Genomic DNA, 144,179 nt, shown 5'->3' on the forward strand with positions numbered 1-144,179 from the left:
TTGTATAAACCTAACCCTGGGGCCTAGTTTGTGGATAGCCATGTGGCCTTATCTGCCATGTGGCATCTCTCATAGAGGAGAGTTGCCTTGGCTATGGCGATCGTGAAGGCATAGGAGCTGTGCATTGTCGTAGGTGATCTGCAGTATCACAGAGGAGCTTGGATGTAGTCGGAGGAGAGGAGCCGCGTTGAGTGCACCATCATGAGCCACCCATTGTGTGTGTGCAGCCATTGCTGCTACCACTCTCCAAGCTCCATCTCCATAGTTGTTGCTGGCATTGCTAGTCTTGAGAGGCCATGTGGAGCTTTGAGCATAGTTGTTGGAGGAGGGAGACATCGCTCTTTGCCGCTCAAGCCTGCTTATAGGAGCTGGAGAGCTGAGCGCTTGAGGCTACAGTTGTGTGAAGCCCGTGTGCCATTGGAGCTAGGCGCCTGCTTGTTGATGATGCTACGTTTGGGTCGCCATTGTGCTGTGAGGCACTGGGTGGACGAATTGCGGGTGTCTGCTTTTGGAAGATGGCTTGTCATTTCGAAAGCGTCGTCTCTATTGAAGGTCCATGCATTGATCATCTGTGTTGAGGAGAGGAGCTGCTGGCACCTCTTATGAAGGCGTCGTAGCCTAGAGCTGGCTATTGGGCCTCATAGTGCTCATCGAGAAGTCATTGAAGCATGGGTGCCGTTGCTGGCATTCTGGACTCTGGAGCTCATGTTTGACACTTGTGGGAGCCGCTTGAGTCGCCAAACATTTGGAGAAGCTCTGGCAAAGCATGGAGCCATCGAAGAAGAAATATTGTGCTGCAGTCTAGGCTACCTTGCTGACTTCGACTCGTTGGAGGCGGTGAACAGGCATCGTTTGAAGTGGCTAGAGGTTTCATTGTAGATGCATAGGTGGCTATTTGAAGAGCTGTTGTTGGAGTGGCTTCTGATTCGCATTACTCCAAGGCTCATGCGCTCAATGGAGACCGTGGCGCTCTGATACCATGATAGCGGAAGTGAGAGAGGGAGAGAGAGAGAGAGAGAGAGAGAGAGAGAGAGAGAGGAGTGCACACAATATAGCTACCTGTACACTGTGTATTAATAATGAACATGAAGATATACATGTGAACCCCTTAGGGTTAGGGTTTGCCCCTATGCCCTATGTGGATAGTGCAATTTACACTATCTTTAACATCCACAATCGCCTCTCCTTCGAGGGTAAAACCACAATCAAATCTAGTGATCCATTTGCCGAGGTGTTGAACACCATAACCTTGGTCCTCCCAAGGTTCGCCGCCGTGAGGTATCCATCTATGGAAAAATCCTATAATGCATCTAGATGCTGCTACAATCCCTCTAGTGAGTCTGAGATAAATACTATGCCATCTATGTATAACAAGCTTAGTATCAATATAGTCTAACACCTCATCAATATATAATCCAAATATAGTCTAACACCTCATCAATATATAATCCAAATAGGGTAGGTGATAAAAAACATCCCTGCTTCACTCCAATCCACCATGTTGGACATCCCCTGGGGCTTGAACTCTACTAGTCACCCTCTCATACAATGTGTAATTCCCCCATCACACAAAGAGAGAGAGAGAGAGAGAGAGAGGGGGGGGAGGAGGGAGGGAGGGGGAGGGGAAGTGGAATGATTAGAGAATCTTTAAGAGATAAGGAAGTATATTGGCAAGTTGGAGGGAAGAGGATGAGGGGTGGTGAGGCTTTTTGTGTGTGTATGTGGGGGGTGGGGGGGGCAAGGGGGGTTACTTTGGGAAGAAATGCACCTATAAAAATCCCATGCCCTTGAGGGCCAAAAAAAGAGTGGAGAATTTATTGAGGAACATATATGCCGAACCATGGTGAATGATGCTAGTGGAGATCAAAAGGTCCAAGAGAGAATCATGACCTTATAAACCAGCTACTACATTATCCGCTTTCTAAAGAATTGCTAGCAGGTTTGTGGAATCCCTCTTGACCCATCGAGACCAATTCTTGCATTGGCATAGAGATCTTACTAAAGCATCTAAAGTGAGCGATGGATTTCCACAATGAGACTTGTCTATCCTCCTTTGAAATTCAGATGCCATCATGAGCTCTATTCATCCTTTACTATGCCACCTTCCATTCCTATGAACGAATAAGTGTGGATCCGATCATCAAGATCTCACATTTTTGGATGTGTGTGCACTGTTGGAAGGGAAAATCGTGATAGTGTGAGTCATGGTGGGTACATGGCTTTTGGATTTGGAGGCATATGTGTGCTTGCAAATAGCTTATGTGTATGGTTGAATACATGATATGTAGGGTGTGTTTGTGTTTGGCATGTGATTGAGAAAGTAAGTATTCCATGATTGAGAAAGTAAGTATTCCATGAGCTCATCAATAATTTCAAAGGCTCATTTTGAGTTAATATAGTAATCTCTTTGTGTGATCAATGTGTTCTTCCTTCTCCTGGGTCACTACTACACTCCATAGCCTAGATATTTTAATCAGTGTCAGAGCCTATGCTCAGCTCTTAGACCAAGACTTATTGCTGCCTTTGTTGCTTTACCATTTGAGGCAAAGATCAATGCTTCTCTCTAACTCACCTATGCTCATCCAATGCAACTGCCCATTTACTACATGTGCATATAGTTTTCACCCTGCTAGTCTGTGCACATCATCTTCTACAGTATATGTGCAGAGCTATGGAGGAGAGAGAATTTGTTTTTTTAAAGATACACGATTTCTATAAGAAGTTCGCAAGTGCCCGTTTGAATAGTTCATAGTTATCCTTCTACAAGCGGTTGCCATCAGATATCTAATTTTCTATGGATAACAATCTCCATTCTATTACATCTGATTTTGGTGATCAAACTATTCATGCAACTTCATTGCATAAAGAGGGATGTTTATTGTAGTTTGTGTCAAGTTTGAGAGTTTATGTAGATTTTGTTTTGCAAGCTGGCGATTCTTCATGGACCTCTTAGCTCTGCCAATAACAAAAACAAGAAAGGATATATATGTTTGCTTATGTGCTAGACTTGCTTAGAAGTTGTTGTACTGATGTTGAGTGCTTTCACTGCAAATAAGTCTAACAAAAGGTTCTTTGCATGTGTTGCTACTACAAGCTCATCAATATTCCCAGACATATGCTCTACTAGCTTTATTTGCCATATTCAAGGGAGCGATTCCAAAAGATTTGCACTTCGGAGAATATGAGTACATGCTGCTAGAGGAAGTGACCACATTTCTCATCGTTAATTTATCATCTCCATTTGTTCCTACCTTATTGACCATTGGTTCCTATCCAACAAATCTTGCAACGTAAAATCAGCATTACACTCTAAGCACAAAATCGAAGGCTTGCACCTTGGGGGTTTTGACAAGTTTCAACAAAAATGACTAATTGAAATCTTTGAGCTCTTTGTTTTTGCCCCCAAGCCTAAAAGGATAGCTTCTGTCCATTGCTTGGTGCATATGCCAAAAAATAAAAAAGCAACGGCATTGAGAGGGGATGCAACCTTTATATTTTTGAGTCAAGGGTTCTGTTTGGGCTACTAGTTCTGACTTTGAGTATTGAACCTCTTTTTGAGTATTCATCATTTCTCAAGAATATGCAATTTTGATAGACCATCATTTTATGTAAATCCCTATCTTCGGTTGAGGGGGTGTTGGAAGGGAAAACCTGGATAGGGTAAGCCAAGTCATGGTTATATGGTTTTGGAATTTGGAGTCATATGTGTGTTTGCAAATAGCTTATGTGCATAGGTGTAATATGTGATATGTAAGGTGTGTTTGTTTTTGGTGCTAGACCCTGGTTAAGAAAATCAAGGAGGTTGATGGAGAGATTTGTAGATCTCAAGAGGTGCTCTTCCATGAGCTCAACAATGATATCAAATGTTTTATAGCTTTATTCTACTTAAAGGCTCATTTTGAATGAATATAGTAATCTCTTTATATGATCGATGTATTCTTGTCTTCCTTCTCATGGGTCACTACTTAACTCCATGGTCTTTCATGCACTAGCTCTGAGACATGCAGCATGGAATTGAATTGTAAAGTGTCGTACAGTTTTTCTATATTGCCGAAATGCACATGAGAGAGAGAGAGAGAGAGAGACAGAGGGAGATGTTGTATTATCTCCACTCTTATCTAGCATATTCACTCCTCCCATGGATTCCATCCAAGGATTCCATCCAAGCAAGGTGAAAATTTTAGAGTGTGTACCATGTTCAATGATGATGATGTGATAATGTTTAGGGGGGTCATCCTTTACATTGCTAGATTGGAACTAGGGATAGAAACTATCTTGTAATGTTCTCTTAAGACCTAAGAAAGGTCGAAAATGGGTAGATGAAAGTCTATGTTGAAGTGCAATGGGTGGTGTTTATACATATGTGTGTGTGTGTGTGTGGATTGCCCTCCTCATTGGATAGGGAGTTGGAATAGATTTTGCATTTATGGGACACAAATAAGCCTAGTATACATTCTATTGCAATCTAGGTTGAAAATGTGAACATGGGCGCTAAATATTTTGCGCTTAAATGGGGAGTATCTGCAAGTGCATGTTACAAATGTCACAAATTTGGCCATGCAAAGTGCCCTCTTTTATTGCATCAGACTCCCCCAGTGTGGTAGTGTTGTAGTCTAACTTGCCCCCATCTTATAAAGCAACTCCTACGGCACCTAATGGGAAAGGAGAAGCTAAAATGAGTATTGTATCTCCCAATGGATCTCAGCCTCAGCACAATGTCAAAGAAAATCCTCAACCAAAGGGTAAAGAAAAGGATCTGACGAATGGGGGACATGCCCCTAAAAGACCACCACTGTCTTCTATGAGGTTTCCAATATCAAGAGCATGGGATGAGAGTGAAGTTGCATATGGTTCCCCTTCTTCCTCTTGTGATGTTACTGTGATTGGTTCCCTTTGTACTGACATTGTGAAAGGGAAACACGATATAGCTACTTCTACACATCTTGCAAATGATATGGTTAATAGCATTGATGTCATGGCACATGATGATTGCTGATTTGCTCTTTATTTCTTCCCTCAAATCATTTTCTCTCATGTATATACCACTAAGTGCGTCTCTTATAATGTACAAGGCCTGTGTGAGCCAAACAAATGGAGGCTATTTTGGCATTATGTTTTTAAAACACGGTTGCATATTGTTTGCTTGCAAGAGCATAATCAACACAAGCTTGTTGGAGAATATGCACATTTTGCAACTTATGATATATTTTATTCTGGTTGTGATGGTTATTCTATCGCATTGTTGATGTGCAAACGGGATCTCAACAATGGTAGATGGTTAGTAATACAATGCCTGGTTCATGTAGAAGTATATGAAGTCACATCTACTTATGCCCCTCAGAATGTTGCCCTCAAAGTAGGTCTATGGTCAGATATTGTAGCTTATCCATGGAGTGGAAATGCTCTCCTTTGTGGAGATTTTAATAATGCTCCAAATTTTGAAGACAACACAACACATCAATCTAGTATGCTCACCATTGAACTCACTTCCTGGGCCACTATGATTTTAGATCTGCATGCTATTGTTCTTTAGGTTTTTCAAAACCCTATGATAAAGGATTCACATTCATCACAATGCACACTCGCAATACTGGGCCAACTGGATAGGTGGTACTTGATTCATGTAGACTTGAATAATGTTTTCATATGTGACATGTGGGTGGATCACTCGCTTATGCTTTCATATCACTCACCATTTTGGACAGGTCTTTATTTTGGTATGCATACTTTTGATCTCAGGCTACCTATGCAAACATTTCCTATTGTCAATAAAAGGTATCTGGAACATTGATAGTTTACAGAAATGGTGAAGCATGCAATTCAACCATTACTCATGCAAGCCACTGAAGATATGGATGTAGCTTGTTGGCACTCTTTTGCCACAAGGATATAGTATGTCATCAAGTGGATGCCAATATTTAGGGGATCAAAGACAAAATGTTGCAATTACAAAATAGAAAATGTAGGATTACTTGGAATTGTGTCAGATTCGACCATTGCAAAATGATGAAATGCTTGATTTTCTTGTAGCTAGGACCTGCATAAGACAAAATGACCGGCGCAAGATTTTGAAATGGCAAATTCATGCAAGACAAAAGGCTTTTGAGGACAATGGTTGGCCATCCAAAAGCTTCTTTAAAAGTTTGTACACTTCTAGAAAAAAGCAATGCATTTCTCGGGTTAAAAGATTGGGATTTAGCAAATGTTTTTACATTAAGCATGTTCTAGCACAAACTCTGTAGTGTGTTATTTCCTTTTGCAACTACATTTTGCTCTGGTGTATCAAGATTAACCATAAGTTTTTGTTCGTTGATTTGCATAATGACTTTGACTTTGTCATATTTCCTTTACCTCTAAAATTTCCTCTAGGTTGTTGTATCGACCACCTTGATCACACTATTTCTCTTTGCAACTTTCTTTGGTTTTGTTTTGAGTGCCAGCTAGTCAGTGTGAGGCTCAAACACCCACCAAACAACTCATGGAGAGTTTTTTTATCATAAGCATGAATCACGACAATTTTTGCATTGAATGCTTGACACATTTCTTGATGAACTTCCTCTACCTTGGAAATATTTGAATATTTTCTACCTACTTTCTCACAGATTGAAGCCAGGAATATTTTTTTGAATACTGTCATGCCTATAGTGCTTCCTCATGATGCTCTCAATATGGATATGCCTTTTCTTCAGAACGAGCTTGATGATGCTTTGAATTCTTTGGGTACATGGAAATCCCCAAGATGGGATGGGCTTATAATGGAATTCTTTCATGCATATTGGGGTCAACTCAAAGGTCTGATCCTTGAAACGGTTAACCTTGTTGGGCGATTCAGCTCCTCCCCCCCTCATGGAAAGAGGGACTTGTAAAGTTGGTCCCAAAAAAACAAATGTGTGAAACCATGTTAGATTGGAGACCTATCACTTTGATGTGTGTTATAGACAAGCTCATAACAAAAATGTTGGTCAATCGATTGAAAGGGGCTCTTCATGCAGGATTGCATCCGGCTCAGTATGGTTTTGGAGGCAGATTCATGACAAAACTGCTAATCCATAATAGGAATAGAATATGTCAAATATACAAATCAAGATGTACTAAGGTTGATATTGCTAGGGCTTTTGATATTGTGGAATGGGATTTCATTGCTCAGGTAATGCAAAGAATGGGTTTTGGTTCAAGAATGTGCATTGCTATCTTTTGGTTATATCAAAATAGTTCTACTCATTGCATGGTTGGTAGTGATCTCTCCCGCCCTTGGATGTCAATTTAGATCAGTCAAGCAAGGATGCCATCTCAGTGCTTAACTTTATGCCATTTCTACTCATCCTTTATTGTTATGCATGGACAAACTTGCAGCAGAAGGCAATTTACATGGGTTTCCACTTTCGAGTGGCAAACACTTCGTGGCTCAAGCATAAGAAGATGACTATTTCATCTTCTCGTGCAACACTCACTCAGACACACGTTCTATCATGGAAACTTGGACTATATGGATTGGCTGTTGGGGTACATATCAATTTTCAAAGTCAAAGCTCTTGCCTCTGACTGCAAAAGATTGTGATGAAATACTATGGCCAGGCCAGATTTTAGAACCAAGATAGATAGTATGGCACTTGGGGTTCTGGATTGGATGGTGCATCTCTTTAAAAGAGGAAAGTTCTCGAAAATTTCTTGGGTAATGCAGCATATACAATATAAGCTTGACTATTGGAAGATCTCTACTTGGCCGCTACATGTGCATCTACAAATAGTACAAGCAAGCATCATAGCTTATATATAGTTTCACTTGCCACTTATAGCATGGGATAAAAAAACATTGGATGCCTTTATGTGGCAAGCAATGGAATACCTTTAGAAAACAAAAAAAGTCAAGAAAGCTCTCCATCTCCTCAAAGTTGAGGTACTTTGTTCTCCAAAAATGCATGGAGAGTCCAACATTCTTAAACATACAATATACTTTGGTGGTTAGAAAAGCTACAATGCTACTCACTTTTGCAGCTCAGTAGGAGCCATGGACACAAATGCTTACGGGAATGTGCACTCATGTTCATACACATGCCTTTGGAAACTGGTAGACCATTTTCTAGGATTTGACTACCTGCTCTTTTCAAGGAAACCTCCCTTGTAGTCCTTTTTCAAGGTGATTAATTGCTGATTGACAAGTTATTTTGCAATACCTCTGTTGGTCTTGACATCCACCAGATATGGGAAACAATATGGCATTGGAGAGCATACAATGGAGTAGACTCTTTTCCACACCTCTGCCTATGGTAGAACCTTGAAAAGCATATTTTCTTGCTTGCAAAGGTGTCAAATATGTGCGAGATGTCATTTAGGATGATGGTACCTTCATGTCCTTCCCTACAATGAATTGGCATTGTGGTTTGGGCATGCACTCTAGGCTTGTATGGCACAAGTTGAGGGATTTGATACAGCCCTTCCTCCCGATTCCGCATCTTCAAGTGCAGGATCACTTGGAGGATTGGAAACTTGAAAGACTAGTGACTGGTTGTCAAACCGTTTTGATGATGAAATTGATTGCTGCAAGAGCTTATAAGCTGTTGATCACTGTACTATGGATACAAAATCCTGCCAACAACCTTTGGCAGATGAATAAAACACTAAAGTGGTGGACAAGATGCTTGCGTATCATATGAAAGAATGGACTTCCTCTAAAGTAGAAGGTCTTCATGTGGCGATGTTTGCTGGGGGGGTTTGCCAGTGGGGACCAAGCCTGACGCCGTATTGCACCTGCCAATTGTCTTTGATTTGTTGTCCCAGAGAAACAATTTCACATCTCTTATGGAATTGTCTAGCCACCAAGGATCTACTTCAGGCGTTAACAGTCGGCCTTCGCATTCGCTTTCCTTTGCATACCTTCTCCAAGCAATTTTGGATATTTGCCAGATATTACTCATCCCTTGATGACTATAGCCCATTGTTTTTATGAGTTAGATTTTTGGCATACTGGACCATCTGGCATGATAGAAACCATTGCATGTCCTCTCATGTGCCTCTAGATACATATGCTTCCTTTAAGTATTCCTTGCATATGTCCCTGTATGATGCTTATGATTTAGGTGACATTTCCCTGCAAATTTTAGAAGTTTTTCCCCACTAGTTCTAGCTGCCACACCTGCTGGCATGATTTGTAAAATGCTTTGATTAATTGAATTAGTGGTTTCACAACAAAAAAATGTGTGTGTGTGTGTGTGGTGGGTACATGGCTTTGGGATTTAGAGTCATATGTGTGTTTGCAAATAGCTTACATGGATTTGTGTAATAAGTGATATGTAAGGTGTGTTTGTGTTTGGTGTTGATTAAGAAAATCAAGGAGGTTGATGGAGAGATTTGTGGATCTAGAGATTCTCTTCCATGAGCTCATCAATGATGTTAGCTTCAACCTACTTAAAGGCTCCTTTTGAATGAATATAGTAATCTCTTTGTATGATTGTGTTCCTGTCTTCCTTCTCATGGGTCACTACTACACTCCATAGCCTAGATCTTTCATCCACTAGCTCTTAGACATGTAGTATGGAACTGAGTTGTAAGGTGTCGTACAATTTTGCTATATTGCCAAAATGTAAATGTGTGGGTGTGGGTGTGTGTGTGTGTGAGAGAGAGAGAGAGAGAGAGAGAGAGAGAGAGAGAGAGAGGTCTTATTCATCCACGAGGGATCAATACAAGTCTAAAGCCCAAATTTGACACTCATCATAATAACTTATTCTTGTGGACATTGAAATGTAGGTGGATAGGAAAGTGGGTGGCATAACACAATCAAAGCTTGCACTCAAAGCCATGTGCCACCTCCAAAATGAACACCTAATGAAACGTGTTGAATAGAAGAGAGGGTGTAGATTGATTGTATGATGTCCACTCGTATGTAGTATATGCACTCCTCCCATGGATTCCACCCATGCAAGGTAAAAATCCGAGAGTGTGTTCCATATTCGATGGTGATGATGATGTTTAGGGGGTGATCCTTTACATTGCTAGATTGGAACTATGGACAATGGGTAGAAGAAGGTGTATGTTGAAGTGTGATGGGTATTCTTGTGTGTGTGTGTGTGTGTGAGAGAGAGAGAGAGAGAGAGAGAGTAGCTGAGGATTGTCCGTTTCCTTGGGATGTAATATAGTGACAATTGGAGAGAGAGAGAGAGAGAGAGAGAGAGAGAGAGAGTAGCTGAGGATTGTCCGTTTCCTTGGGATGTAATATAGTGACAATTGGATTTCACCAAACGAGAGAGAGAGAGAGAGAGAGAGAGAGAGAGAGAGAGAGAGAGAGAGAGTATGCGAACCCAACTTCTCCACACTTGCTACGATGGCTATCCTTAGTCTCTAAAATGGAACATTTTTGCTTCAACTAAATGGCCATAGCAAAGCAAAGGGGGCATGGAATAAACAAAAAAAAGAGGTTGAGCATTTAAATTTTCAGTTTGAAAAAACAAGAGCATGTAGATTCTACCCCGCACTTAAATAGATTCGGATCCCCAAGATTCTCGGTCACTTCAAATCAAAAAGTGTATTGACCATCTTCTTCATTTTCATCTTCTTCGTCCTCGCGAGCACATCTTTTCATCAGTTCCTCTGCATGCATCTCCACAGTTGCATGATTTTCCCTCTTTCTCTCATCAATCTTTCCTCATCCTCTTTCATATCCGTAGATCGTTTCCCTCTCAGCTAGCTAGCTAGAGAAGAAGCAGGGCTAGAGCATCTGAAAAGATGTCGAGCTTCGCAGGGACGAAGGGCGAGGCTGGATGATCTACACCACCCCTCTCTGACTTGTAAAAATCTCGGACTTTGATATGGCAGGATTCTGTCTCCTACGTACATTCATCTTCCTGGCTCTCATGTGGCAATGCATAGTTGCCCAACCAGGTACGAGTATTTGGACATTTCTCATTTCCCATGCGGGGGAATTATCAATCGATTCTATTCTCGGAATAGCGCATGATACTTTGCTTGTGAAGCTGTTTTAGAAGTTGCATTTACGCTCAGACTTACGGTACTACATCCGTTGCGGACGACACTCAAGTGTTGGCGAAGCTTCACCAGTATTTCAGGATATGGGTTGGGGTGGACGTGCTTGATCGGTATGGCGGGAAACTTTTTTCGTTATAATACAGTCTGTTGGCTGCAGGTTTTCTTAGTACGAGTTGTGCCTTGCCGTATGGGTACACGAGTCTTAATCGGAATACTGGCATTCTGTGGTCATCTGATGATGGGCTCCTGAGTAATCCAGGAAGATGCATTAACATTGCAAGAAAGAATTTTAGTGCTCGCTTTTTTCCAAACGGCTCTAAAAATTGTTATTCACTGAGGACCTTGAAAGGACAAGAATATTTGATTCGAGGAACCTTCGAGTACGGTAACTTTGATGGAAAGATGAAGCCTCCGATATTCAGCGTTTCCATTGATGCCACCATAGCATTTCAAGTTTCTACGACAACAACGTCTTCTGAATCATACGAGGTGATCTTGGCAGCCCAGAGTTCGAAGTTGGCATATTGCCTGATATCGTTACCTTATGGTGGCATTCCATTCCTTACAACTTTAGAGTTACGGCCCGTGCACGACAACCTGTACACCCGGGGCAGTGCATCCTTCATGTTGAGGAAATTGACACGCGTTGACAGCGGAAATTACAGATCCTTGTACAGGTAAGAAGTGTGCCACACTTCAGGCACAAAATCTTATATTTTTGAACGTGATGGTGTTATGTCTAAAAAAAAAAGGAAAGCTTAGAAATTCAGGCATGGCAACGGATGCTTCGTTTGTCCGGTTCATACAGGAAGTCTATCTGGACTTGAGACTCGAGAAGCAATACTTCGGGCTTTGAGCCTGTGCTGTTTGAATGGCCGTAGTATCAATTCGTGTTTTACCTTGCAGTACTGGAATTGCGAATTCCTAAGAACCTGAAAGCACCAAAATGACACATTTATGGAGCTGTAACGACTACGGTGGAGCGGTCAAATGTGCTTTGTTACGTGCTAGGTTTCCATAGACGTTTTCTCATTTATAATTCGAACAGAAGAGAGGAACGCAGGTAGCGGGAACCCAACACCTAGTACACCAGTTTATTTCAGTAAAGTCATCCTGTACCAACAATGCATGGTCGTGTTGCAGGAGAGGTCTGAATGTTATGGGACTCGGATCATGTCACTATCCACATTGGAACGCAAGAGGTAGGTCATCAGCTTGGTTCAATTGCTTTACTTATTTTTAAATGGAGCTATCAATCACATAGACCCTACATCCACACCCCATACCCTCTTTGATAGGTTTCGTATGTGGTTGCCACACATATACCAGTGTAAGCCTTATGGCTTAACAGTCACCTTGCAACCCACACCACCAACCTTGAAAAAATAAATCTTTGACCGATGGTTTAATCCTTATAACGGAAATAACCACAAACCAGGTCACACACAAAAGCCATACATATATTTTCAATTATTTACACCTTTTCTAAATAAATGAATTTATATCTATTTACACCATTGCATTATCTTAAACTACTCCCTGGCCTCTCTAAAGTTTGTTCTCAGCCAATCTGTTCGACTTCACATTACATTCTAACTAAACCATAACAAGTTTTGAAGTAATTAGTGCCCTAGGTATGTCTATGAAACTTATCAATAGTGTCATTTTTTTCATGATAAAGTAAAATGGATATCCTTGAACACTTGAGGAAAGTGTTTCCTTTTCAATTCATTTTATTGCAGAGGAAACTGAGTGTGATTTTATATAGTTTCGGGATACAATATATCCTAACAAGGAATCTATGGATCTTGAAAAAGTAGAGGCCATAGTAGAGTGGCCATGCAACAAATATTGTTGAATTGCCTGTAGTATATCAAGATTCTATGGTTAGATCAGACTGCATTGCTAAGTAGACGGAACCTTGCTAAAAAGAGATACAACTATCAAAGCTCCCCATAAGTTTCATTGTGGAATTGACATGAAGTGAAGGCTTGAAACGAAATTGAGAAGAAAGTAAAAGCAAGTGAAATCAAGCCCAACAGTTTGGAAAAGTGGGGCCTCCACCACATATGGAAAGCATATACTTTTTCTTGCCAATGTAAGATTGCATGGAAGGGCTCTGGCACCACTAAAGAATGGAGTGCAAATAATTCGCGATGGCAAGCATCCTGATTTGCAGGCCTTATGCAATGGACACCTTGGCTCTATTGAAGGGCCATGCTGGCGTAGGTGTGCAGATTTCATGCCTCTTTCTTACTGGGTGTCCTTTTTGGCTTGCATCTCAGGCAAGTAGAGTCCTAAAGCAAGCAATTACTTACAAATCTACCTTTTAAGAAGTTCTGAAATTTTATTTTAGTAGCAACAAGCAGCTTGCTGGTGGGATTCTAAGTAGTTTGGAAGGGTGTTGTAAGGGGCAAATTGTTAGGAGAGAGCTAAGAAGGAATGCTAGTGTGCTATAAGCCCAACCCAACCCGGCGAGATAAAACTCTCAAACCTTGTTTGTTACAAAATCTCCCTTGCAAAAGGGGTGATATAAAATCGCTCAAACGAGCCGACAGACAAAAGCATATACATGCCGAAGTATATACAACCTTGTTTGTTACAAAATTTCCCTTTCGAAAAGGGTGATGCAAAATCGCTCAAACCAGCCGACAGACAAAAGCATATACATGTCAAAGTATATACAAACTACTACTAATACTACTACTACTACTGCCCATTCGACTAGTCGGAGTTGTTGTCGTCGCCCTGGCCCTCGTGACCTCCGCCTGATCCTTGGCCCTCGTCGAAGCCATCAAAGCCAAATCTCCCAAGAATTGCCTTCCTGTCATTATCGCTCGCCTCCGCTGATGGTATGTTCGAGCTTGCATCCTAAGAGTGAAACCATTTTAATTTGAAATTAGATTGGAACTTAAAGAATAAAACAATTAATATATCCTAACTCTAGTTGACTCCAACAATCTTCCTCTTTCCTTCTGCTCCCTCATCTTTCTTAATCAAGTGTGGGCACAAACATCCAATTGCTTGCTAGCATACATGAACTTGTCCTCATCATATGTTAAATAGATTGTAAAAATCTACCAATCTTGTGAGCCATTCTTCCAAGTCATGGGGTTTCTTGGTCTATCTGCCAAAACATGGTGCACCTAGCCTCCCAACAGCGAAATAATCTAAAAGACAAATCAGCCCCGACAGGGGTCATGTAAGCATGGTACCACAGTCTTTTCTTGTCATTGGATACACTAAGGTCCATCCCCCTAACAACAAAATAATTGAACACACATTGTTTAAATCTGTTTTGGTAGAACAAAAAGGAGTATTGGATGGAAAGGGCAGATTCCAGATCCTACTTGATATGCATTTCTTCAGGTTGTAAAGGATCAACTGTCCATGTTACTGCTGTAGTCAAAGGACAACACAACGCTATCAGCCTTGTAGCCTTGAGTACACATGCCATATTGACGGCAGCTGAGCACCACTTAGCAACTCATCTCTGTCTTAATCCTCAAATATGCCACTAATCAAGATCCAATCAAGCAGTCTAACAAGTACTGCTTTCTTGAAGACGAGGCATGAACTTGCATATGTTGACATTCAAGACATGCTGTAACCAAATCTGTAACAAAATTACCATTCACTGGCTGCATGCTTATGGTCCTTTCCCTAGACAATCCCAGCAAGCTGCATATAACATGCCATCAAGGAACTGGCAAACATATATGTACCCTCCGTGTGATACCAACATCCATGGATACTTATTATTGACAAGCTGGAAAAACTGCTTATAGTTAGTAGACCCAAAATCTCAATATCACTGCATTGGAATTAACAGCTGAATCTTGGAGCTTGTCTTACTGGGTTATGTTTGCACCTTGCTGCTCAAAAGGACTTTTTAACATAATCATGAATTTTCACTTCACAGGGTAGAAGTATCTGCATGCTACTGATAGTCAACCATGATGGACTTCATCACCCTCATAGTTTTGTTCAGCCTTATTAAGTGCACATGGATTTGCTTTTACAAGTGCCAATACATGGCAGCAACATTTAGCACTCCCATGACATACCATGCTCTCATCATGGGTGCCAAGTGTATAAGGTAAGACCACTCTTAGACTCACCTTGTGAGCAGCACTGAGGACACATCATGGGTGCCAAGTGTATAAGGTAAAACCACTCATAGACTCACCTTGTGAGCAGCAGTGAGGACACATAATTATGTCCAGGTTTTGTGCCATGTTTCCCGTTGTAGACCTCCCACTATTGGCATCTTCTTGGTAAGTAATGTATTCCTGACTGTCATGCTCCTCAAGGCTAAGTTTTTCATGCATTTCTTGCTCTTGGTGCTCAACCTGGTCATTGTCAAGCTTCTCATCATGTACAAAATTACTTTGGCATCTCTTGCGTTCAAGTACATTGTATGCTGTATTTTCTTCTTTTACGGAAAGCATACATTGCCACCTCTTCCTCAAAAACTGGCATTTCAATGCCCACCATCAAGTTGCTTGAACAAATTGATTTTAACCCAATGGTCTGCGTCAAATTTATCAGAAGTCATTTCAGCTTGCTGAGAACTGTCTTTTCCCATTTTGAATGCAGCCCTTGGCCCCCACAATTCATCAATTTACGCATGTCTTCCATGTGGGCCTCACCGGATGCGTCAATTTTACGAGCAAAAACCTATGAGCAGGTTTATCCGAGCGTGTTTTTCAAGAGATTTTTAAAAATGTTTTTCTTTAGGAAACATGGTTTTTACACTTTTATTTTCACTAGAACTAGATCCCTTTATCATAAAAATATACAGACTAGTCACTCATTCATTTTTACACAACATAATTTTCTTATTTAGAGACATCCCTTTGTACCCCTGTTATTACCTTAAAAAAGTGTTGATTCCTTTAAGAAACATTCCTCATAATCACTCTCAATGTAATAATACTATGCATATATAATTACTTATTAACACATTTATATCATATGGCAATATCTTTTTAGTGTTTTTATAGCATATTTATGGACATGTTTCTAAAGAAGTTTAAATTACTATAAATAAGTATTAACTTAGGCTTATATATCACTCTCATAAAATACATGTAATATTTAATACTATATACGAAAGATTTTCCAAAATATAACTCCATAGATGTGCTCAAATGGGGTGTTCCGATCAATTTGAGTGGTTGAATGACTATATTTGGACATTGGATATGAAAGTTATGTCACTTTTAAAAGTGCTGTCCAAGGTAGTTTCGCCAGCGAAACTACCTTGGGAGACTTGCTTCAAAGGGGTTTCGCTGGCGAAACTACCTGGATGGCTTGCTTCAATGAGTTTTCTTTGAAGAAACTCTTTCATGAAGATAGGTTGAGAGAGGGTTTTCAATGTCACCCCCTATTAAGTAAAAGTTGTAAGAAGGATCATAAGGGAATTTTCATAGAGAAGTCTACTCTACATGTGGGTTTCTTCAAAAGCCATCCCATTATGCTCTCACCATTTCTACAGATTCACCTAAAGATTTTTGTATAAAATAGGCATTGCTATAATACTTTGCATATTTCTATGTGAAACTATGTTTTCTTCTGATCGATTTTTGCCATATTTATGCATAGTTGGAAGCTTTTTTTTTCCTTCGCTCGTACGCTCGGAAGATTTCGCTCAGAAAATGCTCGTCCCCGGCCTCACCATGGGACACATAGGCAAGAGATGAAGGACTGCAAGAAGTAGGATATCTTCCTCGACCACAAACTGGACCATAACCGTGTCCAAAACCTGGAACGAACATCCCGGGGCACTCTCTGGGTCACCCAATGCCGCTCCCTCAAGGGGGTCCACCTCGAAGAGTCCATCTGAAGCCTCCTACCAATCCGTGTGGTGTAGGAAAAGAAGGGCATCTTGTCCATCTGCTTGGCAAGGCCACCCTTGGAGGGCTAGACCACTCCCCCGGATCCCACGGGACCTCCCTCAAGGGTCTACCCTCCCACAGTCAGAGGCGCCATCTGGGGGCATCCTGCTTTGAGATACTAGGAGGGTCAATGTGCCACTCCTTCTCCAAACGTCCCACCACTCTGATCATCTGCCAGTGAATCCCATCAAGACTCCCATCCATCTCAGGGTCTCTCTAAGTGAGCGGATGAAGTAGGCCTCCAAGTCGTACATGGAAGAAGCCGGGGTGCGTGCTGCCTCGCTGCATCATCATCCCCAAAGGGAAACCAGTCCGAGAAAACTGCCCCAACCAAATGTTGCCCCTCCAAACACGAAGTCCCTCCCACCAGGACTCAGGGATGGCTAGGTCGATCTCTCTCATTCTCTGCCTTGTCCCTCGTAGATGCGCTACGGTGCCAAGCCTCGCCTCTGCCTCCATGGGTAATCTGCTCTATCTGCCAAAAGACCCAACCGGACCACTGTCCCATTGTGCCCAACCAATGTGCGTCCGCTGTCCGAGCATACGTCCCTCCTGATCTCGGATTTCTGGGTGCCACATAAGGGGTTGACGCTCAAACTCCTCTCTGCATCTGGGCGGAGCACGAATGAGACCCCTTGCTAGTCTCTGCTAGACCCTGTGAAGGCTCCTCATCAAGGGGGAACCCTTCCCTGTAAGGGGGGCCTTTGAGAATATCCACCTGTGTGAAGGTTGCCACTGTCCTCCGGTGCGTGGGGTGTTCCTGAGAAGCCCTCGCTGTAAGAGGAGCTTCCAAGGCTCTGCACCTGGGGTGAGGCCGCGAACAACCAACTTGCCTAGAAGGGCTCTGCTTTGCATCTTCGGATCTATGATACCCAAGCCTCCTAGTGCTTGCAGCATGATCACCGTCTGCCAAGAGCGGCCTGGGCTCTAGTATTCCGAGTGCTGTCCGATCTTGCCCAAAGGAAGTTTTGAACCAATCGTCGGAGCTGCCCAATGCATCCTTTGCGAAAGTACTTGCAGGAGGCGATATACCAAGCCGTGGTAAGAAGGACCTGGTTTGCCACTAAGGCATGCCCTGCTAGGGAGAGCTTTGCCGAGCTCCAGTAGAGAAGCTTGTGCCAAACACTCTTAAGGACCGGGGCGATCTGCTGCATAATGTCAATACCAACCTGGCAATCAAGGTATCTCGCTGTCTGGCCTCGTAGTACCCATCTGAAGCCAAAGTCACTCCCCCACTCATGAATCTGGCGGATCTTTATTCATCTCATCTCAAGGTTCTTACCTCCACTCTTATAGCTGCTATCCGGAAAGCTTGGGGCAGCTTCATGAACTCTCTTTGAAGAGCTCCCCTGCCTCTCTGGAGAGATTGATAGGTAGCTTGTCATGCGGAATGACAGTATACTTGATGATCATGGTAGACCACTTTGTGTTTTTTATTATGTGCAATGGTCTTAGATGGGAGATAGGCTCCGCTTCGTCTATCTCCTCATAGCTCATGAAGAAACCTAGAGACTTTGTCTAGTTGATCTGCGCACCCGAGGCCTCGCAGTAGATAGCGAGGGCTCCCCTGACTCTCTCCAAACTCGCTGTGGTGCCCTCAACATACAAGGCCGTGTCATCTGCAAACTCAGAGTCAAGTAGTTCCTCCTCCTGTCTGATTGGGAGTTTCAACCCTGTGAGGCTCGCCACCTGTGATCTCAAGTAGTAGCCCAAAGTCTCCGCCACGAACAAGAAGAGGAAGGGAGCGAGTGGGCAGCCTTGGCGGGCTAGCAAGAGAGAGGAAAGGCCTCGCCCGTGTGTCCTCCGATAAGCATCTGGCTAGAGCTCCACGTATAAAGCGCAGAAACTCCTCTGACCCATCTGTCTGAGAAACCCAATCTCCGCATAGTGCCCTCTAGGAAGGACCACTCCACCCTGTCGTAGGCCTTCTCAAAATCCAAGAGAAGGATGGCCAGCAGTTGTGACTCCTCCTTGGACCAATCCACTGCCTCCCAGAATGTGAAGATGTTGTCGAGGATGCTGCGCTTCTGGACGAACCCTGCCTGTGTCTCGTGGATGATGTCAGTAAGATGGGGTCGTAACCGCAAGCTCAAGACCTTGGCGAGGATCTTGTAAGCGGTATCAAGCAGAGTGATCGGTCTCCACTGCCGGATGTCTGACCTATTTCCCCCTTTCGGGATCAAACAAATCCATCCCTTGCTCAAGGACTGAGGGAGGGAGTCCGTGTCGAAAATCTCTCAGCATGCTAGTCGGAAAGGGGTGGAGATAATCTCCCAGAAGTTTCGGAAGAAGGCCGGAGTCAAGCCATCCTCGCCAGGACACTTTTGGGTCGAGAGAGCCTTGAGGGCTTCCCAAAGCTCTTCATCTGTGAAAGGCTCCTCCAGCCTGCTGCATGAATTTTGCGAGACTACTGTCGGAACATGATCCCAAACTACCTCTCGGGCCACAATACCTGCTGGAGTCATCCTCTCCATCTGAAAGAGCTGGCTGTAAAAACCTGTGGTTAGGTCTAATATCTCCTGCGGGTCAATGTGCATGATGCTTGCGGATCTCAGAGACGCTGCAGCTGTGCGCCTGCTGATCGGGGCCCAGTGGTCTAGAAGAACTACTTCGTCATTGTGTCCTCTTGCTGTATCCACCGGGCCTGGGAAGAGTGATAGGAGAACTCAGCCCTCCGTGTCTTGAAGCTCAAGGCGAGTGCTCTCGAACCTGTTGCTAAGCCATTGAGAACCTGGGTCCTGCTCCCTGAGCCGCTCTATGGAGGCGAGGTCTCTCCTCAAAACCCGCTCACGCTCGTGAAGCGTCCTCCTCCGCCTAAGGACGTGAGCCTGTAACTTCTCACTGCTCCTTTGGATCGCATCGGCCACCCACGAAGCCCAGCCCTCGCCCGGTGTCATCTCTGACTGCTCCCAAATCCCTGCCATGACCTGTTGGATCTCCTCGTCCAATAGGAGGTCCTCTAGAATGCGGATCCCCTTCTGGGGGAGACCTCGGCAAGGCTTATCTAAGTGAAGCACTACGGGAGAGTGGTTTGACATCGTGGTACCTGCCAAAATCTCGATAGAGCCGCCTCTGTGCAGAGTGCCCAATCCCCAGCATAGAAACGGTCTAGTCTCAAGCAGTCCATTGGGTCTCCTTTGTCCGAAAGAGAAGAGGAGGCTGCCAGGTATCGTGTTGAAATCTGGCTCTCGCCACGGGTCCTTGCCACTGATCATGAAAATGAAGTGCTCCTAGGTGCTACGCTCTGCTACTGGCATCTCAGAGAAGGAGGCGCCGCCTTGCTTGTCTTCCCCAAACTCCAGGTTGTTGAAGTCCCCTCCAACAATCCAGGAGTCTACATCCGAAAGACACTCTGACAGCCTCCTCGAAAAGGCCGAGCGGTGCTGTCTGCACGACGCTGGAGCATACACGTTCAGGATCCCAATCCTGGACTCTCCCATCCTAACTCCCATCCAAACTACCTGAAGCTCGCCCTGATCGTAGACCTCTGGAGCCAAAGTCTATGAGACAGACCGAGATGTAGACCCCTCCGCTCCGTCCTATTGCAGGGGACCACTCCTCTGGACCTCTCCCTGGGAGAAGGTGGTGACGTCGTCTGGTGTCTGCTGCTGAGAACATATGCTCCTGGATCAAAAGGATGTCCACTGTCCGCCCTACTACTGTTCTACTACTGTTCTCTGCAACTCGTGTCGGAGTATTAGGTACTGCAGTTGACTACGAGCACGGTCGTGGAGCTCGTGCACGTTCCAACTCACTATGGTCCAGCTCATGAGGATGGGGGTGCAGAGAACAAGGCTCTCCTGTGAGTGGATGCTTATTCCAAAAAGACTGCCTTGTGTGACTTTGTCGGGAGTTTGGAGGGCGAATAGTCTATGTCTGTGCAATGACGTACTAGGGTGGATATCGGCTCAATGCCGATCTTTCGTACCCACTTCATCATGAAGGAGACTTCCAGCCCAAACTGCTCCGCACACTTCTAGAGGGGCTAGTAGTATGCATGATCCACCTTGCCTCATGCGGCAATCTGATAACTCTTACCGCCAAACCACATGTCGGCTCCTCTCGCGTGAAGCTCGGCTGAAAATTCACCTCCGCACCATGGGCGTACCAAAAATCCAGTCCCTGTGCTCCCATCCACTCGTCCATCATGTGTGAAATCTGATCTCCCATAATAGCATCAAACACCTCTGGGGTCCACTTCTCCAACCCTGTGGAGGCAAATTGGAAACTCCAAACGGGGTGTGTCTGAGAGCCCACTGCGCTGATCAAACCCCCCTACTGTGGCTGCAGGATCATAAGCGTTACCTCCAGCAGTAAAGGATAGGAGTCCGGGATCTCTAGGTAATTCTAGGGTCCCAGCCTCCAGAAGTCTTGTGGTAAGGGGCGTCCAAGCTGTAGGTGGGGAGCTGTTGACCTGGAGGACGAGCCCCATGCCTCAGTGTCGCTCCGCGAATGGGCTTGATGCTGCAATGAGGGAGCAGAAGGAGACGTCGTCTTACCCTTGCCTGCTGGTAGGAGTGTCGAAGCAGGGGAGGGGAGGGAGGCGGAAGAACCTGCTACGGAGGTGGAGGGGGGCGACGGGGGCAGGAGGAGGTGCGGATGGAAGGGGGCGGGTGGTGAGGTGGGGGGGGAGGAGGGGGCGGGGTGGTGAGGTGGGGAGGGAGGAGGCGGTGGGGGGAACCCAAGGGGGGGGGAGTGGAGGGGAAGGGGGGGAGAGATCTGGGGGAGGGGGAGGGGGGGAATAGGGGCAATCACAGACCCATTTTACCACAGTAGTAGTATTCAACATTGCTGTTTGCATTTTGGCCTCTCTGCCATCCACCACGACCTCTTTGGCTCCCCCTGCCTCTAAAGTTACCACGTCCTTCTTCATAGGACTGGTTTTCTTGAATTTGCTGCATATTCTGATTTCTGCCATGGCCTCCAAATCGGCGTGCTCTACCTCTGCCTCTACCTCTTCCAGCATTCTTGCCCTCTCCTTCTATCCTCCCTCGTTCTCTCCCTTCTTTCTCGTCCCCCCTCCTCTTACGCCTTCCGCCGTCCCCCCTTCGCCCTCCTTGCCCTCCTCTTTCTTCCACTTCCGTCCTTGCCCTCTCCCTCCTTCACCCTGCCTCCGCCTCTGACGCTCTTCCTTACCCTTCCTTTTTCTTCTTCCTCCCTGCAACGGGAGCATTTGTGCTTGTTAAGGCGAAAGAAAACCTTGGTGATGACCCTTGGTCTGGCGAGAGGGGCTCTATGGCAGCACCCTCGAATCCCACAACCGTTAAGGTTCTTCTTTCCCCAGCTGACAAGCAGCAGGTACAGCAGGCAGTTCAGTCCCTCCAAGACAAGGCACTCGTGGGCAAAATTGTGGGCCTCACGCCTACAAGGAGACAGGTGTGAGTAAATCCAGGCGAGCTTGGCATTAGAGGGTGACCACATCCAAGAGATCACCATCTATGGAAGAGGCGTATTCCTCATTTAATTGAGCTCCCCCGACACTGTCTCGACACTCATGGAGCAGAGCCCATCCTCCTTGGCCCGCATCTAGTTTACCTCTTTCCTTGGTATCATGGCTTTACAATGGAGGACATGGACATGACACACCATGTTCCCCGTTTTTCGATTACGCTCCGCTTCCCAGGGCTCCCCAAGGAGTATCAATCCATCCTCCCCTCCATAGGTCGGGCATTTGGCACCGTGCTCGAGTCCCCCGGTTGCCTCAGTTGTAGCAAATGACGGGGTCCCCATGATCAGACTGGTGGTTGAGATTCCAGAGTCCCTCCCAGAGTTGATCCTCCTAGAGACCCTCGAAGGGAGCACACTTCGCTAGTGAGTGGAGATTTCTGGGTTACCAAGCTAGTGTCTTCGGTGCAGACAGATGGGTCACCTAGCGAGAGATTGCCCCCATGGCCATGGCCGAGCGCCTCCCCCTCCACCCACGCAAAGTAGGCAAAGCCAGCAGACCAGAGTCGAGACCAGGTCCTGCGTCCCCTCAGACAGGAGCAGCAAGAGTCTCAGACCCCCTGGGTGACCCCCTTAGAAGGGGACTAGACCCAAGTTAAAAAGAAAAAGAAACCAAGCAAACAGGCTCGAAAGCGCCGCAAGTAGAGGCCAGACGCAAAGAGAGAAAGAAAGAAAGAAAGAAAGAAAGAAAGAGAGTTTATTAAAGTCTTCGGGAGACCGTGAAGGTCTATGAGACTAAAGATAACTGATACAATGAGCATAACGGTGGCGGTCTCAAAACGGGCCAGCCAACCGTTTCTACAAAAAGGAGGTTATGAAGGACGGTGTGTCTAGTCCTGATACAAAAAATATGTGTCTACCTCCAGATGATACAAAAAAGAAGGGGGGGGCACCAAAAATGGGGCAGAGGGGGGAGATACAATATATATGTGCAGGTGGTGATCGTCAGAGACCAATCATAGAGGCGCCGTCAAATGGGAGGCCAGAAAGAACCCTACGATAGATGATTGGCCTCTGACGTCACGCGGCCTAGTCGAGCTCGGTCGTCGGGGGCGGCGGGTGGCCCTGTGGATGAGGGCAACGGTAACCCCGGTGGGGCGGGCAGAGAGCAGAGACGAGATGTCATGGACCCGGATGTGTGAGTCTGTCCGCTGGCGCAACTGTTGTGGCTCTGGCTCTCGCTCACGTCCGCGTCGTCGGCTAGACTGAGGAGAGGTATCCTGTGACTGGAAGAAATCAGTGATGGGCCGCTGGGTGTCCTCACGTTGTGTGTGTTGCACGTGTCGCCATGCTCGGAGAGAGGTATCTCGGTGGCGAGTCATCTCATGTAAGAAAGCGGTTAGGCATCGCTGATCCGGGAACTGCAGCATGTATGGGAGGGGGCCGAATCCGTCGCAGAAGAGGCAGTGGTACCGGCTTCGAATGGCATAATAGATACGACATCTGAAAGCAAAGTGCTCCTCTGACTTGATCTCTTGCAAGTCGCAAAGTGAGCAAAGGCAGCCCTCTCGTGGGATACCCTCTGCGCGTCCGCTCTCGATCCGTAATAGGTGTGACGAAACCCTAAACTGACCGAGGGAGATCTGGAGCGCATGTGGTAGATGAAGTTGTGTGTAACCCGGAGGTGTGATGAAGCCCTCCTGTGAGATCTGGAGGCAGTGTCGGCGGTAGAAGTTGAGCTTCACAGGAAGCTCAGGGTGAAGAAACCATGTCCGCCAGGTGTGGAGCTGGAGCAGCCGCTCAAATGAGCCGGTTGACCTCCTGGTCAGTGGGGGAGAGGGGAGATGGTGGAGCGTCGAGGCTGTACTGAAAAGGAGGCAACCGTTCTAAGTCGAGGCCCAGTCGGGTGAACCAACTGGAAAGACGACTATACCAGCATCGTTGGTCCCCATCAATTGATAAGGCCATAGAGGAGGATAGGGCTAGCCAAGGTAGGCGGAGGCAACTGTTGGAGGAGGAGTAGAAATCCCTGACTCTGTGTAGATAAGTGATAGCCTGGAAAGCCGCATCGAGCTGTAGGGGTGAGGCGCCGAACTCTACTAGAATGATCTGGTGTGGTACCGATGGTTTGCTGCGGATCATCCGAGCAAACATCAATATCTGTAGGCGCTCGACTCGAGCCCACTCTGTGTGTCTGAAAGATCGGCTCCCCACCACGGGCTGCTGTACATGCCTGCTGGGCGGACCAAAGAATAAAAAAGGAGAGACTTGGTTCGCGGGTCCTGGAAGTGGGAGTGGTAGCACTGTCGCTCTAGCCTGGCAAGAGCGGCGTAGCCCCGGCTGATCCTGGCCTGCATGGCCAGGCGCATCGTGAAGATTGGGCCTGAGAGGACAACGCCCAAGTATGTGTAAGAGTCAACTATCTCAACACTTCCAGACCCGCTATGCATAGAGAGAGAGAGAGAGAGAGAGAGAGAGAGAGAGAGAGAGAGAGAGAGAGGCAAGGTTGTCCACGAGGCACCTGAGGAGCAGCAGGAGCCCTTACGTGGGGATCCACCTCCCTCAGCGGAAGAGGCCACCACCCAGCCAGATGATCCTCACGTGATGGAGGTTCAACGTCCGCATCCACCCTTGCATCATCAAGCGAGCCCTAGGAGTGCTTGATGAGGCGATGGCGGACGGTAGCCAGATAGCGGCTGGAGCGGATCCAGAGCTCCAACGAGCCTGATCAACAGGGGGGAGGCGAGCCGGCGGGGGATAGGAGGAGGAAGCGGGAGGTGGAGGTGGAGGCGACGGAGGTGATGGGAGCAGAGCGGGCGGGGTTGGCGGGGGCGCAGTGAGCAGAGGGGGAGATAGCAGAGGCGGAGTGCGGCATGGAGGGCGAGGGGCTGCAGAGGGGGCGGTAGGGGCAATGCAGCGGGGTAGCCAGGGGCGGCGCGACGGCTCTAGAGGGGGACTACAATCGTTGAGATGTTGAGCTTGGATTGTCTTCCTGGTGTCAACCATTCCTGCATCTTTGCCAAGACCCCTTCATTTGTCTTTGCCCACGCTACGCTTTGACTACATGCTAGTTGTTTGCATTAAAGCTCTGGGTGACTCTCATGCATGCACTAATATGCATTTGTTTGGGCATCAAAGCATTTCCCTTCTTATGGACTCCATACGCTACATGATTGCAATTTTCAAAATATGGAGAAATAAAAAACAACTTGTTGCTTTTTTTTTTTTTTTTTTGGGGAAAAAAAAAACAACTTGTTGCAATTGTCCAGTGAAAGGAGAAGGAGATTGCCATCCAATATTGCATAACAAGAAGAAGCAATGGAGGGAGGAACAAAATCATCAAGCCTCCGTAGTCAACCAAAGGTGAAAAAGCATTACACTACACAAGCTGAATGTGAATGTGTTGGAATGTCACTGCCCCACGCGTGAGCCCCCGATTTGAGGGGACAAGGGGGCAGAAGGCAATAGGGGGAAGGGATGAACATATCCGGCTTTATGGAGGCAGTACCCTGCGTGGAAAATGCGCCAGCAGACGCGGGGGGGCTGGATCAGCATATGGTGGACATCTGAGCTTGTCATCAGCAGCCTTAAAGGCCCACAAAGGGGCCTATTTATAGGCCAGACCAGCATGGTATGGTCGGCCACCTGCAGTCCTAAATAACTGACCATACAGGTCGGTTAGGGGGCCCAGGCCCTTGGACAGAGAGCCGACTCCCTAGTCAGCCAGTTTGAGGGCTCCAGGCCCTCCTACATAAAGCCCACCATCTCCCCCTAATTCCTCATCACCAGCATTGACAGCCTTGCACCCGGGCAAGCGTGCAGGGAGAGGAGAATACTCAACCTTTTGTATCAGCATCTCTTTGCTGTTTGGTGCTCACCTTTTGAGCTTTTGTCAGCCCACTGTTAGTGGAAGAATAAATCTGAGTTTTGTCTCTATCTCTCTATCTCTCTTTGAGTGTTGTATGAGCTGCGATCGGGGAAGAGAGGAGTGAGTGATTCTATCCTCTACTTTCCAACATGGTATTAGAGCAGGTTTCCAGCTGTAGAACGGAGTTCCTCAGCAAGAAGGCGACTCAAATCAACACTCATGTTTGCTGCATGGTCAAGTTCTCTACTGCAAGTTCATTTTCAGTTTGCTGTTTGCTATTACAGCAAGGATGGAGGACAAGGATTCATTTGTTGCCTCTTCAGCCCCTTCTCTTCCTTCCTCCTCCCCCAGATTTCTCTCTTTCACCATCCCTAACTTTGGAGAGTCAGGGCAACTAGATGGGTCAAACTACCCAATCTGGAAGGTGAAGATTCGGAGTCATTTAGTGGCTCGGAAGTTGTGGAAGTTGACAACGGGAGGGGAGGCAAAGCCGGAAGATCTGTTGGACAACAAGGGGAAGATTCTCATTCCAGTAGATGGAGAGGAGCTTGAAGGTTGGGAAGAATAGAGATGCCCACTCCCTGGCATTAATCATAGGGACAACGGCGGACTCTGTTCTTCCGCATATCCTGCATGTGGATGACCTCATCATTACAGGGGATCATACGAAGATTGCTCAGGTTAAGAGACTTCTCATGGAGGAGTTAGAGATACGGACTTATGCATACTTCATTACTTTCTTGGGATTGAGGTGAAGCAGGGAAAGAGTTGTATCTTTATCTCACAGGAGAAATATTGCAGGGAGCTACTCAAACGCTTTCAGATGGAAGATTGAAAAGCAGCAGTGACTTCCATGGAAACTAGTTTGAAGTTGAGTGTACATGATCCATCTCAGCCGGTTGATTCATCACTGTATTGACGCATGATGGGATTGTTGTTTAAGTGTAGCTTATTGTACTTCTAGAATCTAGCAGCTTGCTATGCTAGCAAGTTGTACACTTATATAGTTATACATATATTAATTAGATATTATTATTATAACCACAATGACGTGTCTTACCTGTCTTATCTTTAAGATACTTTAGACACTCTTTTCTGAAGCATGTCTAACGTGTCGTGTCTTACAACCATGCCTCAAATGACTTACCTTTGGCTTCTCTTGGGAAGTAGCTTGTGCCTTTCATGTAAATGGTTTTTCAGAAATAAGTGTTTTTGTGTCTTTTCCTGACCAACAGTGGTTTTCCTTGGGAACTTATTTTAGCAAGGCTAATGTAACTTGTGCCCTGCTATTTCCTTTCAAGTGTGTGTGTGTGTGTGTGTGTGTGTGTGCAAGTGCAATTGCTTCCTTTGCATGTGTCCAACATTCTTCATGTCACTATTTGAAGAGCTAAGGAGAATCAATGTGAATAGCTTAAGCAACATTATTGAAATAAGATTGTCTAAATTTGCTAGAGGAGCCAGCCTCAATGCCCTATGGTTAAATATTGGCTGAATCTAAATCTTCATATAACAGGTATCCACATGATCCTGTGGACCGTATCTGGGATGTCGACCAAAGGAAGTATGATGCATATGGGCTTCTGCCCAACAGTAATTCATTTGGCTATTCTATTCCACAAGCTGTGGCTGGAACAGCAGCAGCAGGCACAATTTTAGAGATTATTTCTCGGCCTGATGACAGTGCGGCACTAGATTACTGCATATATATGTATTTTGTGGAGTTAGAGGGTGATCTTGTGGCTGGAGACAGAGTCTTTGATATTTATGCAAATGGAAGAATTCTTGAAAAAGAATTTGACATCTTGAACTATGATAACCTTTCTAGAAGTCAAATGCTCGTGCGGCAAGTGCCTTTTTCGGAGTTTTTAAATCTGACACTGGTGGCCGCCCCATCCAGTGTATTACCACCGTCTATAAATGCCATTGAAATATATCAAATTATTCCAACTGCTGTTGGAACATCTACTGAGGAGGGTGAGTAATCTTTATCTCTATTTGGAGGTCTTTTTCTGCAGAATGCAGTGTTATGATTGATTAAAGTATTTGTTGAGATTGACACGTAGTTCATGCATGTTGTATTGCAGTTGGAGCATTAGAGATAATGAAAGATAGCTTTGGATTCTCAAGCTGGTCTGGTGATCCATGCTTGCCTTTGGCAGAGGATGGCCAACCCCATTCTTGGGATGGAGTTTCATGCAGCTTATCCTCTGGAATCCCCAAAGTCACGGGATTGTATGTGCTCTCTCTCTCTCTCTCTCTCTCTCTCTCAGAATTGTACCTGTTGGTTGTCCCATAGATTCTGTTGGTCTCCCATTCATGAATAAGACATTTTATGTTATTTGATTTCTGTTTCTTTTTATTTGTGCGTGAACACATGCACTTGTGCATTTGTACAGCTTTGTCTGTCTCTCCTTTACATATGCACACCCCTGCATTCCTTGTTCTTGCAGACCGGTGAAAGCAAAGCATCAGAATAGGAAGTTCAAATAACATTGTAAAGTTTTCTAGTTTCTTTTACATGTGTTATCACATGAATTAGTGGCACTTGGCATTACATTTTACTCTCCATGACTTGCAACATTTGCCGTGTCAGCAGGCTACATCAGCAGCATGCTGCATGTCCAAGGTGTCAAGTCATCATTCTCCTGATATGTACCTTTAGAACACTTTGTGCATATATGTAAAAAGCTTTAGCCTGACGGCTACACCTTCACACTCCTGTTCTTGTCTTCACACTCACATCTGGTCAATCCCTAACTTTTCCTCTATTCTCTCCCCTTCTTCTGGCTGGCTGCTTGTCTTATTTGCTCCATGCCCTTTTTCCTGCTCGCTCTAATGGTTGGCTGCTTGCTCCCAGCTACTCTTATTGCTCGTTTGGGAGAGACTAAAATGAAATCGTTTAGACTTCACAATCAGTTGTAGCTTGAATGAAGAGATTTTGGACTACTTTTTGATTAGCCTTCTCCTTTAGTGTTAGACTTCGTCATGGCTGAGTCTTCCCTTCACATCCGGAGTGCTGGCAGAAACTCAATACGAAGACTTTGTATAAATGAATGCTCAAGTATGTGTGGGTGTGTGGATTTGTATGTGTGAGAGCATATTTTTATACTATGGTCTACGCCCATTGTTGGGAGCTGATGACGTCAGTGGGGATGTCATAGTAGCAAGTCCCTGCTATGCATGATGGAGTTTATGGTTTTCAACCTTATGAGTGACTGTCTTGAGATTGAAACTGCACTATGTTGTGTTTTTAGAGGATGAGTTTGGGAATGTTCCTGGATTCATCTAGGTATATACTCTTATTGGTTGGACATTGATGAAAGAGCAAGAGACTCCCCAACAATTAACGAGGAGCCACATTGGAGGAAGAGTTGGCCTTTTGATTTCAAACTTTCGTTGATTTTTCAGCTTTCTTTGTGAGGTCTCTCGAAGTAACGGCAGTGAGGCTCTTGCTTTCGGAGGACATGAACAATAAAATTCACCGGAAGGCCCGCTTCAACACAAGCCTCACATACTTTTTTTTTGTGAGAAGAAATCTTTTATTGCTGTAAAATAATTACATTCATAGTTACTTCGAAAATGGAGTAACTATTACTCAACTAAAGATCTCAGTATAAGCTGTATACACATCCTGATCAATCAAACAAGTCTGAACACAATCATAGAATGATTGCAGCAGAGATCGTTTGAAAAAAATAAAGGATGAAAAAAGGGGATCACCAAAGACTCTATGATTTCTGTCCATCCATAAAGTCCATAGTGCCTAGTAGCGTACCCATATAAAAAATAAATCAAAACCCTGTCTTGTTGGATGAAAACCAAACAACCAGAAAAGCCTGCCAAAAGTAACAGTGGGAAATCTCGCTCGAAGCCTTTGTCGGATGAGAGCGATGAAGGCACAAGTATGTGGACAGAACCAAAAGATGTGAAGCACATATTCAGTAGGGTGTAAGCATCTGTGACAAACAGCCGGAGCAATATGTCTGTGTGCAAGTAGCTGGCCAGGTGGAAAAATGCCAAGCAGGACTCGCCAAAGGAAAAGCTGTTGTTGAAGAGGGACTTTGTAATGCCAAAGGAGACGCAGCCTTTTTCTCCACCACTTTAGTGGGCGATCCATATGCCAAACAGTATTTGCTCTGTCAGAAATCCAAGGCGGAAGTAATAGCACTTTATATAGTGATGGCACTGTGATATGTGAGAACTTCAAGGGACGGGCTGAAGAGGAGGAAGAGCATAAAATCCAATCCTCAAGCCTATTCTGAAGTTCCAAGCGAGGTACCGGCAAAAACGGTTGAAGCATTGCTGAAATCCTATGCCATAAAGGACGATAATGAGCTCCCACACCGTATTTGCTAGCAGCCATAGAAAAAGATAAAAGTGTGCCATCATCCTGAAGTACATTGGCCACAGATGTAATGCCTTTAAAGGAGAGAAAGTAAGAATGTCTTGGTTCTTGAATGGCCAAAGAAGGGTGGAATACTTTAGACCAATAAATATTCTCAGCCCTCAAAGAGTTTCCCGACAAAGAGTCTCGGTCATGCCATTCCAAGTGGGATGATAGATGTTTCCAGTCAAGAAGCAGGCGAGAAACAAAAGGGCAGCCTCTGATCTTGCCTTGGATAGAGCCAAATATGAAATCCCACTGAGTAGGCTGCCAATGCCCAAAGGCAGAAGTATGAATATGTAGAGAATGTTCAGACCCCTGTGCATCTTTGGAGAACAAAGACGATGCATAGAGAGTAATCTGAGACTTTTCTTGCCATTTTTTGCACACCAGAAAATTTCCATGATAGCTGACATAAAGGAATTCAGCTCTGCCTTAGTGAACATAGTGAGGGGCAGATAAAATTGTATGTATGCTATCAAAATGGATTGTGCGATTCGCAAACGAACATGTAGTGGCCAAGTTGCAAGCTTCCAATATTCAAGTTTTGCCCTCAACTTTGTCAACACCCAATCAGTTTGTTGGGAACGGTTAGTTCCCAACCTAGAGGATAGCCGAGATGTCGAATAAATTGAGAGGCGGGGACAATTTCCCCAGGCCACAGAAGACTGTGCCATTCCTGTTCATGCAACGGCAACAATTTTGATTTCTGAAAATTTACCCGAAGACCGACATAATGATGGATAGATCACTCCGAGTATTTTTTGGGGTAAAGAATGAATCATCAGCATATGCTTGAGCGATCATGCTGTGACTGCCAACAATCTCCAAACCATGCAAGTGGTCAGTGTCCAAAAGGTGGTCCAGATATTGAAGCATTGGATGAGTGGCTATGGCAAAAAGTAAAGCACTTAGGGGACATCCTTGCCTAATAGAACAGCCAAGAGTCTAGGATGTAGAAATATCCCTTGAAAGTATGCAGACAGCTTTACTATCTGGATATAGCCAAGTGATAACTTGCTGCATTTTGGTGCCAAATCCCAATGCCTGCATAGTCGATGAAATAAAATCCCACTTAACAGTATGAAAGGCTTTGGCAATATCAACTTGCAATAATAAAACATCTTGCTGCGTGTATTTGGCATATTCAATTCCAACATAGGCATTAGCAATGTTATCTGTGATATGCCTACGCGGAACAAAGCCATATTGGGCAGGATGCAATCCATCATGTAAAAACCCTTTAGCCGATCGACGATCATTTTTTTAGTGACTTTGTAAATGACTGGCATAAGGTTGATAGGTCTCCAGTCTGCCAAAGATTCACAGATTTGTTTTTTTGGAAGGAGTTTAACAATACCTCTCTTCCATGCGTCTGGCATTTGCCATGCAGCATTCACCATATGCAGCAATGTATGCTTCAAAAGAGGCCAATATTCTAGAAAAAACTTAATTGTAAGACCATCCCATCCTGGAGATTTCCACTTGCTGCAAGATTTGATTGCATCTGACAATTCCCTCTCAGTAAAAGGTTCCTCCAATTCTTAAGCTTGAGTAGTGGAAATAATAGGAGAAACATGCTGCAACAGTAAATTTCGTGCAACCAAAGCTTGATGTGAGGGAGGAACCGCAGAACCAAATTGCTGAGAGAAATGATGTACACAAACAGAAGCAAGCTGTGACCGCGAGGTGGTCCATGATCCATCAGGCATAAGCACCCTGCAAATTTCTGTTTTTAATCTCCTCTGATGCAAGCTTTTGAAAAATTCTTTGGAAGAGCAGCCTTTATCTGTAAAGGCTCTTTGTCTGGCTCTAGTCTCCCATTTAGCCAGTTTTCTGTGATCATTGGGTTGAAGACAATGTCTGGCCTGGCATAGTGTTGTTTGCTCATGCAGGGACAACGAACGAAGATGGCTGAGTTCAGTGAGATCCTGACAAGTAAGTTTGGCCTGAGCAATAGTTTCCCTCAGAGTCTTCATGTAAGACTTGCCATAACCTCTTATCACAGCTTGCATTTTGGAAACAAAAGAATCCCAGGCATCATCAATATGAATATGGCTGCGAGAAGACAGAGAATGAGATGCTTCAGTAACCATGGCCTTGAAAGCAGCATGTTGCAAGTAGCTATTGTTCACGATCATATGTCGCCTTTGTGGCAATCTATCATCTGGCATATCATGAAAGGATAACCGCAACCATAGAGGTGCATGATCGGAATGCACAAAGGCATAGTCAATCCACATTTTGCATGTAAAATCCTTATTTTGTTGTGGAGCTACACTATACCATCGATCCAGACGTGCCTGATAAGAAGAAAGAGCATTATGTTGGAATGTGTATCCAGGTGACAAAGGCTGCAATTCCTTCCAAAGGTCCACCAAATCCAGATGCATCAGTAATTTAGACCATGCATGCCTTTTAGGGGTTAACATATGAGTATGTGTGGAGGTATTGTCACCGTGTTGAGGAGCATTATTGAAATCCCTACATATAAAGGCATGATATCTCCATGGATATTGTTGCATGGCATCCCAAATTTCAGTTCTTTCTCTAGAGGATTGAGGGTGCATAAACAGAGGCAAATTCAAACACCTCTCCTCGAATAATGCATTGAAGAACAAGCCATCTGCCTTTATTGTCATTTAAAGCAATAACTGGTTGAAGCTCATGTTTGATTAAAATGACCACCCCTGAGAAAGAGTGCTCTCCAGCATAGAAAATGTCATAGAAAGAGTGCTCTCCAGCATAGAAAATGTCATAGCCACAGTAGTGTCCTGTCTTTCCTGCATAGACATGTTGGTTATGTTCTTGTAATGCCACTATGTCAGGCTGAAATCTATTGATGTACAGCCACACTGTTTTCCATTTCCTACTGTCACACATCCCCTGGACATTGAGTGTAAAACATTTAATATGAGCAGTCATATTTACAGATATTTATAGCAATATAACAACTATGTACAACAGCAAATTTCATGATGTCAACCCTGCATTTCTATCTCAGGGTCAATGCTTCTCCCCTGAGAAGAAATATCCACCTGAGGAGTAGACAGCAAAGCAGCAACCTGTACTTCAGGGAAGAGTGTTCTGCTAGCTGTCACTGCAGCCCATGTGATCCCAATTCCTGTATTGACCTCTGGGGTGTTTCCACTAGAAGACGCACCATTCCAAGTACGAGGGGGTGGAAGTCTTCTAGTAGAAATAACTTTTCTTGGACTTTGCCATCCATCGGTTGGAGGTTTCTGTCCTTTTGTCGAGGGTTGAATAGCAGGAGGTGAATGTGAAGAAACATTCCCATTTGAAACCACTGGAGCTTTGCCTTTATCCTGAATTCCAGAAAATTGTCTACTATCTTTGTTTTTATTTGCAATAGAGGTAGGAGCATCTTTAGTAGGCATTTGAACCGGTAAAGCAGCAGGAGGCATTTTATGCTGATTCATTGGACACTGTGAAGCCATGTGTCCAAATTTTTTGCAGTCAAAACAAGCCCCTGCAAATAGTCCCCATTTCAGTTTGTAAAAAGCACTTCCCATGTCCACATTATGATAAGAGTTTGGTGTGGGATTATCAGTATCCCAAAGAATGCAAAATCGATTTGAATTGCCATTAGGCCGTGGTGGGCAGACCACTTTGCCTAAAGAAGCTGCAATTTTAGGCAAGAATGAGGCCATGCATTGTGGGAAGTCTACAACTTCAACCCAGACCGGGCATCTGTGTCGGATTAAAGCGTGATAATCCCTTGTGGGAGACGTGATCTCATAGGGCACGATAATGCTACATCCTTGTCAGTAGAACACCAAGGTACACTAATGCATGGGGATTTACAGCAATCCCACACAAGATCCAAGGTAGGCAACATGCAGAATGTTTAGTACACAATCAGCTAGAGCCTTCCATCTCTTGGAAGCTTATTAGTGAGCAGTCCACTATGATCTTGCTCATGGGGAACTTCGGCCAGAGACTTCCACCAATGACACTTCCAATGAATGATATACTTGAGTTACCTGCAGGGGATAGAGCCGGTCTTTACTGCTCCCATTTGGCCCATCCCAACCTAGGTGGATGCTTTTGGGAGAGCCTCTCCCTCTAGCACTTATTTCTCAGTGCTCTTTCAGCACATTGCCTACAAGAGGAGTTGGCCTCGTTCTCAATTAGACATGAGGCACTACATAGAGTCTAGACTGCCTCGAATGCAACACATATTTATATGGAAGGATGCCATATGCACAATACACACGTGGGTTTGCGGGGTGAGTGGGAAATTGATGCTGCCTTGTCAAATCTGCCCCGTTCTGTGGTAGTGGAGCTACTAAACAAGCATCCATACCAATGCAGAATGCAAAAAAATGCAAAATGACAGTACTAATTCCTAACTACAACATAGTCATATCTCGACTATATATACCAATCTCAGCATCATCATCGACATCATCATAACCATCATCATCAACATCAGTAGCAGCAAGACATTAGGATGGATGAGGCTGTGGAGGTGGAGGCATGAGGTCAGCAATAGAGCGTTGTCGCCTCCCCAAGGGTGCAGTCCTGGTATGTCTCTTGGTCGTAGCTTTGCATCTGACCAGGGCCGCTGTGACCCCCGTCGGTCGGGCTCCGGACCCTAAACAAGGAGGGGATGTCCCCAAGTATGATCTGTGAGTCAATCCTCTGTCTGAGCTATTGGGTCACAGGCTCCGGGTCACGGTCATGTTGAGGCCTCGCCTCGTGGGGGTCTATGTGATCTGGCTGAAAGAACTCCGTGATGCTCTGAGAGGTATTAGTCGAGGAAGAAGTCTGCTCCTGTCTTCGTGCTCGGAGTATCCTATCGCGGTGTCTGAGTACCTCATGAATGAAACCAGCCAAACGTCGCTGGTCTGGGTAGGAGAGAAAACGGGCCAAAACCCCATAACTATCTCTGAAGAGACACTCTGAAGAGACAGTAGAAACGCCCTCGGATCTCATAGTAAACAGGACAACTGAAGATGAAATGCTCCTCTGTCTCAACCTTCTGCATGTCACATACGCCTCTCCTAGGTAACCGCTGTGCTCTGCCGCTCTCAATACGAAGTCTGTGCGAAGAGACCTGGAACTGTCCAAGAGAGATCCTCAATGAGTGGGGAAGGTGAGAGAGAGAGAGAGAGAGAGAGAGAGAGAGAGAGAGAGAGAGAGAAAGAAAGAAAGTGTATTATTGTCCACTAAAGGCCAAAATGGGAAGAACTTTGCATACAAGATAGCACAAAATCATCGTGCCACAAAGAAGAGGCATCGTCGAATATCATCTAAGTGCTATGCAATACAATGCAAGTGAAAGTACATAATGTCAAATCTGAGCCTAAATACAAAGTAAACTAGATGCAAGGAAACCGCCCCTGGGTGCAAAATGGGGGGATGAGTACAATATGCCAATGCAAAGATACAAGTCCAGGTGTCACGGAGTCTGAGAACCAAAATAATACCGGAAATCCTGTCCATCGACTCTGCCTCCTGCTATGAGAGTACAAATCTGAGCAAAGGTGAGGTGAGCGGTTGGTGGGGCGAGATCTCCATGAGTAAGTCTCCTCCGAAAAGCTGCCATCATCCTGGATCGTCTGGAGATGAAGCGGCGAGTACGTCCCCTATGTAACAAGATCCTATGGCGTCTACAAACCATCTCATATGTACATCCACAGGGTGGAGGCATGTGTCCTGTGTTTATTCTAAGTTTGTGGTCGATTTTTGTTTCTTGATTTGTTTGTTTACTTTTTCTTAGTCACCTTCTTCCTTTCTTCTTTATTTCTTGTTTTCTTTCTCTTTTGTTTATTTGACTTATTTTAGTAAGCACTGGGTTTGCCCAAGAGACTCCGTGGGTCTTTAACAACCCAATATAGTTGCTTATGCTTGGGCACTGATGACGTCATAAGTTTTAGAACTACAAAAAAGCTATATTTGTACAATTGGATATACTCTAGTCTTACAAAGGCATATAATGAAGATTATTTTCAGTTCATTGCATTTGGGCAGGATAACATAGCCATAGATGTAGTGGATATACAAAAAAGCAATGAATGCTCCTACTGTAGGCAAAAGAGGACAGCAAGGTATGAAGAGGCGTGCAAAGTAGACTTCATGGAGACAAGCAATGGTTATGTGATTGTGGAGCTTCTTAATGATGAGCATGCTAGGTGGGACGATGCTTACATGACCCAAGAGGTGCCACAACATCTAGGACGAAGAACTATCCTACTTTTCCACTTGGCCTTGTGGAGCTTCTTAATGATGAGCATGCTAGGTGGGATGATGCTTACATGACCCAAGAGGTGCCACAACATCTAGGGCGAAGAACTATTCTACTTTTCCATTTGGCCCATGTGGCATGCATGTTGGAGTATGTGTGTTTTATAGCAGGGAAATTTGGAGTTAAATTATCACTTATAATTTTGAGGTTTTGTATTAGGTGTTTAATAAAAAACTTATGAGTCTCTGTGTGTGACTGTTTATTTTTAAGATAGTTTTTACCCCCTTACAATAAAATGTCCATAAATTTTCAACCACTTCTCTATTTCTTACGAAACTTTATCAGCACAAAGCCCATTTTAAGTTGCATATCTAAATGTACTTGAATCTTTTGATATCATGTCTCTATTAGAAGTTATAGGCCTTTGTGTCTGACGATAGTTTGCAGAATGTTTTAAGCTACTTGTAGAGGTATCTATGAAGGAGGCGCAATGTTTCCGGGAACCTACCCACCTGACCCAATCAGCCCCTTCAAACCCCTTTCTATATATCAGTTCATGTAATATTGAGCCACAATTCTTGTTTCAAACCCCTTTATATATATCAGTTCACTATATAGAGTGGGGATGGTTTTATTGAAGGGAAAAAGATGGTCAAGTTAGTGGGGTTTAGGATAATTAGTACTTGGGGGTGTTTGCATGTTAGAGAGGTAAAAAAGGATAAGTAGGTACTATATAAGTACCGTCCTCTCATTTTCAATATGTTATTTGATTCCCTCACCTATACCTGAATCCATCTCCCACATGCCTTGAGGATCTTGTTGGTCCATTCTGAGTGTCCTCTCATTATCGATGTATAGAGATAAGAAGAGCAGAGGACACCACACTATTGGAAGGTCTAAAAGCTACAAGTAAGTTAGTTGACACGGGCACGACAATTGGCAGTGACAGAGAATTCAATTGGACAAGTTTGACTGTCCGGTGCAGAAGCTGGGGCAAAAACGAGCAGAAACTGTTGAATAGTGTGTAGGCCGAGGTGGTAGAAAAGCAACATCTGGCAGATGGTGTAAGGCAAAACTGGGGCGGGTGTGGATAGCCAACATGTGGCAGTGTGGCAATCAGTTGATGTGGAAATAACAGCAAGCAAGTCAGCCATAGGAACCACACGGCAATGAAAATTTATGAACATAAATCGACGGTAAAAACTGAGGGGAAGGCGGCCCTATCGTGAAAAATATTAAAAAAAAAGTCCTCCAAAGAGGAAGCCATGCAATGAAGCCACTGAACATGTGCCAAGAAGATTAACACAATATGAAGCCAACCGACTCATGATTGAGGGGGGCTGTTGGAATGTGCAATTAGCCGGTGCAAAGTGTTCGAAAAGGAGAGGGGTGATGACCCTACTTAGGAATGGACATGTGTACAGAGAAAATCCCATATGCAATTGGGAGCATGAAATATGGAAGTATATAAGAGAGTGTGGAGGGAGACAAACATCTAAAAAGTGGTCATACCATTTAAGGTGGATGCATACAGAGCTCTCTCCCACGTTAATGGTGATTGGTTAGGAGGTACATGTGTGTGCACTTAGGTCACTGCCAAAATCAGCAGGGAGACAAAGCACTAAAGCGACCATAGCACTAGAGGATGAGGGACAGACCTGGATAGACTGATCATGCTGAGCATCAGCAGCTATTCATCACTGATTTTCTTTCCTGATGCTGACAGCCCTCACCAGATCTAGATGCACTGTCGGACGAGCTCACCTTGTCTAAGTTGGTCCGACACACAGCATACATAGGTCTAGTCACTTGGATGGATAGTTGATCTCTAGGCTGTTGGCCAAGAACGTCCCCTCATTGTCCTTTGCATTTGGGTTCTCTCTCTCTCTCCTTTGCAATACCTAATAGAGGTGCAGCAAATGCAACTTGATAGGTTGCCTCATAAAGCATGGAATGCGAGCACAAAGCTTCAAAAGAACCACAAAAGTAAGATCATTTGTACAGGATGGGCAACGGACATAAGAAAATGGTTTAGCAGATGGAAAGTGGAAGCATATTTGACCATTCCGCCTGAAAAGGTCACCATGCAAGAGTTTCAACTGTCTTTACTGAGCACTTTGCAAAGTCACTGGCTGACAAGTGAAAAGAGGGTAAAGCTGGAATATTACCAAGACAACATAAATCCCACATGTTGGTCTACATACATGTCCATAGAGACTCATGCTCAGCCTTATATTAGCACACCTATCTCCCTTCTATATCACAGAAACATAGCCAGGTTTCGTACCAGATCTCATACATTTGCAATTGAGAAGGGAGCTTGGATGCATCAGCCCAGACATGCTAGAGTTCTGTACCCTTTGTGAGATGCAGACAGTTGAGACGGAGGCACATGTGGCTCTACAGTGCCCCCAATATGCACATATCAGGGAGGACTACCAGCAGATACTGGAGGACTCCGCTGAGTTGACATCATATCTCTCTACTGCCTCTCCGGCAGCATTGGGATCTTTTATCACTCGTCTTTTTACCTGGCGTCAGGAACTCATAGACTCCTGACTCCTCTCCTTGAGGAGACTCTATTTTACATTGTATTGAGATGGGTCCCATGGGTCATTTTTGGCCCCCTGAGGACGTTAATAGACTCTACTTCTTCTACTTCTTCTTCTTCTGTGTGTGTGTGTGTGTGTGTGTGTGTGTGTGTGTGTGTGTGTGTGTGTGTGTGCAAGTGACAACATGATGTATTTAGTTTCTTGTCTTAGACACCAGCCTTGGGTGTGGGTGCCAGTTTTTAGTGGCCCCATCCCTTAGCTTTCATGTATCTGGTTTTTTTCAATCTCCTAGACCCTTTGGTATTTCGTAGATGTTAATAAACTTTCTCTCTCTCTCTCTCTCTCTCTCATGGTTGGCTCTCGATTCCTCCATGAGGTTGGCAGCAGAGGGAGACGAGCGATGCTGGTATGCACGGACTCGTAGATGGTTTGTGAGACTAGGGTTTGACATTGATAGGATACCTCCTTTTCAGTACAGTTTAGATGCCCCTTCGATACTCCCACCCACCATCCCGATCAGGTCACACCAACCAGGTCATTCGAGAGGATCTCCTGCAGCTACACACCTTTAGGACCTGGTTGGAGCCGAGGGAGCTTCCAGTGAAGCTGAGTTTCTACAGAGATTACTGTCTTCGTATTTCGGAGGAGGGATTTATCACACCACTGGGGTACATTGAGCTTCATATGCCTCACTCACTACGGGTCTCCATCGGACAGTTTCGGGTATCATCACACCGCCTCCACATAGAGAGCGGTAGAGTAGAGGGGATCCCTAGGGAGCATCACTTATGCATATTGTGCGACTGTCAGGAGGTTGAGTCGGCGGAGGAGCATTTTATTTTCAGGTGCCCAGTGTACTACGAGATCCGAGGTCGCTATCACTGTCTCTTTAGAGACGGCTGCGGGCTCCTTTCCAGATTCCTCGCCTACCCATATCAAAGATGCCTCGCTGCCTTCATTCACGAGGGGGTCCGACACAGAGAGTACTTACTCAGGCAACGGGGCTTGGCCACATCATTAGACACCTCTTAGAGCAGGATCACAAAGTTCTTCCCATCAAGTGACATTGATCGTCCAGTCTCTAGCCGCAGATTTGAGAGAGACCCAGACCCGATGACTGCAACACGACACACGAGACATTGAGGGGACACACAGATCACTCTGGGGGACCTCCCATCATTGTTTAGACTCGAGATACGTCCCATGGGAGTCACGGCGGCTCTGGTCTTGCGTCGAGCCTCGTCTAGGAGACCGAGACGCATGGCACCCCTTGACGGGCGCCAGTGTCCCATCACCGGCTATGCACCAGCCAGGGCGACATGACATAAGAAGGATTCCGCTCCGCTCGAGTCTTTTTCTTTTCATTGTTACATCCAGATGTATTTGATTATGTATGATCAGACTTAGGATTCAGCACGGGTGATGATGCTTGTTTCAGTAGCTCCACTGTTACTGTGATTTGTATCAGGTTTTCTTTCAGTCTCATAACCCATTGGTCTTCCGAAGACTCTAATAAAATTTATTTCTTTCTCTATGTTGTACTTAGGACTTAGTACTGCCATTCTGCATTTTTGGCATTTTGCATTTTGCATTGGTATGGACGCTCGTTTACCACAGCTCGTTGTATCAGGATTTTCACAGTCTCATAGACCCATCGGTCTTCCGAAGACTTTAATAAACTTTCTTTCTTTCTACCCCTTTCTGATTGCTCCCTTACCTCTCTCATTCCTTCTGTGTTTGTTGTACGTTTGTGTTTTTATTTTACGTTATTATGTGTGCCCATTTGACTTTGCTGTTGCAGTTTGCATCCACAGATCAGGTTACAAGCCTTATACATACGTTGGCTGCTGTTGGATGTTTGCTTTATGATCCATCTTGACATGATATAATTTGAGCTCTTCTACAAATTGTTTGCTTGCTCTGTGTGGCCTTTTATGGCACCATAATGTTGTTTCTTTACTCCTTCATTCACAATTTGTTTGTGTTCATTCACCTTTTGTTCGAGCACTTTCCCTCTTTTCTTGGAACAGAAAGAGGTGTCTTGTTCTCTTTGTGCCCTAGAGAACTTTCATTATGAGGGCCTTCTCAGGCTTAATTGCTTCTAAACCCTATTTTAGATCTTCTGATGTCTGTTTCAAACTTTTGTGTAATTTCTTTTGAAACGTGTAATGTAGGTAGAAATATATATTTATGAAAATGTTCATTCCTATTTGTACTTTGGTGAGTGTGAACAGGAACTTGTCTTATAGAGGTTTAACAGGTTCAATACCAAGTGCTATCAGCAACCTTGTAAACCTTGAAGAATTGTAAGATTCTCATACTTTGTTATCCGCCTCCTAGTAATTGGGCAGAATATTTATTCTTTTGCAAAAGGAAGCCTCTTTGAAAGCTATTGATTTCAGTCTTCTCAGCCATTCGGTTTTTTCATATTTTGTGGAAAAATTGGTGCTGTGAAACACTTAGAGATATACAAATCTTACAAGTAAGCATTATATTTTGCAGGCTGCTAGATAACAACCAACTGACAGGCACCGTTCCAGAGTTTCTAGCTTTTCTCCCTCATCTTAGGGTCTTGTATGTGTCGTCTGCATCCCGTGATTTTTTGGATAGTGATTTTGCATATTGTCTTCCACTGATGTATTAATGTGCTGAGGGTTTTAATATTGTCATAACAGGGATCTACATAATAACAATGTTATTGGCATCATACCGGATTCCTTACTTCAGAAATCCCATCGTCAACTGCTTGAATTAAAGTAAGAACAATTCACATTGCATGGTATCATTGAACTTTCTTGACGTAACCACACGGATGGAGGCATGCAGGTTTTAGAAGCACTGTCCAAAGATTTGACAGGACATGGGTTTCTGAACATTTAAAATCCTTACACAGGTATTCTGGCAATTTAACAAGAGAAGCCAACAATGGAACTATGGTTACAAGCCTGCCAAACAAACATCGATGGGTGAAGATTCTAGTTGGTTGCATTACATCAATTTCTGTGTTGGTGCTGGTGTTGGTTTTCTTAGTTACTCTTTACTGTTTCTACAAGTGCCAGGCTAAATTTCATACACGAAATGGAAATGCACTATGTACAACAATACCCCCAAAATGTAAAGTTCTCAGTCCTATGCTTGCTTTTATGGCATTGTCTTCTACATTCCTGGATCAATCCTTCAGTTCACATGCATGTGCATTTCCTTGATTTTTAAGAAATATGACTTGCAGATGAAATGAAAACAGTTCCACAACCACAGCAGATGGATTTGACATGTGTGACAGTGCAACAGTTCTCATTTCTGGAGCTGGCTAATGCAACTAACAACTTCAGTCATAGGATAGGTGAAGGTGGATTTGGTGCTGTGTATCATGGTCTTCTTCCTGATGGACAAGCAGTGGCTGTGAAGGTTCGGTCAACAACATCAATACAAGGGATTCGAGAGTTCAATTCTGAGGTAGCTTCTGCCAAGCTAGATATTCCTTTACACAATAAACTAATAAAAATACTACTCACAAGACTTAGAACAATTTAAGCATTGCACAATTCTTTTTATTGATTGCAACAAATAGTCTTTTAGGAGATTGGTCCTGTAACTTATCTTTCCATGGAATGGACAATACTATAGAGGAATCCGAACAGCAATCTAGATAGATGTCAAAATTAGCACTGACAGCCATGTAGTTTTCTTTTTTGCTCACTGTTTGTTGCCCTTGAATGAAACACCAGGACACACTTAAGGATCTGCCAGCTTAAAAAGGCAATCTTGGGCCGTTTACTCCCGTGTTTGTTTAAACCCAGATAGCAGCTTCTATTTTTGGACAATGAAGGGATTATAAGCTCTATTGCTTTCTGAGGTTCTTTTAATTTGCTCATCAGTTTTAACTTCTTGGTTATACGCATGCTTTGCTTGAATTCATAGTTTTCTCGCATAGTTTTCTGTTAAGTGTATGCTAGTTGGCTTCAATTGCAAAATGCTTGTCCATATAACCTCTTCTTAATGTAGTCACTCTCTTTATTTTTTTAAAGTTATAAGCTGGGAATTGCATTGTTCTTACTAGAGTATTCTAACCCTCAAAGAAACAATATGTACCAAAATAGTTGACATGTGATGAGAATGCATATTTTAAAGAAAGTGGCAATTGTGTTGTTTGAGCTTCTCTAGGGAGTCCCCTGCAGTCTCTCTACGAACACATTACCATGAGATCATTTCCAAAGCCTCACTAGTAAATGTGCATGTTGCAGGCATGCAAGACGGTTTGGTAACGGTGTTCAATGGAGAACTTTAACACCCTTCAAAATCTGCGGCCAGACACTCCATAGTCTCTGTCATTAGTAGAGAAAGAGCTGTGGCCTTCTTTAGGGAGCAGGATTTTGACACCTTCTTTCTCAGTAGACAGTATATGGCATGAGATGCCATTTGTGATATCCAGTAGGTTGTTTTTATTGATAACTATGGAATGAGAGCCCACCATTTTGCTACTTCTAGGTGATGTGAGTTTTCGAATCTTCTATCGTTCTCCTGACAAGAAAAACCCTCAACAGAACTTTAAAATGATGCATAGAAGGCAGCTGAGATTGCAGAGCTTTTGACTTAAGCTCTCTGGTCCTCTTTCCTTGAACCCTCCTATTACTCCTCCCTTCCATGCCCCCTTCCCTCTTACAAGCTCCTGCTACCCCTCTTGGGGATTCTTCTAGCATCCTCCTCTTTGATCTCCTCTAATCCTCTCCTGTAGTAAGGGGTAGGGGCAGATTAGAGGAAGAAGATAGAAGAGGGGAAGGGAGGGAATGAGGGAGAGAAGGAAGGAGAAGAGATAGGAGAGACAGAGAGGAAGAGGTGGGAAGGAGAGAGAGGGGAAGAAAGAGAGGGATGTAGAAAAGGGGTAGGGGCAGATTAGAGGAGGAGGATAGAAGAGCGGAAGGGAGAGAGAATGAGGGTGACAAGGAAGGAGAAGAGGTAGGAGAGAGAGAGAGGGAACGTAGGCAGAAAGTAGCAGGAAGGAAGGAGGAGAGTAGACAGGATTAGATGTCACATCAAAAGGTACTACAATTGTGGAGGGCTTGGACTTATATAGCCCCCTCCATTATCCCCTCTAACCCTCACTAAAGGATCCCTTTCCCCCGTTCATTACAGCCCTCTTGGACCCTCTGCAACCACTCCACCCCCTGCTTCTGGCTCTTGCTGTCAACCACAAGGGGGGTTTAAAAAAGACCCTTCATGTGCTGCTCTAGGGTTTTTTTCTCCTCTCATCAGTTCTCTTGTTCGGATGTTCAGCCTCCCCTTGCAGACCCTCTACTTGTTCACACCCTTCAACGTTGGGTTGGTCCCTTACCTTTCTTCCCTTTGAGCACTCCAAATTCCGTCCAAGACTAGTTTTAGGCAAGCTTTTCTCTTCATGCAGAAGTGTTTAACTATGGAATCCAAAACTTCTTTACTTGTGTGTCCTCAACATTAGAAAGATATATATCCATCCACAGAAGGACACAATACAAAAGAGTCCAGCGTCCCACCAAAACCGTAGTCCTCTGTCCTTACCAAAAGTTGTCCTACTATCTCCTTGGCAATTCTAGATCCCTGAGCCATGCGCTCCTTGCCGAACTTCTGTAGACTTTTGTCTCCGTGCTTGATATGACCCCACACCTTGCTGCCCTAACTTTCAGCCTAGGTGTGCAGCCTCTTGTGAGCTATGTCTCCAGGTCCTTTGCCACCTCCCTTGGACTTGTGGAAGCCCTTTTGGCTGGCCTTCTCCTGCTCTAGGCTGCTCACTATTTACTGCTCTGGTGGAGCTACCCTCTACTCTACCCTACCCTCTACTGTACTCTACCCTCTACTCTCCTGTAGCCTCTACTCTCCACTCTACCCTCTACTCTAGAGTCTAGAGTCTACCCTCTATGGTTTACCCTCTACAATCTACTCTACTCTACTCTCTACTCCCATACCATGGCCTCAAGACGTGCCGGTGGACCGAGTGGCAGCACAAGGCGAGATGTATGGCAGGATACCGTTTTTATAAAGAGATATGGCACATCTGGCACGAGGAGGTCAGTATGCAAGTTTTGTGGTGACACTTTGACGGGATCTGCCCCTCGAGTTCGAGCACATTTTTAATGGATCGGAGGCTAGGGTAAGAGTGCTTGCCATGCCATTCCAGAGGGGATCTTCTTGGCATATGGAGGTACCCCATCCAAATTTGCTGAGATTCGATCCCTCCTCCATCCCGTGATCACAGATCAAGTTCTTCAAGCTAATGTGTTGGTTGAGCAGTAGAAGTTGGGCATAGAGGCAACCGTCACTCTCACATCATCCCAGTCAGATATCGGGAATGTGGAGTGTTCTCACTCACAGCAGGAGGGGCATGGGTATACTCCATCTTCATCGACATCACAAGTGCATGGCGGTGCCTCTACTCAGCCTCTACATGGCACCACTCCATCGGCATCCGTATCAGTTGGGCTGTCCGCTATGCCATCAGCTTCTCCACGGCCTCCTGCCAAGAGGCCGCGTGGTCCAGTAGCTATCACTCCGAGAGTTACTCCTATACAGGCTGCTTGGGCACCACGCCTGAAGCAAGAGGCTGCAATTGCAGAGGAGCAGTTTTTCTATGCTTGCAATATTCCCTTCAATGTTGCAAGTACTCTGCCTACAATAAGTTTTATCATGCACTTGTAGCTGCTGGTAGAGCAGGAGCATCATCCCTTACACCTGCTAGTTTTGAGACTCTCCGTAGCACACTGTAAAAGACTTCGTCTATCCTCGTCCTTTTTTTCATCTAAATCTCTCATTCGTCGTTGAAATAATCACGGGCGATGGCTTTTCAGTTAATCCACCCAGCCTTTTCTCAAAGGATAGTAAATCATCAGATCCCTACGTTATTTCATTCATACCTATCCATGAGACCCTCAATTCCCTAGATAGTTCTCCTTGCCAAATGTCATCATTATAGCCTCTCCACTTGGTGCACCTTTTTACCCCTCTCTTGGGGCACATTAAAAACCACTTGCCCCTTGGCATTATTGCACATTTAGGTGCACCTAGGCCTTAGCACTCAGAACTATCTAGTCAATGCCATCTCGCCCTCACCTAGGACCTTGGCAGTTACTTCTCTTGACCATTTCAATTACGCACATTAACTATTACAAAAGTTGGCCATCTAAGAGAAAATGCCCACCGATCTATCCGAGGTCATGCTATCCCGGCTAGAGCATAACATTCCTTCCCTCTTCAAGCATCAGCGTCCTCGATGATGAAATCTGGGAAAGCTCTCCGTAACTGGTATACGGATTCCCAGGTAGCTTCCGATAGAGGCTGACCATGCCATGCAACCAACACCGTGGGTATCTTCCGATTTCGTATCTGCATTGTTCCTCGGTCCAGGATTCTTGTTGGTTGGCGCTTTGCAATATCCTCTATCTCCTGAAACAAAACCACACCTTCGATTAGTGAGTCACCTGTATGCAAAAATTTCTTTAAGCGCGAAACATGAAAAACCGGGTGCACCTTACACCCCTGTGGCAATTCTAATTTATAGGCTACACTGCCTATTCTCTTTAGAATTAACCACGGCCCACAGTATCGAGGTGATAACTTAGCACACTCTCCTGAAGTCAATGACTTCGAGTGCGAAGGAATTCTGAGAAAAACTTTTTCTCCTTCTTCAAATACTCTTATAGACCGATTTTCATCCGCATACACCTTGGCTCTATCCATAGCCTGGCGGATATTAGCTCTCGCAAGTGCTAGCATCTCCCGGATCTAAACTACAAAGTTCGCGGCACTAGGCACTTTCTGAGGTACTCCAACTATAGTCGGATTGGCTGGTCTATAACCATAGTTCAGCTCAAACGGACTGAACCCGGTAGATGAATGTTTTCTATCATTGTAGGCAAACTCCAACAATGGCAACCACTTGTCCCATGTATGTTGCCTCAATGACACATATGCCCTCAGCATATCTTCTAAAGTTTGGTTGACTCTCTCCGTCTGACCATCCGTCTCCCCACTACTCATTCCTAACTCAGTCCTCAGTGTCTCAAATACCGCTGTCCAAAAGTGACCGGTAAATCTGACATCTCTGTCTGACACTATGGATCTAGGCAATCCATGCAGACGAAATATATGTCTAATGAACAAATCCGCCACTTGCGGGGCACTAACAGACTCTCTAGTTGGAATGAAGTGAGCCATCTTGGTTAGACGATCAACCACCACAAGGATAGAATTATATCCTCCTTGTGTTGCAGGTAGTCCTACAATAAAGTCCATGGAAATACTCTCCCACTTACTTAGTGGTATCTCCAAGGGCTGTAAAAGTCCGGGTGGCTTCACCCGCTCGGCCTTACTTACCTGACACGAGAAACACCGTGTCACATATTCATGAATATGTTTTTTCATCTTTGGCCAAAAGAAATCTCGCTTCACGAGATCATATGTCTTCTCGACACCTGGATGTCCTGCACACGGGCTATCATGGCATTGTCGAATGACTCTCTGCCTGAGATCATTCTGACCACGTACTACAACCTTGCCATTTCTAACTAGCATACCATCCCTTATGGTATATCTTGCGTAAGTTTGGCCTTTTCTGGATGCCAGGCCATCCTTTTTACTTTCCCCGGGTTTTAACACATGAGCTTTAGGCCATAAGCTCTGGACAAACTCGTCCACTTTTTGAGTTTCTCTTATCTCGGTCATTAGAGCACTCTCTAATACCGTGAAACTCAAGTTGTGCATAATGCGAGACAACGCATCAGCAACCTTATTGTCTTTTCCTCTTCGGTACCGAATCGTTAGATTAAACTCCTGCATGAGCTCTGCCCACCTAGCTTGGCGGCCCCTCAAGTCAGGTTGTTTACAAAAATGTTTCAGAGTATCATGATCTACATCCACATAAAACTCTGAACCATACAGATAATGCCTCCATGTTTTCAAAGCATGGATAACAGCATACAACTCCAATTCATGAGTTGGCCAATTCCTTTGAGAGGGAGAAAGCTTCTTGCTTTCAAAGGCTACTGGCCTTCCCTCTTGAAGGAGGAGTGCTCCTACCGCAATGCCACTTGCATCGGTTTCTAGGAACAACGGTTTCTGGGGATCAACTATTTTTAACACCGGTCCTGAGACCACAGCTTGTTTTATGGTGTTAAAACTTTCTTGTTGATTCTGTCCCCAAATAAAAGGTACTTTATCCGAGGTCAGATCAGTCAATGGCGATACTATTCCGGAATATCCTTTAATATGCTTTCTATAAAACTGGACAAATCCCAAGAATGATTGCAATGCGGTTAAACTCTGAGGGATTGGCCAAGTTAGTATCGCAGCCACTTTCTTTGGATCCATTTCTACCCCCTGTGGAGTAATTATGAACCCTAAATACTCAAGCCTAACCATACACAGTATAGTTTTCTTTTTATTCACATAAAGACTGGCTTTCCTCAAAGTACTGAACACTATCCTTAAGTGTTCACGATGCTCAGTAACACTTTTACTGAATATCAAGATATCGTCAATAAAATGTACTACGAACTTTCCGATATACGGTTGTAGTAAATCATTCATAAGCATGACGAAGGTCGCTGGAGCATTGGTAAGTCCGAAGGGCATTACCAAAAACTCATAATGACCAAACCTGCTTTTGAAAGCGGTTTTATGCACATCCTCGGCTCTAATCCGGATTTGATGGTAGCCACACTTAAGATCTATCTTGCTGAAAATCACGGCTCCATGTAATGCATCTAGCAAATCATCAATCCGAGCCATCGGATACCTGTGCTTAACAGTGATATTATTCAATGCTCTGTAATCTATACAGAGGCGAAACGTATCATCCTTTTTCCTCTTTAATATCACTGGCGAAGCAAAAGGTGAGAAACTTGGTTGAATCTGCCCCAACTTGAGGTATTCTTCCAGTTGTCTACGCACCTCCGCTTCTTCAGTAAAACTCATTCTATAGGGAGGCCTATTCACAGGTTCTGCCCCCGGGATCAGTTCAATCTTATGTTGAACTTTCCGCTCTGGAGGTAACCCATAAGGTAGTTCATCCCTAAAACATTCAGAGAACTCCTCTGTTATAAGATTAGCCAGCTTGGCCATCTCACCACTTTGCGTAACATCAGTGCTAGCCGAAGAACCATCAACCGGCTCTACCGATGCTGTGCAAAGGAATAAAAACTCTACTTGAGCTTTTCTGATTCCCATCACGGAAACCAACGGTCCCTGAGGTATATCTTTTTCACCTCGCAAGACATAAAGCACATCATTCATCTTGAATTGATATACGTGCTTTTTCCAATCAATGGCTGGATTCTTCTTCGAATGCCATGCCATACCCAGGGCTATATCTGCATGAGCAAGCTTGGTCATTTCAAAATCAAGCTTCTCAGCATAGTCCTGAATCCGAAGCTCCAACTGGGTAATCCTTTGGTCCCATACTTCAGTTGAACTTCCATCTGCCATCCTGACTGTATACGCATAGTCAGATGGACTTGTCTTTAATTTCAGCCTCTTCACGAGCTTGGAGTTAATCACATTGTGAGTTGACGCCGAGTCAAACAATACAATGACATCATGACTGGCCACTTGCCCTTTCATTTTAATTAACTCCGTATCATTGAAGGCTGTATACCCCGTTGCTGCGGGCTTAGATAGGATGTTATCAGGTGCACTCGTCACTAACTTAGCAACAGATACACATAACAAACAAGGTACTAACCTCTGAGAAGGTCCCGCCAGTTGCATCTGCATATGTTCCGCATTGGGACTCTCCTGCATTTCTACGTCGCATTCAGATATTATCATATTAGCCGTGCGGCGGTCTTTATTCAGTGGACAATCCTTCCACTGATGTCGCTGAAGGCAGCCGAAGCACAATCCTTCTTTTCTAGCTTTCTCTTTTTGTTCCAGGGTCAACGAGGACTTTGACCAAGCCCAGGCTGCCATTGGAGTTATTTTCCTTTTCACCCCAACGGTGGTACTTGTTTTTACTGGTCCCTCAACCGGCTTCACCTGCTTGGTTTGGCCACTTGGCTGCGAGACACTTGTCTTTGAAACCCATTTCCTCGGAAATCCCCCTTTTTTCGGGTACTCATACTGAGTCCCTGCCTGCACAAATCCACCAGATCTGCCTCTGGCATCCTCATAGTTCAAGGCTACTGCAATAGATTCATCTAGTGTAGTCACATATTTAGCCCGAACTTCCATTTTGATCTTGTCGTTCAGTCCATAGATATAGTCCTTTAACTGAACCGACATAGGGAGAGGGTCTGTTATTTTCATGACACATTCCCTGAATTTGTTAGTGTACTCTGCCACTGACAGACTCCTCTGACGAAGATTTCTATAAGCATCCCAAGCTCGGGATTCTTCATCAGGTGGGAGGAAGTGTTTCTTGAATTCAGCTTTAAACCCTTCACAGGTGGTTGGAGCAACTTGATCCCTCTGTTGCTTTATCCACCATCTGTCCGCTGCCTCAATAAACAGGTGTGTGGCCTCGCGGATTTTCTTTAGATCGGATCTAATCTCACAAATGGCGAAGGCTTCTTCCCACTTGTGTAACCAAACCTCGATCACATCAGAGCTGCGCTCGGTCATCCGACCAGCGTACTTCTCTGGTCTATAATTAGCGATATTAGGCACTTTGACCCTTGCGCGCTCTAGGGAATGTACACTGGGCTCTGGCTCTGCTGGAGCTTTGCCCTTATCAATTCTAGACGGCCTAGCCGACAAGGCTTGCACCATCTCCCTGATCTGATTTTGACCAGCATTCACTTGAAGCTGCTGGTTCATAATCTGCTGTAAAGCATCCTCTAATATCGAAATTCTACCAATCAAAGTAGGTGCTGCCTGATGTGACATCTGTTGTGTAGACTGTACTCTAGACTCACTAGGATTCACTCTTGAATTCTGCCCTTCTGCTTCCATAGGTTCACAGTGGAAGATGGGGTTTTTTTTTTTTTTTCTCCCTTTTTTTTTTCTTTAAAAAAAAAAAAAAAAAAACCCAAATAACCAATATATACACCCTTCACTTCTGTTCCGTTTTCCTGTTTTTTTTTCTCTTCTACACTACAGAAATCACAGGACCATATGAAAACAAAAAAAAAACTGCACGGAAAGAAAGAGCTCCCTGATCTTTGCGACGATGCCAGCTACTCTTTCCCAGACGTACAATTTCCCTTCCAATTAGACTGTGCAAAGGTCTTAGAATGCCTCGCAACCGATGCTTCTGTAGAACAACAAGCAAGATGAAACCAAATATGCCGCTGTTGATCGACGTAACGCCTTCACGTTACGTGAACTACCATCGTGCTCCAAAAATCAGTTTTTTTTTCCAGCTGCATAGCCTAGTTTCGTCAACGGCCACTTTGCGCTAGTCTCGTCCACCTCCTAAATCTCTGCGCTGCCTTACGTCGATTTCCAAGCAAACGTCAAATCATGCACCTACGCCTTCACCGACGAAATCCACGTCAACGACCCTCTTCCAAAAGGTATCGACGACCGCTCGAATTCGATAGCTTCGTTTACCCGTCACCTGCGATTGGTTTTCTTCTTACGCTAACAGCCTTCGTAGGCCACGGTGGCCATTCTCTCATTCAGAACGTCAACTTTCCGTCGATCTCCTCGTAGCCTCCCGTCACCTTCCGGGAACCTTACGCTCCATCGCTTCATCTCTTCACGAATCCCCCTTCCATCCTCTAGCCTTGCTCTGATACCAAAATGTAAAAGACTTCGTCTATCCTCGTCCTTTTTTTCATCTAAATCTCTCATTCGTCGTTGAAATAATCATGGGCGATGGCTTTTCAGTTAATCCACCCAGCCTTTTCTCAAAGGATAGTAAATCATCAGATCCCTACGTTATTTCATTCATACCTATCCATGAGACCCTCAATTCCCTAGATAGTTCTCCTTGCCAAATGTCATCATTATAGCCTCTCCACTTGGTGCACCTTTTTACCCCTCTCTTGGGGCATATTAAAAACCACTTGCCCCTTGGCATTATTGCACATTTAGGTGCACCTAGGCCTTAGCACTCAGAACTATCTAGTCAATGCCATCTCGCCCTCACCTAGGACCTTGGCAGTTACTTCTCTTGACCATTTCAATTACGCACATTAACTATTACAAAAGTTGGTCATCTAAGAGAAAATGCCCACCGATCTATCCGAGGTCATGCTATCCCAGCTAGAGCATAACACACACGTTTGAAGAAGCAGGTGGGATTAATTAAGAAAGACATGGAGGGACTCAAGGAAGCTTGGAGTCAGTATGGATGCACCATAGTCTCCGATGGATGGAGTGACACAAAGAGGAGACATATGATTAATATCTTGGTCACTAGTTGTGTGGGAAGCATATTCTTGAGGGTGGTTGATGCCTCACATGCCGGCCTTCACATCACCGGAGAGTGGATATGGGTTCATATTGAGGCAGCCATTAAGGAGGTTGGTGAGGACAATGTGGTGCAAGTCATCACCGATAATGGCTCCAACTGCAAGAGAATGGGAAGTTTTTTTGAGGAGAAGTATCCCAAGATAGTATGGACACCTTGTGCCTCGCACTCTCTTGATTTGATGATGGAGGATATTGGAAAGCTGCCTTGGGTGTCTAGTGTGGTAAAAAAAGCAATGTAGCTAGTGACTTATATCACTCGTAAGCCACATGCACTGGCCCTATTCAGAAGGGAGTGTAAGTGGGAGCTTGTGAGACCCTTAAAGACATGCTTTGGCTACATCTTCCTGGTTCTTAGCAGGTACGATTCATGAATCATGATTCAATTTTCATCATTCAAGAATCAATTCCTCAAATTATTCATTGTTTAAATTTGTTTGAACTTTATCATTCGTAGGCTAGTTAAGACCAAAGAGAGCCTTCGTCGCATGATGACCAATTCAGATTGGCTGGATTGGAGTGACTCGAGATTGCCTGCTGGATAGAATGTTGAGGGGATTGTCTTCGACAATCAGTTTTGGTAGGAAGCCCTTTGCATTCAGATGTCCATAGAGCCCTTGTACTTCGTGCTTCGACTCTTTGACCATGAGGGTTGTACTATTTCTTGCCATACGAATTCATGCTGAAGCTTCGAAAAGTAATGGAGGATTGTCCTATTGAGATCCTCAACTAGAGCAGGTACATATAAGTTGAAACTTGTAAGTTTAATACTCAGTTCTCCTAGCTCTAGCCTCTAACTTGATTCCTTTTGGTAAATTTTCAGAAAGGATGACATATTAGGAATTTGGAGGAAGAGATGGGATTGGTTTCATAGGCCAATCCACACTGTTGCACATATGCTCCATCCCTTGTGGAAGGATCTTGCTAAATGGAATGATTGGGTGCTTGTGAACGGATGGACCCAATACTTGGAGAAAGTATGTGACTCATCGGTCCGGAATAGGTGAGGTAGCATGGCGTACAAGTTTGCAGCCTGCTCACTACTAACTTCTTTGTATTATCATTCATGATTTATGATTTATCTAATTATTTATATTGTCTTCTTGTGTATTGCAAATTGCAATAGCATTGAAGAGGACATAGTGGAGTTCTGCAATGACATGGGTCATTTCTCCCGTGCAATTGCCAAGGAAAGAGACAACAGGCTATTGGCTCTTACTTGGTGGGAGAAATTTGGGATTTTGAATCCCTCATTGCAGCACTTAGCTCTCTGCATCCTCTCGCAAGATTGCACATCAGGTCCAGCTGAGAGGATATGGAGCATATGTGCAGACATACACACCAGGAAGAGAAACAAGTAAGTTCTGACTTCTTATAATTCTTATTTATAGGCTATAGCGTCAAGCTTGTAACATTTCGAAAAACAATTCTTAAGTCGTGAGAATTGACTTCTTTATGCTTTGTAAACTATGTCCAGTTGAGCGTGGAGCAGCTTAATAGGTTGGTATATGTCAATGCCAACCTACGTCTGCTTGAGAAGTACAGGTCAGCAGATGGTACCGGTAGCATTGAGTGGAAGCCCAAGCAAGTCAATCCTGACAAGATCAAGCTAAAACCTGTCGACATGTCCATCATCCAGCAAAGTCGAGAGAATGACGATGCTTACGAGTTCCTGCAATAGGATATGCCTCGATTCCGACGTCAGACACGCTCGATGGCTCAAACTCGTGCACCAGGAGTACGTGCTACTGCTGTTGCAGAGGATACAGGGACACCTCAGATTCGTGGTTATCAACGTCGAGCACGAGCCTCACAAGGGGGATCGCAGGTATCTGTTCTTGCATCGTCATCCCGAGGACGTCGAGGTAGAGATGAACCATAGGAGGAGGAGGCATTGGTAGACAGTGCGGAATGAGAGTACTCAGATCAGTTGCGAGCCCCTACTTGGTTCGAGGGTGGCACTTCCTCTTTCTCCATAGAGGACGCAGATCCATCTGCTGATTCCAGTGCTGATGATGACAGTGATGAGGCAGAAGATCTTGGAGAGGGCAGTAGTCCCTAGCTCTAGAGAGTCGAGACTAGAGTGTACAGTGTAGTTGTTAGCAGCTGGCTTGTAGGCGACATGCTTTGATTATGTATACAGTTTACACATTACAGTTACCAGTATATCATTATGGCATGTTACATGTATGATGTAAATAGTAATACATAATACATTTTGTTATATTTTAAATCTTGAATCTTGAATCTTGAAATTTGATTCTGAAATTTGAATTATAAAGTTAAAAGTTTATTGTTTGAACTATGGGCCATGGGCCATGGCATATGCTAGCAGCCATATGCACTTGCAACTAATTAGTTAATAGTAATTTGTAAACTATAAGATCTATGTCTTTGTAAACCTCAATCTATAGGCTGCGTGATGCGTCTTTTTACTCTTTCAACTGTGTAATATGTGTGTGCATTGTGTGCACAATATGGATATTTGAGAGCTCTTTTGAGAGAGAGAGAGAGAGAGAACCTGAAGACAATTATTTATGAAGTATATATAACTTCTATAAAATATAGTATTTTTAGGCGTTTCTAGATGAAAAGCTTGTAAAAATCTAGAAATGTTTCTAGAAACATTTCTTGTGACACTGTATGAAACGTGCAAAATGCGGCGACTAGCGCAAAATGTCTGGGCACAAAACGCGACTTGACAGGACGTTTCTGCGTGGTTTTTTGCATCGAATCTGCTCGGGTTTTGCTGCAGCAGCTCCTTGCTTGCCTCCTTAGCTCCCTACTCTACCCTCCCTTGCTAAACCCCTTGCTATCCTAGCCTATACCCTCTACTTCTACACCCACTCTCTCCTACCTCTCCAATCTCTCCTCTAGCCCAGCCTCTCCTCTATTCTCTATCGTCTTCAACCTCTCTCCTCTCCAACTTGTACTTGCCTCTCCAACCTCTACTTGCCTCTACACCTTACTTGTAATATATGCATATATTTTATATAAAATACATATTATATAGGCGTTTCTAGACGAAAGGCCTGTAAAATTCTAGAAATGTTTCTTGCAACACTGCTCTAGCCTCTCCATCCTCTCCATTTCTCTACTTGCCTGCTCCATCCTCTCCAACCCTTGCTCTAGCCTCTAGCCTTGCCAATAACTTGCTACTTGCCTCCCTCTCCAACACTTCTAAGCTCTTATTCATCCCATACCATGGCCTCGAGATGTGTTGGAAGCACAAGGTGGGATGTATGGCAGGATACTGTGTTTATAAAGAGATATGGCTAATCTAGCACGAGGAGTTCAATATGCAACTTTTGTATTGAGACTTTGACGGGATCTGTTCTTATTTTTCTTCCTGGTGTATATGTCTGCACGTTTTACTCCATATCCGCTCAACTAGACCTGATGCGCAATCTTGTGAGAGGATGCGAAGAGCTAGTTTCTACGATGAGGGATTCAAAATCCCAAATTTATCCCAATAAGTAAGAGCCAACAACTTGTTGTCAATTGCACGGGAGAAATGACACATGCCATTGCGGAACGCTACTATATTATCTTTAATGAAACCAATTCCATCTCTTCCTCCAAATTCCTAATATGTCATCCTTTCTGAAAATTTACAAAAAGGAATTAAGTTAGAGCTAAGAGAACTTTACAACCACAAGTTTGAACTTAGAACTTGCAAGTTACAAGACTTTTATATCTATCTGCTTTTGGTAGAGGATAGGCAATGCTCCGTTGCTTTTCGAAGCTTCAGCATGAACTCATATAGCAGGGTACAATCCTCATGATCGAAGAGTCAAAGCACGAAGTATAAGGACTCTATGGTCATCGGAATGCAAAGGGCTCCCTGCCAAAAATGATTATCCAAGACAATCTCCTCGACATCTTGTCCAGCATGCAATCTCGAGTCACTCCAGTCTAGCCAATTTAAACTGATCATCATCTGACGAAGCTCTGTTTGGTCTTAACCAGGGAAAATAAAACACTTTGTGAGTCCTTGGTTAAGAAAAAGTTTTCAAGAGACAATGATAAATCTATTTAAACAATTAATAAATGATGAATTGAATGATGAATCATGATTCATACATGCTAAGAACAAAGAAAATGTAGCCAAAGCGTGTCTTCGAGGGTCTCTTAAGCTCCCACCCTTGTAAATAGGCCAATGCATGTAGCTTACGAGTGATATAAGTCACTAATTGCATTGATTTTTTGACCACATCAGATACCGACCGTAGCTTTCCAATATCTTCCATCATCATCAAGAGAGTGTGAAGCACATGAGTCCACACTATGTTGGGATACTTCTCTTGAAGGAGACTTTCCCTTCTCTTGCAGTTGGAGCCATTGTCGGTGATGACTTGCACCACATTGTCTTCACCAACCTCCTCGATGGCTGCCTCAATATGACCCCATATCCACTCTCCGGTGATGCGAAGGCCGGCTTGTGAAGTATAAAATACCCTTAGGAAGATGCTTTCCATGTTAATCATATGTCTCCTCTTTGTGTCACTCCATCTGCCGAAGACTATGGTGCATCCATACCGACTCCAAGCTTCCTTGAGTTCCTCCATGTCTTTCTTAATTAATCCCACCTGCTTCTTCTAACGTGTGGTATGGAGAGTCTCAAAACTAGCAGGTGTGGGAGATGATGCCCCTGCTCTACTAGTAGCTACAAGTGCATGGTAAAACTTCTTGTAGGCAAGAGTCCTTGCAACATCAAAGGGAATATTGCAAGAGTAGAAAAATTGCTCCTTTGCAATTTCAAGCTCTTACTTCAGGCATGGTGCCTAAGTAGCTTCTATAGGAGTAACTCTCGGAGTTGTAGCTGCTAGACCACATGTCCTCTTGGTAGGAGGTCGTGGAATAACTGATGGCATAGAAGACAACCCAATTGACATGGATGCCGATGGAGTGGTGCCATGTAGAGGCTCAATAGAGACACTTCAATGCACCTATGGTGTTGATGAGTATGCCCGCGCCCCTCTTGCTGTGAGTGTGAGAAACTTGAACCCTCCACATCCCTGCTATTTGACTTGGACGATGTGACAGTGACGGTCGCCTCTATACTCAACTTCTGCTGCTTAATCACCACATTAGACTTGATCTGTGACCATAGGATGGGGGAGGGGTCAAATCTCATCAAATTTGGATGGTGTATCTCAATGTGCCAAGAAGATCTCCCACTAAAAAGATGCTCGAACTTGAGGGGCAGATCCTGTCTCAGCATAAAACTTGCCATACGGACATCCCCGTGCTAGATGTGCCATATCTTGTTATAAAAACGATATCCTGTCATACATCTCGCCTTGTGCATCCACTAGCACGTGTCGAGTCCATGGTATGGGATGAAGAAGGGCTTAGAACCCTTGGAGAGGGAAGGCAAGTAGCAAGGGATTGTGAAGTCTAGAGGCTAGAGCAAGGGTTGGAGAGGATAGAGGAGGCAAGTAGAGAAAGGGAGCAAGAAAGAAAGAAAGAAATTTTATTAGAGTCTTCGAAAGACCGATGGGTCTAGGAGACTGAAAGAAAACTTGATACAAATCATAGTAAGGATGGAGCTACTGAAACTAGCATCATCACCCATGCTGAATCCTAAGTCTGATCATACATAATCAAATCAAATACATCTGAATGTAACAATGAAAAGAAAAGGATTGGAGCGGAGCGGAATCCTCCCTATGTCATGTTGCCCTAGGTGGTGCATAGTCGGTGATGGGACGCTGGTGCTCGTCAAGGGGTGCTGTACGTCTTGGTCTCCTCGACGAGGCTCAACGCAAGAGCCACCGTGACTCCCGTATGACGTATCCCGGAATGACGAGAGGTCCCCCAAAGTGATCTGTGTGTCTTCTGGATGTCTTGTGTGTCGTGGTGCGGTCATCGGGTCGGGGTCTCTGTCACATCCGCGGCTAGAGACTGGATGATCAATGTCACTCGATGGGAAGAACTCTGTGATCCTGCACTGAGAGGTGTTTGATGATGTGGCCAAGCCCCGTCGCCTGAGTAAGTACTCTCTGTGTCGGATCCCCTCGTGAATGAAGGCCGCGAGGCATCTCTGATCTGGGTAGGCGAGGAATCTGGAAAGGAGCCCGGAGCTGTCTCTGAAGAGGCAGTGGTAGTGACCTCGGATCTCGTAGTACATTGGGCACTTGAAAATAAAATGCTCCTCCGATTCGACCTCTCGACAGTCGCACAATATGCATAAGCGATGCTCCCTAGGAATCCCCTCTGCTCTGCCGCTCTCTATGCAGAGGCGGTGTGATGATACCTGAAACTATCCGATGGAGATCCGTAGTGAGTGAGGCATATGAAGCCCAGTGTACCCCGGTGGTGTGATGAATCCCTCCTCCGAAATACGAAGACAGTAATCTCTGTAGAAACTCAGCTTCATTGGAAGCTCCCTCAGCTCCAACCAGGTCCTAAAGGTGTGTAGCTGCAGGAGATCCTCACGAATGACCTGGTTGGTGTGTGGCCCGATCGGGATGGTGGGTGGGAGTACCGGAGGGGCATCTAAACTGTACTGAAAAGGAGGTATCCTATTGATGTGGAACCCTAGTCTCACAAACCATCTGTGAGTCCGCGTGCATACCAACATCGCTCGTCTCCCTCTGGTGCCAACCTCATGGAGGAATCGAGAGCCAACCATGGCAACCTCTGTCTCCCCGATGTGTAGTCCCCATATGATCTAACCCGGTGTAGATATATAATGGTCTGAAAGGCTGCATCTAGCTGGAGTAGAGAAGCACCAAACTTGGCTTGAATGATGTGATGTGGTATAGACGGTTTCCCCCGGATCATCCGTGAGAGCATGAGGATCTGCATGCGCTCCACCCATGTCCACTCTATCTCTGACATGCCAGGCCCCCAACAAGGGCTACCATACATCCGGCTGGTCGGACCAAGGAGTGGAAGAGAAGAGCCTTGGTCCGAGGGTCCTGAAAGTGGGAGTGAAAGCATTGTCTCTCTAGCCGAGCCACTGAGGCGTATCCCCTACTTAGTCTGGCCTGCATCACTGGTCTCATCGTGAAGATCGGGCCGGAGAAGATGACCCCCAAGTAAGTGTATGAGGATACGATCTCAACTGGTGACCCACCGAAAGTAAAAGTAAACTGCTTTCGTTGCATGTTTGCTCGAGAGGTGTTAAAGATCATGACCTTGGTCTTGCCAAGGTTGACCTCCAAATCATGGGATAAACAAAAAGCCTGCAGTGCATCCAGGTATCGTTGGAGCCCCTCGGGTGTGGACAACAAGAGTGCCATGTCATCTGCATAAAGAAGAATCTTGATGATCATCCCGGCAAGTGAGCAACCGGTCCCTCCGAACGCCCCCATGAAAGTCTCAAGCTCATCGATGTAGAGGCCAAACAGGGTCGGTGATAAGGGACAACCTTGTTTGACTCCTATGATACTCAAGATCTCATCTGTCCAACCTGCGCCTGTTCGAACTTGGCCAGAGACTCTCTCATACAGTGCCATGATTGCCCAGATGATCTCCTGATCAAATCCCAATGTCTATAGGCGTGTGATGAGATGAGCTCGAGGTACTGTGTCAAAGGCTTTGCGGAAATCCACAAGCAGCAATATACCCTCTCCTTCCGTGATCTGGCCTCCTCAATGACACTCCTGAGTGTGAGTATGTGATCCATAGTCCCATGGTCTCTCGCCTTAAACTGGCCTGACCCTCTGCTCTGAGCCCTCTCATCTCTGCGAATAGGCTGACCGACGCATCCAATATAGCTGCATAGATCTTGGACATCACATGTCCAATCATGATAGTCCTGTAGTTACTCGGGTCCATGGGATCCCCTGCCTTGTGGATGGGGGTGATGGTGTTGAGTGTCGAGGTGCGGGGGAAGCCAAGGCAAACAACGTCATTGAATAGCTTTGGTAGGATCGGGGCTAACGTGTCGATCCCATATGCGATAAACTCAGTGCATAGCCCCTCGTGATCCTTAGCTTCGGCCATTGTGCAGTTTCAATGTCACATCCTTGACTCCCCCTCTAGTGAACAACGAGCAAGTGGTGGGGCGACGTGTGTGTATGAGATCTGGAGTGGGCTGGTGTGGGACATCATAAAGATGGTGTGCATACGTGTGCCAGACTCTCGTGTCGGTGAGGGGTGATGGAGACCTACGCTCAAGGAATCTCCGCCAAAAATCCTTAGAGTTGTTGTAGAAGATGTGCAGCAGCTCCTCCCTATTTCGATGAAGAAATGCCTGCTTCTTCCGACGTACGAGACGTCGGTACTTGCGTACTGTGTCTGGTGTGTTCGGGAGGTGACATTTGGTTTCAAGTCGGAGCTATCGGTGATAAGCCTTGCACTCCGCATCGTACCAATTGTTGCAGGGTACAGAACCAAGAGGTGGTGGTCTAGTGGACCGTGTGGTGTGGGGAAAGATTTGGAGAGCAGCCTCGTGGAGTGTGCGACTAATCAGGGCAGCATGGTCCTCTATGAGTGGTATGTGATCGATGTAGGTTAGGAGTTTGTTTAGGCATCCAAAGTAGGCCGGTGAGAGGTTGTGATCAAAGTGTAGGTCGTGGTTATGTGGTGTGTGTGGTGTGGCTAAGCGTGGGGTGGCGATAATGAAGAATAGGTGTGTGTGATTAGCTCCTGGAGGGAGTGGTGCTACGTTGAAGTTGGTGATACATGAAGTGAAGGTAGGGGATCCCATGATGTAATCTACTACACTAGTGCCCCCCCCCGTGTGGGAAGAAAGTAAAGCCACTTGAGGAGGGCCATAGGTCAAGCCCGTTGTAGATGATGAGATCATGCATCCTGTCGAGATCAAGGAGCGTGTGTCCATATGGTGTAACAGGCCCATGTCGGTCCGATGAGGTCTTGGTCATACTTGCTCCGTCTAGGTCCATGTCTGGTAGCAAGATAGAGTCGTCTCGAAAGTCCAGGAGTGGTGCTTGGCGCATGCTCATCGTGGCGTTGAAGTCCTTAACAAGGAGAACTTCCCCGCGGGCTGAAATGTCTGAGATATCCTGATGTAAGGGTGCATATGGCGATGTCTCACCCTCCTCTCGTGCCACTCTGGCGAAGTGGGATGTGTCTGGCGGAAAGTAGCATATTGCTATGAAAAGGTCACGGGTGTCTGTGCGTCGGATCCAGATTCACATGAATCGGGAGTGTGCGTCCTTCCTCTCAATGAAGATGGCTCCAGCAAGGGAAGACCTGTACAATACTGCGACCCTGCCTGATCCTCGAACTCCTGCTGTATCCCTCGTCTCATCCCTGAAGACTGACTCCCATGTGTAGCCACTGACTATCGGTAGTGGACGCTCTGGGCTCTGGTGTGTCTCCGTGTAAAAGACTATGTCTCGTCCTGTATAAGACTTCGAGAAGCTCCCTGGGTCTGACCATAAGGTACAATTACAGTTCCAAATGGTGCAATCTAGGGTCTCGAAAAAACTGAGTCTCATAGGCCCCGTCCCCCAAGGGGGTACGGTTGGGAGCCCGATGGGTGTCGATCAACAACCTACCATCTCGGACCACGGCCCATTTCTCCTCCTTGCGGGCAACATCCCGCTGTTGCAGAAGAACTCGTTGCTCCTCAATCTGTAGCTCGGTGTCGGAGTGTCGCTAGTCGAGCATGTGAATCTTTGAAGCGAATGACTAGGGGCTGCTCTCAGTTGGGATCTCTCCCAGCATGCCATGCTCCCTCTATGCCATGGTCGGGGACCCCCATGGTAGTGGTCACAAAGGTGATCGCCTCCTCCATGGGCATCGTAGTGGTGCTGGTGCTGTCTCGCGTGATGCCTCGTATCCGGATGTTGAGGGCCTTCGAAGCCCTTTGCTGTTGCTCCTGTATGGCGGCTGAAACGGTTGCCTTTGCGGGCTCCCGTTTCGCCACGTCCACCCATCTAGTCGTCTCTGCTATAGCCGATTGTATTGTGGCTATCTGTACCTCCATCTATGTGACTAGGGTCCCTCCAGGCGCTGCTTTGAGGGTCCCGAGCTCCTCTCGAAGCTGTGTGATGTCGTGCCTGTTGAGATATCGAGCTCCACTCGTGATATGCCAGGGTGACCGTTGCGCATTTATGTCACCGACTTGTTAGCTGCAGATGCGGTTGGTACACCGCCCACGAATAAAAGCTGGATGACTGCTATCCTTATCTACTCTAGTTCGTGGCTCAGTTAGTATGCCACCTTAGTTAGTTGAGTTTGGTTTGAGACCCACATATAGGGTTCTTCTATTTTCTTTGTACATGAGTTCTTTTGGCTTTCACAACTAAGAAGAGGAAAACTGTTTTCAGCCTCCACCTTTGTGTGTGTATTCCCCCATTGTGTATGTGAGAAAGCCACAAGTGAGACTCCTTCCCTCTCTCCCACTATCTTCACATGGTATCAGAGCCTTGTTCGTGGTAAGGAGCTCAAGAAAGCAAACCAAGTTCGTGGTGTCCTGGTAAGAGGACCAGTGTTACTTTCCTATTTCGAATTTGGGAGCAAATCTTTGCAGGTAGCACAGCCAGAAGTGCAAGAGTGCACTGTCTCAGATTGAGACGCCCTTCGCGGTGTGGCGAGAGGGCAGTATATGCTGTGGGCGTGGGTGAAGCCCTCGGTGACTTTATTTTTCTGATTCGAGGCCATTTCGGGGCCCGTTTTGAAGGCGGAAGTTCTTCGCAGACACTCAGAAAAAGGCCCTGTTTTTGTTGTACGACCACTGCTCGGCTGGTCGGTGAAAAGTTACCGCAGAAATTGCATCGTATGCCTGTGTGCAGAGATATTGGGAGTTGCAGAATCATCCTTGTTGCCTGTTGATGCAAAATCGTCACTAGGAAGTGACTGTGTGGTCAAATACCACTTTCGTCAGTTTTGCAGATCTGCCCGTGTGAGGCAAAAGCTGTGTTTTTCGCAGTGACAGAATATTTTGCAGTGTTCTGTAATGGCGTCTAATTCTCTTTTATAGATTGTCACTGAAAAGCTTGACAAGAACAACTTCCAGGCATGAAAGTTTAGAATGACGAATTTCCTTATGGGAAAAGGCTATTAGGAGTTCATTACAGGAAATGAAGAAGAACCAGTTCTTCCTAATGTTTCCAATCAACATGAAATGCAGGCATTTGAAGGATGGCATGAGAGAGCTAGAAAAGTTATGTACTGGCTGTCTATCAGTATTTCGGACTCTATGATTGTGCATATTCAGGATGCAAGTACGCCAAAGGAGGCATGGGATACTTTGGCAAAAACGTACAGCACAAATACGCAAGCCAGGAAAATGCAGCTCAAACAGGAGTTGCACAATGTGCAGAGAGAAAATTTGAGCATAAATGACTACCACATGAAGGTGAAGAAAATTGTAGATGCACTTGCTTCCATTGGGTCGCCAGTGGAAGATGATGATCTAGTTTCTGTGACCTTGAATGGTCTAGGAAAGGATTATGCACAGTTCCGGACATCCATTGCCGTCCGTGAAAAATTTCCTGATTTTGAAGAGTTGTTTGCTCTTCTAATTTCTGAAGAGCAGAGAAATGAGAGTGCATCTTCTTCAGGAGGAACTTCAAAAGAAACTGTCTTCTACTCAAATGCTGGAAGAGATAGAGGCAGAGGTAGAGGAGGCCGCGATCTGCAGGCCGTGGTAGAAATCAGAATATGCAGCAAACTCAAGAAAACCAGTCCTATGGAGGACGTGGTAACTCTAGAGGCAGGGGGAGCCAAAGAGACCGTGGTGGATGGCAGAGAGGCCAAAATGCAAACAGCAATGTTGAATGCTACTACTGTGGAAAAATGGGACATATGGCTAAAGACTGCTACAAAAAGTAGAATGACATTATGAGAAAATTGCAGCAAGGCAATTATGCATCTTCTAGTAGACAGAGTGATGACAGAAATGAGCATCTATTTATGGTGCAGCACATGACCAATTCTGTGACAAGTGCAGAAGAACGAAATGATGTGTGGCATGTTGACTCAGGTGCGTCAAACCACATGACAGGTCATGCAGAGTGGATGCAGGATGCAAGGAAAATGAAAAAACCAGGATTTGTGGAGACTGGTGATGATACTGCACATCCTATTGTGCAGATTGGTAAAATTCCTTTGTTTATGCAGGATGGGAAAAAGAAATACCTGTATGATGTATTTCATGTCCCGAACATCACCAAGAACCTGGTTTCTGTTGGTCAAATGGTTGAGCAGGGCTTGCAGGTCAGATTTAATCCTCATGGATGCTTTGTTGAGGATATGAAAAATAATGGTCGCTTGATAGCAAAAGGAAAGAAAAAGGGCAGGATGTTTACGTTGGATGCTGACATGCCTGAATTGAGTGCAGCAATGTTTGCACATGGGACCGCCGTAGTTGCAGATATTGATATCTGGCATAAACGCATTGGTCATGTTAATATACATCGACTTAAATCAATGCAAGCTTAAAATATTGTTGCAGGATTGCCTAAATTCAAGGTTGCAGAAATGCATAAGGTTTGTGAAGCCTGTCAATTTGGAAAACAGGCAAGGAAACCGTTTCCTAGGCATGTTCAAGAGAGTAAAAAGCCATTGGAAGTAATCCACTCTGATGTGTGGACTACTAAAGCTGCATCTATTGGAGGCTGTCACTATTTTGTCACATTTATTGATGACTTCCGCAGAAAACTTTGGGTGTATTTTATGAAAAAGAAAAGTGTTTGGGCACTTCAAAGCTTTTAAAGCTATGGTTGAAAAAGAAACAGGCCTGCAAATAAAATGCCTAAGGTCAGATGGAGGGGGAGAGTACCTCTCAAATGAGTTTGCAAGGTTCCTGCAGGAGCATGGCATAAAGCAACAATATTCATGCAGTCATACCCCACAGCAAAATGGAGTTGCAGAAAGGAAAAACAGGCATATTGGAGAGGTATCTCGGGCCATGCTAAATGAAAAAGATCTATCAGATTACTTTTGGGCTGAAGCAGTTACTACAACAGTTTACATAATGAACAGGACTCCCACTGCAGCAATACATGGCATGACGCCAGAGGAGATGTATACTGGTAGGAAACCAGACATTTCTCATTTGAAAATTTTTGGTTGCATTGCCTTTGTTCATGTGCCAGATGAGTTGAGGTCCAAGTTGGATCCAAAAGCTGAGAAGTGCGTCTTTATTGGTTATTCTCTGCAGCAGAAAGGGTATAGATGCTATAACCCTTCTACACGTAAGTTCACAGTGAGCAGAGATGTTGTTTTTTATGAGATGAGCAGCTGGTATAAACCAGTAAATGTGATGATTGATGTAGATGCACAAAATGGTAATGCTGCACAAAATTCACAGCAGCAATCACAAAATATCAGTGGACCTGCAGTGTCCTCTAGCAGTGGTTCACATACTTCGCCATGGACAGGCAGATTGAGATCAGGAGAATCTCCTCAAAGCAATGCAGATAGTGGTACACATGTATCACAAAAAGGAAAAGAGAAGGTAGATCAGCCCATGTTTGATGTGAATGCAGGTCACTCTTATGTGGATGGTGAATCCAGTGGCTCAGAACAGAGCATTGATGATGAGTTGCGTATTCCTTCTGTTGTTACACTTGGAGTAAGGAAGACCAGGAATGTTTTGAGAGCACCTGGAAGTGAGCCTATTTTACGTAGGTCTACCAGAGCTAGGTATCCTGTGGATAGGCTGAAATATGATGGATTTACAGCCATTCACTATGCCTATATGGTCAACGTGATACAAGAACCAGAACCCACTTCTTTTGAACAAGCCATGGGAAATGAAAAATGGGAGAAAGCCATGGATGAAGAAATGGATGCCTTGGAAGCAAATGCTACATGGGAATTGGTGCCTTTGCCTAAAGACAAGAATGCAATTGGCTGTAAGTGGGTTTACAAGATCAAGCACAATGCAGATGGTTCTGTGAATAGATACAAGGCAAGATTAGTTGTCAAGGGGTATGTACAGACATATGGCATTGATTATGAAGAAACTTTCAGTCCGGTTGCAAGGATGGCAACTGTAAGAGCAGTCATTGCTATGGCTGCATCAAAGGGATGGTCTTTACATCAGATGGATGTAAAGAATGCCTTCTTGCATGGTGATTTGCAAGAAGAGGTCTTTATGGAGCAGCCAGCAGGTTATGTTCATGCCATTCATCCTAAGTTTGTTTGCAGGTTGAAGAAAGCCTTGTATGGCTTGAAGCAAGCACCTAGAGCATGGTCTGACAAGATAGGACAATATCTTGTCACTATTGGCTTTCAGATTTCCAAGGCAGATTTCTCACTCTATGTGAGAAAAACAGAGAAAGGTATTATGCTGCTTGTCATTTATGTTGATGATTTGATCATCACAGGTGATAGTGATGAAGATATGCTTCATGTGAAAATGCTATTGAAGCAGAAGTTTGAGATGAAGGATTTGGGAGAGTTGCGTTATTTCTTGGGCATTGAGGTGATTAGATCACCAAGTGGGATATAGCTCTTGCAGAGGCAGTATGGATTTGACATGCTGTCTAAATATGGAATGACAGGCTGTAAGCCTATTTCAGTTCCTTTGGAGCAGAATGTGAAGCTGAGCAAGGATGTAGGTGAGCTTCTGGAAGACCCTACTATGTACAGACGCATAGTAGGAAGTTTGATTTATATGACTATTACCAGGCCAGATTTAAGCTATGCTGTTGGATTGGTAAGTCAGTTTATGCAGGCTCCAAGGAAATCGCATTTAGATGCGGCTAGACGCATACTCAGGTATGTGAAGTCCACATTGCAGTATGGACTATTTTATGAGGCTGGGGTTCAGATACAGTTGCATGGATACACTGATGCTGATTGGGCTGGTAGTATTTCTGATAGACGATCTACCAGTGGATATGTGTTCTCTTTTGGGAGTGCTGCAGTCACTTGGAGCAGCAAGTTGCCTTGTCGAGAACAGAGGCTGAGTACAGGGGTATAGCAATGGCTGCATGTGAGGTAGCTTGGTTGCATAAGCTACTCTATGATATGCATCAGTCTATAGATGGATCAGTTGTCATTTATTGTGACAACATGACCAGTATACACTTGGCAAATAACCTAGTCTATCATGCTAGAACAAAGCACATTGAGGTGCATTATCACTATGTGCGGGAGAAGGTTTTACTAGGTCTTATTGATCTAGTTTATGTCAGCACAGAGGATCAGGTAGCTGACATATTCACGAAGGCATTGGGCGCAGAGAAGCTGCGCAAGTTGAGAGACCTGCTTGGTGTGCAAGGATTGGGATTGAGCTCGAGGGGGAGTGTTGAGATATCGAGCTTCACTCATGATATGCCAGGGTGACCGTTGTGCATTTATGTCACCGACTTGTTAGCTGCAGATGCGGTTGGTACACCGCCCACGAATAATAGCTGGATGATAGCTATCCTTATCTACTCTAGTTCGTGGCTCAGTTAGTATGTCACCTTAGTTAGTTGAGTTTGGTTTGAGACCCACATATAGGGTTCTTCTATTTTCTTTGTACATGAGTTCTTTTGGCTTTTACAACTAAGAAGAGGAAAACTGTTTTCAGCCTCCATCTTTGTGTGTGTATTCCCCCATTTTGTATGTGAGAAAGCCGCAAGTGAGACTCCTTCCCTCTCTCCCACTATTATCTTCACAGTGCCTGAGTCCCTGGATAAGGGTGTCTTGCTCGTGTATAATGCGGGCTTGCTCGTGGGTGTATCGGGCCTGCTCCTGGGTGTAATGTGTCAGCTATGCCTGACGGGCCCGGATGTTGTGTATCTCAGCCAATAGGGAGTCCCAAGCATCTGGTGGGGGCCTAAGATGTCCTGGTCCAGGTGGGAACTGGATCTCGAGAGGGGTTGGAATGAAGGTGGGCTGTTGACGTTTTACTGAGGGTGGGGACATCATGATCTGGGCGGGGGAGTGGTATGTAGGAGTAGCAAGGCTGGACGAGGTGATGAAGGGTGGCTGACTGAGAGCTAGAGGTGATACCAAGGGAAAGTACTGTGGAGCCGTGGCCGGTGGTCCCAGTGGTGAGGCTATTGTAGAGGAGACCTATGATGATGATGCAGGAGAGGGGGAGGAGAGAGGTGGCATAGATGATGAGGCGGATGATGGTGCTGAAATAGTGGTGGTAACCATAGAGGTCGAGGAGAGGTTGGAGAGACTAGAATAAGGCTATACCAGCCAGACTAGAGGGTATAGCAAGGGCACGTTGAGGACTGCATAAGGAAGGGTAGAGTTGTGAGTGTAGGAAATGTTTTGCAGGGCAAGCATGGAACGGAAGCATCAAATTGGAGTAAAAAATGAGCAAAAACAAAAATGTTGGAAATCATGCCGTGCCGTTTTGTACCCAAGGCGTTTCACCCTATGCATGCGTGCTTTGCATGTTTCGACACGAAACACGTTTTTCTGTAAGACTAACTCCAGCCATACGAACATGTATATTGTTAAACAAGTATCTATAGTCTTGATATACATGTATATTGTTAAACAAGTGGCTATAGTCTTGATATACTAACTCCAGCCATACGAACATGTATATTGTTAAACAAGTATCTATAGTCTTGATATACATGAGTATTTGATCGTATACTTGACGAGAGCACATGCTCGATGTCATGTATTTGTCCCAATGAGTGAATTGTAACATTTTGGATGAAAGAGTTGTTCCTTAGGTGAAAGGGTGTGGCCTTTCATGATGGCCTATGTCTTTCGGGCGAGAGGTATGACTCTTTATTAACAGGGTGTGTCCATTCAGCGAAGAGGTGCATCCCATGGTTTGGGACATTCCACGCACACAAAGGGGCGTGAGTATTATCATGCCCATTCACATCATCTGGTGACATGAGAGTATGAAGAGGCCACTACGAAATCATGTTGGGGGGGGGGGGTGGGGCGGTGGGGAATTTTCTCTTGCTGCTCTCCATCTCTTATATGCGCAATGTGTGGCACATCTTCTAGCATAAGTTGGTATTAGGTAGAGGCTAGAGGTGAAGAAGGATGTAATGATAGCTAAGAAGAAGAGTATCTGTATTATTAGAAGTGTCAAATGTGTGCTGATACATATGAGAGGTCTCTTGTAATATCTAGAGTGAAGAGCCATACATGGAAAGATGTGTGCTTCAAAGGGAGTGGATATGAAGACGTGTGTATCTCTTGTGAAGGGTGCAACCCATGATGAGAGGATACATTAATACATTATAAATAGAAGTGTCCTCTTTATAATTGTATGCCTCTTTGGAAGAGATCTAGCTGTTCGTTGTAGCTCTTGTGAAGGGTTGTGCCTCATGTAAAGTGTCCCATCAAAGGTATTAGGAAAGGTCAACATCGTGATATCTGCCTTGTGTTTTGGTGTCAATAATCCGTGGCCATCCTTGCCTATTGCCTTAGTGGGCCCATCTTATGTAATTCTATGTTGCTCAATTCTTCCCCTTTGATGGGGCAACTAGTGGGTTTGCAATTGAGGAGCCTATGGCTCCTTGCTCCTCGGGAGGGAGTCTAGATTCCCTTTTCTCATGTTGAAGGTCTGGAGGGACTTGGGGAGGATAGGAAGACCCTCGTGAAACAAAGGCAAGCTGTGGCTAGGTTGTCGTTCTGTTTGCAACGAAGGCACTGTCTAGGTAGGCTTGAAACCTCGATCTCCTACTTAAAGACCCCTCTAACGAAGGTCTCTAGAAGTCTCTTCTTTGGCAGAGTGTCTTCGAGAGTCCATTCTCGCAGAGTATCGAAGCTGCTATTCAAGTTCTCAAGAATAGTGCCGAAATAGGTCGCAAGAGAGGACAAAATATATATGCACTCCTTGGAGAGGCTTGGGAAGCAGAGTGTAATGAGATACCTTGGTACATGATGTGCCGTCTAAGGTAGAGTGGGCTCTACTCCACCAAAGCATGAGTGGAGTCAACAAGGGGTCTATGCTAGAGAAGGAAAAAACGCCTCCCATAGATGATGACATCCTAGATCTGGTCACGTTCTAGGCCTAAGCTCGCTCAGACCAAATCTCAAACTTGTCACCACGTGAGATTAAGGCCAATAATGGGCCCCACTATTGCTTGATCCTGAAGAGGATATAGCCTTTTGCAGCCATTGCTTGTTCTCCCCTGTCTGCCTCCCCCGTCTGCTGCTCCGCTCCCCCCCATCTGCTGCTTCACTTGCTCCCCCGTCTGCCCCCCCCCCCCCCCCCCCCCCCCACCTGCCCGTCTGCCCTCCGCTGCTCCTCCCCGTCGGCTCTCCTCCACTCCACCCGTAGCTCCCGCCGTCTGCAGCTCCTACTCCGCCTGCAGTGCCCGCTCCTGTTGATAAAACAAAAGAGGAACACAGCTAAAAAAACAACAAATAACCTTCAGACTAGAAGATATTGAGGTCGGGGCAATCATGGAATCAGAACTGCAAAGTGGACTGGCTCCAAGAGATAGGGCCTAGCGCACCATCCAGAGCATGGATCCAAAACATAGGAATTGTGTCTTACAAAAACTTGCTTCAATCAATCCCAGCAACTCTCACAATACCCAACAAGCACCAATCTCAATTGAAATGACAACCTCAGGCGAGAGAATCTGCCACGGACACCCTTACTAGAACAATGAACTGTCAAATATGTAGAAAAACGAACCACAGCTCAAAGGTGAGAAGCTCTCTGCATCTGAATCTGAAACTAACCACGAACATCCTCATATCTCAGATCAGGTCGTACAAAATAGAGCCAGCTTCTCATCTCTTAATAAATAATAACGTGCAAATCTGTCATGAACTTGCGTTATTAGATAGACACAAGAGTGCGATGATGTGAAGGAGATTCCTTCATCGACTGCCCGTACTGCAACCAGCTCATCACGTCATGGTAAAGAATCTTCAGCAATCATCAGCCCCAGTGCCAAAGTCAATATGAAATTCAAAAATCTTCAAGGCAAATCAGCCCATCCACACATGCGTATCTTCACGTGACGCAGCGCAAGATCACTCACGATCAAATCAGCAATAGACGATACCAGGAAGTCGACCAATTCCCTTAGGAAGATCTTCCACAGACCATCATGCATATCATCACAGCCACGACGAGATACCCTTTTGAATTGTGATTCCAAGCTTCAGCATTTTCTGATCATCGATCATTTGCAGCAGTCTCCCGCTACTCCACGATGAGAGCCCAGTTCCCTTAGGACAATCATCAATTAAGACAAAACAGGTCCCGCTGGAATGCTTCTCTCCGTAAAAAATCCTTCTCTCCACTCCCTTCCTTTGCACTCTTCTTCTCCACGATGTTAGGCTCTTCTCTTCATTTGCATGCCAACCCCTCTCCTTAAGATAGCCACGGATCCATCATCGTTTTGGAAACTCTAGCAATCTTCCACCATGTACTATGGCAGCTCGTCTCTTCCTCTGAGCGTTTCACCTGATCACGTAGCCAGCTTGCACATCCATGCAAAACTCCCACATTTGCTGTCCACCTTACCTCATGCATTAAACCACTCTCTTTTCCCCTTCCCAAAAAACATACACCAAGCAATTAATACCCCACATTCAATGCACATTCCTTCAAACCCAAAAAAAACTTACAATCAACCACAATTTTGGACCCAAATCCTGACACACAGTAAAACTCATATCCATCCCCAATTTTGGATACCACCCATGACAAAGAAAACCCAAAATCCAGTGTGAATAAATGAAAAAAATCATCGAGTCACACACAAAAACTTTGTCACATTGGATACCACAAATGCTTTGGATATGGGTGTACCCACAGTGCTTCTCATCATTTTCCATGTGCCCCTGCAAAAAAACATATTTTGATTTATCTTGAGATATATACAACCATTCATCATAGTTCCAGAGGTAGTCTTTGGTATCCCAAAACCCAGATCAAAACATGAAAGTGCATATCTATGTGCCTACCCCTCATTATGTACAATGCACAAGAGCTTACTACATTTTTTGACTTATCACCGTTTGCCCTCCTCACCCGTCTGCTCCTCCCGTCCGGCTGCCCCCTCCTCACCCGTCAGCCTTCCCTCCTCCACGCAGCCCCTCTCCGCCTGCGCAGCTCCGTCCTTGCCTGTGTAGCTTCGTCCCTGCTCGCGCAGCTCCTCCCCGAGTGCCTATCTCCTCCCTCCACTTGCATATCTTCTCCCAACGCGCTCCTCATCCCTCTCCTCTTATGACAGCCGTCCTTCTGACAATGGGGGGGCTCGTCATGCCTCCAAGCTAAGACCTGCAAAAAAAACACAGGGAAAAAGTACAGGATAATAGTAGTCAGTTTTCGAGATGGAAAAAGGGGAGAAAGACAAAGACAAAATCAAGAAAGAAGAAAAAAACCAGCAGACACAATTAAAGCTCGAGGATGTGAATAAGCGCTTCAACCGGAGTGGACTTGGAGTGGATAGCAAAGCAACTCATAAAATAGGATCTACCTTAGCTTCAGCTTCAGCCATGGCTTCATGTGCAGTCACATCCACTCCAACTACGTCTTCATCCACGGATATTGACTTCCTCCTCTTCTCCTGCGACAGGGGGGTCGACACCGATCTCCTCCCTCTCTCCTTCTCCCGCTACAGTTACAGTCTCCCCATTCGCTTCATTACCTATGTCACCTACATTGGAGGTGTCATACACTGTCCCACACTACTACTTGACCTTTCTCTGCCTGCCATCTCTCCCATACCTACTTGGTATCACTCCACCCATGCCTCAGAAAATCCCCTTATCTCACACATGTCTCCCAATCACAGTCCACCCTTTTGCCATACTCTCCTAGCTTTGTACCACAACCCTTTCAGTTTCAGCTTGGGCGAGGACTAGCTGACCCATCACTAGATGTCTGGGAGTCTCTGCTCATGGAGGTACACAGCATTCGTGTACGTGATGGAGTTGACTCGCTTCGCACAGGAGCAAGCTCGCTTCACCTAGGAGCAGGCCCGAGTCATTAAGGAGTAGGTTGGCCTCATCCAGGGGCTCAGACATGACATCTTGTAGCTTCGACAGGAGGTAGCAGCCATCCATGCAGTTCCAGGGAGTATCCCGGTGGTCGACGAACAGATTGCGAGCATGCAATTTGTAATCGGACATCCAAATGCATAGACGTGGTCGAACGGGAACCTGCGAAGGCAACCGTTTTGGCCATTTTCATGGAGAAGTAGCAGAGAGCCAGTTGGGCTCTCAACATCAGAGTCCGTGGTATTCCACGCACCGAGGGTACACCGATGAGTGATGCGACTGCATTTGTGGCCACTACTCTTGGCGTAGCTGAGCATAGGATTGAGAGGGCATGGCGGCTGGGGAGAGATCCCAATTGAGAGCAACCCCTTATCATATGATTCTATGATACTCATGCACGACTCTCGGCTCTGTGGCGTAGATCAGTCTTACGGGACCAGCCATCGATATCCATGGATGTGGATCTCACTCTCTTGCAGGTTGAGGAGAGGCACACTCTGATACAGCAACGGAATCAGGCCCGCAAGGATGGAAAGTGGGCAGTAGTTCGAGATGGACGACTCCTTACAGGCGCCCGTTGGGCATCTACCCCTTCTCCCACATAGGGAGGCGGGGTCTATGAGACTCAGCATACTGAGACCCTATCCTGTACCATTTGGAACTATAATGGAACCTTATGGTCAGAACTAGGGAACTTCTTGGAATCTTATACAGGTCATGACATAGTCTTTTATACAGAGACACATCAGAGTCCAAAGCGCCCACTATTAGTAGTCAGTCGGTATACATGGGAGTCTGCTTACAGAGATGAGACGAGGGATACAGAGGGAGTACGAGGATTGGGAGGAGTAGCAGTTCTTTACAAGTCCACTCTTTTGGGGACCATCTCAGTAGACCAGAGAGATACACACTCCAGATTTCTTTGGATCTGGATCCGACACACTGACAGCCGGGATTTGTTCATTGCAGTATGCTATTTCCCTCCCGAGACTTTGCTCGAGATGTCCAAGAGGAGACAGAGACATCACCATACGCAACTCTATATCAAGACATTGTCGACCTCTCAAGCCGCGGGGAAGTCCTTGTTGGGGACTTCAACGCGAGGACATAGGCTCATCAGGTACCACTTCTCAACTTCCATTTTACTGCCAGAAATTGATCTTGAGGATGTAGGTATGATGCAAGTTTCAACTGATAGACGAGCTCTGGTCACATCTTACGGGCATGCCTTGTTAGACCTTAGGCATGATGCATGCTCTTATTATTTATAATAGTCTTGATAGATGGCTTTCCTTAGGTGGTTTTACCTACTACTGTTCTCTCGGAGCTGATCACACATACCTCTTCTTTAGTATCTCTATACCCCCTCTCACGGTACCTCCCACACCACAGACACTACTTTATCTTGACATACATTTCAACCGCAGCCTCTCGCTTATATATTTAGCTTGTCTTTACATACTTCTCACATATATTGATTTTATACCCTTACTAGAGGACCGTGTTGCTCTGGTCACCAGCTCACTACACAAGGCTGCCCTTCACGTTTTTCCTCACACTACTCGCTCCACCCGTCCACCACCACCTGGGGCTGTCCCTTGTAATAGATGGTACGATGATGAGTGTAAGGCTTTACACTGTCAACTTAGATTCGAAACCAAAAACCACCTCCCGAACGAACCATAGACGCTACATGAGTATCATCGATTGGTATGTAAGAAGAAGCTGGATTTCATTCGTCGAAACAAGGAAGAACTGCTGAATATTCTATTTAGTAACAGCTGTAAGGACTTTTGCCGGAGATTTATAGAGGGCCGACCCCCTTCACCACTCACTGATAGTAAAGTATGGCATAATTATGCATGTACACTTTATGATATCCCAAATCAGCCAGCTCCTGATCTCTCACACATACCCCACCTCACATCCTGCACACTCTTCATGAGGGAGGGTGTGAAGGATGCCCTGATGAAACTTCATAATGGCGGAGCGAAAGATCATTCGGGCCTATGCACTGAATTCATTGCATATGGGATTAATCTCCTAGCCCCGATCTTAGCAAAGCTCTTTAATGAAGCTGTTTGTTTGGGGTTTCCACGTACCTGGATTGTCAACACTATCTCACCCATCCACAAGGCAAGGGATTCCATGAGCCCGGAGAACTACAGGACCATTATGATCGGACATGTCCAAGATTTATGCATCAGTGCTTGATTCTAAGGTCAGTCGATTCGCAAAGTGCTGGGGACTTAGAGAAGCTGGACAGGCTGCACACCAACAGCTGCACACCAACACGATCATGGGACCATGGATCACATTCTCATACTTAGGTGTAGGGGATGGTAAAGGAGGGAAAAGGAAGGGACAAGAGAGGAAATGGAAGGAAGGGAGAGGATACAAGGGGTGGTCTAAGGGAAAATGACTCCTCCTTGGTTGGCAAGGCAGCCCACATGGGGATCGAAAGGGACAAGGGGAAATCCTTAGGGCAGGCCTCAAGTCCTCATGCATGAGGGTGGCTAAGCAGGCCACCAAGGGGGGCCACAAATCGTGCTCAAAGATGGAGTTCCCAAGGGAGCAGCGGGCAGCGTGGGGGAGCCCTTTTAGTAGCGTGTGGGAGCTGGAATGGCTCCCAAACAGAAAATGCAGGTATGGGGAGGGTGCAAAAGGAGAAAGGAAAGAATGGTTTGAGCAATCTTGAGCAAAATGGGTTTTGGCTTCCTTAGGAACTCGTTACTTAGTTTCATCTACAAATACCTCTCATGTATAGACTATAGTTAATGAGTCTTATTCAGTTCATTATCCACAAAGGCAGGCCTTCATCTATATTTATACAGCTGCGGACCTGGCTTTCAAAGGCAGGCCTTCGGCTATATTTATACAGCTGCTGTCTATGCCTTCAGCATAAAGTGGCATGTACAATTGTTTCAACAACAATGTTGGATAAGTTCCATATATTCACTGCTATTGCAAACAGATCGTGATATAATTTTTCAATTCATTTATCATGTAAGCCTCATTATTCTCTTAGCTTTCTTTTGAGAAGGCCTTATATGTGTCTACATCTTTGTACAAATGCACTATTTAGAGAAAATGGTGCAGTTGCAATGCTATCAATTGTGAGTGGCTATGCAGGTTAATGATATTTTGTTCTTGTTCTTCAGTGTTTACCGTGCTATGATTCAGCTGGTCCTAATCTTTTTCTTCTAAGTTCTAAATGACTTTATATACCTGTTTACTATACTTTTCAAAATTCATTTTTCATAGGCATTTCTTTTCTTTCTTACACAATTTCTTGTAGTTTGGAGCAGTTATATTATATATTTGCCTCATATTTGGCCTACTGCTGTGTTTGCATGCCTTTATCTCAGTTGCTCCATTCACATTCTCTCTCTTTCAGCTTACTTTTCTTTCTGAGATTCAGCATGAGAACTTGGTGCCACTTGCTGGATACTGCTCTGAGCAACAGATTCTTGTCTATCCTTATATGTCGAATGGATCACTTCAAGATCGCCTTTACGGTATGCTGATTCGCCAAAAATTTTCGATTTACTGCCAGATTCGAGTATGCCATTAGTAAGGCTTTCACCCCTTTTTTTATTTGCATGACTGTGGTTGTTAATTTCAATTTGCAGGTGGATCTGCTCACAGGAAACCTTTAGATTGGACAACAAGGCTGAATATAGCACTTGGAGCTGCTCGAGGTGACTAACATTGAGTTCCTGCTCTGTTTTTGAATAGTTTCATGTTCAAGGGATAGAAGTGCTGTTCTTTATTCTTTGAGGAGGTGATTGGCAGTTGGTAACAAATGAACTGTGTTGCTGTTACTATTTGTGATGGCAATTGTCACGCTGGTGTTTTACTATTCAATAGTGGTAGTGGTTATTGGCTTATGTCATCGGGACGATTTTGGATACCCCTACTGTTCAAGGAAGGGTTGCAACATAGGTCACAACTAGGGTGAAGGACTGTTTCATAGGGTTTATACTTAAAAAATTCAATAGTTTCTTGGGGTGTCATTTATTAATATGGATATTGTAGCAAATTGGCTCAGCCCAACCCAAACTATTCCAATTTACCATTTGAAGGTCTATTTGGTGAAAACCAATTGATAGGTGGTGTTGGCACATCGATCACTACATCATGATCGGATGGCTCCAGCTAGGTACTGCATCCTCTTATGTATTATGACAGTCCAAATAATAAAGACAAGAGTTTTTGCACAAAATCTCATAAAGCCCCAAACTAAACCCTTCCTTATGTTTGGGGACTTATTATGACATTTTGGACGTGTTGCAAGATAGTACTTGAGTCTAATATCTCAGGAATAATGTAGATTGCACTATTCTAGAGAAAGAAAGAAAGTTTATTAAAGTCCTCGAAAGTCCGATGGGTCTATAAAGGACTTGGGGACAAACCCAAATGCTAAGGGTGAAATTGTATATATTCAACGTCTTCATCATTATTTATATAGTGTACAATCACTCTCTCCCACCTTCTCTAACATGGTCGCAAACCCCATGCTGCACCAACCTTAGTTGTAATGTTGCCCAACTTGTAGCTTGAAATGAGAGCTACACTCTTGCTTTTTATAGCATGTTGATTTGATCTCTCTAGCTCGATATATTTTAGTTTGAGCGTTCAGCTCCTTAGTGTAGATTGCAGTAATCTAGAAAGGGCATCGAGAGAAATCCTACCCTAACCCAGACCCTAATGGTGAAGGTCTATATATTCATCTTCTTAATGTAATGTACAGATAGTGTGAACTCCTCTCCTTCCTTTGTCTTTCACCTTCTTCAACATGGTATGAGATCCCATCTCTCCTTATGTTTGCACCTACCTTAGTTATAGTGTTACCTAGCTTGTAGCTTGAGAGTAGAGATACGATATTTTAGTTTGATCTTTCAACTGCTTACATTTCTAAACCTTTCGTTAGCTTGACAGTTCTATTCAATTTGATCCTGAGTGTTAATTTGTTTGAGCGAACGTTGAATCCCCAAAGTGGTGTTGTTTAACAACTAATTGAAGACCAAGGCAAAAGGAAGAACCAAGTTGCGGCCAGTACTCCGAGTCGAATGGATTGAGCCCCAATAGGTCTCGGGATTGAAGTAGCGAGCTTGCGAAAGGGACGGAATAAGAAGTCATCAAAGGTGGGCGGCCACGGAGAGACCCCGCCCAACAAGTTTGGCAAGATCTTCATGCGGGGGTTTTGGCGGCATCTCTTGCAACAGTATCTAGGCTAGGAAGTATTATAACAGGAGTTGTAGTTGCTGATGGGTGTGGCAAGAATGTGGGAGTAGCAGTGGTAGCTGTGAATGAGTTGTAGAAGTAATAAAATGGATGCATTGTTGTGCATGAGCAAAGTGGGTAGGAATTTATGTAGATAGATGTAGAGTGTGAATCTGGCATAGTTGCATGCATGGGAGGGATATGAAGCGAAGGGTGTTGAATGTGGAGTAGTCCAAAAGGGTGCATTGAGTGCTGCGGTGCTCACTTTCTGCATCACATATTGAATGAAGTTCTATTCCTTTCTGAATTCCGGCCAGAGTCTAATTGGTATTATGCAATGTGTATCACAAATGAACTCGCGATCATCATCAAATCTGTCTTGTGTAAGAAGTGCAATTTTGATGAAGCTGTGGGCACTAAGAATCCATTCTACGATGAGCAACCACTTTGGTTAGACAATTTGGTATTTCCTTCGCTCAGCTTGGAGCATTGGCAGCTTGCATGCATCTTGAGTAGCAAAAGGGACCCGTTAGGAACTGTTTGAATAAAGCAAATCTTGTGGCAATTTGGCCGTAGTGGTGGTGCAAACTCGTCCGCAACATTTTTTGCGATCTTGCTAGGGAAGCTTTGTGTTGGATGTGCCAATGAAGGAAGATCTAGGATGGAGTTTGCAAGAATGGCAAAGAGATCCTAATATTAGCGAACAAACAAGAGGGGAGGAAGTATAATGGAGATACCATTGGCTCCTAGAAGAGGTGCAAGCCCAAACTAGTGCCAAGATGCAAGAGGTGGCAAAGCTCATGTGGAAGTCTCAAACAATAGTCTACGAAGTTGGTGTAGCATAAATGGCCCTTCAACCAGAGAAGCTATTGTCGTTATTGTTACACTATATCCTATATCCTAGAAAGATTGAGTTCATGGCATACATCGAACTATGGAAAGGAAGTTACTTGCTTCCCAATGAATTCATTGATTTAGCATTGTGAAGAGGATGCCTTGGTACCGCCGATATGCTCAGTATGAGGACCAAAGAAGGTCAAAGAGCAAGCAATGCAAATTGGCACGAAATGCGTGTCAGGCATAGTAGAACATGCAAGAGCTCAGTAAAGATATTCATTAGGAAAAAAGGGAGCTCATTTTGGGGCCTTTTAGGGTTTAGAGGGCCAACTTAACGTTGGAAAAATACCCAAAACCATGTAAAAATATAAAATAAGTCATATTCAAAATCTTTTTCTTTTGTTATGTCTGACATATGTGATCTTCAAAAGATGATTTTTTGTGTAGGATTTTGTAGTTCTGACATTGTCAGCGCGTTTGGAGCGGGCCAAAACCCCAAAATCGACCTTGGAGACAATGAAAACTGACGTCTGGAGGCCTGGAAAAGGGAAAAAATGCCCAAAATGGGAGATTTGCACAAAAACGCGATTTGGCCAGCTGGCACTATGCGAGCTGGCTAGATCGCGTTTTTTTGCAAACACATTGCCAGCTGGCCAAATCGCGTTTTTGTGCAAGTCTCCCATTCTAGGCATTTTTGCCCTTTTCCGGGTCTTCAGGCATCGATTTTCGGTGTCTTCAGGGTCGATTTGGGGGTTTTGGCCGGCTTCGGACGCGCCGGCGATGTCAGAATCATGAAATACTGTACAGAAAATCAAGGAGCTTATATATGCATTTAATGTGAAGCGTGAGTACTAGACTGGAATTTTTGTAGTAAGTATTCGTATTTTATGGCATTTCCCATATTTTGAGTGTAACAAAAATAGGTAAATAGTGAATTTCTTAGAGGGCCCCAAAATGAGTTCCCTTCTTTCCTAATGAGTAGAGAAGAGAATAGTGGATGAGCAAACTTGTGGAAGCTTGTCGTTGAACGATGGAAAATTTGAACATTTGGAACCGCATACGAGAGCAAAGAGGGATGAGCGAAAGAAATCCAAGAGACTCAACACTCCACCTCCGAAGGAAAACAGGGATGTATGACCCCATAAAGAATTGGGAAGCGGTACCCCACTAAATCCACGAATGCGAAGGAGTGATGCGAGCTCAGCAGAGCGCCCGACGAGGATGGAAGATCCACTAGAGGCTCCACCAGCAAGTCCATTGGTGAACCCTCTAGCAATGGAAAGATGAAGATGGAGATTATATTTTAAAAGTATAATATAACATAAACCCCATTTACTTTGATGCATCCATCTTTGAGCATATCTTTTGGCATCACCAACCTCTGATCTGCCATGCAAATCTTGAAAGATGACTTGTTTCAAGTCCTTCAACTTCAGCCATTTTTTGACTCCTTCGGAGATTATGTTGACCCCTGAACTTTATCAATGAGAATTCCCTTGATCATGTGGTTCTTGACCTGTATGTCAATCATTGGCACTTCTTCATCCTAAATCTTCATTTCGGTCGACTCAACTCCAATGGTTAGTGTTTATGCCAATGGTTGCTTGGTCACTGGCCAATTTTGAAAGAACATGGTGTAGTGGAGCAATTTCCTACAGTTGACGTATTGAAATTTTGGAGGGCCAGATGCACAGAGGCCTTAGATGGATCTCAAGTTCATCCCTCTCGCACATAGTATTTGGGCTGACACCATTCACACACTGGTGGCCAGTTAGGCGAGCATGCAGGGTTCTTCCCGGGCTATGCCGTAGGGAATGGAGGGGTTCCCCCTTTTTCTTAGAGACTATAACAAGGTTGAGGTGGCACTTTCAGCCTCAACCTTGGTTTCTTTCCAGTTCATTATGAGTTTTCTGTTCCCTATTTTAGGGGGGTTTCCTCATGTACAGCATGATGTATTTCCATCGTGAGCTTGCTCACGCAAGTATTTTTCATACTTAATAGAAGTCTTTTTCAAGGAAAAATAAATAAATTGTAACATTAAACTCACTGCATGTCTCCCATGTTGCATTTATTTTGTTCTGCACCACTGAGTTGCCTCTCATATTTCGTCACTCTTTGGCTATTCTCTACTTCGGTTCTAACTGCATTCTAAGTCTTCTCTTAGTCCACCAAGGAATCTTTCTGCTTCAATGCGTTGGTAATTTTGATGGCCAGTTTCTTTCTTTCCAAATAATCCCTGGCTCTTTTAGCTCCTCCGGTTGCATTGCGTTCTTCGGGCTACCCTGTAGCCTACTGAAGACATTCGTTTCGATGTATGCCAACACTAGGCCTATAGTTGGTGCCTCTTCGCCATTATCATATGCTCTCTGCAGCATATTTGGTTGCGTCTAGAATCTTCTAGAATTTGCAGCCCTTCCTTTCCATAGAAGAAACAAAGCTCAAATGCTCGGGCTACCCATTTGCTAGGGTCTTCTATGCTTCCTCTCGCATGGATGCCTGAAGAGGAATCGTGCTGCTTGTGTGAAGAATTGTGGCTATTAAGCAGGCAACGTAGCAATGGCTACATAGGAGCTGATGGAGAGTGGCTATTTTGTGTGGACTTGCGCTGCCAGCAATCAGGTGTGCCAAATGGGGCTTTATTTGCTTTTGAGTTGGATCTTGCGTTGAAACACTCTGAATTGGTCACAAGGATTGAGTCTTTCAGGGTTTGTTTGAGACGTAGAGCGAGTCAACATCACATGCGGCTTACCTTAAATGTAGGTGGTTGTCTTAATGAACAACATGTTCAAGGACATATTGTAAGGGGCCGTTGATGTGAGTGGATGCCCAGGGTCCTTATGGGCAATCTTCATATACTTGAAGGGGAGGTGAGTAAAGTTTTGTGGGGTTCGGTGAAGGATTGCAGGCTTATCTGATTGGGTCCTTGGTAGGCCCTTTGAAGCACCACACTTTATGTGAAGGCTTTGGTGAAATAGTGTTTTTCATGGGGTTCAAAGTGGTTGGGTGAGAAGCAGGAAACTGTAGAAAAATACCTCTTTCTAGGACTTTTGATTATTATTATTTTTTGTGTTCAAGGCTTGCTTTAGATGGAGTTGCCAGTTTTTTTTTTTGGGATCCAAGAGGGAGGATCCTAAGGGGTAGTTGCTTGTCTTCCGATGTGCAAGTGTCTATGTACAAATGGGCCGAGGTGCAGTGGGCTGATATCTTGAGTGACTTTCTTGAGGGCAATGCACTTAGGTGGTACAAATCTTTGCCTTTGATTGTCAAGAGCAATTGGGATGCCTTGTCTAGTGCCTTGGTTGAGCAATTTAAGTTGTGTGGGTCTCCTTCTGTCATTTTGCACAGATTAAGGGTTCGGGTTCAAAGCAGTTAGAGGGGGAGCTTGTTTTTCAAGTGGAGCATCTAGATGCACTTCCTGCTCATACGATGCATTTCCATTCTCTTATTGTCACATATTTGTACACCTGCATGATGCTTTCATCTCAATGGGTCATATGCCAGTTTCTAGAAGTACCATTGAGTAAGGGGTAGTTGCCTTGATTCTGGAGTGTCATCTCAAGAACTTTTTTTGCTCTTTCTCAATGTCATTCCAAGAGGCTTGAGATACACTACCCCCCAACTTCCACTCCATAGAGCAACACTTGGACCACAACAAGTGATCATGGGGGGAGAGGGCACTAAATCCGGCCAAGATTCCTTGAAAGCTAGGAGCATTAAATGGCCACGATGAAAGGGTAGGAGGCGATTCCATTATGAACTTGCCACTGAGTTTAGTTAGTGGCAGTTGACATACAATCACGTATGGAGGTAACGAAAACCGAAAATCGTGACATGTACTCAACATTACAGAGTGCATGCCCTCGCTAGCAAGCTGTCTTCTTCCCTCAATTTCATTCACTCAGGTACTCCAACATTCAATCCGTTCACCTTCACAAGCAAAGCTCACAAATCTCAAAAAAATGGACCAAAAGGAGAAGGTGCCGCATCAATCTCCAAGATTTGAAGACTGAGCAATTGAAGACTCTAATAGATATAGTTTAGAGCGAGGAAGCAAACCAGTGGAGCGTGTGAACATAGTTGAAAGAGTTTTGGAATTTACATTTCGACAAAGAGGTGGCGAAGAAGCTACGACCTGTCATGTGGATGATCAAGGAGGCAATTGAAATATTCAAAATGCCTCTCACGGAGGAGAGCACTAAAGATCCAAGCAACTCCAAATGCAATGCCTTGCTTCTTGAAGGAGGATGGCTACAAAGATAAGGATATGTAACCAACAAGGCAATGCTGGCAAAGATGAATGACTTCTTCAGGTTCTTGTTCGAGAGAAATACAATCTTGTTTTTGGACATTCACATGCCCAGACACCCAGCAAAACTCAAGGAACAAATTGGGCGTAGTTGTTGGCGTGGCCAATATAAGGGGGCTGCCATGGGCGAGAAGAGGGCATAAAGGTGGGAGTATACCTATGTTTACAGGCAATAAGTAAATTAGCGGAGAACGTGTACCGAACACAATTTGAGTGAATCCTCTCAACGATTTTTTCGGTGAGTCGCCATTGAGACCAACTGAACCGGCCTCAACACTAGCAACAACAACAATCCTGGCAACCGAAGGAAAAGCCATAGATGCAGAAAAAAGGCGAAGCAGCTAAGCGAAGGGCAAAGATCCCATTGAAGAAGCCACAAAAGTAGAGCGAATCAGGACAAAGGACTGCTATCTACAGCCTTACATGTGGATTCTTTGCAAGCAAGATGGGGGCCGCCTATCCCGAGAATCAATCTTGGCATTGCAAGCACGATCAATGGTACAACGATACATATCATCAAATGTTTTGGCGAGCTGTAAATGTCATTGTTCATGTGGTAGAGAACTTTCAACCACTTAAGAGTGATGGAGTTCAGGTTGGGGAAAGCAAAGGCTGGCATGTAGAAGATGGAAACGAAGTATAGTGCTCTGGAACCCAAGATTGATGATGGAAGAAGAGCCAAGAAGATGCAAAAGCACAACGGAGAGAGGAAGGGAATAGCGAATAGATTCTCTGAAAATAAAACAAATGTTTTGGCGAGCTGTAAATGTCATTGTTCATGTGGTAGAGAACTTTCAACCACTTAAGAGTGATGGAGTTCAGGTTGGGGAAAGCAAAGGCTGGCATGTAGAAGATGGAAACGAAGTATAGTGCTCTGGAACCCAAGATTGATGATGGAAGAAGAGCCAAGAAGATGCAAAAGCACAACGGAGAGAGGAAGGGAATAGCGAATAGATTCTCTGAAAATAAAACCAAGCAGATCAGCTGAAGAAGGAAGCACTGAGCGGATGAAGTGCCAGCAGGGAGATCAGATGGAGTGAGCAAGGATGGTATGCAAGAGTGGAAGTCCTGGAAGCACGGCACCAGATAAGGGGCCTGTCTTCAAGACCAAGCTCAGAGAACTGCTTGTGAAGCTCACAAATAAAGATTCTGTGATTTTCAAAGGCATTCGACAACAAAGGGACGAGTTGCAAGCTGTAGTTGAAGATATTCAAATGCAACCTACAGAGTTGATGACGATTCTATTGTAAGCTTTCTGAAGTACAATCGTGCAAGGTTGAGACTCTTAACAGTCCCTATTGATGGCCTTCTAGAGAGCAAAAATATTGCCCAAGATGCTTCGCTTTGCATTTTGCATTTTGCATTGGTATGGACGCTCGTTTAGTAGCTCCACTACCACAACTTGTTGTATCAGGATTTTCACAGTCTCATAGACCCATCGGTCTTCCGAAGACTTTAATAAACTTTCCTTCTTTCTTTCTCCTCAGTCACAGTCATCCTCAAGCAACTAACTGTCAAAATGGTTCAATGCAAAACAACATCTTGAAGATTTCGCACCCTTTTGCAGAAGACGTGAACAAATTTCAATTGATATGGGATGGCAAACCTTTATGTGGAACGATCAAAGAAGAGAATGAAGCTCAAGCAGAATATGTTTCTTTTATCAGTCATGGTGTGTGGATAAAAATGTAAATATGTTTTCCACTTGTTGCATGCTGATGGGTAGGTGCATAGCTATGTACATAGCTAGTTGGTGGTGGCTTTGAGTTATGGACACTCTCATAAAGACTCTACAATGATGTAGATATTTTCTTGAGATTGTAGATACTTTTGCAAGGACTCTCAGGATATGATGATAGAGCAGTGTGGGTGCATCAGGCACTCCAAAGCATTTGGTGTGGGATGACACGTCTTTCATTGTTGTCCTGTATTATGTTTATCTTGCCATGAGTGGTTCCCGATTGTGAGACAGGTGAGTATTCATATCCCCTCGCCATCCCTCTCTCCCTCTCTCCTCGCTAGCCCCCTCTCCCTCCTCCCTCACCCCCCCGCTCCCTTCCCTCCTCCCCGCCCTCCCTCTTTTTAACCCGCCAGCCCCCCCCTTCTCCTCCCCCGCTCACCCCCTTCGCCAGCCCCCTCTCCCTCCCCGCCAACCCCTCTCCCCCCTCCCTCACCCTCCGCTCCCCTCCCTCCTCCCCGCCCTCCCTCTCCTCCACCCGCCAGCCCCCCCGCCCCCCTCCTCCACCCACGCCCCCTCCCTCCTCCCCCGCCCACCCTCTCCCCCTCCGCCAGTCCCCTCTCCGTCCCCGCCATCCCCCTCTCCCTCCTCCCTCACCCCCCCGCTCCCCTTCCTCCTCCCTGCCCTCCCTCTCCTCCAGTCGCCAGCCCCCCCGTCCCTCTTCTCCACCACCGCCCCCTCCCTTCTTCTCCCCCGTCCTCCCTCTCCCCCTACCCGCCTTCCCTCTCCCCCGTGCCCCGCCCCCTCCTTTCCTCTTCCTTGCCCACCCTCTCCCTCCCAGCCAGCCTCCCCTCCCCCTCCCTTCCTAACCTGCAGCTCCCCTCCGCCTCCCCCTGCCTCCTCTCCCCCGCCCCCCTCCTCCCTCCCGCTGCTGCTTTCTCTCCTCCTCTTCCCCTCTCTCCTACCCTCTCCTGTTCTCCCTCCTCCAACGCCCGTGTTCCACGGCGTCCTGGGCAGCAGATTTACGGACGGAACTTTCAGTGTTCGAATCGGCCTTTTCACATCGATTGGTGAATGGATCCCCACTCAGCCAATCTTCGTCCACTTCCACTGGCTGCGAGAACCGTCATTTTTTCAGAAGACGAGTTGCAGCAGCTGAAGAAAGATGTGGAACTAGAGGGCTCCACATCACTTTTCGCCCGCATCTTTGGATCACACCCTTCCAGATCACAAGCTAGAGATTGGATGCTGGCGGCGTTGCCAGGAGATCTCGCCCCACATCTCAGAGATGTTCGACTTTTGGGACGTGGATTCTTCCAAGTGGTTTTCGACTCCCACGAGTCCACAACCCTTGTTCTCAAAGCTAATCCTCAGGCTTTGGGTTCGAGGAGGATTTTTCTTTTGCCCTACATCTTGGGCTTCGATCCGGTCGAGGAGGACAGTTAGGCCACATCACTGTTCATTAGATTTTTTGGTCTTCCTCAGGTCTACCATCGACTTCTTTCTACTATCGGAGGGAGAGGGGCCCTGCATCTATTGTGGGAGCATGGAAAGCCTTCAGGAGGCTACTTACAGACCGTCGGGCCCAGGTGGTTCATAATCTCAGAGGGAGTGCAAGGAGAGTTCAACATATTGATGCAGCCTTACCCTTGGATTGGGTGGACACAGATGACATGCCTATTACTTGTTTCACCTGGATGGGGGCATTTTCCAGATCGAGCATTCCTTTGCAGGTGATTGCTTTACGTAACACATGAGGATGCCCTAGTCTTTGATGTTTCTTTGGGGGGAAGGCTGTCTAAGTCCACAGATGATATATTGTTAGAGGTACCGTTTCAGCCAGTCAGGATAGTGGGCTTCATGGAGCATGGCTCTCTTTCACAGTGGTACTTGAATCTTGACTCGCTACTCATTGCCTTGGGCTCATGGAGGCTGTGGCTCTATGGAGGTGTCCCAATTAAGTTTTTGCAGTGGGACCCTGGGGAATGGGAGTGAATAGATGAAGGATGCCGAGAGAAGAGCATCCCCTTCTTTCGTTACACGGTCAGTAATGCCAGGAAATTCCAGCTCAGTTGTAGGGGTTGGAGGCCCACCAGAGCTCCTCATTGGGAGAATTATCAGATTTTTGCAGATTTGCAGAAATTTTTTTGGCAGAGGCTCTGGAAATCCCACCGGATTAGAAAAACCACTCTCTTCTTTTGGCTTTCTATTCATGGTGGGATAGCAGTGAATCATTGGAGATCCAGGTTCGGGGTTGACCCTACTTGCCCTCATTGCCTTTCTGCTTCGGAGACAGTACATCATTGCCTTTGGGATTGCAGATAGGCGAGAATCATATGGAAGGGGATTGCAAGACTTTTCAGCACTTTTGTTCGCCTCCAATTCTATATGACTTAGGGATCAGTGGCTTGGCTCACTCTTCAGGGCCCCAGGCTTTCTTCAAGAGACATGACTCGTCTTGGGCTCTACACATCCGACGACACAGTGTGGAGTCGTGCTCTTTAGAGGATGTTCCGGCCACTCTCTTCAGGGCTGCTCATTCCTCGATTGACTCTCCATGGGAGGTTTTAGCTAGCATTGCAGCATGCAACATTTGGAGAGCCAGATGCACTGAGGCTATGGAGGGTTCTCAGGTTCACCCTTCTCAAATCTTGGCTAGTACTTGGATAGATACGGTACACACTCTGATGGCCATATGGGCGACCATGCAGGGATCCTCTCGAGCAGCCTCCTCCAGGAGAGTTACTTTTCTCAGGGAGTGGAGAGACTCTCCCTTCCTTGCTGAGACTTCTACAGGGTTGAGGTGGCATTTTCAGCCTCAGCCTTGGTTTCTTTCTACCTCATTCTTCTGAGGTGTTTTTTATTACATGCTTAGCATGATGTATTTCCGCTCAGAGCTTGCTCTAGCAAGTTTCTTTCTTACTTAATAGAAGTCTCTTTTTTGCCAAAAAAAAAAAGAGTATTCATATCATGGGTTGTGGGCTTCAGGAATGTGCGGTCATGTGTATCAATCAAGCACCCAAGTTTTTGCTTGAAGGTTGTGTTTAAATCCTAAGGTTGGGGATTAATGGACCTAAGGTTTAAGAAAACCTTTGAGAGGAGTAAAAGCATGGGATGACGTGGCTTTTTTGGGAGAAGGCAAGCCTGTTGGAGATAAGTGCACACTAAGTGTACTATTTCCTAGTCTACATTTGTCTAAGTCTAAGTCTAGTCTTTATGTCTTGAGTGTGTGCCATGTGGCACTTCTACAATTATCCCATAAGCACTCTTGCTTTATGTCTTGTACTTTGGCCCATATATTCAATGGGTCACATCATTCTAATCCATGAGTCTAGCTTGTGTCTTGTCTACACTCTTCTCAAGGTATTTCTAGTCTTTCAGTCTTGTTATTTCATTTCCAGTTTCTAGTTCTAGTTCTTGCTTCCATATTCCAACATGGTATCAGAGCTAGGTTGATCCCTCTTCTTCCTCTTCTCTCCCCTCAGTCTGCCTTTTCTCAGATCTCTCTCCCGCTGCAGATCTGCGCTCCCTCTTCACATTTTCCCCTCTTTCTGCCCTGCCATTGCGCTCCAGATCTACGCGACAGATCTGTGTGTTTCTGCTCCAGATCTGCGCCAGATCTACGCATCATTTCTGCCAGATCTGAGCTCCAGATCTGTGCAAACCTGCTGTCACATCTGCACCCGCTCCTGCTGTCGCTCGTGACAGATCAGCGCCGTCCGTACAGGCGTCCGTACTCCGTTGTGACCGTACGCCGTCTGTACTTCGACGCCGTCCGTACGTACTTCGACGTCGTCCGTACTCCGCTGGTACGTACGCCGTCTGTACTTCGACGTCGTCCGTACGTACCAGTGCTGTACCTTCACCCGTTGTACCAGTTCAGGTGGCCTCTACTGCTACAGATCTGCCTGCCATTTTTGTCCTGATTTCGTGAGCTGAAGGAGCTGCCCACGACTTTCTGAAGCTGCTGCCCGTACCTTTTCTGTTCGAAATAAAAGAGGAGCTGAAGCTTTTTTTTTTTTAATCTCTGCCCAACCTGCATTTAGTTCTGCATTCAGTTCTTGCTAAGGTACTGTACATTGTCTCTTTCAGTTTGCTGAGCAGTCCTTTTTAATCCTCATATCTGCAAACTGCTGGTTCCTCCTACTTCGATGGGCTGTCATATGCTATGGCCCTGACAAAGGGGTGAGAGAACCGGCTTCTGGGATCTCTTCCTCTCATTTATTTTCTGCAATATTGTAAGGGAATAGACACTACCCTTGCATCCTAGCAAGAGGTAAGACCGTCCCACATGGCATCTTCCTCTCATTCTCTCATATCTATCGACAAATTCAATGGGTCCAACTTTCATACTTGGCAGATCAAAATCAAGTGCCATCTTATGAAAGAAGGCCTTTGGGACATTGTTCACCGTGATGCTCCCGAAGGTCCATCTGAGCAAGTTGTTGCTGCCAAGAACGACAAAGCCTATGCTATCATATTGCTCGGCCTTGGAGATGATTACATTCATCACATCTCCGACATACAGTCTGCTCCTCAAGCATGGATCACTTTGGACACTCTTTTTGGAGCCCGATCTAAAAACTCTAAGATTGCACTTATGATCTCATTCTTTGATCTACATATGCAGGAAGGAGCTACTATAGCCTCTCATGTCAATTATCTTCGCAGTCTTATGGTTCAGCTTGCGTCAGTCAAGTCTCCCATCTCCGAAGATATTGCTATTGTTGTGCTTCTCAAAAGCTTACCTGACTCCTATGCTACTCTTGTCACTACCTTCAAGTATCATAATAATCCTTCTCTTGAGGGTATCATCAATGCTCTCCAAGAGGAAGAAAGAACTCAACAACGAAAGGTAACTGACACTGCATTTTTAGCAAAGAAAGGAAGTTCTAAGGTAAGAAAGCCTTGCACCCATTGTGGCAAAACTAATCATGTGGAGAAGGACTGTTTCAAGGCTCATCCATGCACCATTTGTGGCCGTGATAATCACCGGGAGAGGGACTGCTACTCCAAAACCTCTACATCAGCTCCTGTATCTACCTCAGCCCATGTTGCTGCAACATCTCCATCAGCTGATCCTGCTGTTCCTTCCTCACATGATGAGAAGTGGGCTTTCTGATTACTTCTATGTTTTGTCTACCACCTTGACCACCGATGATGTAGGTCAAGGGGTTCTAGTGTCTTGGTCTGTCTATTTGTCTATCAATCTGACTGTGTTTTAGATCCATCTTGTCCTTACCCTTGTGGACCCATATGAGGATATCACTTGAGGAGGGGTGTCTCAGGATCATTTGTCTGTCATGTTTTCTATCTTGTCTATCAGTCTATCAGTCTGTCTTCTAGTCTTGTCTTTCTGTCTTACTCCTAGTGTCCACTTAAGGAGGGTGTTGGAGATAAGTGCACACTAAGTGTACTATTTCCTAGTCTACATTTGTCTAAGTCTAAGTCTAGTCTTTATGTCTTGAGTGTGTGCCATGTGGCACTTCTACAATTATCCCATAAGCACTCTTGCTTTATGTCTTGTACTTTGGCCCATATATTCAATGGGTCACATCATTCTAATCCATGAGTCTAGCTTGTGTCTTGTCTACACTCTTCTCAAGGTATTTCTAGTCTTTCAGTCTTGTTATTTCATTTCCAGTTTCTAGTTCTAGTTCTTGCTTCCATATTCCAACAAAGCCGTGCATGCAAATGGGCTACGTGATGAAGGAACTTCTAGATTGACGAGGAAGCATGTACGTGGAGCGGGGGCTTGTAGGAGAATTCAGGAAGGTTTCGTGGACACATAGGGAATGGGCACACGAGCTCAGGAACGGGGAGCTTCTTGTGCAGGAGGGAGAGGGCATTGCAGATACAAAGGGGATTACTCAAAGGAGCTTGGGTGGAGAGGAGAACCGTGAGCTGCGAGAGGTCCATCTTTGTGCGGGGAGGAAATGATTGGAAGGATAGGCAGAGAGAGAGAGCGAAGAGTTTCTTGTAAAGGAGGCGTGGCTTCTAGTAGGCAGATGGTGTAGGCAACAGGGACTTTGATGATGGCTGGAACCATTTGTGAAAAGGTTGGCGCTATTCTCTAGCAGGCAGCTTGCGTAGGAAAGAGGTGACGGGCTGTGCTTTGGCCGGGAGCTTCTGGAATTGAAGGGGTTTGCATGGATAACTATGTAGCTACGTGCGCCATGAGTAGGAGAAGCCTTAAGTAGTTCAGAGGAGCGATTTTGGGCTCTGCGTGAGCTTGCAGCAAGGAGTTCAAGGCTTGGTCATGTGTTTTCTCTGTTGGCATTGCTCTCAAATGGAGGACGGGCATGGCATCTCTACTGGGTAGGCAAGCTGAGGAATCAACTGTGGGAGCGCGTGGGGGGTTCCGACTGAAAGAGTAGGTTGTTGCTGGTTGAGAGTTGATGGACAGAGGATGAGCGTCGCTACGATACAGGCTGAAGAGGTCGATTATCACGTGTATGTAGAGCTCCTTGGCTAGCTGGGGGTGACGCTACACATGAGCTGAGTACTCCATGAATTGAAGAGGAGCCGGGAATCCGTGAGTGTTGTGTGCTCCGTGAGGACGGAAGCTGCAAGACAATAGTGATTTTCGCTTGAAGGTGACGGGCGATGGGCTGAAGCAGACTGGAGGTCCTTTGGGGAAGGAGGTACGTGAGCCTACATGAAGGCATCGACTGTTGCTGTTGATGGTAGTTTGAGTTGGGCTGTGGGAATCTCTTTTGAGAGAGCTTTGGGTCTTGGCTGTGGCACCTCTAATGGCTGCAGGTCTCTACTATGTGAGTCCAAAGTTCCTGAGACACAGAAAATGTGCACTCCGTGAGCAGGGGAGAAGCCCCGAGGTTAGGATCACTATTTGAAGGATAGACAAATGCCATCAATCCAAGTGAGACGTGAATAGTCTGATGCGCTTGAGAACCCATGCACTACTGAAAGGAGTACTGTTTGTAGAAGATCTCCAAAGTTCAAGATTATCAAAGGACCAAGCATTCTCAAAAGGCTACTAAATGCAAGTAGGAGAAGAGAATTACTAATTGACATGCTTTATAACATGGCGGGCAAATCAGAAGCAATCATGATGTGGGATTTCCTGGTTTGACACAAATGGAGATCGAGCTTGCTTGTTTGCTGAGCTGCAATGAGAATTGCATGGAGTTGACAGGGCTATCTCTCTGTGAATATGCAATTATCAAGATGATGTTTTGTTGCTGATGTAGCGCTACAATTGATTTGCTGATTTCAGTTCTATATAGTTGGAGAGCTTGTCTTGAGCTGTGTAATCCACTGGGCTCTTTTTGAGGTTTTTTAACTTTCAGTGGAAATGTAGTCAGAGTATGAGTTGTATCCGGAGGTGTGTAGAGGCAGGGAGTTTCAATGAAAGCCTTTTACCTTCTGATGGTGTTGTTCACTTGATTTAAATGTGGATAAGGGTGGCTGTGAAGGCGGTCTGGGCTCTACTACTTTTGTCCATCCAACGGAAACTCAGCAATGCTTTATGAATAAGCAGCAACATGTTCGATTGTAGAACTTGGCAGCTCCACTATTGTCTGCAGCGTCGCTATAATCCACGTGATGAAGATGGATGAAGGAGAAGCAACTGGACAACTGTCCATTAAGAGTTACTTGCACTGCTTAGAGCTTTTGGAGCTGCAGCTACCATTCACATCTTCTCAAATGGATACAAGAGGATCCCTGTTCAAGTGACAGCATATTATTGCCTGGTCTACTGTTATGACATGGCATCCCCAGGCTGAGATCTGCGATGCCAATCTTCCTTCTCACATGCAGATTGGTTTTTTGCACGAAGCTGCCTGTCATTCAGGCATGGGAAGTAGCCAGTGACAGAGAAAGTTTGTCCAAGCTTGCCGTTGAGAATTGAATGGAATGTGTGTCAGCTCTTGAAAGAACGACAGAAGTATGAGACCACTCGCAGATTTGCCCCTCAGAAAAAACACTGCTTGAGCTATCTGTGCAGCATGAACACATTGAAAACACTGCTTGAGTAACCTGCACAGATTTGCCGCTCAGGTTAAACGCTGCTTGAGCATCTGTGCAGCATGAACACATTGAAAACGTTCTCAAGAAAATATTGCAAGTTGAATTTCTTTAGTGCCGTGGGAGATTTTCAAGCGAAGAACATGTCTAGATAAATGTTTCAAACAGTTAAAGCTATAGATTGGCTAGTCTGATAAGTCGGTTGTGAATCTGTTACAATCTTACAGTCCAATTTGAATCAAAGAAATGTGGATAAAAAGGAGCCAAGAAGAAAGGATATGCACTGGGGAACATGCCAACATCATCTAGTGAACAGGGCCAGTATTGATTCCTCTACAGGGCCAGTATTGATTCCTTTGTTAGAATCATCTTTAGCTATATCCTTAGAACTCCAAAGAACTAAATAGATCAGAAAGAGTGTTTATTATGAGTATTTGATCAATTTGAAAGGACAGTCAGGAGATGATGCTACTTGTGAGAGTGTAAATAGTCTTAGGAAAAGATTCCCCCCATTCATTATGCAGACATAAATGTTTGTTACGTCCCTAGTTATCTGGGGCTAGCTCAGCTGTCTCCGGATTAGCATTTACCTAATCGGGACAAGGGTGGATGTGAGATTAGTTAGGGTTATCCTGGCTAATTATCGCAAGGGGTAGATATAAGCACTGAGTTACTTTGGCCTTGACAGGATTCTGTAGCCCCAGGGATTGTTGATGCAAGTACAACAAGGGGTGTGTTCTGGTGGTATGTCTAGGATCTCCCAGCTTGAGGGTGAGCTTGGATTGGCTCTATGGTTGGGCGGTGAGTCTAGAGTTGACACCTTGTGTGATGTGGTATGTTCGAATCTAATACTAGACCCTGGAGTAGGGCACCTAATAATTTGCACGCTTAATAACTCCATGAATAGACTGATTTAGTGACTGAGATTAGTGAGTCATGTCATGTGCCTCCTAGCACTGGAATCGATCAATCAAACCTGTTTGTTTATGCTCTTGAAGGTAGGGAACTCTCATCTACAATTGAAAGGTTCTTTCCCTCAGCTTGCACCACGTACAAAGCATGCTCGTTCTCATCAAAGGCACCAAGGACATCATGGTCATGGACATCATTTCTGTGTTGTGGACACTTTTTAACCCTCGGCTTTCTTGTAAATTCCTTGTTCAGGTGCCGATGAGATTTTCTTCCACATGAGGCAAATGATTAACTTCCATATTTGCTAAGCAAAAGACCTACCCCCAGGCTACTGTTGCTGGGGGTGGGTGTAGCAGTTTTTCACCTCGCTCACTTGCAAAATTCTGCAAAACTAACTTCTTATAAACTTTGTAGCATCATTCAGATGTTGAGCTTTCCGAATGATATTATTTTATTCATCCATGAGTGGGTGGTGCTCCCAACCAAAGAAGAGTATACTTGAACCCTAATTAGGATAAAAACAAAAGACGGTTTTGTAGCTTGTAAATTCAGTTTGTCTTTTTTCCTACCCTGTGTGGTGTGGTGATATCTGTTTTGGTGGCATGCTGGTTGGGCCAGGGCCTGGGGTGGGGGAAGGAAGGGATTTGGGTCTTGGAATTAAACTTGCCTGTCTAGATTATTGATCTTGTGACACTGCATCCATTGTGTAATGCAGGATTAAATTTTCTTCACATTTCTGGCGTAAGGTGTATCATCCATAGAGATGTGAAATCAAGCAACATTCTTCTGGATAACAGTATGGTTGCAAAGTTGACAGATTTTGGCTTCTCAAAATATGCTCCACAAGAAGACGACAGTATGGTGTCATTAGAAGTCCGAGGCACAGCTGGCTATTTGGATCCAGAGTAAATAGTTGTGCAGTTTTGATTTTTATCTTGCTCTTTTTGGAGGGATTAGTATCTGCTGCAAGTTCTACCTATTTAGCCTTAATAGCTTTGCTGAATACTCAGGTATTACTCAACACAGCAGCTGACATCCAAGAGTGATGTGTTCAGCTTTGGAGTTGTACTTCTGGAAATTATCTCTGGACGTGAGCCTCTCAATATTAAGCGGCCACGGCCAGAGTGGAGTCTTGTGGAATGGGTAAAGGTTCCAAGTTCATATTTATCGAATAAAGTTTTTGTTTTGTTTGCAAGTTGAGCACACAGTTTGAGTTCATGGTACAATGCAGGCAAAGCCATATATCCTGGAGTCCAATGTACAGGCAATTGTTGATCCGGCCATCAAGTCAAGCTACAGCCCGGAGGCCATGTGGAGGGTCGTAGAAATTGCACTTAGTAGTGTGGAATCTCGTGGTGCCTATCGTCCAACTATGGCTGATATAGTCAGGGAGCTTGAAGATGCTCTTATAATGGAAAACAATGCATCACAATACATGGCCTCGATAGAGAGTATTGGCTCATCTATTGGTGATGCTAGAGTGCCACCACCCATGCCTTTGTTTTGCCAATTTGATCCTTCACCAGTGTTTTCAGATACTATTGCTCCACCAGACCCACGATGACATCCACGAAGTGGCAACACAAAACATGGTCAATAACAGCAGTTGATATCCTCAGGAGCAACATTCATGCAAAAAGATACATATAGATTCGGGGAACTACCAGCATTTTTACATCACTCATCATCACTGCAAGTATCTGGATTTGAGGTAACATTCTATACTCGTAGCAACACATTTACTGGTTTGAATGGTTATCTTTGGGACTCCATATGAACCAAAATCCAATACAATTTTGAAGGTGCTTTTGTAAGCTGCCTATTTTGTCTTGGTTTCTAACAAACCTAAGCCTGTTTATAGGCTTTGTGAATGTTTACAACTGGAGGGCTTCAAAGCATGCATTGGGAGTATGAAGGAAGCCTCAATCAATGTATCGGCCGTCAATTGTATCACACGTATATTGATGTAAAAGTAGCATGGCATCTCCGATGATGTACTGAAGGCTTTGAAACTGGCCAGGAGCATGTAGAAATCAGCACCTCCTCTACACATTACTATGAAATTTATCTTGCGTTGCAGAGAGAGAACTCAAATGCGTATATGTGTTTACTTGTGTCGGGCATTTTCTCATTGGTGCTGGTTTTGGCAGCGTATGTTTTCAGTGCTTGTGGAGCTGTGCTTCTTTCGGGTAAGTTAATGAGCTAGTGTGATCTTGCAACTCATAGGAGCGAATAAATCTGACAAGGAATGTGCAGGGGCTATGGCAAGCAGCTCTTTGAGGAGAGCGAGAAGTAGTGGCAATCTAGCAATTGGGTGACCTGGCATGGATGACAATGCATATCCGATCCATAGAGGAGTGCTGTGTAGTAGTTAAGGTAGGAAAAAGTGGTAAAGCAAGCGTTTTGGAATGTGAAAGGGAAAGCAAAGAGTTTTTTAAAGGATGTTGGGCTATCAAGAGGCAATTTTTGATTGGCAATTTGAAACACAGTTAATTTGTTACAAAACTACACGCGGAAATTCACAAAAGGAGTTTCATCCTCCACTATAGCATTCCCTCTAAGGAGGCAGTGCTAACGAATGGCATCCAGTCCACCATCCCAAGAGATTCTAGAATACGTCGAAACCCATACTACTCCTGAGCGAACAGCCAAGCCGAAAGCTCTGATAATGAAGCTTACTAAGTTAATTTCTATGGTATGAAAGGCAATCTTACCATGTTAAGCAAACTTGTCCATTGTTGGCTATAGCACTAGTGGAGCATTTTGGAAAGAGTGAAGACCCTCTCGATTTGGAAGTGGCTAAGTTGAGGTAGGAAGAAGGTGAGATGGCATGTTCATATGTGGATTGGCAAACCACACTTCTTGGTAGCCCTAAAGCCACTCAATTGGGCAATGAGGGTTTTGTTATCAGAATGACTTAGTGTGCGTTGACTTAGATGGGGTTGGTAATAGTTTTCAACGCAAGCTCATGTGAAAGACCATCACAATTGAATGGGTAAAAGCAGTTGCCTAAAATGTTGACAAGGTGCAAGCTGACTCGGTACCATGATTCTTGCCACTCCCTTCCTAGTCAACTCCAAATCCACGTAGCTCAATAATATGTATGGAGCCACATGGTGTAGTGAGCTAATGATGATTTCTAAGTCAAGCTCAAGTGGATGAGCCCAACCACGATGGAATAGGTACTGATGCTATAGATAGGGCTATCAAATGGATGATCAATATGCAAACCATTATTTCAACACATGGAATGAGTTGAGGGAACCTTTTTTGAAGAGAAGTTTCAACATGAGTTAGCAAAGAAGATGTTATGGTGAAGCTCAATTGAATCAAGTAGAAATCAAGAGAGAATAGCGTACAACTTTGTGGCCCAAATAGGATGCTCATCAATCAATTGACTACAAGCCCATATGAAATGGAGTTTTTGTTGTGCTTGTTGAGCCTCACCATGTAGAGGGGAGGAACATGGAAATCACTATCCAACAAGAACACACAACAAATTGCTACACAAGGAAATCGTGATTCAGAAAGGCGTCATCAATGATCCCCAAAGGAAGAAAAAGGTAGTCAATAAAAACGAAGAAGAAGATGAGCTAATTGTCAAGGAGTCAATAAAGATGGATAGAAGAACTTGAAAAAGCTTCTCAATTGATGGGAATAAGAGAAGCTCCAAAAAAGAAGAAGTGTGGTGCACAAAGTGCAAAGTTTATGTCAACTTTGACAATGAACAAACATAAGTTATTCTAAGAAAACAACTGACGATAGAGTAGCTGTGTACTTTTGGGGGAGCAACTTTGTAGTCTTCAAAAGCAAGTAGCGTCGCTTTGGAAAGTGTGCAGAGCAATCTGGATGAAGAACATAATCCCCACAAGGAAATAATCTTGGGGGGGCACTATGTCATATAGCACGTGCAAACAAGGGGTATAAAATCCCCACCTATCTATGGATTTTGGTAAACTATGGATACTCCTTCTATAAATTTTGAGATGATTAGGTATGAAAATTTTCACTTTTTAAATTAAAAAACCCTTATGTATGTATATTTTCTATAACTCCATGAAAATATAAAACCCCTTCCGTTGATCGCACGTGCTATCTTAGATATTTCTTAGTGACCTCCCCGGGGAAATAATGTTTGCAGAGTAGTCTGGCACCATGTAGAATAAGGCAAAAAATTGTCACAGTAAATACCCCATTGTTTCTCCTAGCTTTTAGATGTATATACCTGAGTAAAGAATCGATATCTTGGAGCTAAGGTAGCCGAATCATAGCATATGCAACATTGATGCACAATTCTTAGAACCATAGCCAACCAGCCCCGTTGTAATTGTTTCAACAACAATGCTTAGAAAATGCTTGCAAACAAATATTATGACAGAGGGAAGCTCCAAAAAACTTAGGTTCGAGACTCATAGCTACAAGTAGATCCTTTTGTGAACATATCAGAAGTAACTTTAGATGGATACTAAAATATGGAAATAAGGTGAAAGAGGGAAAAGCTACAAGGGCTTTGATACCATGTTGTTCACTCTAAGGCAACAAGGGATTGAAGTACATTCTAGAGCAACGACGATGAGCTCATTGTGTGTGCAGAGTCACGGCAAAGCTCTGCTTGTAATATCTTCAGCCTTAAAGATGGTATGATGAATCTTAAAGGATAACCTAGAAAAGATCTAATCATACTTGCAAAATCAAGATCTAGAGAGAGAAATACCAAAACTAGAGAGAGAGAGAGAGAGAGAGAGACAAAGCCTACACTTTTTGAGGTACCCCCACTTTGTGGAGGGACTCATGAGGTTCCCCCACTTTGTGTAGAGACTCATAAGGTCCCCCTCAAGAGTTTTCCCCCACTTACTGTAAAGACCCAAGAGGTCCCCCCAAAACGTGGAGGGACTCTTGTTCAAAACATTCCCTACAAAAGGTGTCCCACCTTGGAGGTACCTACGAATTGTGTAGAGACCAATATGTACGAATTGTGTAGAGACCAATATGTATAAATATCTCTCAAAGGAATGAAGATCCCACTCTTTGGGGTTCAGTTTTCAGTTCACTTTATTGTTCATGTTCTTGTTCTTCTTAGTTCCATGCTCCCTCAATGTGATAGCATTCTCTAACGTTGCAAGCTCCCATCCTCCCCCCTTCCTCTCCTCTTCCTCCCTCCTATAGCTCCTCCTCTCCTCCCCTCTCCTTCTCCTCCTCCTTCTCCCCTCTCCTCCTCCTTCCTGACAAAATATGAAGAGGGGAGAGGAGAAGAGTGGAGATGAGGAGAGAGGGCACAGCTAGAGAGCACACCACAAATGACTAACTATACACTAGATTTAGTTGAAAAAATAGAATATATACAAACCATTTTAGGGTTAGGGTCAGGGGATCTAACCCTTTCCTTTATAGCACTCTATAAGGTTAGTGCTATGCACATATGATCACGTGATGGTGCTATGTACATATGATCACATGATGTTGAGCGTGAACTCTCAACACCTTCCCTCAAGATCAACATCATGAAGTAGGCCTTTCCTCAAGATGATGATTCTGGGGAATCGAAGAAGGATTGAGCATTACATTCCATCACACCCCTTTAATGGGAATGTCCTTTCTCTGCGTCAAACCAAGAGCTAGTCGGTGTTTCTCGAATAGCTCTTTACCGAGTGGTTTGGTAAAGATGTCTACAACATTTTCTTTGCTATCACAATGCTGCAGTGTGATGTCACCAAGTAACACTCTTTCTCTGATGAAGTGCTCTCTGACATCAATGTGCTTTGTCCTGGAGTGATATACTGGATTCTTGGCCAATGCTTGAGCCGATTGATTATCATAGTATATTGTTGTTGGCTTTAACTCATCAAAGTAATTTGATTCTGACAATAGTCTTCAGAGCCATATAGCCTCGCATGCACCTGTAGTGAGTGCTCTATATTTAGCTTCAGTCGAAGACAAAGAAACAGTTGGTTGTTTGTTTGACAACCATGATATAGCACCTTGACCAAGGAAAAATGCATATCCTTGTGTCGATCTCCTGGTCTCATGATCTCTGGCATAGTCACTGTCACAGTATCCATGCAACCGTGGATGACTTCCTCTGTATTCTATCCCAAAATGTCTTGTACCTATGATGTATCTCAAGAATCTTTTGGCTGCATTTCAGTGAGACTGTTTTGGATTTGCCATAAACTGTGCTAGTGAGCTTATTGCATAACAAATATCTGGCCGTGTGATTGTCAGATATATAAGAGATCTGATGAGTTGCCTGTAGTATCTGTCATTGACTGTAGGCTTTTTTGAATCTTTAGTAAGTTTCAAACTCTATTCCATGGGAGTGGCTGCAATCTTGCAATATGCCATATGAAACTTCTTCAGGAGACTGTCAACATACTTAAGCTGACTCATGAATGTGCTATCTGAATCTCTTTAGAACTCAATTCCAAGACAATAGTGCATAAGTCCAAGATCTTTCATGTCGAACTCGGCAGATAAGTCTTGTTTCAATTTTTTGATGAAGCTATCCTTGCTTCCTGTCACAATCAGATCATCTACGTACAAAAGTGCAATAGTAATGTCTTCCCCTTGAACTTTGTAGTAGAGAGTATGATCTGCATTGGACTTCATGTATCCCAGATCAGCAAAATACTTGTTAATTTTACTGTACCAACTTCTGGGTGCTTGTTTTAAGCCGTAGAGACTTTTCTTGAGATGGCAAACCTTATTCTCTTGTCCTGGTTCAACATAACCTGCTGGTTGTTGCATGTAGACTTCCTCATCTAGATAACCATTGAGAAATGCATTCTTGACATCGAGCTGCTACACATTCCATTTGCTGGAGTGTCGCTAGTGATATCAAGAACCGTATGGAATCCATCTTTGCTACTGGAGCATAAGTCTCATCATAGTTTTGACCATATTGTTGTGCAAATTCTTTTGCAACTAATCTGGATTTATATCTCTGAATACTGCCATCTGGATTGTACTTCACTTTGTATACCCATTTGTTTGCTATGGCCTTCTTTCTTGGTGGAAGGTTGCATAATTCCCAAGTATTATTCTTATACAAAGCATCCATTTCTTCATTCATAGCAGTTTGCCATTTTGGCTTGTCTACTGCGTCTTCGAAGTCCACTGGCTCTTCTGTAGCCATGATGGTAGTCATAAGAGTATAGTTGGTGGTTTCCACCTGAATTGCTTTGCCTTTCTGAGCATATGTCAATCTGGCTAGTGGTCTGCTTTCCCTAGTAGACCGTCTGAGCTGCTGTGTCTCTGCTTGGGGTGTTGCTGGCAATTCTTACTCTTCATCAACCTGTTTAGTAGATGACTGTGAAGTCGATGCTTCTATCTCTTGTGTAGGTGAGGTTTTCCATTCTGATTCCTCATCAAAGATTACATCTTTGGAGATAACGACTTTGCGGTTGATGGGATCATACAATTTGTATGCTTTGCTTTCTTCACTGTAGCCAACCATGATGTATTTGCGTGACTTCACATCCAATTTCCTGTGATGGTCATCATGTATGTGGGCATATGCTATGCAACCAAATATGCAGAGATGCCTAATGTGTGGCTTGTGTCCAGTGAATGCTTCATAAGGAGTCATACCTTGTATCGGTTTGGTAGGAAGCCGATTGCAAGTAGTTTGCTGTAGCTATTGCTTGTGCCCAATACTGATTTGGAAGATGCTTTTCACTAAGCATTGCTCTAGCACTGTCTGCTAAAGTCCCATTCTTCTTTTCAGCTCTTGCATTCTGCTGAGGAGTATCTGCACATGTGAATTGTCTTCGAATGCCGTGATTTCTACAAAAGTTCATGAATGCTGAAGACATGTATTCACCTCCTCTGTCTGATCTCATGACCTTGATATTTCTGTCTGTCTGGTTTTCTACCATGGCTTTGAATTCTTAAAATCTAGAAAACACTTCAGATTTCTCTTTGAGAAAGTAGACCCAATAATATTTGCTATAGTCGTCGATGAAGGTCAAGTCGTAAAGTGAACCATTGATGCTACGGGTCTGGGCATAACCCCATACATCTGTATTTATCAAATCAAGAATACCTCCTGCACGAGATGTAATTCTGACAAAGTTGGTTCGCTTTTGTTTGCCAAAGCAGCATGCTTCGCAAACCTTTCCAAGAAACTGTAGCTTCAGAATCCCAATTGCCATATTCTAATTCCTGAGATCTAACAAGTACTTGAAGTTGACATGACCATATCTCTTGTGCCATTTTGCAGATAGTGGCATCTGTTGCATTTGAGCTGACATGCATGCTTATCTAGTACTGTAGCTAGCATTCTGTATAAGCGTCCTTCCTTGACACGTTTTGCTACTAGCTGACATCTTTTGGATTTGTCTCTGATAGTGCATTCATCACCATCGAAGATGGCTTTGTAATTATGTTCCATCATTTGACCTACTGACAAAAGGTTCTTGCTGAGCTTCGGAACATAGAGCACATCTTTCACTAATCCTTTCGTATTAGTGAACCATTCCTGATGATTTGTCATATGAGATGATGCACAGCTGTCGATGTATCAAGGATCCTGTTCCACTTGGTCGACTTGATAGCTGTAATCCTCTTTGGGATTGAAATCAGTGTCTAGGTGCATGTCTAGGTGCATTGTATCAGTATGATGCAATTCCTCGCTTGCAAGAAACATATTTCCATGTTCATTTGCAAAATGACTGTGACTAGAATGTCCACCACGATGATTTCCTCTGCCTTGGGAATTCCCTCGATTACTGCTGGATTGATCGCCTTGGTTGTATTGCTTCTTGCGGCAATCTCTTTCATAGTGTCCAAACTTGTGACAGTAGTTGCACTGAATGTTTGACACATCGGTGGATGCATTCCCTCGTCCTTGAAATCTTGCTTGGTTGGAATGATTTCCTCTTTGTTGATTCTGATGTTGCTGAGGATGATGCTGATTTTGATTTTGATGATGACCACTTTTCTGGTATGATCTATCTCTGCCTTTGCCTCTGCTTCTGTCTGAAGCTGTGAATGCCTGATCATTAGAATAACCTTTACATGCTTGAATGGACCGAGTCCTAAGTTCTTCACCAAGTAGAACTGACTGAAGTTCTTCTAGTGTTGGAATTTGCCGTTGGATGGCAATACTCTGGACTAGATTCTCGTATCTCTCTCCTAGTCCATTCAGGATTACTTGAACCATTTCTGCGGGGTTCATAGTCTCTGCAAGTTGATTGTTGTAGTCTTTTATGCGGAGTACATAAGCATGACTAGTTTCATTGCAGTTGCGGAAACTCTGGTTGATCTGGTTTCTCAGGGTGAGAATCCTAGATGTGTTCTTGGACTCGTAGAGAGTTGCGAACATATCCCATGCTTCTTTTGATGTCTTAACTGTGTTGAGCTTTCCTAGCATGACATCTTGCACATTCTGCTTGATCAGGTGATAGGCATACTTGTCTTTCTTATCCCATTCTACCTGAGCTCGGGCAATGGCAAGATCTACTACTGGTGTGGAAACTGTTTGTGTAGATGTAGATCCCGTTGCTGGTGCTATGACAACAGATGGAGTAGAGCTACTGGTGGCTGAATTGTCCAATGGTCTAGGTGTAGACCCATCGACATACTCCCATTTGTCCTGAAGCACAAGAACGGTCTCCATTCGCTATTTCCATGTACAGTAATTGAAGTTGTCTAACTTAGCAGATGCCTCCAGATTGAGGTTGCTAGTTGACATGGTGCAAGAAATGTACTCAAAACTGTCGTGAAGATCTCTGTATGAATCAACTGCAAATACACTGAATATGCCAAGTGAAATCTCTGAACCATTGGTGAAGATAGAACTGCAGTATATAAAATCTGATCTGTATTACAAGGCTTGTGGCAATGATGCCGGGAATAGCCAAGAGGCTTTACAAGGCTGAAATGATGTGCACGATGCCATGAGATAGCCGAATAGGCTTTACAATGGTGGCATGTGTGTGTGAAATCAAATGCTATGTGCCCACTGAAACAATCTGCAATGCCTCTGTACTCTCTGAAATCTACTCACTGAACTGATGAACATAAGGTTTCGGGTAATGTAATGATGTGAAACCGTATGTGAGCGTATGGACTGACTTCGAGTAGATACTAGTCGGGAATTTTAGGCATGGCTTAGATTGGCAACTTGGGAAAATTCAAAGCGTCCCCTCTATGGCGATCTAGTCTACTCTGATCTAGATCTAAACCAACCGTCGATCGATGAAAGAACATCAAATAATTCCTTTTCTTTTGTTCTTTTTAAGTGCTAGGTCAGATGCGTCGATGTAGAGGCAAATGTGCGTGAAAGAAGTGGTTTTGTTGACGAGGCTCAAATGTGAGTGTAACTTGCACCGAAATGTGCACGTGGTGTGACGAGCACATAGAGCACGAAAAAACGAGTGACTTTTCTTTTTGGAGCGCCCTCAAATTCTTCCTGGATCAAGAGATACGACTTGATCTAGGTGGAGGGGCAAAAGGAGCGCAAATGTGCTCAATGATGATGTGCTACTTTGAGTCACATGCAGCGGCGAGCTCTTATGCTAGCAATGGCCGACCAACGAGTAACAGCATTAGTGACTCTCCAGCAACAGCTCTGTCTCATCAGCGCAGTCCACCGATAGCTCACGCACCAAGCATCTCCAGGCGACCTCCGCCAACGACAGCCTCTACACGACACCGACAAAATCCCAGGAGGACGGAATCGGCATCTTAGTCAGAATCTTAAAGATTTTGGTAGTCCTCCTTATGACACGTGGCACGATAAGCTCACCCCTTAGCACCATAGATTTTGTAACACATGGCAGTTACCCTGGTCACCTTATCCTCAAGGTCACCACACCCCAGGGCTTGGTCAAGGACCAGCCATGTGGCAGACCTTATCTACCACATCAGCCCTACCAGCTCAATAGGACACATCATTAGGACACATCATCTTGCCATGTCATCAGTGCCACATCATCAACCATGTCATCAATGACATCATCAGTAGTGCCACCTCAGCTGTCCAGTCAGCACTGACCTCTGCAGGTACACACAGTGCTCCACAGTAATTGCATGTGACCACTCCTGCCACCTCAGCACTGGTTGAGCATTGGCTATGGGTTGTCTGCCTTGGAGGTTGTTGAAGCAAGGCTACGGTATTGACCAAGGTGATAGGCTTGCAACTGGCACTGGTTGGACGACGCTTGGAGCTTTGGAGCTCATAATTGGTGGCGCTTCATTGTAGAGTTCACTAAAGGAGTCACCTTGCAAGTCCTTGAGGGATCGTTGTAGAAGACCACCGAGTTGCAGCTAGTGCAGAAAATAAAGCTGCCTCTATGATGCTGAGTCGAGGTAGATTGGCAGCTGCTACTAAGGTCTATAGTCTGATGTTGCTAAGGCCTTGTTGTAGAAGCTACCTTTGCTACTTCATTGTATGTGCAGGTTGTAGAGCTCATTGCATTTTGAGGAGGTATAGCAGATGGAAGTAAGAATATTGTAGAGTAGACCTCTCTCTCTCCTGAAGCACTCACAATTCTCTCAAAAGGCAGGGTTTCGTATTCAATCTCAGGGAACTCTCCCTATTTTTTTTTCTCTCAAAAGATCTGACTCTCATAAGAAGAGGGACTCTCTCAAAGGATCTCACTCTCACAAGAGGAGGGACTCTCACCATCACAATGGACGGAAATCTCACAAGGGAATGACGGAAATTTTCTCTCAAATGGACGGATGAAGATCTCTCACTGGAAGTGGACTCTCACGAAGAACACTCAAGAGAACTCTCAATCTCACAATCTCTCTCACACTCTCAAGAATTACAATGCCTCAGCGGAAGGCAAGGGAGCTCTGATACCATGACAAAATATGAAGAGGGGAGAGCTCAGAGGAGAAGAGTGGAGATGAGGAGAGAGGGCACAACTAGAGAGCACACCACAAATGACTAAGTTTACACTAGATTTAGTTGAAAAAATAGAATACATACAAACCCTTTTAGGGTTAGGGTTAGGGGATCTAACCCTTTCCTTTATAGCACTCTATAAGGTTAGTGCTATGCACACATGATTACATGATGTTGAGCATGAACTCTCAACACTCCCCTCTCCTCTTTCCTTCTCCTTCTCCTCCTCCTCCTCCACCTCTCTCCTCCTCCCTCCTCCTCCTCTCCACCCTTGTCCTCCCCCTCCTCCCTCCACCTCCTCCTTCCTCCCTTGATCCTCCTTCTCAACCCTTTACACCCTGAAATTGCAAATGAGATTAGCTCGCCACTCCTCAACCCTGGACTCCTCCTGAACCCTACAACCCTCTTTAAACCCTAGAACTCCTAGTTAGCCCTCTCAACCTTATCCCGCTTCTGAACCTACAACCCCTTTCTAAACCCTTGAACTCCCATGTAGGGGAGAGCCTCTTGTTGTGAGATGGAGTCAAGGTAGAATGAAGACGAGAAAATCAATACAAAGATCAAGTGAGAAGTGCCTAAAGAGCACACAAATTTGATTGATGAGATGAGGAAGTTCATTCCCAAGGGACAAAATAACACAAAGGCAGCCACTACTAGAGTAGGCCATGGCTAAAAGAAAGAGGATTGCAACCAAATCCAAGAAAGAGGTATAGGACAACACATTGAAACTGCAAGACATGGAGGTAGGCAATATTTCCTCCCTTGTGCCTTCTCAAACAAATAAAGTGGAAGTTGTGTAGGTCACCAAGGATTACAAAGAACTGAGAGCACACCAAGCAAACTTGGATAACAATAAAAATGCGATGGAGGAAGAGACAATTGACACCCTACAAATAACTGAGAGCACACCAAGCAAACTTGGATAACAATAAAAATGCGATGGAGGAAGAGACAATTGACACCCATAGATTAGGGAAACATGTATTGTGGGAAGAAATCTCCAATTCCAAGATTATAAAAGAGAGGTAAGGGGACCCTATATATAGGGATGACCTCCCTTGCAGTTGGCCCCTTCTTATGACACTGGCTTTGACCAATAAGCATTTCAGTCTAACTCGACCCAGGTGGGTCAGATCTGGTTGGGTTTACACACATGGTATGGCTGAAGTATATTGGATACATCTTACGTATAGCTCAAAACTATATCAAGGTTGCACATATTCATCTAAGATGGATATAGCCACCTATGATAGTATAGCGAGATCAACATCACATAATAAATGGTGCCAAGTGTAAGGCATGGCAAAAAGACTTAAACTCGGGCCATGTATAATTGATAAAATCAGCCAAAAACTTGGCTGCCTCTTTGCATATGGGATCCAAAATCATATCATTGTGTATTTTCCCGCTTTGTGACTTTGTGTTAGGTGGGAATAAATCCTGTATCTCAGAGAATCTTGCATCTAAATGTTTCTTTGGATATTCTCTTGTGCCTCTAGAAATGAGAAAGCCTCCTGCATAGATCTACTGAGGTAGATCTTTAAGGGATTTTCTTTATATGTTACTATGCCGTACTTATCTTTCTCCAACTCTCTGCTTTTATATGATGTTATGAATTGATAAATGTATTCTGTCATAGCAGGTGTTGGTAAAAAGGACTTTAGCTTCTCAAAAATACTTCCTAATCCCTTTGACTACAAGAAGTTGTAAGCATCAGGTGACATGGTGAACATTGAGACTCATGGCCATAGAAGCTATATTGTTTCATCTGTTGCTAGCTCTTTGTTGGTCTGGTCATCAAGGTGTCCTGCACCTGCATCTAGCATAGTCAATTGCTCTGCCTCAATTTCTTCTGACTCTAGGATCCTTAGGTTCTATGGCATATCTTCTTGGCATGTTGCATTTATTTGCTCATTAGTATCACTGTCCAGAACCATTAGCCATGGTCATTTTAGTGCTGACCTTTGGGTTGGTGATTTGACGAGGGCTGTTGAGGTTGAGGCTTGGGTCATTTGGCATGGTGTTGCTTTGTCGATGGCATTGTAGGCCTTTTTTCCATCTTATTAGAATGTCTCCACCTTGGCATTGCACACATGAATCAAGTCCCAGTTTGATAGACTATGCCAACATAGAGCCATGTGCTATTCTTTTGTGAGTGGCTGATGCATTTTACTCTTTTTGTGATGAGGGTGCCGTGTATGTGGATCAAAACAAGTATATCTTGGGGCTTTTATTTGTGCAATTTATTCGTGGTGCTCAAAATGTGTGGGTGAGCTATGCATGACTAGTGAGGTGGGCATTCTTCCTATATGCTTAATTTGCTAAGGGAATCATAGGGCTAGTAGTGAGTGCTCGTGATACAATCTAGTCCTAACTATGGAAGACTTGGGGTCCCCAAATCTTCATTTTTGTTCGGGATGGCTTTCATATGTTGATGTAGTAGCACTTCAGTCGCAGTTCCCATTTATTGTTGTTGTGAATTGGACTACATCTAGTGTATCTAGTAGCACAACTCCGATGGGTTCATTTTTTTGACTCTATAAGGTCCTTGACCTAGAAATTTGAGCTTGCCCTTAAGGACTTTGGTATTGTATCACAAAACTAGGTCACCTTGCTTGATATCTTTGTCTTTGAGGTTTCTATCAAACCATGCCTTCCTTCTTCATTTTTCTATTGTCATGGCATGGTAGGCAACTGATCTGGTCTATGTATGCTTCTCTAATTGGTAGAGTCTTTCTTTTAGCGATGCATGATCTCCCATACGTTCTTGTACTGCTATGAGTAGATTGGGTATTACCAATTCCAGTGAGACCATAGCTTCAAGGCCATACACCAATTGAAAAGGTGTATTTCTTGTACTGACCTTGAGTGTGGTTTGGTATGCCCATAAGGCTACATTTAGTTTCTCGGCCCAATCAGAACGCTTTGGTTCTACTACCTTGGTGAGGACAATGCATAATATTTTATTGGTGGATTTGGCTTGTTGTCCATTCCCTTGGGGGTAGTAAGGTGTGCTCTTTCTATGGATCACCACCATAAAGCTAGACAAGAGTTCTTGGATGACCTCATGGACAAAATGTGTGCCTCTATCCAACACAATTTCAATGGGACATCCAAATTGGGTGATCACATTCTCATACAAGAACCTTTTTGTGCTTCTAGCATCTGCCTTTCTGACCCACAAAATCAATCCCCCATTTTTCAAAGGTTTGTTGTGAAACAATTGTTAGGGGATTGAATTCTTTGTGTTGTGGTTTAGTAGTTCGTTGGCATACATCATAACTTTTGACATATTCATAGGCATCTGACCAAAGTGTTGGCCACCAATATTTGCAAGAAGGACTTTCCTTGATGTTGCTTCCCCTTGGAAATTTCCACTTGCAATTCCTTCATAGGCTTCATTGAGGATTGGCATGATCTCATGTGGCATCACACATCTCCTTAAAACTTAGTGCTTGCCCATCTTGTATAGTTACTTTGCAATGAGTTGATAGGGTGCAACTTTTAGAATCAGTTCCCTAGCATCCACTGCTTTGATTTCAGGAGGTGATCATCTTGCCACTAAGCACCCAATGATATTTGCACACCAATCACGCACAACGTCTATTTGAAATAATGCGGCATCTAGTAGGTCATGTTCTATTCCTTCCGGCTCTTCTCATGTCCTCAATCGTGACATGTGATTGGCAATGAAATGTTGAGCTCCTTTTCTCACCACGATTTTTAAATTGAATTATTGTAGCAGTAGAATCCATCGAGTGATCTAGCCTGTGGTACATGGCCTATTCACAAGATATAATAAGGCTTGATGATTTGTGTAGAAGATAAAGTCAATAGCCAATAGATAGTGTCAAAATTTCTTCACACTGTAGATCATTGCCAAGGATTCTTTTTCTATTGTGGTGTAACTTACCTCTGCATCATTTAGCTGTCTGCTTGCAAAGTATACTGGGTAGTCTTTGTTGTGTTTTCCAAGTTGACATAACACACTCCCTGCTACATAATTGGAATTGTTAGTATGTACATGAAATTCTATGTCCCAATTTAGTGCCATTAGAATAGGGGCTATGAACAATCTCCACTTGAGGGTTTTGAATGCTTGTTTGCATTCGTCTGTCTAGATGAAGTTGACTAGGACCTTATATAGGGGCCTTGCAATCATGGCATAGCTCAGTATGAACCTTCTATAGTATCTGGCATGTCCCATGAAGACTTGGAGTCCCTTGGCATTTAGTGGGGGGGGAAGTTCCATGATGATCATTATTTTTTCCATGTCAGTTGCAATTGTGTGGACATAATCGAAGCTAAGAGGGAGAGAGGGAGCTTGAGAGACACAAGTTTTGGTGGGTGCAAAACACCCTAATCTTTATTTCATCCATATATATATGTGTTTGAGTATTGTACATAACCGGGGTTAAGGTACAGTGGCCTTTAACCCCCACAACCTCCCACTTAAAGGCCAATGTGCCTTTAAGGGAGAACAATCAATGAGGATACTATCCAATGCCCCCATCAATACATGACAATACTCAAACCAGTGACTAGGTAGACTCTTTGTCAACATATCTGTAGGGTTATATCTGTATGAACCTTAACAAGCTCTATGCATTTGTCCTCAAGTACCTCCTTGATAAAATGGTACCTGACCTCAATGTGTTTGGTCTTTGCATGAAATACCAAATTCTGTGCTAGCTAAATAGCACTCATGGAATCACTATGCAATGTTGGTACACCTGTATGAATCCCCAAATGTCTCACAAGCCGATCAAGCCATATAGCCTCCTTGCAACCCTCTGTGGTTGCAACATACTCGGCCTCTGTGGTAGACAAAGCAATGAACTTCTATGCATGAGACATCCATGACACTGCACCACCTGTAAAGGTGAACACATAACCATAAGTGGATCTCCTGCTATCCACATGCCCTGCATAGTCAGAATCTGTGTACCCAAATGCACGCATCTCTCCTTTGCCAAAGCAGATACACACCTCCTTGGTACCCTTCATGTACCTCATGATGCACTTAACTACCTCCCAATGCCTCTTTCCTAGATTAGCCATATACCGGCTAACAACTCCCACTGCAAATGTAATGTCCGGCTATCATAGCATACATAAGACTCCCAACTGCGGATGCATAAGGAACCTTGGCCATCATGGCCCTCTCCTCATCGGATTTGGGACTATCTGCCTAACTCAGTGTCACATATGGAGGCAGTGGAGTACTTACTACCTTCCCCCCTCCATATTAAATGCTGCAATACTTTTGTAACATACTCCTTCTGTGAAAACCAAAGGAGTTTCCTATTCCGGTCACGCGTGATGTGCATACCAAGAATATGGCCTGCAGGTCCCAAATCCTTCATGTCAAAGGCCTCATGCGACTCGGCCTTCAATGCATCAAGCTCATAAGTGTTCTTGCTAGCCAATAACATATCATCCACATAAAGTGCCAGGAGTGTCAGGCTATTATCCTTAGCTCTTTTAGTGTAGAGGCAGTGATCAATCTCACTTCTTCGGAAACCCTAGGACCGAATAAAAGCATCAAACTTGTGATACCATTCTCTAGGCGCTTGCTTAAGGCCATAGAGACCCTTTTTTAGCTTGCAAACCAAATGCTCTTTGCCCTTTTCTTCAAAGCCTTCTAGCTGTATCATGTAAATTTCCTCATGCAAATCCCCATCATGCAAGAAAGCTATCTTGACATCCATCTGCATAAGCTCCAAATCCTTTATTGCCACAAGTCCAAGTACACATCTAAGTGTGGTCATCTTCACAATCGGAGAGAATATATCATCAAAGTCCACACCCTTCTCTTGCTTGAACCCTTTAGCAACCAAACGGGCCTTGTACTTAGGCACATCATCACCTATGACCTTCATCTTGTAGACCCATTTACATGGCAATGCTTTCTTTCCATGTGGCAAAGAAACCAAGTCCCAAGTCTTATTCTTTATGAGTGAAGTCATCTCTGATTGCATAGCATACTCCCACTTGCGCTGATCCTCGTGCATCATAGCCTCTCTATAGCAAGAAGGCTCCCTGCAATTAGTAAGCATCACATAGTCTACCCTAGAATAAATCTCTTAGGCGGTCTAGACACTCTAGATGTTCTTCTCAAGGACATTTTAGCTTGTGGCCCTGCCTGCATATCACCACATTTGGCTCATTGTTGCCACCAATAGATGATCCATCATCTGCCCTTGATTGTGTACTTGTGGGAGTAACTGGTGGCACCATTTCCTACACATTCAATGCAGGGACAGCTTGCTGTCTATCAACATATGTGGGTGGATTCACATCCTAGAAAGTGATTCTCCTCATTTCCACATCCCTCATGGGTGTCATGCATCTTCTTCTGATTGAAGAACACATCATGGCTTCGCATGATTTTCTTTGCTTGTGTATCCCAGAGATGATAACCCATCTCTCCACTTTCACCATAACCTAGAAAGATGCATTTCCTAGACTTAGGATCTAGCTTCTTCCGAAGCTCTTTTGGCACATGTGCATATGCCTCACACACAAATATATGCAAATGAGAGTAAGAGGGCTTCTTGCCACTCCATGCCTCTTTAGGAATACCACCATCCAAACTCCTACTATGTGATCATGCAGCACTGCAGTCTTCATTGCCTCAACCAAAAAACCACTAGAAAGACTTGAATTAGAAAGCATACATTGCAACCTTTCCTGAATGGTGTGGTTCATCTGTTCTGCAACTAGATTTTGATCTGGAGTATGAGGGGACGTGAGCTCCCTCTTAATCCCACGTGTATCATAGAAATGCTAAATGTCATGAGAGATATACTCTCCACCATTATCAATTCGTAGGCATTTAAGCATTCTACCTGACTGATTTTTAGCCAAAGCCAACCATATTTGAAATACTTGAAACACATCGCTCTTCCGAGATATAGCATAAGCCCACACTTTCCTAGTTGCATCATCAATTAATGTCACATAGTATTCAGCCCCACCTCTGTGTAGGCATGGGACCACATACGTCTGAATGCACCAAATCGAGCCTTTCAAGCTCTTTCTTTCCCCTTCTTTTATGGGCTGATTTAGTCTACTTCCCACAGAGATAGTGCTCACAAAATTCAAATAAAAAAAACTCAAATGCGGTACTAACCCAAACAACATAAGAGTTTCATTCCATTCTGGCTCATGTGCCCCAACCTACAATGCCACAAAGAAGTACTTGGCTGCTCGATTATTGCAACAACATGATCAACCACCCTGATACGTGTAAGGGATACAAAATCCCACACTTGGCACCCCTGGCCAAAACCAAAGAGCCCTTCTAAATTTTCCAACTCTGAAAGCCAAAAGCGGTCTGAAAACTAGCATCATCTAGTTGACCCACTAAAATAAGACTCTTGGTCAACTTAGACACATGTCTCATATTTTTCAAAACAAATGCAGACCCATTTGCAAAAGAAAACTTTGTCACCTACTCCCACTATGTCACATGCATAGTTATTTCCAAGATACAACGACCTGTCTTTCCACTGTCATGAGAACCATTCCCTATGGGGAGTAACATGGAATGAAGCACTAGAATCCAAAATCCAATCTTGGGAATATGAATCGTCTAAAGTGGTAAGCAAGTCTGTAGGTAGACTAGACATGAAAAGAATGTCATTGCCACTATCATCAGTGAATACATTAATCTCCTCAATCTTCATTTTTCATTTGTCCTCCCTTGGACTCTCTTCCTTCTTATTTGCATCCCAATTTGCATTCTTTTTCTTATCCTTTTTCTCTCTTTTCAGCTTGTAGCAATCCTTTTTCATATGGCCCTTCTTGCCACAGTGGTAACAGTCAATGTTCCGTGCCTTGGATTTGCTATGAGGCTTCCCTGTTTCTTGGGACTTCCCCCTGAACTATGATCTGCCCCTTTGCACATTTAAGGTTGCATCCTGCTTGTTGCCATCCATAGACTTCCATCTAATCTCCTTGGCCAACAAGCTACCCACAACATCATCAAATTTTAGTACTCCACCAGGTGTAGAGTTACTGATAGTTGTACGGAAGGTATCCCATGAGGATGGCAATGAACATAAGAGAAATATTGCCTTAGTCTCCGCATCAAAATTCATCTTCTAAGCCTAAAGCTGGTTGAAAATAATATTGAATTCATTCAAGTGAGAAGCAATGGAGACCCCTTCCTTCATCTGCAGCTCAAACAACCTCTTCATGAGGTAAACTTTATCAGAGGCAGTTTCCTTCTCATAAGTGGCACACAATTTCTTCCACAAATCTTCCGTAGTCTGCTCATTTACTATTGTGAAATAAACTCACTCTGCAAGATGAAGTCTAATAGTATACTTGGCTAATGCATCCCACTCATTCTAATCATCCCCAGACATATTTGTAGGCTTAGCTTCAATTCCTTTCAAGGGTTTAATCTACTTCTTTTGAATAAGCACATCCCTTATTTCTTCTTTCCACAAAGAAAAGTTTGTCCCATCAAACTTTTTAATGCTGACACATGGGAGAGGATGCCATAATGCAAATGAAACAAAATCCCAAATGCTAGTACCTCTAAAGGAGAAATCACACCAAATACTAGGTGCACCCAACATGTCTGCTTTAATGAAGGATAGTGTCACCATAACTCAAGGCTCAAAGCATAAAAAATGCATCTAACTCATGTGCATATACTATGCATCCATGTGAGAAAATCTAGCCCAAAAGAAAATGTCAACCCACAATGACGAAACTATGGCAAATATAATGCCAATAAGAGCCAAATGCCTCAAGCATAAACACCATCCATGGGCATAAGCATCAATAATGTCTCATCCAAAAGATCATAGCACAACCTATGCATCCACTGCAATATGTCAAAGCTGTCCCTCAGCATAAAATAGCATCTGTGTGCTAAACGTCCATCAATAAAGCATCCCATAAGGCAATTTGGGCCTATCAGCGCATTCAACAAGGATCGCAATGCATCCAAATGGCCTGTAAGGCATCCACTGCAACCCAATGCAAACCATAAATGAGCGCACACAGCTCAGACTGCAACTAGAGTGATCTACATAAGGTATATTCAAGAAATCACAACCTTATAGTAATTATCGCTAGTGAAAATAGAACCTAGGATGTCTCAAAACATGGGCGTCACTGCATAATCAAACTCAACAAGACAAAATCTACAAACATCTCTCTTGTGCCACAACTCCAAAATCTCATCCAAGGATGGAGTAAAAGCCAATCAATCCTTGCATTTACTTGCAAAAATTGAACCTTAGGAAACTTAACCTTAGCCAAAATGCCACATGACAATCAATGAGAAGGTCTTGAAAACTTTGAGAAATTTGCTTCAAAGAGACGACGGAAAAACACAGAGAATCACAACTCCCTCGATTCTTCACGGAATGGCAAGCATCTTTGTAGACACATGTTTCAGGCAGTCCTGGATCCAACAAGATAGATAGCTCTACAAATGGAGGCCCAGATGTTGAGATCCCACTCACACAGGAAATGGCAAAATGAAGATGTCAGAGTAGACAGAGATTCACCATAGCTTCAAAAGTTCACAGAACTGGAAGCAACTTCTCAAGTAGAAGTTTTGGACCACCCTAGATCCATTGGGAGTGTCAAAACCACAAATGGTGGCCTGGATATGGAGATCCAACACGCGAAATCCTTGCAAGAAATGAATTTCCTCACTTTTGCAAGAGCTGTAACTTTTCACTCAAAACTCGGATGATAGAGATGTTGAATGTGAAAATGTAGCTCTCAATCTAATCTACAACTTCCTTGAAGACTTCAAGTCAAAATTATATCTCTAACTCCAGATATTTGTGCCACTACATATGTGTGTCTAAGAAGATTTGCTTATATCCTGCACCTTCAACTTTGCAACCTAGTAAAACAAATGCCCAAGAGGATTTTGACCATTTCTCTCCCACTGCTATAGCAACTCTAAAATCTGCAGCTCCTCCTACTGAACAAGGATCTTTGGGATGCACCACTCTCTCTTCGGGCTAGAGGCTGCTCACGCTACCGCCAAGCTCTACTGCCAAGCTTTCATACCAGTCGTGTGGACACAACGGAAGCTGAGAGGGAGAGACGGAGCTTGAGAGACACAAGTTTTGGTGGGTGCAGAATACCCTAATCTTCTATTTCATCCATATATATATATGTGTTTGAGTATTGTACATAACTAGGGTTAAGATAAAGTGGCCTTTAACCCCCACAGCAATCCCATGTTGAGAGACTATGTGTCCCAAGACTACTCTGTGTGTGACCAAGAATTGGCATTTTAGAGGATTCAAAGAGATTCCATACTCCCTGTATTTTTTTAGGACTTCTTCAAGGCAATTCATGTGAGTCTTTTTTCCTGAGTGTACACATAAGTCATCGAGGAAGACTTGTAGAAACTTGTTGAGAAATTCCTTGAAGGCAGTGTACATTACCCTTTGAAAAGTAGATGGGGCATTGAATAAGCCGAATGGCATGACTCTATATGAAAAAATGTCCCATTATGTGGCAAATGCTATCTTTTCCTGATCTTGAGTTGCAATTTGTATTTGGTTGTATCCGCTGAACCCATCCAAGAAGCTATACACTTCAGATCCTACTACCCTTTCTAAAACTATTTCAGTCAATGGTAGGGAATAATGATCTCTGATTGTTGTTGCCTTGATGTTCTTAGATTCACACATATTCTGAGCTTCTTGTTTTTCTTAGGAACAATCACAATATATGACACCCAATCGGTATGCTCGATCTCATAAATAAAACTAGCATCTAATAAATTTTCTAGTTCTTCATAGACATGGGTGCCATACTTGGGATTTGTCCTTTAAGTTCTACATACCTTTGGTTTGGATCCTTCCCTTATTGGTATGGTAAGTACTACAACTTCTGAGGAAATTCCTTTCATTTCTTTGTAGGACCAAGCCATGCAATCTCTATATTCCATCAATAATGCTTTTAATTATTTTTCTTCTTCTAGAGTGAGCTGTTTGCCAATGTATACAGGCTTTTCTTCTTCTCCATCCAAGGCAAGATTTAGTTTCTTTGTCTTGGTTGGTCCTTCATAAACTGGGATATCCTCAATATTATCTATTTTTGTGAACTCTAATACTCTGACTGCCCTAGGCATTGCTATCGTTGCTTCTCTCCTAGTGTAGTTTTTGAAGTAATCGAGAACTTCCCTTAGGCCTTCATGGCACTTTGAGCTAGGTTGCTGCTCGCTCCACTGGAAGATATTTGGTCCAATTCACATGTGTTCCCTTGTTCTTCTTTTTTATTACTATTGACCTTTTCACTCTTCATTCTCACATTGGGTTTGAACTTTCTAGGCTTTTTGCTTTGTGAGACTAGTGATGGATTTTCAATAGGAGTCGCATTCCCAAGGAGTGGTTCTTTGGCCATACAAACACCTTCAATCCCTTTAGGAACCCATTCAAAATTTTGGGACTCAGGTGCTTTTGTGGGCTTAGTTAAGTACAATTCCACCACTCTGGTTTGCATTCTTTTAAATTGGTTGAAGTGCTCTATCTTGGCTTTTTGGCATTGTACCCTCCTTCCTTTTCCTGGACCGATTTCTATTAATGGCTAGTGCTGGAGGATTGATCTTGGGGTATTCTATGGCCATGAGTGCCTGTAGGATTGCCAAGTCATTGTCAAATACTTGGCCTTCCGAGGTTGCATTATCAGCTTTTGTTTCTATATCCCAATCAATGTTTGCATCATAGCCTTCTATGATGGCCTTTTTAGGGTCACTGTCCCACTTAACACTTGCCATGAAGACTAGCATTTCCACTACTTCTTATTCATCATCCCAGATTGGTGCTTCTAATTGTATCATTTGAGCATCCACATCTGGCAACATTGGATGTGTTGTTTTATAGTTATCTATTGTAGCGAAGGCCTGTATCCAATTATTGATGTCACTTTGTGTATCCCCTTCTATGGGTTTTAGTACATTGGTAGGTATAGGGGATGCATGACTAGTGGCTATAGTGGAGGAAGTGTCTTCAACATTTCTAGGAATAGTGGGTTTGATTTCCCCTATTCCCAGATTTATCTTGACAATGGTTTCTCTATTTTGGATAGTCATTCTATCAGTGCCCCAATCATGGAGTACCATTGCTTCCCAAAGCCATGATCTTACCAACAATATCTGGTATGATGAGGCTTCCTTGGGGAGATCCAAGATAGTAAACTGGAGAGTGAACCTCACTCCAACAGTTTTTGTTGACACATTTTTAATGATACCCAATGGCTTCATTTTCGTGTGGTCATCTAGTCGGATGTTAAATGTGGCCTTCTGCGTCAGAGGTAGGCCCCATTATTCATATAGCTCTCTTGCCAGAATGTTTACTCTGGCTCTGTCATCCACTATTGTCAGGTATTGGCCAAAGGCTTTATGCTCTAGTAGGATGGTTACATTTTTAATGTCAGCCCTAGCACCAAATTTTACCATTCTCCTCTTCTTTAGGTGGGGGGAAGTATTGTGAAGATTCGATCCATCCCTTGAAACTCTCCCACATTATAGGGAAACTTCTTAGTAAGTTCCCAATTGGCATCGTGATGGGGCAGCTTATCAAGCTTGCTAGTGCGGTGCCATTCAATTGGGGATGTTTTGCATGTTTCTCTATTACCCATTGGAAGTTGTTGCGATCAATCACTCTGTCAATGCTGGGTGCTTATGGTGCTCTGACCTCTGCTGTTGCTGCTGCTACCATCCTATCTATCTCAAATTTTTCTTGCTCCTATTGTACCCATTGCTTCAAGGCTTGGTAACATGCCTTTTCAGTTTCAGCATTGGGGTATACTTCCTTGGCTCCTTGGGTGGCACTTTTCATGGATGTGCTAGGCATGGTCTCAGTGTGTTGTGGGATTGGCATGGCTTGTTTTGCTAGAGGGCTCTTTGCTTTTTGAGTGGCGAAAAGGAGTTTTTGCAATGCATCACTTCATTCTGCTATCTTGTTATGATCAAGACTGGTTGTGTTGCCACACTATGATTTTCCACACCTATCATCTCCAAGGATACATCATGTTTGACTTTCATGGTTGGTTGAGGCTTTGTTCTTAGTGGGCAATCCATGCAAGCATGCCCAAATCTGCATTCCCTACACACAAGTTGGAATGTAATGGGGTTACCCTTATGTGGGCATTCTACTATGCGGTGGTTTTCTCCACAACCAAAACACTTGATGGGTGTTTGATATGTGGTGGGCCTTACTTGATTATAGCATACATCGAGATGAGTCCTTTGGCACCATCCATGTAATACATAGGATATTTTGTTTCATACTCATAGTGAGGTTCCAACTCTTCAAGTTGGAGTTGTTGCATCGAAACTACCGGAGCAAGATTGGGAGCCCATGGATATTGCAGAGGATTGGGATTACTCATTAGTTAAGGCACTTGTGTTCTCACCAAGAGTGGATTAAGACATGGCACTTGTGCATTAGGTGCCAGTACCGATTGTCTGTACACTGGGATTGGTGGCTGTTGGTATTGTTGGGGCTAGGGTTGTGCTACCCTCATATTGTAGAAACAAGTATTTACATCATGCCCTGTAACATTGCAAATGGGACACCATAACCGTGGGGGCTGAGCCACTTCTAGTGGGTTTAGTCCGTTCGAAATTCATTGGCCATATGGTTGGCCATACAGTGTGGGCACCAAACATTTTCTCTTCGTGGGTACTATGGTGGGTGAGAGACATGCAACTTTTGGTCGATGGCTTGCATCATTTCATCTTTTACTCTTAGGGCCATGGCTTCCACCCTGTCCTCAGTGGTGTGATCTTTGTTGGAATTGCTTCCCTTCTTCAAAGATTTCTTGTCACATTGGCTTGATTTATAGCGATCACTATCATAGTCAAAATCGGTCATGCCATCCTCAATGTCAATTGCAGCTTCATGAGCGTTGCTAAAATGTGCATACCTACTGATTTTTTTCATGTCCATGCGAATGGATTTTTTTAGACCAAAGATAAACCATGCTATGAGGTACTTGTCGTCTGGACAGGGATCACATTTTGCTATTAATCTTTTCATTCTTACTAAGTATGTCCTGAACTTTTCATTCTTACAAAGTATGTCCTAAACTTTTCTTTCTTGCACATTGCTATATTGCCTAGTTGTAATGCAGGGTCGTCTTGCAGCCTTTCTATTTGGAACCTTCTTCTAAACTGGTTAGATAGTAGTGCCCATGTGTCTCTTTCCTCTACGATAAGGTCGAGGTACCACTCTGAAGCCTCATCGTGGTTAGGGCCATAGCTTCATCCAAAATTGAGGTTCATACACAATGCTTAAGTGTATCCTTTAAGTGAGTGCCTTTGACTTTGAAATTCACAATTGATTTTGACCTTCGTAGCCCGATAATGGCAAAAAAAATGCATTCGATGAGTCCAAATCAGTACCTCCATAATGGCGACTACTAAGACTAAAAATGATGGTAAAAAGACTTGAAAATTATCGTTTGAGATTGGACGTTGCATGTGTGAATCTTGGCATCAGGGGGTGTGCGATTTGGTCTTCAAACATTCAAGATACGGGCCCCCCAAAGAAGGAGTAAAAAATTATAACCCATGACAAACTACATTGCGCCATGTGGTACCTTATTTTAAATTAAGAAAGTGAACCAAGAAATGAGAAACTATTTATGTTAAACACACTATTCAAAAAATTTGGACCTTCTCGCTTCGTTTGGACTTTTTTTTTGAATTGGTCACCTTCGCTCAATATCACTTAGTAGACTCATAAATTGGGTATTTTGGGAACCCTAGATGTGTAAGTTCGACATAATAAACCTAAAAATTCCCCAAGGTTGTAAGTGGTGACCTCTACTCGATACATCACGGGTAAATTAACAAGAAAATGGATCACCTCACACAAATAGGTTCTAATAAAGATTAAAATGTTTTGTACCTCCACTTAATATGCAATATATGGAAAGAGTTGGTTTAATCAAATATATAGGGGTGTATAGATACACCATTTGATTGTATGGAAAAGAGTTTGTTGAATTCAATATATAGGGGGTGTATATATACACCATTTGATTGAATAATATATTTGAAAAGAGTTTGGTTCATACCATAAAGTAGTGAATTTTATAGGCATTCCCTTCTCATACCTTTCTATATGAGCAAGCATTGGTGATTATCACTACACATCTTCTCTCACCACAACATTGAAAATGACATACGTTCATACGATCAAGACTATGTATTTGTCCAAAGGCTACTACTTCATTCTTCTTGCATAACACCACATCTAAACCCTCTGTTAGGGTGAATATCTGTAAATGCAAGAAAATATTAAGATTAGATACTACCAAAAAATCCAACAAAACTCTAATTTATAATATTTAACCCTAGAAATTCTCAATTTTCATATCAAATCAAGAACAAAAACCATTCCTTAACCCTCCTAAACTTTGACTCTAAACCCTAGATCGTAAATCTTAGACCATAGATTGTAATCCTAAATCCTATATCTTAAAACCTTTAAAAACCCTAAACCCTTAACCCTTGCTCCTAGACCCTAAAACCTAAAATTTGTGTGTGTGTGTGTGGACGCACATGTGTCTGTGTGTGTGTGATTTGAGCAATAGGTTGGAGTGCACACAACTTGTTGCTTAAGCAACAGGTTGGGCGCACCCCCAACTTGTTTTATGAGCAACAGGTTGGAGATGCATGCTCAAATCAGTAAAAAATACTGATTTGAGCAACAGATTAGAGTGCACACAACCTGATGTTGTTGGGGGTGCATCCCACCTAGCCTATTTCTCAAATCAGTAAATAATACTAATTCAAGCAATAGGTTGGAGTGCACGCAACTTGTTGCTTAAGCAACAATTAATTTGAGCAACAAGTTGGAGTGCACACAACCTGTTGCTTGAGCAACAAGTTGGGGGTGCATCTCACTTGCTTCTCAAATCAATAAAAAATACTGATTTGAACAACAAGTTGAAGGGCACACAACCTGTTGCTTAAGCAGTAGGTTGGGTGGACCCCCAACCTATTGCTTGAGAAACAAGTTGGGGGTGCATCTTACCTGTTTCTCAAATCAATTTAAAAAAAATATTTGAGCAACAGGTTGGAGTGCACACAAACCTAGTGTTGTTGGGGGTGACCCAACCTGCTCAATTTACTAAAAAGACTGATTTGAGCAATTGGTTGGGTGCACCCTGATTAGGGGTTTCATTATTATCATTTTTTAATAAAAAGAATATTTATATATTTTTTAATAAAATAAATAGTCTATGAATATGAATTAAAAAAGTGCAATAGGTTGGAAGGTGCTAGGTACGCAACAGGTTGGGAAGACATTCACCTGTTGTGACATTTGAAAAATTTTGTGAATTTGAGTAGCAGGTTGAAATGAAGAGAGAACAATGAAAAGTTGAGGAATGAGGAAAACTAATGAAGATTATCATACTTGTACTTATCCTCAAGAAATCCCTAAACATGCCCTAGCCCTAATTATCTCATATCTTGTTCTATATAATACTCCTCCTTTCTCAGATTTCAAGTCTCCACATACAACCTCCTCCTTCTTGGTAACCCTCCCTCCCTCCTCTTCCTTCTCTCCCTCCCTTGCTCCTCCTCTCCTTCCTCCCCTCCTCCTCCCTTCTCCTCTTTCCTTCTCTCCTCCCTCTCCTTTTTTAAGCCGCTGCCTACTCCACCTCTCTCTCCTACTCTCCTCCCGCCTCCCCTTCTCCTCCCTTCTCCTCCTCCCTTCTGTCTATTGTCCCTCTGTCTAGTGATACTTCCCATCCTTTAGACTACAGCTGCCCCTCCCTTGCCGTTGCAAGCTTCCATCGACTCCTCTCCCTCCTTCTCCTCTTCTCCCTCCTCCTCCTCCTCCTCCTCCTCCTCCTTTCCCTCTTCTCCTCCTCCCTCCTCCTGACGATGGTAGGAGGCCTTGTGGTAGTGGTAGATGGAGCAATGTGGTGGTGATAGGCAGAGTGGTGCAAGACGGGGAGCGATGGGCATGACACAAGCGACAAGGGGCACCCCCTCCCCAACTTGTAGCATGCGTTGCAAGTTGGGAGGGGAGGTAAGATTAATTAAGTTTAAGGTTAAAGCCCCCCTTCCCAACCTGTGGTGCGTGCCACAAGTTCGGAGAAGGGGGGGTAATATTTATTAAGTTTAAGGGTAGGCACTGCAAGTTGGGAGGGGGGGAAGATTAAGTTAATTAAAGCCCCCGTCCCAACCTACTAACGTTAAAGAATTCCCCTTTCTCTATTTTATTTAAAAATAATACATACGTTTTAAGAAAAATTTACGTTTATTATTTGATTTTTAAAAAAAACTTTAGTTAGTTCAAGTTTAGTAAAGTTAATTTTTTGATTATTTAAATTTATTAATAATATAAAATAAGTTCTAATGTAACCAAATATAAATAAATTTGTAGGAAATCATGGATGTATACCATATCGTAGGAGATGTGGAGTCAAGAATTAATCGTTTGAAAGAATGGGTTGCTAATCAATCAACAAGGAGAGATGCAATGTGAGAAGGCTCTCCATTGACACAAATAGAGAGAGACGAATTTGGTTTGCCGAGGCAAGCAGAGAGGGAGGAAAATCTGAAGATAGCAAAGAGTGAACACATTAAATTCGAAATATGATAAAAGCATGACAAGATAAGTTAGACTTGTTAAGCAACCTTTGTTATCGCAACACTCAGTATGGGCAATTTGATGTGGATGCTGAAGAAAAAGGGCCTCACAAAGAAATGATTTAATAAACAATCTATGATTGCTTGAATTTCTTCCTTCATTGTAGTTATGTTGAGGATACAGACATGCATTCAGTGGAAGAGTGGGTTGCTGAGCAGATATTAGAGACTAATGATGAAATCTTCTAGTGTGGTCTCGGCGTGTGTGGCTTGTAATAGTTGATAATCTTATTTTGTATTATCTGCAACAACAAGCCTGGTAGGGCTGAGCAGATCATATTAGAATTGCTAATACAGTTTGTTTTTGAGTTGCAAATTCTCATCAAGTGTGGCTCTTATGACTCTATAATGTTATATCCATTGTTTATTCATTTGACTTTATACTTAAGGGGGTATTTCTACACCAAGATGGTGTATATGTAAACCACCTTTCCAAGAGAATTTGTCAATCTATTAATGTTGTTAAGAATGATAGAAAGTAGAATGTTCATGGAAATTTTTTGACCCTATAGCATAATTTAAGTAATCTTATTTTATTGAGTCGCAAATTCTCATCAAGTCTGGCTCTTATGGCTCGATAATGTTATATCCATTGTTTATAAATTTGATTTTATACTTAAGGGTTTATTTCTACACCAAGACGGTGTATATGTACACCACATTTCCAAGAGAATCAGTCAATCTATTAATGTCATTAAGAAATGATAGAAAGTAGAATGTTCATGGAAAGTTTTTGACCTTGTAGCATAATTTGAGTAATCTTAAAAAATGATAGAAATATATAGTTAATCTAGCTTTAAAATTGCATTAGCAAACTATTCATCACTAGCACAATATTCATAATTATAGTAAGTATTTTGGTAATCTAATCAAGTAGTTGGTATTTTCACTAAGCTTTGGTTTTTAAAGTTAGCTTTAAAAAGCACATTAGGAGTGTATTCAAGAATTTTGGACTTTTCTTTAGTCCAGTTTTGAAATTGAACTTTACACAAAGCCAAAATTTTAGAATAGTGTGTTGTTAAGCTAGCTAGCTTGTGAAGAGAAATAAGGACTCGCTTGAAGCATCATGATATGAATCTAAACTTATGCCTATTGTAAGAGAGCTTGAGGAGTGTGCAAAGCATAGATTTAACTCTCCTTGAAAGGTACAAGCTCTGTAGATGTGCATAGTTGAAAAAGATAGATACAACGAGGAACTTTTTTCCCCAAAAAGAAGCAAAATGCCTAAAATGGAAAGATCATAGATACTATGGAATCATATTATTAGGGCATAGTAAATAATATTTTGGACATCACAGCCTATAATTGTGATAGAGTAGGACACATGTATATATTGTGTACTTTATTTTCTAATTATCAGCACGAGAAAAGTAAAATTTTTAATGAAAAAGCAAGAGATGTTAAATTTTGGGAGAAAAGGGTGGCAATAAACAATTGGAAAAAGTTCCAAAATGGCTAAAAAAATAAAAAGCAAAATGTCTCATTACTGGTAGACTTGATGCTATGAATTAAGAAATGGATCCAACTTTGACATACTTACAAGCCTCATTGCAAGTTAGTGGCTCAAAAAGAAACCAATGCAAAATGATAAATATTGTTGGATTTATTCAAAGAGCATTTCTCATCTATGAATTGAGTTTTTTTTAATGCATCCATATAGGGGCAAATGAACCTACAAATATCACTGCATTTATTTACCTTTCCAAAGCAAGAAATTTTTAGTGAGTGTGCCCTCAAATGTATGTGCATAATTGTAGTACAATATTGGACACTTCTTAAACCATCACATAGTTTCTCAATTGGTTGCCTCCTTTGGTATTTAAGAAGATCAAGTAGTTTAATTTCAAATGAAAAATTGCTTCTAGATATGCGTAGAATAATTATGTCATATTTTAAAATATTTTGGATTTCCTATACAGTCTAAGATACATGCTTCATAGGCAATATAGCATTTGCAATAGTTTATCTTGATTCTCATTAAAGATGCCAATTGTGTAATGTTGTAATTGCTATATGTGGAGCCTGATCCTTTTTTTAGAGATTATTTTTGGGCTATGCTTTGGACCCATGCGTACTGATATCCATTCCATGAAGGGAGGGTTAGGGGGGGCAACGCCCCCCCAAGGACATCACCAGGGGGTTCCAAGGGGGCCTGATGACATGCATTAGGTACCCCTTGGCAAGGGTTTGGGGGCAGCACCCTTGAAGCCAAAAATACATGAAATTTTTTGCATGAGTTTCTTATGAGTTGTGTGGTCAAAATTATAAGATAAGGGTGTGGCTCACATAGCAAGAGAGCATTGGATATACTACTTGTATCTTGTATCTTCTCACTTACTGGATAAGAAAGACATAGTACTAGTTGTTTCTCTGTGGAAGTAGCCCACACTAGGTGAACCATGTATATTGGTGTCTCTTTGTCTCTTCCATTCCATGCGCTTTCTATATTATGTATTTTATGCATTTCTCTTCTTGCATTGTTGCTCCATTATCATGTTGTTCCTAACAACTGGTATCAGAGCATTTGCTTGAGCAACATCCATTGAATCATTAGGAAGGAGGTTCCTACTTCGAGTGGGAGTAATTAAGGAAGAAGGAAAGTTAAAAATAAAGTTCAATGGCAAGAACTACCAGCATTAGAAGATGCAAATTAAGGGTTTAGGGTAGAGATGATGAAGCATTAAAGGTCGTTGGGAAGGGCAAGGTGTTGATAAAATTGCAGAACAGAAAGCAATGGTTGCTAAATGAGACATAGCATGTTCCTGATTTAGAAAGAAACTTAATTTCAATAGGACAATTGGATTATGAAGGTTGACAACCACATTTGTAGGAAATTCGTGGAGGGTCACAGAGGGTCGATGGTATTAGCAAAAGGACCCAAAGTAGGTGCGTTGTATTTATGTACTAGTAATGAATACTCCTCTATTGCTTTAGCTTCTACAGGAGTGGATACAACTCTGTGTTATCATAGGATTGGACACATGAGTGACAAGGGGATGAAGATTCTTCACTCAAGAAAGTAGTTGCCAGGTTTGAAGTAGGTTGATTTGTATTTTTGTGAGAACTATGTTTATGGAAAATAGAAGAGAGTGAGATTTCTTAGAGTTGGGAAATAAAAAAGGAGAGAAAATTAGAGCTTGTGCATACAGATGTATGGAGTCCTGTTGATGTATCATCTCTTGGTGGTTCTCACTCCGGTTCTCACAATCATGTTACTTTTATTGGCGATGCAACTAAAAAAACTTGGGTTTATTGCATTCAAATAAAATTGGATGTATTTGAAACTTTTAATAAATGGAAAGCTTTGGCTGAGAATGAGGTAGGAAAGAAATTGAATTCCCTTAAATCTGATAATGGAGGCAAATACTACAACAAAGAGTTTGATAGTTACAGTTCATATAATGGAGTTCATAGAGAGAAGACAACTCCAAGAACATCCACAAGAAAATCCTATGTCAGAGAGGATGAACAAAACAATCATTGAGCGTGCAAGGAGCATGAGACTACATGTAGGGCTACCCTTCTAGCTTTGGGTTGAATCAATGGTGAATACAGTTGTTTACTTGATTCAAGTTTCTTAGATGGTGCATTCTAGAAGAGGCAAAGGTTAACTATTCTTTTTTGAAAGTTTTTGGTTGTGAAGCATTTGTCCATGTTGATAAGGAATTGAGAGCAAAGCTTGAGGCAAAATCCAAGAAGTGCATCTTTATTGGATATGGAGATAATGAGTTTGGTTATCATATATGGGATTAAGAAAGTAACAAAATAATTAGCAGCAGATATGTTGTATTCAATGAGATTGTTATGTATAAAGATCATTTGTAGAAAAGGAAGAAAGAAAATGTAGACATAGAATACACAACTCTTGATGAAATCATAGGAGATGAAATTCCAAAGGTTGCAAAAAATGAGAATGTGCAGTAGCAGCAACAGCATGCAGCAAGAACCTCAAATTACTCAAAAGGTCCCTGTTCAACTACTATGGACATCTTCACAAGGTTACGAATGATGAACTATTTTCTCATAAATATAGCTAGTTGTGAGATTTAAATCCTTCGAATGTCCAAAACGCATGGAGTGCACTAAAAATACTAAGGGTGGGGCAGAGAGGATGTATCTATCCCTGCAAAGACGTTGAGAGCATTGGGTCTTTCTTTGTTTAATGTGGTTCTGAAGCTCTTGAACACTCCGAAGTGGAAAGGCTTGAATCGAGAGGGGTGCTCGGCGTCCACCAGCGGCTCCAAGGGCTTGATGATCGTGTCTGCTGCAGGCTGATAGAAGAATCCCAACGACAGCCTTGCCTTGCTTGAGTTCACCACCGTTCGATGCTCAACAGATTGATACTCGCCATTTGACCATGCCTGCATTCAGCGCCACAACCTGCTCCGTCATCCATGCATTTCAATTTAACAATTGAAGAATTAATTATTGTGGATTCGCCCATTGTAAATTGAGCCTGCTAACCTTCAAGGCGTCACCCAAATTTACCACCAAAGCATCCGCTCTCGGCTTCACTGCTGCCCACTCGCCACTCTTTGTGCGTACCTGGAGCCCGCCAACTTCGTCTTGGTACAGCAGTGTAAGGGCATTGGGATCCGTGTGTGGGGTATGACCTATTGGCTGCGATGGACGTTCATGCGATCCTGGAGTAGAATGGTTATAACGAAATCCTGATGAGTCATTCTTGATATATTGGGTTACAGCACTCGGTTCCACGCCAAGTGCTTCCATTAGGATCTCCAGAATCGTTTGTCCAAGTTGATTCATGGAACTTAAATATTTCTCGAAGCATGTGCTGCAGTCCAAGCAGTGATAATACCGACACGCAAATACGTCATACCCTGAGCCAAGTGAGCTACAAAGCGGCAGGCCAGTGAGGTCACAAATCCTCAAAATACCTGATTTCATTGCCTCCCTCCGGCCAGATTATGCGGATTAATGCGGAATGATAACGCTCCAGCGCCACCGATACATTAAGAGCCTCAAGCCACCACGGCTGCAATGGTGAGGGGTGGAATTTCCTTTCATATCCAGTAGCCTTCTCTTTCGTGCTGGAGGGCAGTTGAAAGAAGCTACGGCCAATCGATTCCATTCTTTTCATGATCTCGGGCGCGACGCCGTGGTTCACTAAATGGAAAAACCCGAACTCTTTACAGACGGTGCGCAGCCACTTGGCGAGCTGATACCTTTCCTCCGGAGTTTTGCAAGCACGAAGAAGGGCGAGGTCGAAGACAGGAGGGTGGGATTGAGGCAGGGAAGCATCGTGGGCGAAGGGAGGGCAAGGGGATTCAGCTGGAAGGAGGAACGGAGGGGACAAGGTTCGGGTAGAGGTAATGAGGGGGGAGGGAGGTGGTGACTGCGCCATAGCTGGAGGTGGAGGAGGTGCAGATGAATGGAGGAGATTGTTGATGAAACATATCTTCTACGTCTTCGCATGTTGCACCCATCTTTCTAGTTGAACACGGCTCTCATCACCAGAAAGAAAAACTTCAGTGTCACCTTTAAATGGTGGTGACCTCTCCTCCAACAGTTTACCACACCTTTATGCATGGCAGGAAAATAAGGATGCCTTTTTTGCTTAGAAAAAGTGCACACACCTTGGAATAGCATATTTAGGATTTTCCACACTTTGTGCATGACATAACAATCCAAGCGTGACACTTTTTTGCTTAGAAAAAGTGCACACACCTTGGAATAGCATATTTAGGATTTTCCACACTTTGTGCATGACATAACAATAGTTCTCAAGGGTGTGGAAAATAGCACCCTAATTTTAGGCTATTCGTACTTTCCCTATGTTTCCCATGGTGCATAACAAAAATGACCTCTTCTACTCTTTTTCCCTTCCATGATTAAGTCCCTTAGATGTGGCCAAACAAGTTAGATTCATCTCTTTAGATTTTCTTACCATTGGCTACATCCCCTTATTGTCTAGTGCTTATTCCAACCCTTTTTATACTATATCCCTTACTTCAACCCTTTCTATTCTAGAGCCATTTTTTCAATCCCTTCATAGTTAAGAAAGTATGTTCTCATTGTCAATCATGGATTTGACTATGCATTTTACCCTTTTCCTTTAACTTATAGCCATTTCCATCTTTGCGCGATACTTATCTCTATCAAGAATAGTCTCATGACCTTTTTGAACTGCTTCCTTGTTCTTTGACTAGAAGCTTCACCTTTCTTCTTCGATTCCCAATTCTCAATGCAAAATGGATGCACTCTTAATCTCCAGGGGAGTGCATGACAATAACTCTAGTCCTTATGTAGAACTCATGAGATTGGAGCACATGACAACATCTCTAGTCCTTACATAGAACTCAGGAGATAAGATTGCATGACAAATCCCTATATAGAACTCATAGATACCTTTGAAAAGTATGTCATACAAAAGTATATCTTTGACTATGCATTTCACCCTTTTCCTTTATCTTATAGCCATTTCCATCTTTGCACGATAGTCATCTCTATCGAGAATAGTCTCACCATCTTTTTGAATTGCTTCCTTGTTCTTTGACTAGAAGCTTCACCTTTTTTCTTCCCCATTCTCAATGCAAAACAGATGCACTATAATAAGCTGCTCCTCTAAGCATAACAAGTCCATATAGAGCAATTTCTCTCCCGGCATTAGCTGAGACTATACCAATGCATGAGGAGATGAACCCTAGTGATGAGAGTGTTTTGTATTATATTGACCTCCCACATGGTAGAAATCCAAATAGAAATATTGATTTCAGTAAATGGAATGGTAGTCATGATGGCCATCATAGAGTAAGCACGTGTATCCACCTCTAAGCTAGTCACACTAATGAAACGAATTTAAACCCATCGTCGTGTGCTGTGTTTTGATACAACATGTTCACTGCATTAAAGCTAATGCAACGCTTCTCTCCTAGGCTACCAGGCCAACATAATTTTTGGGAATATCTGAGTTTTTGAAGTTTCTGTATAGTGTTTGGAGTGCTTGAGGACTAGTTTTCTAACTACTCTACGTACGAAACAACAAGAAACAAAATGGAAAAAAAAATAACAACAAATAAGCAAGTATGGAGCAAAATACAAGGTTTTGTTCCCAAAATGGACTGTTGGTCATTTCTCGTACCTTGGAACTTCCACTGAATCATCACCATTCAACTTTTTCAGAGGGATGGGTTTAGCAATGATTCTATCTACTCAATGCTAGATTTTCACACCTTCAAACATAAGAAATCAACACAAAATAGCTCAACTTTGTTCCTACCTTTCTCTTACACTTTCCTCCTCTTTTTTAGCTCCCTCCTCACTTAAAACACCAAAACTAAGCTCGTGGAAATGGAGACAATGGAAGGAATATGTGCAAGCAAAAGTATACCTTGAACTCCCTAGTAATGGTGGTAAAAAAGTGTGGTCTCCAACGGTGACTCACGTGTCATGGGGATCAAAGGGATGTAGAGGGAACCTCTCCTCCTATTACTCCTTATGGGAGCAATGCAAGCACATGTGGTCCAAGAGTGTCACACCAATGGCTTTCGGAGTTGTAGCAATGTAAATCTAGAAGAGAAGAAGGAGAGAGAAAAAGGAGAGAGGGAAGAGAGAGTGGGAGTGGGAGCAGAAGAGGGAGAGGGAAGGGGAAACATGAAGAAGGAAGGGGAAAAGGGGGTGAGAGGCATCCACAAAGCAAGAGTAAGTCTAAGACATAAACAACAATCCTATGAAAATGGGAGAGAGCTTCTATTCCTCAATCATGCAAGTTTATAACTGAAGACTAAAGTCAAACTTTTAGCCTTTTATACATAGCAACTTTTGAAGGGAGGACCAACCCTATCCCTCCTTACCACTCTCCCCATTTCTCATTTTAATAAGCACTTGGGCCATATGCCAAGGAGGAATTCCATTGTCTTCCTCTCATTCTTTCCTTCTTTTTTGCTCTATCTTGCAAAATATCCTAGAAACTGGCTCTGCTATCCCATGGGGCTAACATGGTGTGAAAGAAAAGTCACTTAATATGAGAACTTGAGCATGAGGAAAATCTACCTTATACCCTAAACAAAACAAGATGGAATAGAATGAGGTTTTGTGTCTTGGATGTTTCTAATCATGTTAATGTTTTGTGCGAGACTTTCAAAGAGAAATTCAATATGAAAGAGGGAATGAATATAAAGTTGTAGATGCATTATTACTATTAGAATTCTATGTTGTGTGAGCCCACAAATGAGAAAACAACGCCTTATATGTGAGGCCCCAAGTGAGAGATGATTGCACTATTTTTGAGTGGTTGGTGCTTCAAATTTTATTTTTATGGATTATGTTTCAATGAGGTCTTTGATTGGAAGTATTTGAGCCCAATAAGATTGTTGCACCATCTCACGCTTTATTTATCTGATTCATAAAATCAAGAGGAGTTTGAGAATACAACATACAAACTCCTAAAATGAGGACTTTGGCAGAAGAGGTATATCACATTTTGGGTTCTCGAAAAGTCCTCTAAATTAAAATTGATATTACATTGGGAGCTCAAATGGTTAAGTGGGTACTAGTGTTAAGCATAAAAAGGAGAAGAATAAGAAGAAATAAAAAGTGGAGGGAGAGTTGGAGTTAGATAATGAAGGGTGGGGTTAGTAAATGAAAGTGAAAACAAATCTTTTGAGGATCACAAGAAACTTATCAAGACCCCTTTTTATGTCATTAGATTCACCCTGCACAATCAAACTCATCTTGTAGAGATATTGGTGTAGGATCATTGATGTTCCATATGTGGAGGACTACCTTGGGATATTGGGGGTTGATGTGTCATCGACTGGCCTTACACCTTTGCTAGTGAGAACCTTCTTCCATGGTAGCTGCATGTTGTGAATGGCTCGAGTATCTCTGGTCGTAGTAGGTTCTTGTGGATCTACTCGATTTTTATGAGTACATTCTTGTGGTTCTACTACTATGGAGTTGGACTGAATGCCATATTGAAGGAGTTTTTTTGTATTTCCTTGTGGGAAAGCTGGTGAAGGCCCATTAGGGAAAATTTGGGGTCTCAAAAGGGCCTCCAATTAGTGTTCCCTCAAAAGGGCCTCCAATTAGTGTTCCCTAGCTTTAAGGGATTAGAGAGGGATTTGAGGTGTACCGATGAGAGTGCTCCTTTGTGTGGGGTAATGGTACTATTGAGGTGTACAAAAGGATATGTTGAGCATTTATGGGTGGGGATATCTCTCGCCCATGGTTTAGGCCCATGATATTTACTCCCAGCCATTGATCTTATCTACAATCCAAGGGATATATTCAAATTTGTGGTAGAACTCTCCAAGCCATTAAATCAACGTGTAGATCCAATGGATACCATCAAAGGAGAGAGGGATCAAATCTAGACCCTTGAAAATGGCAAGGATCTAATGGATGAGATGAAAAGATAAAGGGGCTCATTTTAAGCCATCCATCTACATATAGATCCAACAGTTGAGGTCATTTGCCATTGCCCAGGTCATGGACAGATCAAATGTGCCTGCTTGCCACAACTATCTATGATGAGAAAGTAGATGCTGCAACTTAATTTTCCATTTGGGGAAAAAATGCAAAAGATAGGGATCTTGAATTGAAGAAGCACAAGCCTGCTTGTGAGGAAAAGGAGCCTGAAGGGAGAAACCAGCCCCCTTCAAGATAGGAGCAAGAGCCTACAACGAGGAAGCTTAGAGCAAGGTCAGGGATTTGAACCTTTAGAAAAAGTAGAATCCACATGCTGATTTAAATTGAGAAGCAGCACCATCTAACCACACCCAATGTTTTTTTATATTTTCTGCATGGGGATTTTCATTTTTCAACCGTTCCCAATGCAGTAGAAAAGCATGCTCCACAAATAAGGTGTCATTTTCCTATCATCTAAAATGTAGAAATGGTATGTGCGTTGCACTGACTTGGACTCCTATGAGTCAGCAAGCAGATTGGCATCAGTCTCATCAAAGAAGAATCAAGCAAATGATTGTACGTGATATGTGCAAGAATTGTTATCTACTTGTTGTACTAGTGAGCACTTTGTATCTCGTCTTATTCTTGAAATGAATAATTTTCAGCAAAATCTATGACAGAGACAATAGTGTCATGGGGAAAATTGGCAAGGCACGTCCTGACTGGTTATCTTGCCAGCTGGTCGTGAAATTCAGAAGCACATATTTTGGGATGTATTAAACCACATGACCTATAACCTTCCTCGGCTCAGTGCTTTTATACGATAGTAGCCATCTCTTTTTATTGGATCCTTCAACATTGACATGTTCAAATCTCTTCCATTTTAGAGCAACATGGTTATCTTCCCTCATTTCATTTGGATACACATGAAATGTCTTGTTCTTCAGCTTCAAACTCCAATGCTTGTATGTGCCACAAATGCATTCAATGTGGTGCCACTCAGGGTCTCCCTTTGGACAAACCACTCGATCCCATGGAGACCTTAGGCTACAAAACCTTCTCTCCCTTGCAACACATGATAAGGATACAGGTGGCCTACAGACTGTGCATTCATCAACGAGACATGGGCAGTGATCCCCATGGAGCAATGCTCCAACACAACCAGATCTTAAGTCATTCATAGCTCTTCAGGCCAGGCCAAAGTCTATGAATGTTTTGCAACAATAAACATTCCTATCTTTGAATTTGTTGATGTACCAGGGCTTGCAATGCTCAAAGCTCCTCTGCCCAACTGAAATGTCAAGATTCTGATCCATAAAGTTGAGATACAACTATGTCTGCTGCTGTGACTCAACATGCAGGAACAACATAACAATGGGCCCTCTTTTAAATGAAACAACAATACAGTGAGCCCCCTTTTTGCACTACTAAAACAAGACAAAACACAGTATGCACAAAAACGCAGTCTAATTAAAGTATATAATGAATCTAAATTAAACTAACCATCTAATAATTGAACTAATCAAGCTACTAGAAGCAAAACAATTTCAACCACTATGCTAGTTTAGGGTAGTCAATTTCAACTACCGGGCTGGTTTAGGACATTCACAATTTCAATCACCAGGCTAGTTTAGGACACGTTTAGAACATTCAACTGCCGGTCTATTTAGGACACATTTAGGATAGTCATGATTTCAACCACCGGGCTGGTTGAGTCATCACAATTTCAACCACTGGGCTAGTTTAGCTTGATGGTCTTAACTTCACATATTAGACAATAACAAGTATATTGCTTTTCATTTCTGAATTTCACAATTAGAAAATAACAATCTATTGCTTTTCATTTTTGCATTTCACGCTTTCAATTAGTAACTAATGTTTGTTTTGAACCAGCACCAGGATGGTTTAGGACAATCACATTAAGTCTAAGTCATCCCGATCTAGAAATTAAGTGGTATACGACCCAAATAATAGGAATTTAACTAATTTAAGTACTAAGAAACACAATAATTTCAACCATCAATACCATAAAAAACTAATGCATGTTCAACCACGCTAGTTCAGGACAAAAACATAACTGATGATTGAGCTAAAGCAGCCATAGTTCCATGATGTTCCAACCACCAAGATGGTTTAGTAAAATAACAAGATATTTCTATTCTATAACAAAATATATTGCTCTTAATTTTTGCTCAACTATGCCACCCGGGCTAGTCAACAACTAATGTTTGTTCAACCACGTTGGTTCAGGACAATCACATAACTGGTGATTGAGAGAAAGCAGCCATGGTTTAACTTATGTATGTTCAACCACATTGGTTTAGGACAATCAAATAATTGGTGATTGAACGACAGCAACCACGATTGCATGATGTTCCAACCATCGAGTTGGTTTAGAAAAATAACAATATATTGTTATTCTGTTGCGAAATATATTGTTGTTAATTTATGCTCAACCACACCACCGGGCTAGTCAACAACAACTAATGTCTGTTCAACCACGCTGGTTCAAGACAATCACATAACTGGTGATTGAGGTGAACCATCCTACGGTTCCATGATATTCCAACCACAGGGATGAATTAGGACAATCAAATTCAATCCAAGCCTAGTTTAAGAAATGAAACAAGTAAACTATCTGAAAGCTCAATCACAAACAACCACCGGGATCATTAGGCACCACTAACCTTTATTGTATCAAGCATGTGTATCATGTGCTCCTCAAACTCCTTGCATCCCATCCAATTTTTACAGATTTCCTTTCTATTTGGAGAAACCCTTGTATTTTTGTGCCAAAACATTGTCACTCTAGCAATGACTTCCACACTTAGGTTGTCTCTGTTAGATATCAATGCTCCACTCTCGTGTCACTACGCGGGAACCAGCTAACTCTACTTGTAAGCCCCCCATATGAGGAGAAGGCATTTGAGTAGCTCGGTTATCTGGTAGGTCCTGGTTTGGACACCAAATGGGGGCCATATGTGGCTTGAGGGCTGGACAGCTTCAGATAGAGTTGGCACACCGTCAACTAGGCTACATGTAAGTGTGGGAAGGCATCCCGTGACTGACCGCACTAAGAGTAGACGGAGCATTTCTCGGGGCAGTCCACTCTCGGGTTGCGGGGCCCGCTTGGAGCCTCAGATGATCTTGGATGGCTCTGGGCCAAATGGAGGCCGTAGGTTAGTTGCTCTATTTTGAGCACTGGTTCTATCGTATGGTTGGTGGCCTATTTCAAGACCGACCCCCAGTCGACCGTTTTGGGCAGACTGGGTCGGTCACCCAATTAAGCCTAACCGACTACGCCTGGTGGCTATATAAGAGCAAGCCCGTGAAGCCCATTTTATCACTCGCTACAGCAGCCCTGATTCCTTAGCATCCAACCTCCGTCTTCTACTGTTTCCAGCATACCATCGAAGCTTCTTTCACAGGAGCGCACGGTTGGGAGGCAGCACCATCTATTATATCAGTTCTACAGTAATCAAATTTTTGATTCTCCATACTATCTTGTTTTCTCTCTTGTGTACAAGATCCTGTTATCTGTTGAGCACAGACATTGTATTATTTTCTTACAGTCTCTCCTTTTCTTGTGTTCTGTTTAAGCCCATAGACCTCTCAGATTGGGATGATCATGCATTGCTTCTGCTCTACGTTCAACTGCACCACGTTGGTCCTTCTGATTGACCAACATCTTCGACATTGTGCACCCAAGCCATTTCTCCTTTGTTTCAGGGGACACCAACATAGCTAATGTTGCCCTCTTTGTATAGCTAGTTGATCTAAGATGTGCACCCCTTTCACTTTATGTAGGCCATTTCTCAAGTTTGAGAGCATTGCCTCTTGGGCGTACATCTCTCGAGGTGTTGGTACAGTTGTTACTCTACGAACTTTAGGTGCAGGCTAAAGCTTGTGAAGACTTGAGGCTGGTATTCACTTGAATGGCCTGATGTTGCAACCTCAAATGCTCCCACCAATCGTGACACCACAGCTCGTGTTCTTTGCTCTGATGGCAATGATCAAATGCGTGCATCTACAACTTCTTCCTGCTGCTTCTTTGCAAGGAGTCTTCTTTCTTTTGGTTGTTACTCCCTTTGCAAAATTTGCAAAAGTGTCTTCGATTGCTGTTTCAATGCCGTGCCATTGCTTTCCTCGACTCGCAATTTGTTCCTAGTGCCTTGACCAGGCTTTTCAACTCTCGTGTCTCACAACCTTTGTCTACTTCTCTTGCAAGCCATGGCAAGCTGCATGTGCCATTGATGCCATGGCCATGATTAGACCTAGAGAATCTATCTTGTGAGGCAAGCAAAGAATAGAAGACAACTTACCCGCCAAAAGGTCCTCGGTTGTTGCCTTCCCTTTGGGAAGGAGCATAGTAAATCTTTCCTTGATATCAACTTACTACTTATCTTCAACAATGATCAGTGGTCTTCATATATGTCCTAGATCACAAAAAATAATGAGTTCCTTCCTAATGGCAAAGGAGAACCAAAAGGTTTTAAGTTCTTTCCTTGATTGGAATTATACATGCTTCATTCACATGAAATGATGCACGAATTACTGGGAAATAACTAGAGAAGGATCTTCAATGACTACGTACTAGAGTCTCTATTGGCTTTCCTCACCACACGGTTGGCAACTTTAGGTTGTCTTGGTTTAAAGGAGATAACCAATGATTGTACTAATCTGCAAGATGGACATCCATCATAGCATATGAGAGATGAAAGTTGGAGATCCTGCCAAATTGCAATTATAATTGCAATTATAACATATATCATAAGATAATTTATTTGTTATTGCACGTGCTTTAATAATAGATTAGAAGCATTCCCTAAATTTTGGATTTCACTTCTAAAAAAATTAGATCAATAACCAAGTGTTAAATATGTTTTGACTCAAGATAGACATAATCTTACTATAGAACTTTCAATGTATGATTCAATAAAAGCTCAAAATTAGAAAAATGTTGTTGATGATGCCTTTAAGTTTAGGAAAAAGCCAATTGTTGAAAAAAGAAATAAAAAATAAATTAGTCAATTAAAAAAAAACTCTATGGCAAGCGAGATTTAAATATATATGATAAAATGATTCTAAAATCATGACGGCATATTAAGCAAAGATATGAGAGAGAGAGAGAGAGAGAGAGAGCACCCAATGTAAAGAATTTGACAGAACAAAACCCCCAAATGTTCTTGAAACAGTAATGTCAGACGTTGCTTCAGCTATGGAGAATTCCTGTACTTGTAATATAGTATCAAAGTCACTGAGACTAATGCCAAATACTCTTAGACCTACATGATTCCAACTCTATACATTGTAATCAATAATATTAAGCTCCAATAGAAACTAATTGGTCCTACTAGCTACGCTTAGTAGTTATTCAAGCTTTCAGCAGGTCCTACTAAATGTATTCAAGTGTATGATAATATAGATCATGTTTTTAGCATGAACATGTAGTAGGCTTTGGTTCCAATCTAATGTTTGCTTGTACTAATGGTTTTCTCTCTCAACTTTCCCATTTTTGGTGCACATGAAGTTTTAATGCTACATGCTACATTAGTTTCTTGTTCCTAGTCTTATGGCTAGATGTAATTGGTCCAAAAACTTAATAGTATCTAATTTTATGATGTTGAAGTTGTCCCCATTGTGGACTAGATTGCAACTTGTATACTTGAGGAGGGATTTTGAGATGTTCAATTATATGCATCTTAGTTTATCACTCATATGTTATTACCAATGTATCAATAACAAACTAACAGAGAATTTAACCATAGTAATGATGTCAATAGTTATACCTAATAGATTCAAGATTTTAGAAGATTCTACTTAGGTTGTAATTCAAGTGTATGATAATACAGCTCCTCTTTTTTCAACATAATTTAGTAGAAATCAAATTGATACAAAAGAAATAATATTTGAATAATATGGTATAGACATGCAAAATGGACACTTTTATAAGTCTAAGTAGATTCTTTTTTGTCCCTTGGTGGGATAGGAATAAATAAGGCTTAATAGGGCCATGATTTCCAACTTCAACAAGGCCCATGAACAATTGTTTAAGTTGGGAAAGAATGCCAAGAAGACTCTTGCTATCACTCATGATCCCATTACTAGTGTCATTGAACCTTCTTAAGTGGTGCAAACTCTTAAGCACCTCCCATAGGTGGCCCACCTACAACCCCTTTTAGTGTAACTAATCTTGATGTACCTTAGAGTGAGGTTGTTCTTCCATGTGCTGCTTCTCCTCTTGGTGTATAGTTTATTGCTACTTCTACTAGGGTATAGGTGCTATTGTTCTAGCTAAGGGTCTAGATGTACCCTACAATTTAGCAGACCCTCCTTGTGTAGCTCCTCCTTCATGTGTACATGATGCTATTTTTCCTACTGATGGCCCTGTGGCACTCCCTCCCAGTTTATCCTGTTAATATTATGTCAAAGAAGAGAATGTCTCTCCTAATTTCAGCTTCCAATGGTGGTTTTAGCCAAGGAAGAATATCTCTTGTGATTTTTTGGCCAATGAAAGTCCTTTTTCTAGAACTTTGTATGAGGTCCTAATCCTCTCTTTGAGTATGATGATAATTTGAGGATGTACGAATGACATAATTTTCCCAAGTTATTTTTGGATCCCATAGTTGTCCATTGGATTCATTTCATGGTTGGTAATTACATTTACAACAAACAATAAAAATAGCCTCTTTTATAGTACTTCTTGTGAAGAATGTAACTAGGTATCATGTCTTGTTTTTTAATTTTTGTGGATTTGTAACCATGTCATCTCATAGGTCCTCACTATCACCATCTGATGGAGCTCTCACTCCATAGCATCACACATTTCATAGATGACTCTAGATGATGTCATGTTTTTTACCTCATAGGAACATAAGTAGCCATACATAGTTAGGGGGTATCATGAACATCATCACAAGATTTTGAGAGAAAAATGACTACTCATGAGGTGTCTTTAGTAGGATTGCAATATCATTATTTGAAGGATGAGAGGATAATGAGGACTCATAGAAAGAGTATAGCCCATTGCAATGGGTTGACAATGTTGTCTCTTCAAGTACAAAAGATGCCTACCAAGATATGTGATGAGAAATCTATGCGGTGCATAAGAGTTATTAGAAGTATTCTAAGGCTGGGCTATGAGACGTCATTCGGTGATCCAACAGCACATCCAAGAGATGGCAAGGTCTCAATTCAAAAAGAAGGATGCTTCTCACCTTCCAATAACTATAAACTTTTTCCCAATATATGAATTAAATGTTCTTATTTTTTAAATTCTTAGTAAGGTAAAATCTCATGAATAATTCTTTTTTATTCAAGTTTCATATGGTTGGCATACAAGTATGCTTGTCATGATAGCATGCAAAGTCTTTTTGATACCCTTTTGATAGATTCGATTCAAGAGAGTATAGCTTGATTGGGTAGCAATGCATGAGATAACTCTTACCAATAGGCCTACTTCTAACTAAGCTACCTTCATCTTACAAAATGCTGGTTTTCTTAAGAATATTTTTCTTTCATCATGCATGTAGGATATCTATTCTATTAGTGAGGGTTAGGGATTATGCTTGGGTAATGAGGACGACTTCTCACATGATATTACTATGTATATTGTAGTTTCCTTCCTTATGGTAGTGCATATATCTACATTGTATACTCTCAATTTTTTAATCATATTTGGTTTTTTTGTAACCACCTTATACACCCATGTGAGTGTTAATTTTGTGTCTCCCTTCAAAGGCATTTTGTAATACATGATGACTTATACATTCATATACATCTATACATTATAGCAAAATTCTTGTGTACAAGTTGTGTACACTCCATATGATTATTTTGATGACTTATAATGGATCATACTACCGATTTTTTTTAAAGATATACACATGTTTGTCACCTAGCATGTATTTGGATGTTAATTTTGCTAGAAATAGTCTTAGAACTTGACATCAGTACTAGCATATGACTTTTACTGATGTGTATATTGCCTAGGGCGCCAACTTAATATGTAATATGTTACTACCCTCATCCAAAATCCAAGGTATGGGGGGACAAGGTCCATATATAATATGCATGGACTCATTAAAAAAATTCAAATATGCAATGGAAAAATATGAAAATTTCATGTCCCTGCTTCCACAAAATATAAGGTATATACCTTGAAAAATATGCAAGATTTTAAGATCTGTACATATTTTTCATAATATGTGAGGCCCAAGGGGGAGGGGTATTTTGGATGGGGGGGGTAGAACAAAAAATAAATAAAATATGAAAACCCATCTCTTTCCAAATTAACGTAACTTTTTCATGTGTTACCCAAATTTCAAGGTGTAATGACGTATTTGAAGCTCTTTTAGTGTATAACACAACCATGTTAATTAAATAATCTCTACTCATGACATATTGTTAAATTCATCTCATACTCAAGATTTTGATAGGTTTTCTTACTAAAGGGAGTTGGCACCCTAGGGTATATTGATGGTTAATAGTTAGAAAGAAAAACTTTTTTCATAAATTGCATTCGAATTTGGGTTAAAAAATTAGAGGCTAGTGTGATGCACGAGCAAAAAAGCTTTAAGTGTATGCCTCAAAGGTATCTAGTAAAATGTTAAGGGCCAATATCTACAAGTAGTATACTATAGCCTAATGTGAAGAATGAGAAAAGAATTTTAAGTGGATAAAAGGTTTTTGCCTAAAGCACACTTGCAAACTATTAATATGATAAAGTGGAGAGAGAGAGAGAGAGAGAGAGAGAGAGAGAGAGAGAGAGGTGCACATGAGATAGCTACCTATGCACTATGTTGGATTGAACATAAACATGAATATATACATGAGAACCCCTTAGGGTTAGGGCTAGGGTTAGTGTTAGGGTTAGGGTTAGGGATAGGGTTTTCCCCTAATGCCCTTAAGGTATGGAGCAATTCACACCATCCTTAACACCCCCTTTTAAATTGCACTAGGTAAGTATACGGTGCATGTATAGGTCTACCTTTTTGTGGATTTTGCTTCGTGCACAAAATAGCATCCAATTATGAAAACCAAAACTAAAAAGAATCAAAGTAGAATGTGCATGTGTGAGCATAGTGACTACATAGTGGAAGCTTGTATAATGAGTACTACTAAATACTATACATAATGTGCATTTCCCCCTCTTGAGTTGTGGGTCATCCTTCACCTTTGGCAATAAAACCTAGAAGATAGATTGAAGGGACAAGGAAGGAAATCCAAAAAATAAGAAGTCCACCTGAATCAAATACTAGTTGATCAAAACATGATTGTATGTACGAGTGCATGCTAAACATGTCAAGGATAAACATGTCATAAGTCATTGTGGAGTATGTAGTTGCTCTGTAGAAGAGGCATCTGGATATGAAGTTGTAGTCGGTGTAGCTGTAAAGATGTGATCCGATAGTTTATGACATACAAGAGTTTCACCAACCCAAAGTACTAACTGCAATGTCAGATGTTTGCTATAGTAGAGTAATCTCTATCATATGATGTGGGCTCAAAGAAGACTGCATAGTTAGTGTGGAAGAGCGATCCAGTTGCTAAAAATCTAGGGCCGAAGGTGCAAGAATAATACATTACTCTACTGAAGAAGAGACCCATAAAACTGACAAGGTATGATAATCTATCAAACATGTATGCTCAACGGTCATGAGATGAAGGTCGTCTAATACGTGCATGGCTAAACATCCATCTACATAGGATGTAGCTTTTTCCATAGGGTCATCAAGAAGGAGCTGATAGTAAGAAGGCCTAGAATCCTAAAATATAACAAAAAATGCATAAGATGTCTCTAAGGTGAATGAGGTGCTGAATGCTAATGAATGGACTGATTTGAAGTCCTAAATTCAATCATTGATCCATATCAAGTATAAACTGCATGCAACAACCATAAGTGCATGCTAAAACACTAAGGTCCCCCAAGTTGTGCTATGAACCTGATGATGTCCACTGCACTAATGCATAAATATCCTCATGTTGAGGAATGATCTATTCACCAGAGTTAATGTTATAATTGAATCCAAGCATGATGCAATGCAGCATAGCTAAGCTAATGCTAGAATGTCATGTAGATTGATCTACTCATCTGTATAGCTGATGCACTGTGGCATGCATCTCTGCATGCTGCTACGGATGTCACTGCCTCATATTGAGGAATTACCTGCTAAAATTTGCATAATCACTAGTAATTTGCTGCTGAGTACGTGTATCATCTGTGGTTGCAATAGATGGAGTCAGATCCATGCATGAAGATGATGGTTGTCCATCAACGTGACTCATACTATGTTGATGTAGATGGGAGTGCCTCATGCTAGATAGAAACCACTAGTGGCTTATGCTAAAGAGAAACCACTGGTGGCTTATGCTAAACGGTCAAAACCAAGTCATGTGATAACATGTGTGCCAAAGATCAATGGTGACAACTATGTGTCGAGAGTAGCCAAGAGGTGTACAAGAATGATGTGTATGCATGTAGAAACTAATGCCAAAAAAATAGGCATAATGTGTAACTTTACATGGATTGTCATATGTGCATGCAATATGAATGCAACAATCATGAATCCAAGGTAGCTCACTATGTTTGATAAGAGTTTGAGTATCAAATGATAGTCTAGCAGCTCTCACTTATTTCTATTTTCTAAGATATTGTATGGGATTGAGAGGATGAGTGGAATGGATCATTGTAAATACCATAGGTATGAATTATAAATTCCTTGGTATGGGGTGAGAGTTATTTGTGTATGGGATATTGTGGGGTTTTTAGAAAATAGGAAGAGTGAGTCATATAAAGAGGTGGGCTCATGTCCATGTGTTCCAATAATATAAGAGAGATCACATGCCAAGCATGTGTAAGGC

General features: G+C 43.4%; 2 protein-coding genes across 6 annotated transcripts; one reads left to right on the forward strand and one right to left on the reverse strand.

The window, feature by feature from the left end:
* The first annotated feature begins 10,567 nt into the window (after positions 1 to 10,567).
* On the forward strand, positions 10,568 to 97,069 carry LOC147887353 (nodulation receptor kinase-like). 5 transcript variants are annotated; one of them, XM_087394205.1, is made up of 17 exons: positions 10,568 to 10,875; positions 11,138 to 11,657; positions 27,647 to 28,107; positions 28,218 to 28,365; positions 41,515 to 41,586; positions 41,783 to 41,854; positions 41,956 to 42,036; positions 42,174 to 42,394; positions 42,510 to 42,736; positions 76,875 to 76,995; positions 77,110 to 77,178; positions 95,141 to 95,330; positions 95,436 to 95,568; positions 95,657 to 96,136; positions 96,287 to 96,451; positions 96,576 to 96,614; positions 96,682 to 97,069. In XM_087394205.1, exons 1-14 carry the CDS (start codon positions 10,803 to 10,805, stop codon positions 95,987 to 95,989), a joined length of 2,721 nt encoding a protein of 906 aa, XP_087250331.1. In that variant the 5' UTR covers positions 10,568 to 10,802; the 3' UTR covers positions 95,990 to 96,136; positions 96,287 to 96,451; positions 96,576 to 96,614; positions 96,682 to 97,069. The 5 variants fall into 5 exon arrangements, with proteins under 5 accessions (XP_087250331.1, XP_087250332.1, XP_087250330.1 ...); XM_087394206.1 differs by having other exon boundaries at positions 96,698 to 97,069; XM_087394204.1 differs by having other exon boundaries at positions 96,576 to 97,069.
* A 30,916-nt stretch (positions 97,070 to 127,985) lies between these two features.
* LOC147887354 (fe(II)/2-oxoglutarate-dependent dioxygenase 1-like) lies at positions 127,986 to 129,379 on the reverse strand. Its single transcript, XM_087394718.1, has 3 exons — positions 128,846 to 129,379; positions 128,412 to 128,742; positions 127,986 to 128,308 (listed from the first exon to the last, which is right to left on the reverse strand). Exons 1-3 carry the CDS (start codon positions 129,310 to 129,312, stop codon positions 128,039 to 128,041), a joined length of 1,068 nt encoding a protein of 355 aa, XP_087250844.1. The 5' UTR covers positions 129,313 to 129,379; the 3' UTR covers positions 127,986 to 128,038.
* Between the last annotated feature and the right edge of the window lie 14,800 nt (positions 129,380 to 144,179).

Source organism: Dipteris shenzhenensis, chromosome 23 (assembly GCF_047967505.1).
Source record: "Dipteris shenzhenensis isolate YYH24624 ecotype China chromosome 23, Dip_SZ_1.0, whole genome shotgun sequence".
Taxonomy (NCBI): Eukaryota; Viridiplantae; Streptophyta; class Polypodiopsida; order Gleicheniales; family Dipteridaceae; genus Dipteris; species Dipteris shenzhenensis.

Coding starts and splice junctions, on each gene's coding strand:
- LOC147887353 (XM_087394204.1), top strand. CDS start 10,803: ATGGCAGGATTCTGTCTCCTACGTACATTCATCTTCCTGGCTCTCATG. Junction 77,179..95,140: donor AGCACTTGGAGCTGCTCGAG/GTGACTAACATT, acceptor TGTGTAATGCAG/GATTAAATTTTCTTCACATT. Junction 95,331..95,435: donor GCTGGCTATTTGGATCCAGA/GTAAATAGTTGT, acceptor CTGAATACTCAG/GTATTACTCAACACAGCAGC.
- LOC147887354 (XM_087394718.1), bottom strand. CDS start 129,312: ATGGCGCAGTCACCACCTCCCTCCCCCCTCATTACCTCTACCCGAACC. Junction 128,743..128,845: donor GAGGGAGGCAATGAAATCAG/GTATTTTGAGGA, acceptor CTTGGACTGCAG/CACATGCTTCGAGAAATATT. Junction 128,309..128,411: donor ATTTGGGTGACGCCTTGAAG/GTTAGCAGGCTC, acceptor CGCTGAATGCAG/GCATGGTCAAATGGCGAGTA.